General features: G+C 37.5%; 3 protein-coding genes across 4 annotated transcripts; 1 reads left to right on the forward strand and 2 right to left on the reverse strand.

Annotated features, from left to right (window-relative positions):
- The first annotated feature begins 14246 nt into the window (after positions 1–14246).
- AMPD3 (adenosine monophosphate deaminase 3) lies at positions 14247–62618 on the forward strand. Of its 2 annotated transcripts, XM_070934037.1 has the most exons (16): positions 14247–14348; positions 14950–15044; positions 19221–19443; positions 20610–20805; positions 24062–24227; positions 27342–27561; positions 28714–28843; positions 41897–42091; positions 42373–42504; positions 47253–47416; positions 49413–49539; positions 53199–53362; positions 54895–55015; positions 56940–57113; positions 58207–58317; positions 59285–62618. In XM_070934037.1, exons 2-16 carry the CDS (start codon positions 15020–15022, stop codon positions 59459–59461), a joined length of 2325 nt encoding a protein of 774 aa, XP_070790138.1. In that variant the 5' UTR covers positions 14247–14348; positions 14950–15019; the 3' UTR covers positions 59462–62618. The 2 variants fall into 2 exon arrangements, with proteins under 2 accessions (XP_070790138.1, XP_070790143.1); XM_070934042.1 differs by lacking the exon at positions 59285–62618 and having other exon boundaries at positions 57002–57113; positions 58207–58291.
- Positions 62619–63019: 401 nt separating this feature from the next.
- On the reverse strand, positions 63020–81418 carry RNF141 (ring finger protein 141). Its single transcript, XM_070934069.1, has 6 exons — positions 81284–81418; positions 75084–75286; positions 72629–72737; positions 72084–72265; positions 71163–71270; positions 63020–65979 (listed from the first exon to the last, which is right to left on the reverse strand). Exons 1-6 carry the CDS (start codon positions 81416–81418, stop codon positions 65829–65831), a joined length of 888 nt encoding a protein of 295 aa, XP_070790170.1. The 3' UTR covers positions 63020–65828.
- Positions 81419–84437: 3019 nt separating this feature from the next.
- Positions 84438–97601, reverse strand: LYVE1 (lymphatic vessel endothelial hyaluronan receptor 1). Its single transcript, XM_070957480.1, has 6 exons — positions 97404–97601; positions 95890–96058; positions 94276–94415; positions 88391–88657; positions 85712–85790; positions 84438–84922 (listed from the first exon to the last, which is right to left on the reverse strand). The coding sequence occupies exons 1-6, from the start codon at positions 97486–97488 to the stop codon at positions 84745–84747; spliced, it is 918 nt and encodes a 305-aa protein (XP_070813581.1). The 5' UTR covers positions 97489–97601; the 3' UTR covers positions 84438–84744.
- Positions 97602–101087: the final 3486 nt, after the last annotated feature.

A 101087-nucleotide genomic window follows, 5' to 3' on the forward strand; every position in this document is an offset into this window, starting at 1 on the left:
GCTAAGTGCAACTTCAACAGCACTCTAGTCTGCTGCACCACCAAGGCTCCTAATTCCTGCTAAAGGCTTCTATTAACATTGGCAGACCTGAGTGCTTCATTTGAACTGAAAAGTCATGTTATAAATGTCTTAGCAATAGATTAAACAGTAATAGAAAAATGCTGAGTGTGCTTGGGTTGATTATTGGTCAATGTATATTGATTGTTGGAAATCTAGATTCTGTTTTCTATCCATTCTGTTATTCTTGCTACCAAACACACACAAAAGTCTTAATTTAATATTACACTGATCAAGATGTACATGTTCCTTTAAAACCATTCTCTCCAAAAAAGTAAAGATGGTTATTTTTAGCAGTACCATTTCTCTGCCTCTGTTTCAAAATCATTCCCTTTTTGTTACACTTAGCATAACTGAAGTTGTAGGGGAAAATGTTTGATTTGGATTAATAAGACAAATAGATCTTTAATTTTGAAAATGTTCAGCCACCAGGGAGCGTGAAGGAAGAAACTGATGAATGTAGATTAAAGATGGACAATGTAAGCCAATAGGATTTGGTTTCATACAAGAACCATACCATTAAAAGTACACACACATAAAGAATTGCCTTCCTGGATTTATTTTCTATGCACAAAATGACCATGTTAACTTTGGTAATTTTTAATTTGATCACTAGGTGGCTCTATATTCATGTTATTTAATGCACTCAAGTCCCCGCCCCCCCTCCCAAATGCAAGTGAAGTAATCACAAATCTGTAAACATCCATTACATGCAGGTATCAATCTCTGTAACAAATTGCTACGTTTCTGCATAATCTAAATCCTGTTGCTTTAAAACCTGCCCAAGGTTACCCAGCTGACTTTCATGCCTAAGGCAGTAGACCAAACTGTCTAAATAAAACATACAAACCTAAAAAAAAAAAAAAAGAAATTGTATTTATGTGACCCTGAAATAAGTAAAAGATAGGTGTAAATCAACAGCTAATCTCAATAGTCTGACACTAGCAAATAAACCACATGCAAAGGGATCAAAGACACACTACACAACATCAAAATAACAATGGTGGAGGCTGCCAGAAGTGCCAGAACCAAAACTTTGTAACTCCCTTGATATCCAAAGTAGTAAAAGAGGAGGAGGAGAAGCAGGAGGAGTGATTACAATTCAGACAAAAGGATGCACAACATACAATAGCTTTCTTTATTTGATCTTAGTAGAGCACATTAAGAGCTCCCAGCAGGAAGTTGGAAATAGCCTTTTTCTGTTATTTTCATGGGAATTTCAACTTACTTCTTGTCTCTTAACATTTACTTAGGTTCCTTAATCGGCACATTGCTTGCGGTTTCTGATACTGACACAGGGAATTTCAAATATGCTAGTCCTTTTTCTGTCTGAATCTGGTGCCTATAAATTGTTAACTACTATAAAAAAAAAACTACAACAAAGTCGAAAAATACACATACAAAATTAATTAATTAATGAAACAAATAAAACCATGTGCACTGGCTGCTCAGATCACATAGACCTATTTTAAGAGTATTAATTACTCTTATAACTCAGAATATTACCAAAGGATATAGTTTATGGTTAGAAATAACTATGTAACAGAGTTCTTTCAACTCATGCAATCATGGGCAGACTTTTGTAGCCCAGATTTTGGAGCACAAGTTACAACTCTGTTGCAAGAGTGAGGAAATTGATAGTTGTTGACCTTCTGGATAGTGAGTCAATGTTTCTCTCTTCCAATTTTTTGAGTGCCATTTTGTGAATTTTCATGGTTTATATACTTACTGCATATATCACATAATACGTTTTCATGTTTTGTTTCTATCTATGGTACCTACTACTTAAACAAACAATAGCTAGAATCCAGTGGTGAAATGTAAAATTTGTTACTACCGGTTCTGTGGGCATGGCTTGGTGGTGGTGGGGGTAATGTGACTGTTGGCGTGGCCAACTTTAAAAAAAAAACTTTTAAAAACATTTTTTCTACAAAAAATGCTTTTAAAAGGCTCTGATGATCCCAGCTGAGCCGCGCGATCATCAGAGGCTTTTTTTTTTACTTTTAAAAGCATTTTTTTCTGCCGAAGAAAAAATCCTTTTAAAAGTTAAAAAAAAAGCCTCTGATGATCGCACTGCTCAGCTGGGCATGGGGGGGCAGGGTTTTTTGCTACTGGTTCTCCGAACCACCCGCCACCATCACTACCGGATCGGGCGATCCGGTCTGAACCGGGAGCATTTCACCCCTGCTAGAATCCACATTTTGGTAAATATTCATTACTGGCATTTTTGAAACTTGGCATTTCCATAACAGTCTTTGCTCCCCATCACAGCTAAAATTTCTCCTAATATCAAATGAATTCTCCTGGAGCTTTGTCTCTGCTCATGGCATCAAATAACACAGCGGTTTATTAATTGTATTTTTTCTCCTTAGTGACATTAGATATTTGAACACTGCTGATTTATTTTTCCCAGCATATAATCATCATTGAAGAATCTTTGGTGGGAACAGGACTAAAGCTGTGATGGAGGACATATGGCACATGTGCCAGAGGTGGCATGCAGCACCCTCTCTGTGGGCACGTGAGCCGTTGCCTCAGCTCCGCTGCGCATGTGCATATGCTTCCCGCTGGCCAGCTGGTCTTCAAGTCTGTTCCACACATGTGCGTGGGGGAGGGGCGCATGCAGGGGTACGTGCGCATGTGCGGGGCACATGTGGGGGCCACGCGTCCATGGGCAGGGAGCATGCAGGGGCCCGCACTCAAATGCCCGGGGCATGAGATGTGGGGACCATACAGGGGGCTGCGTGTACATGAGTGGGGGCAGGGCGCATGCATGGGTGCTGTGCATGATTGCATTTTGGGGTTTGGGTGCAAGCGCATGCATTCATGCATGCACGCACATGCTCTGGGTGTTCGGTCCGGAAAAGGTTAGCCATCACTGGACTAGAGTCTCAACTCAAACATAGAGCCAATTTGGTATCCAGGTAGTCCTCGACTTACAACAGCTGATTTAGTGACCATTCGAAGTTACAACAGCACTGAAAAAAGTGTCTTATAACCGTTTTTCACACTTTTACAACATTGCAGTGTCCCCACGGTCACATGATCAAAATTCGGATGCATGGCAACTGACTCACAAGAGAAATTTTGGGCTCAATTGTCATTGTAAATTGAGGATTATCTGTAGTGGTTAAGGTGCTGGCCTAGAAGCCAGGACACAGTGATTTTTTAGTCCTGAACACTATGTCTCACTCAATCCATCTCTCATAGTCATAGGGAAAATAGGAGGTGGAGGGGCCATTCAATATGTTCACTGCCTTGATTTATTATAAAAATAATAAATGGGAGATATAAATAAATATAACAAATATTTGGATCACCATTTAACTCCGAGTTAAGCTAACCTTAAGGATAGCAACTTTGTGTTTGGTTGTGACCTTTTAATGTAGATAGCAGATCTTTTTAGCTTATACTATCTGCCTCTGTTAGATAATGCCTGTGTCAGATAATAATAATACAGAATAAATTTTGCATGAGCCGTTTCAAAGGATCATGAATCATTAAATCAATTTCGAAGTAGCATTTAACGCAATTTTTTCTCCATTTTTATTGCAGCTTATAATCATGCCCCCGGAGATACAAAGGATAGCGGATCTCCGGGTCTTTCGCCGTGCCCTGAAAATTTTTCTTTTCCATCAAGCAGGGCTGGCGTGAACCCCCTCCCCCTTTTTTAGTCTTTTTTAGTTTTTTAGTTTTTAAATTGTCATTGGGTTTTAATTGAATTGTTTTAAATTGGGCCAGTTATGTAATTCTTTTAATAATTTTAAATTTTATATTGGTATGTGTTTTAGTTCTGGCTGTGCACCGCCCTGAGTCCACTAGGAGAAGGGCGGTATACAAATTGAATAAAAATAAATAAAAGAACCAGCCTACTAATTTAGAATATATAAATGGTTATCTGCTTTTCCTCTTGCAATATTCCTGAGAGATAGCTCAGGAATAACACTAGGAAGAAAAAAAATGTGCTTGCCCTCTTCTCTTGTATCTGATGACATGAACTATACCTCACCAAAGCTTATATCTTTGTAAAAAAATTGTTAGCCTGGAAAAAAGGCTACCAGATTCCTTCTCATTTATCTCCCCTCTTTAATTCTTTTTTTGGCATTGGACTGACAATAGCCGAGGGGTGGGTTTCACTCACCTTTGCTATTGGTTTGCTTGCATGCACGCCACTTCTGCGCATGTGCAGAAGCTTTTGCGCATGTACACAGCGTATTTGATGATGTGGGGGGAACCTACTGCTGCTGCTGCTACCGGTTTTCCTGAACTGGGGTGAACCTGTAGCAACCCACCACTGCAATAGCTGATTTTGTTACTCGTTTCATATTAAAGAAGCCATACCATTCTTATAGAATATAAGCATTAAATATAAATATCCAGGACTGGTTTGTTCTGTCCTTAAGCAGAAAAAGAGATTTCCCCTAGACAGCAGACCTAGGGAAGCTTCCAGGATACAATTGTTGACAATAATGACTTATACTCTTAGGGGCAGTCTGTTCTATGTCCCTAAAAGTAGCTTGCTACTTCCAGGAAGAGCAGGAAAATCTCTTGCACTGCTTGGATTCCAGTTCTTTTGCACATGGTGTTGAGAAAGGAGCTCTCTCGTCCTTCACTACAAGCAGCAAAATATTTTAGGACGGTAGACCTCTCAGCTAACAGTCTGGTGACAACCCTTTTGACTGTTGTTGACTAGAGCCTCTTGTGCAGAAGGAGTAACTGTGAAGAAGGCTCTTGTAACAAAAGGAAAGGAGAACTAGGAATATACTGGTTTATTTCCTGAGGCTATTTCTGAGCTTTCAGCCAAGAACAATCCTCCAAAGTAATTTACAAATAAAAACATTATGTTATATGAAGTTTGAAATATAAAAATCACAAAATTTAAGAGTATGAGGAAACCCAACTGCACGTGAAAAATAAGTGAAAGAATATGACACATTGGAAAGTTAATGGAGAAGTTAGAAAGTTTTAAATAAGTCTCTTTTAGTAAAATAAGTTTCCAGCATTGATCCATAACACATCCATAATATAACAATAGAATAACATCTCTTAAAGCACAGAGACCTTCTTTGGAACTATATGCTGATATTTTGCATTTTTGATTCTTTCTTGCCTTTTATATGAACAGAATAACTAATATCCTCCCTCTGCCTCCAACTCTCTGAAATAAAGAGCAAATACACACACACACACACACACACACACACACACAGAGTTCTCATCATCTCCCTTGAAGTCCCTTAACAAGCAATTACTGAAATTTTATTAAATGCATGTGAAAGATACAATTTTGCTTTCTGACTGATGTTCATGTGATGAATTGAGATGCATATGTGTATGTGGGGGAGAAGTCCTATACTTTTGTGCTGAAACTTGTCCCCAAAAGTTTCTAACCACCTGACCATATTGGCAGGAAGGTTTTATTGGCTGTTTGTACTTCCAGCCTCACAAAGAGTTTGAAGTTGGCCAGCAGTTGTCTTCTTGAAAGACTGAGAATGATGAGCCAATCCAGAGAATTCCAAGAGATTCTATGAAAGAGATGCTGAAGCTCTGTGGGGAAGAAAAAAGCCAGGGGCGCAGGATGAAACAAGTTGCTGCCAATGAAAGAACAGACCACCCAAAAGCTTGGCAAAACTGCTGGGGGAAAAAATGAGTTTTGCTCCCATTGCAAATAACCTGGCACAGAGCCAGACGTAAGTTGACTTCGCTTCCCAAATCAGATAACACCAAGTAGTCAGGCAAATCTAGAACAATTTCTGAAGTGCTGCAAAGATAGGAAGCTGTGCCCTATGTATTATCATTCAGGATCAGAATGTGCAAAATTTATACAAAAAAACGTGCTAAATTTATACAAAAACCCCATATATTATGAACCTGCTTATCTTCCAGATATGCTGGGACTGCAGTTATTATTATTATGATTACATATACAACAACATGAAATTATAGCTATCAGGTATTATCTTCGCCCCCCCCCCAAATATTTGTTCTACTTTCATTCTCAGATCTTCATATTTTGTTATTTTCTCTGGTTCTTTCTCTTCTATTCTGCTGTCTCCAAGTACTGCCACATCGACTATCCAAACTTTTTTTTGTCTATAGACAATTGTTAAATCTGGGTCTGTTATGTGGCAGGTGCTTGTATGTTTCAATTCAAAGAGCACTTTAGCTTCTCTCTTTTCTATTGCTTACTAGTTTATGGTTCCACCAGTTTTTGCTTGTAGGTAAATGGTATTTCTTGTGAATATTCCAAAGAACCATTGTTGCTGTTTTGTCATGTTTGTTCTTTATAATCAGGCTGTGCAATCTTCTTGCAGCCACTAACTATTATGCGTTCATTTAATCCCAACTTTTTTTGGGATGTTTTTTAATATGTAACTCGAAGCAATGAACCTACCTAATGTTCCTGCCACTTTATTTATCCCATAACAACAACTGTGTGTATAGGTTGGGCTGAAAAAGAGTGACTGTCCCAAAGTCACCCAATTAACTTTCATGCCTAAGGCAGGCCTAGAGTTTTCTGGTTTGTAGGCCAGCACTTTAACCACAGTTCCTCAAACATTATCATATTTTAATTCTGTTTCCTCTTTGAATATTTGTTTATTGTAATCAAATTTCTAGTACATAATGCATCTCTTGCTATTCCTGATTGTAGGGCATTTCCAAGCCTTGTGAGTCTTTCCTATCTTTCTTCCAAATCAAGGAAGATAAAATGTTTCTAGGTTTCACCATGAATTTGTATATTAGGAAAGTATTGCATTCCATCTTAAACTTCTCTTTGACCAATAATATTTATCCATAGGCATTCTAGGCATTAGTTTTGCATGCTTATTTCTTCCTTTGACATGCCTAGAACTTCCTCATTATGCTGACTTCTCTAACAACCTCTTCTCTACTTTTATCACTCTCCTGCTATCATCCACATGAATTGGGGAAGCTTATAAAACTAACCACTAAGAATCCACGTTGACTTGATGGCACACAATTAAGATAATCACACAAACAAATTATTCTATACATTGATATTTCACTGTACCTCTTGCTAAAATATCTGTTGCATGTTAACTTTGGTCTTCAATTTTGTGCTGTTCCTCCCTTATTATGATTAATACTATTAAAACATAATGGCATTTCAGAAACCTATGGAGAACTTTTTTTCCTAGCAGTAGACCCTGGCTACTGACTATATATTTCCACAAAGAGAAGCTACAATGGATAAAAGGTGATGGTCCTTTAACCAAACTCTGTTTTAGTTGTGGTGGTGCAGTGGCTAGAATGAAGTGCTGCATGCTAATTCTGCTGACTACCAGTTGCCAGCAGTTTCGAATCTCACCAGCTCAAAGTTGACTCAGCCTTCCATCCTTCCGATGTCGATAAAATGAAGATCCAGATTGTTGGGCATAATATGCTGACGCTGTAAACCGCCTAGAGAGGGCTGTAAAGCACTGTGAAGTGGTATATAAGTCTAAGTATTACTGCTATTGCTAGTCCTAGCTTTGTCATTCACCAAGCTCTTGGGTCAGAAATAAATCCAGCAAGAACTGGAGAGAGATGTGAGCAAGGGATTGGGCAAAGGACAGGCTACACAACTAGATATTCTGCCTTATCACTGCTTTAGTGATAAGCAGAAAACCAATTTAAGTTATAGTTTGATCCATAGGACTGAATTGAATGCATTGTTAACTGTAGAGTTTAATTTAAAAGCCGACTTTGCAAAGAAAGCAGGAAAGCAGGAATTTTGTTAGATATTTGTAGAAATGGTTCAGCATGAAAGAGAGGTATTTATAGCAACCTAAGTCTTCAAAGTTGAGTAGAATGCACTTAAAAGGCCGATGTCCAGATAGGGAAAAATAAAAAGTTGCCAACATACAAGGGGTTGTACATTATTTACAGTACTGTCCCAGACAATATATTAGCATTCTGAAGAAAATATATGGAGAAATCCTGAGTTTGTCTGATTGTTTTTTTTTTTTAATTTGATTTATATGCCGCCCTTCTCCGAAGACTCAGGGCGGCTTACAATGTGCTCAGCAATAGCCTTCATCCTTTTGTATATTTATACAAAGTCAGCTTATTGCCCCCACAACTGGGTCCTCAATTTACCTACCTTAGAAAGGATGGAAGGCTGAGTCAACCTTGAGCCTTGGCGAGATTCGAACCCTGCAGTAATTGCAGGCAGCTGGTCTTAATAACCAGCTAAATAACAGGGTGCCTTAAACCCCTGTACTACCAAGATTGTTAATGTACGCTAATCTAAAGGCCATTTACATTGCAGCCAACTTGACAGCTGAAGGAACTGGGTGATCTATTTCCCACTTTTTGTTTATCAAACTGCTGAAGGTGCTTCCTTTAAGAATAGTAATGGTAGCTTGTGGCAAAAATCTTAAGGCATTGCAGGAGAGGAACATGGCAATCCCACTGAGACCTCAGAACATTTGTGTAATTACTGGCACTTCAATTCCCCAATCCATCAAATGCATTGATTTGTAATTTAGTCTTCAAACCTCTGCTAATCTGAAAACTGAGCAAAAGAAATAAAAACCATACCTCTGCCCCAGCCACCTTTACTCCCTATAAAAAGTATATTTAACAACTGGTTCCACAGACATTTCAGCCCACATATGTAGCTAATGTTCAGTGCACTTGCCTGGCTGAAGGCAAAACAAACTAATAAAGTCCCAGTAGTTCTTATGAGGGGGAACTAAAACAGCTTCAAGCCATCTTGCCTCTGGAAAGATCTGAAGACCAGGAAATGATAAGAGCAATACAGTGAGGGTTCCTGCAATTAGTAGAATGGATCAAGCTCAGTAGTGGGATTCAAATCCCGTCGCTACCAGTTCGCTCGTGGGCAGTCTCTCTCTCTCTTTTGCATGCGCGTAATGCTTCTGTTTATGCACAGAGATGTTGGGTGGGTGGGCAGAGCTTCCCGCCACCACCGGTTCGCCCGATCAGGGGCAAACCAGTACCAACCCACCACTGATCAAGCCACATCTATACTGCAGCATGTTTTGTTATTTATAAGTTTACTGCAGCTTCAAAGACATCGCAGCTGAGGCAGACAGTCTTGAACACAGATAGTCTCATGGGATTAGAGAGGTTTCAGGTGGATGTTGAATTGGTACAGCAAATATTCTCATAGGCAATAATAGAACCCTCTCTCCAGAGTGGTGAGGCTGACTTCAGTTTTTATTTCCTCTGGCATTAGGACTTAAGAAAGCAGTTTGCAGGTAAAACGGAGTAGGTAGGGAAAGCATCTTGCAAACTACTTTAGCAGACAAGTAGAGATCCAAAGCACTGTGTTTAAGAACTTACCTTATTTGATGTGCTGATTTTGGTGGGTTGCCTATTTGCAATTGTAAAAAAGAAGAAGTTTGCAACATCTTTAGCAAAACTAAGAAAATCCTGCATTTGTAATTTTCTTTACTGAACAGGGACAGTGGAGAACAGCTTTTCATACAAGGGCTATTTGGTGTAAAAATGGAGCTTTTTTTTTCTTTCTTCCTTTCTTCAAATTCTGGAATCTAGTAAATAAAAGGAAATCTCTGAGATTTAAATCTAATAATCTAAAATCTATGTGGCTGAATATATTTCATCCCTTGCATAGGTTCTGTTTACATATTATTAGCAAGGTCAATGACAAATACAATGACAGCAAAATAAATGTTTTGGTTAAAATGCACGCAGGGCCATACATGTTTTGAAGAAATGTGACATGAGAAATGTAGCCTGTTGACTAGTTTACACCACTTGTGACTTGTGTCTAGAATTGTTATGTAAATTATGACCTGTTTATATAAAGTTTATGACCTATCAGAAGTAGAGAGCATGGTGCATATTGAGTAATATTTGTCAGGTGCATGAGTTTTCCAGATATACTGTCAATAAGGATATAGTGCAACTAGATAAGGTTTAGCTCAGCTACAGTAAAATGATAAGAGGGATGGGGATGGAGCAGCCTTCCTTGAGGAAAGATTGAGACACTTGAGGTTTTTTATTCTGGAGAAAAGGTGTAATGGGTTGTGAAAATAACCTTGGGAGACAGGAACCTTGACAAGGACAGACAAAAGATATCTCTGCCCACAAGAGAGAAGAGGGGCAATGGAAAGGATCCTCTATAGCAGTGGTTCTCAACCTGTGGGTCGGGACCCCTTTGGGGGTCGAACGACCCTTTCACAGGGGTCGCCTAAGACCATCGGAAAACACATATTTTCAATGGTTTTAGGAATAATTTTATGGTTGGGGGTCACCACAACATGAGGAACTGTATTAAAGGGTCATGGTATTAGGAAGGTTGAGAACCACTGCTCTATAGTTTTCTGTAAAGTAAAAGTAGAAATACTTTCATACTTGCAAGATTTTGTTACTGAAGCTTTACAATAAGGGTAGACTTAATACTTAAGGTTTCTGGGTTTTTTTCTAGACTACTTTCAAGGGCTGACAGGATGCAACTGAGAAGGGATATGCTTGAGGTGCACAAAATTATGCATGGTGTGAATAAAGTGGACAAGTTATCTTCCTCTTCCTATCACCCAGTGAAACTGATCCTGAATCAGGACAGAGAAAAGATTAAAAAAAAAAAAACACCATGTAATTAAAGTTTGGAATTTGCTCCCCTTGAGATGGGATGGTAGCTACCAGCTTGGCTGGCTTAAAGATAGGGGTCAATTTGTGGAAGTCATGGGAATCAATGCTGTTAAACTTGATGGTAGTGAAGGATATTTGCAGGAAGATCTATTAGATTTCCTTATGCAGTTGGTTGGCCATTTTGGGAACAGATTCCTTGACTAAATGGGCCAGAGGACTGATCAGATTACTGCTTATGTGCTTATTCCATGTTATGATGGAAATTATTGAGAATCTTTTGTTGTTGTTATTGAAACCCTACCCATTTTCAATTTTTTTGAAAAAACAGACCAGAATCCAAGTCATTTTCACCAATCAAGAAAGATTTTGATGCAAGATTCCTGGCAAACTTCTTTTAATGCGATGTTCCAAAATAGTTTGCAATATGACACCGGGGCCAGCTTTTCAAATGGGGGAAAAGTTCCTGAATGAACTTCAAGTAGCTGTTTGGGTCCTGGCCATACTCTACAGTGGGAAGATTTAAGATTAGTTGGTGATGAAAAGGAGCTATGTTTAGCATGTTATAGCAAGTAAATCTTCAATATATTTCCCATTTATATATAAAACTTATTTAGTGATTTAAAATAAAATGATTTATTCTATTTTCATCAGAAGAAAATCAATCTAAGCAGTACAATATTGAACCTTGTTCCAGATTGATACAGAAATATTTGCAGTTTTATGTAGTTTGATTAACATCAACCTGGAAACACAAGGATGAATTTTTAAAATTCAAATTTTTATTCACAGAGTGTCACTCTTTTTAGGAAATATAGTTTTGTGGGAGTTAGTAGGAGAGAGTAGATTGGGCAGCAGCTTGTTAACAAGTTCTTCAATCTTATATAAAATTACTTCATGTTATTAGTTTATCTTTGCTTTTTTATATTTTAGTCAAGGTTATCTTAGTTAACTATATTTATATATATTTAAAAACTATGGTCTTTGCAAGAATCCAACCTAGTTTTTACATTGTACTAAGCAGTGACTCATTTAATATTGGCTACTGAATAAATAACAATGATTGTATTCATATATCACATTAAATCAAAGCAAAACAAATTACATTATCTGTTAAAGTGATCTGTGACTCCAGTAAGTCTCACATTTGCTGTTTCTGTTCTAATGTGTGGCAATGCTGTCACTCTGTTCCTATGAGATTTATTTTACATATTCAGTGAGCATTTATGTTGACTCATTAATTTATTTTTTAAACTTGACAATACTGATGCTAGCATGGAGAGGTCCCTTTGGCATAAAGAGGTAGTGAAATAAAAACATAAAATATATTTCTTTGGGACTGATGAGCAGAGGGATAAATTAGCTTGGATGAAACACAGCCTGAGCAAAAACAATAATTTAGAATGAATACATTAATCTTACTGAAGCAGATATATGCCCATTTTGCCCAAATATCTTCACATTAAGTTTTCTCTTAATAATGTGGTTATTCAGGATCTCACATCCTTTTAAAGAACTTTTAGTCCATTGGGATGCAATTCACATCAGAATACAATGAATATATTCTTTCTTTCTCTCTCATCTTACATCACTATATCTTGACTGTGGCTTTCTTCCATAGAGTTGGAAGTTGTACTTTATTTCTAAATAGGAGATGCTTGGACTAAGCCTATTTACAGTGAAGCAGCTGAATTTTTACCAATCAAAAGGCGCTATGGAGTTAATCCACCTTTATCTTCTTAAATGTTTTCAATAAAATAAAAAAAGACAGAAGCCCCTGTAGAAAAATATGGGGCAACTTTGAATAGAAAACAATTCTTAAATGCGGCAAGGCAATTGTATAAAAAGTCCAATTAACTGTCTTGCCATTTATAGAACTACAGAACTCTAACTAAGATCTTGGGCTTCAATATGTTTATTGATTGATTGAATTTATAGGTCTCCAATTTCACTATCCAAAATGACCCTGGGCAGCTTACAATACATGTTATTAAACTTTGGGCATTACTATTTTGGGTTTGGATTAGACTACCCAGATAGAACACTAGAACAATCTTTCTCTCTCTGTAGTACAGAATTAGTTTTCTATGTCTTCAGATCCTGGTTATTGGTATCACATTATCTCCATATACAGGTAATCCTCGACTTACAACAGTTCATTTAATGACTGTTCAAAGTTACAATGGCACTAAAAAAATAAAACTTACAACTGTTTTTCACAGTTACGACCTTGGCAGCATCCCCATGATCATGTGATCAAAATCCAGAGGCTTGGCAACTGCTCCATATTTATGACCATTGCTGTATCCCAGAGTCATGTGATCACCTTTTGTGACCTAGTCAATGGGGAAGCCAGATTCACTTAACAACTGGATTACTAATTTATCAACTGCAGTTGATGCACTTAACAACTGTGGTTGTAAAATGGGACAAAACTCACGTAACAAGTATCTCACCTAACAGCAGAAATGTTGGGCTCAATTTGGTCGTAAGTTGAGGACTGCCTGCAATCATATCACAAATTAATCTTCTTGACCTCTACCACCCTCCTCACAGCAACAACTCTGGGGTACAACATCTATATCAACCATCCCAACGGGAGAGGTGTAAATTCCAATGTTTTCGAGGAAGGGAAGACCCAAAGGTGCTTTTCAAGAGGCAACTGGACTTTTTCTGATTTTTCTTTGAAGACGTTTCACTTCTCATCCAAGAAGCTTTTTCATCTCTGAACTGAAGAAACTTGAGAATCTCCATAGACATTTACAGTGATGGAGCTTATGGACCATCCCAGTATACTGGCACGTTAAGTGCCACTGATTTCATTTGGAGAGATGAAACGGCTGCATAGCTCTTCCCTTCCTCAATGTCTGTAGAGATTCTCAGTCATGCAGGTCATGGTTGTCCCAAAGGTGCTTTTTTTCCAAGAGGCAACCAGACTTTCTGGTTTTTCTTTGAATAAGTTTTGTTTGGCTTCTCATTCAAGAAGCTTCTTTCGTTTTCACCATCCAGTCAGAGCTGAAGCAGCTTCTTGGATGAGAAACAAAAGGTCTTCAGAAAGAAAAACCAGAAAGTCCAGTCCCCTCTTGAAAAAAGCACCTTTGGACAACCATCACTGTTAAGTTTCCTTTTTTCCCTAACGTTTCTTAAAGCAACTTGTGAATGGGCTTGTGCTACAGCAGTCACCAGTTTATTGTGGAAAGAAGACGCCTCACACTCCGAATGCGGTCCCAAGACTTCCTTCCGAGAGCCGCTTTTAGGCCAGGAACAATCCCTTCCTCCACACACACACAGAGACCCCAGTCTTTCCCCTTCCCCACATCTCGCGTGAGAGGGAAGCTTTCCCGCGGCTGGCCGGCTTCGTCCTTCAAGGACCGCCGCGAGGCGCGCACCAGCCTGGCCTCCGAGCGATCACCTGCAGCCGGGCTGCGCTTTAACTTCAGCCAGGAGGCGCCCTCCGCCTTGGCCAAGACTCTTTCCTGCAAGGCGTCGCCGTCGCCGCGCCCCGGCAGCTCTCTTTTGCCTTTCCACCAGGGGGACCGAGTCGGCTTCGCGGAGGCGACCCCCTCCTTCTTCGAAGTTTTTCCTCTTCAACACGCCCGATTCAAGGAGAAGAACTCCCGGTTGGCGTCGCAGGGGAAAAAAGGCGACCTAGCCATCTCTTCCTCCCTACGCGGTTGCCTGAGAGAGAACCGCCGAGGGCGCCGCCGGCTGAGGTACGCTCGTCCTGCCGCCTGTACCCACGCACTGTGACCCTTGAGAGCGAGAGAGAGCAGGGCTTGGTGGACTGTCAATGCCGGCAGAGGCGGTCCAGCCGGACAGAGCAAGAAGGGTAACGAGAATGGGGGGTGGGGGGTGGGAGACAAGGTAGCGTGGACGGAGGAGGAGGAGAAGGGAAGCCGAGGCTCGGGCTTAACCCTCGCAGCGTTTGAGGTGGTGCTGGTGGTGGGGTGGGGAATGCATCGTGTAGGGCTCGCACGCACGTTCTCCAGAGGAGCGCGCGCGCATGTTTGGTGTCCGCCGGCATATACGGCGGTGCTTGGGACGAGCCTCTCCGCATCCGGAAAGACTCAACATATTTGCATAGGAGACCTCTCCGGCCTGGCCTGTTGCCAAGCCCTTGGAAGGAGAAGGGGGGGGGCTGCAACGGGACAGAGGTGTGTGGGGGGGGGAGCGTCTTGCCGGACCAGGGGTTGCTCCCGCTTCGGCCAACAGCTACGCTTTTTAGCCGGCCGTGGCAGCTGCGGCACCCTGGCGAGATGTATGCGGCAGCTTCTGACCGCGGCGGCTCCTCCCCCTTCTGCCTCCTTCCCACAGCAGGCCGACCGGCTCTCGTGAAACCTCCTTGCCCAGCAGCCAAAAGCAGCCCGGCTCCCCGAGCTCCACCATGACTGCCCCTGCTGGGACGCTAGGTAAGTAGTATCAGCGTCGCTGCTTTAAAATAGGCGGCCGGGCATGAAGCGCAGAGCTTGATTGGGGAAGGGCGGGAACGGGCTGTGGCCACGGGACGGAGGAAACCATGCTCGAGCACCTGCAGAACTGCTCAGCCTGACAGGGTAGGTGGGAGGGTGAGATGGGAATCCCCTTCCCTGGCTGAGGCTCCCATCCTTCTCCCAGTTGCGCTCCCTCTGTACATCATCCTCCCAACCTCTTTAATAGCTTGTAATATAAAATATTCAAGCCCCAGTGTATGTCACTCGATAAATGGTCTCTAATTCGACGTCTGGAAAGGGGAAAGGAGCGAGACGACTCCGAAGCGATTAAACGGAGGACCAGCTCATCACCTTAACTTTGGGGGGGGGAGGGAGGGAAAAAAAACCAAACCAACTAACCACAACCCCAGCATATGCAGGCATTGTTTCTTAAAGGATAAGAGAAAAAGTATCTTTCAAAAACGGCAAGCAATTCATTTCATGCTATAATTTCAGGGCTCTCCCAGCATCTTGGCTTTCATTCGTTTTCTCCTGCTATTATTAAGCAACTCCTTGTTTTGAAGATTATACTTTGCAGATCATGAATTTGGTAAGCATATATAGGAGGAAGCAGTTGCAGTGACATCATCGGATTTAGCCAGCTTCAGTGGTTCATGAGTACTGCACATCACAGCATCCCCTAGAATTTCTCGGTGTACACCAAATTTAATCTTGGAAAGTTTACTTGTGTGTGTTTGTGTGTAACAAAGTGCAGCCTGGAAATACCAGCTTCTTTCTTATTTTTTTAGCTAGCAAATAAGCCTGGTTATAGTGTTGGGAGTATATATGTATGTGTCTACATACACATACGCATCTGTGATATTACTGCAGCAATAAAATCTCTGTACCTGTGTAATAAAGTTTCTGTTCATGTATAATTCTATATAGAACAAAGGATTGTACTTAAAGCTTGCATTGTTTGTTGCTTATCACAAGATATTACTTTGAATGAGTGCTATTGGAAACTTTTTACAGAGATAAGAAATAAGAAATAAAATACATTAGGCTCATTATAAAGAAATATGAAAGTTAAAATGCTTTACTTCTTTATTAAGTATCAGAATAGATCAATATTTAATGTTAGGAACTGTTATTAGGATGAAATTAACTAAATTTCATGAAATTAATAAAATGCCCATTGGCATTGTTAGACTGGAATTATTAAATTATTTCTTAGATCAGCAACTTTATGTATCAACAGTTGACTAGCGGTATTATGTTTGTAGGAATATTCTTTAATACATCTGAGGAAAAAATATCAGATCAAAACTATATCTGATTTTGGTTTTGTTTCAATTTTAAAAATCTATTTTAAAAGTTCTATTGTTATTAGTCAGGGAAATTAAAGATCTCATTTAACTCTTTCATTGAAATGAACGAGTCTTTCAACTCCAATTTTACAGTCATTTAAGCTGAAATAATCACCTTAGCTGAATATAATTTGAATATAATTCATTCATTACAGTTAAATTGGATTTAAATCAAATCGAGTTCTTTGTGTTGGTTTCACTTGTTTCTTGCAACTCTTGAAGTATGGTGCTTGGCATATCAGTTCAAATCCAAATGTTGTATTTGACTCAAATAAGTTTGCATAATCTTACTTTAGGAACAAGGTGCTTCCATTCAAAACAAAAGGAAGCCAGTCCCTGTGATAGTTATTTGACATAATGAATACAATGAAAAAGAGTAGAGAAAAAGTTGGGCCTGGTTTACTAAATTTATGCTGTATCTTTCCTCCAGAGTTTGAGGTGTTATTCTTACAACAGAATAGCTCTCTAAATTATGCTGGGTTAAGAACAGTGGCTAAGCAAAAAGTCAGCATATGTTAGTTCTATTGTGTATTCCATTATATGGGTAAAGGAATCTGGGGAGCAAGAGGGAATTAGGATTAGTGATTACAATGCATGTCACAATGCAAACTTCATTCCTTAGGATATTGTTTGTGAAATTGTGATGTTGGAGGTTGCATAATGATGTCATGATAGGTTTCATCATTTCGTCATTGTGATAAGGAATGGATGCCCATGCATATTAGGTTGTTTAACCCAAATCTTAAAGGGAGAGATAGTTTGATACAGTGTTTGAAGCACTGAAACCAGGAGACTGGGATTCCTAAATCTGCCTTAGATGCAAAGCCAACTGGTAACTCCTTTTCAAACTTGGAAGAAGATAATGACAAGCCAGTTCTGAAAAAAATATTGTCAACAATTGTGACTTTTCCAGGCCATCACCCCAAATCAAGACTGACTTAAAAGTATAACTTCCCCAACTCTATTCTTGTCTATAGCCAAGTGGCTGCTGATGGGGTTTACAGACAATAGAATTTCAAATCTGTAACAAATTAGTTTCAAATGTTAATGTTTCTAAGTGCAAAATTGCAGTTGTTCTGGGCTTACTAACCAAAGTGGTAACCTAAGATTTAGTTCAAGAACTGTACATGACAGCAGGTTAAGATAATAGCATGCAAATGTTTGTTAATTGCAATTTTTGGCTTGTATGTCTTGGAGACATACACTTTGAATAACCCAAAATGCCCACCCAGTTTTCAGCTGAGTTTAGCCTTGGTTCTCTGGTCCTAGGTAAATATTCTTGACTACGTTACCTTTAAAGTACTTGAATGGATTTTGTGCTGTGTCCTGATTCTTACTACATATGGGTGCAAAACAAGGAAAACTAAATATACTTTATGCTGTTAAATATTTCATTACATAAATATTTTATTAACTGTAGAAACAATGAAGCATTGAAATACTGAAATATCCGTTGCAAATGTATGTAGAGCAGTAGGGTGTACTGGTTAAGATGAACTGGGATTTTACAATGTTGCGGTGGGGAAAATTGGAAGACAGCATGTTGAATACATTGTCTGGAACCCCTGAAGGAAAGAGACAATATTATCAAACAAATAATTCATGTTGGATAGTCACCATGATGTCTTATTACTGCTGGTTTCAGTTGTTTCTGAATCAAATTCTTAAGAAAAGTTGGTTTACCAGAATAGTATGGCAGCACATAAAGTCAGCACTGAATTGTGGTTCAATTCAATGTAAATTTACATTCTTCTCAGTTGTTGCATTTGGTATGGAAAAGGTCCATTGTTTTCTTAAATTTAATCACAGAGATTGTTTCTACAACATGTCCTCTCTAGTCAATTGCCCCCCTCTCTCTCCCTCTCCCTGTCCCTCTCCTTCCCTCTCCCTCCCTCCCTCCCTCCCTCCCCTCCCTCTCTCTCTCTCTCTCTCTCTCTCTCTCTCTCTCACACACACACACACACACACACACACACACACACTGTGTGCAAACAGTACAGGATTGGGGACAATTGAAACAGTTTTAAATTGCTTACTTTTTAAGCACTCCTGCCTGCTGCAATTTACTGTTGCATTTTATCAGTTCACAGTAGTGCAATCAAACACCCAAACACTGAAGCACCACCCTTCAGTGTTTGGGCATGGGGTGGGGTTATCCACGCCCACTTGTCTCAGACCTTTTCCCATCCTCTTTGTGGTTTCAGGGGAAGAATAAAGATTATAACAGAGTAAATCAGAGTTCACAGAAGGGACACATTTTCCCAGGGACCTTTTAAGGCTTTGAATTTGTCTAAGTATCAAGAAGGAACAGTTAAGCTTCTGGTAAGCAGCTTGCATGATAGAGTTGATGGAGACAGAGGGTTACCTTAGTCCCAAATGGAGGCCTGTTTTGGACCTAGGATAGTCACATGACATGCTAACACCTCCCAGACCTAGATAAGCAGATCATGCAAATAGGCATTCATCTTTTACATAACTGCAGAGGCTTTTTGAATTGCATCTAATACATTTAGGACTAAGAAATAATGAATATGGAAGCTGGAAAGAAACATTTCATTAGAAAATCTTTCACACATATCACAAAGGAATATTCGAAGTTTACTTAATTTTAGTAATTCCTGCTGAGCTATTCAAGTCTTTAAAATTGGTTTATCCCTATAAGAAAAGCTTGCTAGGATGATTAGAAAATGGAAGAATTTAAGGTAAAATGTGCTTTTTGTAAATTATTAGAGTGGTGTGAATTTATTACATTTTATATTAATAAAAGAAATGGCAGAATTAACACATTTTGTGTTTTTCATAGCAGAGATGCCCAGGCAATTCCCAAAGTTAAATATGTCTGAAGTTGATGAGTCAGTGCGAATCTTAGCTGAAAAGGTTTTTGCCAAGGTTCTTCGAGAAGAAGATAGCAAAGATGCCTTGTCACTTTTCACCGTGCCTGAAGATTGTCCTATTGGGCAACAAGAGGCCAAAGAAAGAGAACTTCAGAAGGAATTGGCAGAACAACAGTCTTTGGAAACTACCAAAAGGTAGCTTTGACAGGTGGAAGAATGTTTGGTAATGAGATTTGAGGTCTGCTAAGAACAGTTGTTTGACACCATCAGATATAATATGAAGTGTTGTCACTCTCTAATCCTGCCATTGGCTTTTTATATGATTTTAGTCTTTTTGATGATGTATTCTTGATTGACTCATAATGTGCCATCCAGTTGCAAATCCTATAAATATATTTTCTCCATGATGATCTGTCCTGAACTTTCAGGTCATTTCAACAGTACATCCATTGCCACGGTAACTGAGTTTATCCAGCTTGATCCTGGTTGTCTTCTTCTGTTTTCTGTGCATTCTTCTTATTTATATGAATTTAGTGCCACCCACCTCTGGTTTCTTCAGTTAAACTGAAGATAGGGAATGCCATTTAGAAATGAAATCAACTTATACAGATAGAAAGGGAGCGAATCAGGAGTCCAATTGATCCTACTACTTATACAGCTTATGTGCAAGTATGAGCCTACATAAAACTCAAGTTCATTCCCTGCAGATAACCATTTGGTAAAGGCATATTAAGTTTTTTTTAATTGCTCACTCTTTGACTATTGTTGAAGTTCATCCTTGTTGTCCCTATGATACTCTATCTTACTTGTCGTTGACAAGTAATCAACGAACAGCTGTAAATAGATGGCTGAGACATAAATACGAAAGATGTTTATGGGCATCACATAAATGGTCCCTTCTAGTTACCTTCCCGTCTGTCAAAATATTTAGCAACTTAATTAAACAAAAGTATTGCTTTTTAATGTGGAGAAAATGACTTCCAAATTCATTCAGTCAAAAGGTTTACATTGTAATACTGTGAATCTTGAAATAGGTTTACAAATATTGCTCATTTGATAAACATTGTAAAATGAATTTGTACTGAAGTCTCAACAGACCATTTGTCTAACACATTTGCAGAGCCTGTCTAGTACCATATTTTCCAATCCTTAATATTTTTCATAAATACCCGTTTTGAATATTTCCAATGAGATTTCTACATGAGACAGAAGTAACACAGTGGATTCATGAAGTAGAAAAAAAGCCTTTTGACTAAAGAAATGTGTATATTATTCTTTAGAAGATTTCCAGAGCAAAGAGACTATTCGTTGCCTTAAATTGATGTATTGTTGACTTTATATTGTGTGTTATGAATACCTAGGAAGAAAAGTTTCAAGATGATTCGATCCCAGTCCTTGTCATTACAAATTCCATTGCAAGACTGGAAGCCGCCATCAGCTACTCCAGCTGTGTCTCCTCCTACTCCAGTTCTTCCAGGTGCCTTTCAACCTATCCAAGGGACATATGATGTTCCAGAATTTCAAAGAGTTACAATTAGTGGGGACTACTGTGCTGGGGTAAGCAAATAGACAGATGATAGCAATGATTTTTTTCTTATAAATTAAATATTGTATATATAACATGAAATTAATTTTTTGTTTTATGATGCTTATGCTTGTGTAGAATTGTTTAAGTAGCCATGGGAAAATTGTCCTGGTCAATAGCTTTGTTGCAATGAATAAAGATATAATATACTACTATAGAAATACAGTATTCCAAATGATAGATTTGGAGTACACAATTTGTCCTGTGGGATTCCTGTAGTAGCGAAAGACAACCTTTATTTTTACTCTTTTCTTCATGTTAATCGTCAACTGGAGGCATGTACTGCTAAACAACATGACTAGACATTACCTAAAATAGGAAGTCCAAGCATACTTTCCATAGTGACATATATTGGCCTCATTCCATTTGCAGGATATTATTACTAGGAATATGAATAGGTATGAAGTTGGAGTCAAATAACTAGATAACTTTGTGGGAAATGTCCAGAGGCCCCCACCTTCAGGTAACGAATAGGATATTACATCTTCACTTGTATGATGTGTTGATATGAAGTAACAATGTTCATTAAGCTGAAAGGATCCTTTCTAAGAAGTCCTCAGAAATCAGATACTAAGCCTAGACCTGGATATAATTTCTTGAACCATTATTTATAGCCAAAGCTCTGGAAATGTGTTTTGCATTTACTGAATTAGCTGAGGTCTTAATCACATTGTTTTACAAAGTTATATTTTAAATCTGATTTAAAATTTAAATATCTGATCTTTATCTCTGATTCTCACTGAAGTGATAAATCTTAGCCAGACTGCAGATAGAAGGTGGATAATTAAATACCCATCTGTACAACATTTTCACACAAGATACTTAATAAGGCATTAGTGAGAAGCATTCTGTCACAATTTTCTAGCTTTTTATATGCAGGGAATTCCTTTGAATGAAGGAGCATTCTGTGAATTGACTCCCACTTGCATTCTTGAATAATGCATGCACACATCTGCTTTCCCACCCCAGAGCTGACAGGAAAACATGCCCACTCTAAATATTTATATCCTCACAGTTGCATCCTTATGTGTCCCCAATATGTCTGCGCTGCACTGTGTTCATTCAACTTTGGCATGCAACATTCTTTTTTTTTACAAACATTTTATTGTATTTCATAAACAAACATTAAAATACAAACTAACATAAAGAGAAAATAGGGAGGAGAATAATGGGACAAGTTAAAAGTTGACAAAAAACACATCAAATATTTTTAAAAAGTGACTTCTGACACATTTCAGTACAAAGATAACAACTATTCTCTAATTGAAATGAATATTCAATATTTAAACTGTCTTAGAATGCTAATTATCACTAATCCAAAAAACTTCTTCTCATAATTTTAATCTAACATTTAATAAATGATCAAATATGTATAACCACATATTTAAGAAACTCATTAATGGCTGTGATGGTTGGCTATCTCAACTGAAATTCCAGCCTTGCCCAATATCATCTAGTATGTGAATTTATTTATTTGTTGTTCCATTTATATGCCTGCCCACTTATTGGTTGGCAGGTACAAATTGGTTACTTTGTACACTGCAGGTTTTTTTTCTTTTCTATTTTACTGTTGACCAATTTAACTTTAAAGCATGTTTTGAAACTGTGAGTTGACTGGTTAGCTGTTTGGCTATGAACCACTAATTGCAGTGGTGGGATTCAATTTTTTTTTACTACTGGTTCTGTGGCCGTGGCTTTGTGGGTGTGGCATGGCTTGGTAGGCGTGGCAGGGGAAGGATACTGTAAAATCTCCATTCTCACCCCACTCCAGGGGAAGGATACTGTAAAATTTCCATTTCCTCTCCAATCCAGGGGAAGGTTACTACAAAATCCCCATTTCCTCCCAATCAGCTGGGACTTGGGAGGCAGAGAATAGATGGGGGTGGGGCCAGTCAGAGGTAGTATTTACCGGTTCTCTGAACTACTCAAAATTTCTGCTACTGGTTCTCCAGAACTGGTCAGAACCTGCTGAATACCACCTCTGACTAATTGGCAGAGAGAGTCTGACTTTTTGTATCTCTTAGTTTCCATCTATCCAATGGACAAGTGCTGCTAAACAGATGGAATTTGAGAATTGGTTAACTGTAAGGATGAGCACAGGAATTACAAAGTATTCTTAGTATGTAAGAAGATGAAGCAACAAATCAGGAATAACTTGAGACTGCACAGAAAGGCAAGTCCCAACCCCACAGGCTACAGAAGTTCAAGAGCTGAGCTTTTATACTGTCCACTAATGCTGTAAGCCAGGATTTTACACTCAGTTAATTGGTTGATCAACATTTTTTTAAAAAAAAAGTTGGCTGCAAAAGTTCTGGTCTCTCTTACTGCCAAAAGAGAAGTGGAACATGGGGAAGGAGTTCAAGGATAAAGTGGGAGGAAATTATTCCATAGGAAACACCAGAACTAGTTGGTGTCGGGTCTATGACAATTCACCACGGTCAACTCACCATTGCCAACTTGCCATGGCCAACTCACTGCAGGACAACTCACTGCAAGACAAGACGTACGCCAATATTAAAGAAATAGTAGAATAGAATCATTAAAGAAAAGAGGGAGAGAATGAAATGTGAATGGAATTTTTTTTAAAAAAATAAAATTTATTTTAAATAATTAAATAGAATTGTTAAATTGTTCTGCAGAGAGTTGTCCCACAATGAGTTGGCTGTGGTGAACTGTCCTGCAGCGAGTTGACAATGGCGAGTTGGCTGTGGCAAGTTGTGCCATTCTGGTTGGAGTCACAATATTGCCAACCCAGAGCATGTAATTTCAGGCTACTTTTATGAAGTCCGTCAACACTCTTTACATTGTGTAGACCAGGGGTCTCCAACCTTGGCAACTTTAAGACTTGTGGACTAATAATCAGCTTTACTGGCTGAGGAATTCTGGGAGTTGAAGTCCACAAGTCTTAAAGTTGCCAAGGTTGGAGACCCCTGGTGTAGACAGTGTGTCTTGAAGATGGATGTTAGGAAAAACACCACTTCCAGAACTTTTAGTTTAAGCCATCCTTGGCCACTATCCCCTGTGGGAAGATGGTGAGATAGACTCTATGGCATGTTTTTGGAAAATAGTTAGTGGGCTGTCCTTGCACCAGGCAAGGAGGCTATTGGGATTTTCCTGTAGTCTGGCAGAGGTGTATTGCTTCAAAGAGAAGCATAATTTACTTCCAAGTACATTCATTTTGGATTAGGATTATACTTTTAATTATTAACTGTATAACTCTCCCTTTAGGTTACAGTTGATGATTATGAACAAGCTGCCAGAAATTTAGCAAAAGCTTTACTTATTCGAGAGAAGTATTGCCGCTTTGCTTACCATCGTTTTCCAAGGACGACAGCACAATATTTATGCAGTATGAAAAATGAAAAATGGAAAACTGAAGATGAAGTGCTCCCAGGTAAATTAGCTCTAATTAAAAAAAATAATGTTCATTTGCTTTTAGTTTTTTTCCCTAGACATTAAGAAGAGATTGACATGCCAAAATAAAACAGTTAATGGTACTTAAGGTAAGCAAGAAAAAACATAACCTGCTATATTAATATGGAGATGCAATTGAAAAGTATTAAAATAGAATATGAAGAAAAGATAGTTATCATTAAGTGAGAGCATAACTCCCCTTTTTAAATCTTTAGAATAGTGAATATTTTTTCTATATTCTAACCAGATTTGGATGTTGGCCCTTTCTTGGACTGAAAGGTGAAAAAGAATCTTAAATATTAGAAGTGTCTGCAGGATGGGTCAAGGGGAACAAATAATGAAAACAGTACAAGCTCTGCCTTTCCAATGTATCTGCCATGATGTCACACGCATGTGGGAAAGGGTGGGGTTTATGTTACTAACATGTTGCTATCATTTTGGTACAAGTGCTAATGCTTCTTTAATTACTTTAAAAATTGCTTCTAAAATTTATTTGGGTTTAAAAAATATAGAGAGAATGGCTGTTTCAGAGCTAACCCTCTTGGAGATGTGTGTTTTTTGTCTTCCTTCCAATATACCGTGTTTCCCTGAAAATAAGACCCTGTCTTATATTTTTTTGAACCCTGAAATAAGCGTTTGGCCTTATTTTTGGGTAGGTCTTATTATTTCGGGGCATGTGGAGCAAGATGGGGCTCCTCTTGCTGTCTTACCTGATTTCCAGTTCTGCGTTTAAATATTTTCGGGGAGAGCTTATTTTTGGGGAGAGGCTTATTTTAATAGAGTGGCGTTAAAAACAGCGCTGACGAACTTGGGCATGCAGCGCTGGGGCCGCCTGCTCTGCTCATCTGCGCACTCGTCCATGGTGCTGCCGCACAGCCCGATCAGCAACAGCAAGAGCAGCCCAAGGTTCAAGCGGATGTTCATCCCCGCGGCTTCCCTTCCCTTTCCGAAGCCTAGAAGTGCCACTTCTCGCAAAAGCGGCTCGCCTGCCCGCCTACCTGCCCCTTGCTCTCCGCTGTCTCCCGAGGAAAAGAGGGCCCTGGCTCGCTGCAGCACCATTCTTACATCCACCGAGTGTGCATAGAAAGTTTAGCGCGCGCACACACACACACGCACGCAGCCTCTCTCCTCTCTCTCTGCTAAAGGGTGGGGGCACCGCGTTGCATGCTGGGATACGCAGCCCTCCAGCAGAGGTGGAGGGTGAGGGTTAGGGAGTGGTGTCTCGGTTCCTAAGACCATCGAAAATATGTATTTTCCGATGGTCTTAGGCAACCCCTGTGAAAGGGTCGTTCGACCCCCAAAGAGGTCACGACCCACAGGTTGAGAACCACTGTTTTAGAGAATCATTGAAGTACTTGGAGGTTTATCTGTGTCCTCAGGGTCACCTGAGTAGTGCTCCTGTTTCCTGTAGTCTGCAATTTTTTCTCTGGAAATCCATTCCTACTCCTACACCATTCAAAGGGTGTTCATTCCAAATTGTATAGCTAAAAGTCTGTAGAGATTCTCAGTCATCCAGCTCATGGTTGTGACTTCGATGGCTATGTTGAAGCACTTGGAGGTTTATCTGTGACTACAACCCTGTAAAAGGATGCAAATGACCAGCTGTCTGCAAGGAATATAAATCCTTCCATTCTCCACTATCCTGTTAGAGCAGAAAAACCTTCTTGGATTAGAAGGACATGACTTACAACTGGGATGGCACGCCTTCCTATGGTATGAGAAGAAAAAAAGCCGTAGATACTTTCACAATCACAATATAAGAAATTCACTAATATCTGTGTGGGGAAAAAAATAAAACCTAAAATATATTTGAAAATCCCAGAATGGGATGGAAGCTTTTACATACCCAAACTTGGTGAACTTTGAAAAAATTGTTACTTATAAAGACATTTTGGACAATGTAGGGAAATTAAAATTGAAACAAGAGCTTGAAGAACAGGACATTATTATCATGGTGGCCGAAATTGCAAATACAATCTAGATATAATTCAGACATGAAAGAGTACAGTTTCTATAAAAGACAAACACCTTTTGATCAGGCGCTGTTGAACTCTGATGAAAAACTAATTAAGAAGGTATATAACTTCTTATTGAATTTGAAAATGGAAAATCAACAAATAAAAGATACAATGCTACAATGGGAAATTTTTTTGGGCCATAATATAGAACTAGAGAAATGGCAAAACTTATGGGAAAGGAATTATAAATTAACAATGGCAACCTTTTATAAAGAAAATCTATATAAAATGTTATATAGATGGCATTTACCACTTGCTAGATTAGCTTTAAAAATATGCTAGGAAATGTTGGAAATGTAATAAAAAAAAAACCGGGCACATTTTATCATTTGTGGTGGACTTGCGACAAAGCAAAAAAATTATGGGCAAAGTTACACAGGTGGTTAGAAAAGATGATAGGGAAACATGTAGATTTCAAACCTAAACTGTTTTTATTAGATATAATATCAGAAAAACTTGATAAGAAAAGTATGTATTTAATATTACATGTCTAAACAGCAGTAAGGATTATTTTTGCACAATATTGGAAAAATGAAGATATACCACGAGATGAAGAAATAGTTAAGAAGATGTTAGATTGTGCGGAAATGGATGGATTGACATTGAAAATTAAACAGAAAGAGGATGTAGAATACTATCAAACATGGAATTTATTTTACCAATGGCTGGAAAAAAGGGGTGAAGATTAAGAATGTAATTTGTATTGTTAAATAAATTAAATACCCAGACAACACAACGTTTATTAAGCACTAAGAAATGTATTTAATAGAAAATCAATAAAATAATATTTTTTAAAAAAAGCTTCTTGGATGAGAAGCAAAATGTCTTCAAAGAAAAAATAAGAAAGTCCAGTTGCCTCCTGAAAAATCACCTTAGGGACAACCATGACCTGGATGACTGAGAATCTCTACAGCCTTTAAGCAGAGTTACTATTTCACAATAAGACCAGTATGATACAGCATACAGGTTCTTTTTTAAAGAAAAACTATTGATTACTAACAATTTAATTTCCAGCTACGATAGAATGAGTCTGTATTTTAAATGATGCTAGAATGTCTGACCTTGATACTTTACAGATTTCCATCCACCGCCGAAAGAACTGCAAGATCCTTATAATCTTGATGATTCTCCAGGGAACTTGGACTATGTTGTAAAGATGAAGGATGGCATCTTCTTAGTTTTTGAAAACAAAGACATGATGGAACTTAATGAACCACGAAGTTTGCCTTACCCTGATCGGCAGACCTACACCCTTGACCTCAGCCATGTGTTAGCTCTTATTGCCGATGGCCCAACGTATGGTTCTTTTTAACTTTAAGAATTCCATAAGGCTTGGACATTAAATGCTTTATTAATCATAATGCTGCAGTTGTTGTTCAGCCACTTCTGTTTGATGAAGTTCTAGAACTCTAATCCTATGCAAGTTTATTTAGAAATAGCTTTAGTCTGAAAATATATTATTAGGTGCATGTAAAGACAGTGGAAGAATAGTATGTGAATTAGGCTTAGGTTAACTCCCAGCACTTTCTGAAAAGTAATATAAATAAGTGCTCCTTAATCAGAAGAATGGAAATGACCCATTGAGTGAGAAACAGTTATTTTAGTGTGAAATAGTACATTTTAAACCTGAAATGGAATGCTTCACATTTAAAATAGTTCTAATTCAAAGTTATTTGTACCAGTGCTCCTTGGGGCATGTCAAAAAGCTAAAATGGTTCACATAACTGTGAGATCAGTCCTGCCCAGTGGTGAAATTCAAATTTTTTTTACTACCAGTTCTGTGGACATGGCTTGGTGGGCATGGCAGGGGAAGGATACTACAAAATCCCCATTCCCTCCTCACTTCTGGGGGAAGGATATTGCAAAATCTCCATTCCCACCCCACTCTAGGACCAGCCAGAGGTGGTATTTGTTGGTTCTCCGAACTACTCAAAATTTCAGCTACCGGTTCTCTGAACTACTCAAAATTTCTGCTACTGGTTCTCCAGAACCTGTCAGAACCTGCTGGATTTCACTCCTGGTCCTGCCCTTTTTTTACAAATGACACACATATTAAAAAGGAGTTGTTTCACTTGTGTGCTCACAACTATCTTATTTACATTTTGACCTCTACTGCAGAGGTCCCTGGCCAGTATTAATCCCCAGCCATATACTGCTCAAAAAAATAAAGGGAACACAAGCAGAAGACATCCGAAATCTGAATGAATGAAATAGCCTTATTAAATACTTGTTTGTTACATACAGTAGTTTTGTGTTCCCTTTAGTTGTTTGAGCAGTGTATAAACTACTGTATGTATTTAATAAGGCTATTTCATTCATTCAGATCTCGGATGTCTTCTGCTTGTGTTCCCTTTATTTTTTTGAGCAGTATATGTTATTTAATGTAAAACAATTCTTTTCTATATAATATAAAAGTATAATTAACCAATGAGGGTTCCTCTTTCACAGGAAAACATATTGCCACAAGCGGCTTAACTTTCTAGGATCTAAGTTTGGTTTACATGAAATGCTAAATGAGATGTCTGAACTAAAAGAACTGAAGAGTAACCCTCATCGAGATTTTTATAATGTAAGAAAGGTAAGTGAAAGGTTATACAATTATTCTTCATTTTTTAATATCTAGTCTCCCCAATCATTGAAAATGTCTTATTGTATATTGAAAATTTGAAATGTCAAATTTTTCAGCTTTCAATTTCCAAACATTAGGGGTGCTCAAAAGTTGTGACATGCCTTAGGGATTGTAAAGATATTTTGGTTACTTTAATATAATTTAGATGTGCTTTGTAAGTAACTACATAAATATAACTTTTTAACATTGTGTTTGTTTCAGTGATATGTCTTCTAATCAATCTCACTTCTTAAAGCCATTTGAGTATGGATAGCCATATCTAAAGTTTGAATCTGGTGGCAGGAACACAGGTTGTGAACACTGAAGAAATACAACACTAAGGACTTATAGCTTCAATTTTTTTCAGCTACTTTAAGAGTGTAACTGAGGTGGAAGTATGGAATATGTAGTAGCACAACATTGAAAGCAAATGTGCTTATCTGAAGTTCTGTAGAAAGAGGCTGTAATTCAGACCTTTGCAAATGAGAGATCTTGAGTGAGCGGTTGATACTTTAATTTTTACTCCAGTATTACTTTTGTGTAATACAAAAGTCATAACTACTAGTATCTTTGAGATGAGGTGGAAGTTGTCAATGTTCTTATTCAGTACAGTGTAATATACAGTATATTTAGACATCTTAAGCATCTTTTTTCAATTTATTTTGTCATCTTATTTACTTAGACACCTTTCTTTCAATTTATTCAAAATTTTATAACTCAAAAGATTGACACTTTTTGAAGAGAATGAATTTATTATATAAATAAAATCGGCCTAGTGCATATTAAGATGTGAAATTGAATAATAAATAAACCAGTAAATAGAATATTAGAATTGGAAAAACCAGATTCAAATTCTTGTTTGACCAGTAACTTTTGGCCAAATTGCATATTACATACTGTGTTTCTCCAAAAATAAGACCCTGTCTTATATTTTTTTGAACCCTGAAATAAGCGCTTGACCTTATTGCCATGTGCTCAAAAGCCCAATTGGGCTTATTATCAGGGTATGTCTTATTTGGGGGAAACAGGGTAGACAACATGGACTCAAAAGGAAACACAATCCAATAAAATCCAGAAAAGTCTGAGGATTTATAAATACACTCCCAATTCATTCTCTTCCTAGTTTTTAGCTGATCATTGGTTGCAGCTGGGCTTTTTCTCATCCTCTGGATACTCTTGGAATTGTCTTCTAGTAATAATTGTCTTCTAGTAATCTAACAGATTCCTCACTGGGTCTAATACTCAAGGAAGAGAATGGTAGATCATAGAAAGGCTCCTGTTTTGATTGAAAGGGTTGTGGGGAGAGGGGGCATGAAAAGAGTTAGTTTCTCTTTTACCTTTGCAAATGAGAGATCTAGAGTGAGCAGTGGATACTTTAATTTTTACTCCAATATTACTTTTGTGTATCAGTTCCTCCAGACCTTCTGTGAAAGAGGCAGAATCTCTCCTCATGAGCTTTTTCAGGTTCCCTCTTTTATAAGATCTAAACAGAGAATTAGAGAACTAGCAACAGGTTTGCCTAATTTTTCTTCCTCCAGTCATTTCCCCATTTGATAGACTCCAGTAACTTAGGCCAAATGTAGAAATCTAAAAAATAGTCACAAGAGAAATGTCAGTGGAGAAAGGGTGGAGGTGTAAAGATAAATAAAATAAAGCATTCTATGTAACATTTTATTTTTTTATACTTAATGTATTTTTATATTTTATTTATATCAGGAGAACAGAGTTGCTGATTGTAGTGAGGAGAACTAAAGACTAAGAATAAGGGAAATAATCAAAAGCATTTTTCCCCTTCCAACAAGACAGAATGGGAATAGTGAATTCTGTAGGCACTAAAGGAGATTCTTATATCTTAAAATATCCCCGTTAAGCCTCTTTCAGGGCTGGCCCAGATGGTGCGCAGTTTCATATTTATTGACTATCACAAGAGGCTAATAATGTTTAGCACAGGCATTGCATGTGAGCAGAAGGGACAGAGTGACCTCACTTGGGAAGGAACGATATAAACATTGCCCTCTTAAGATTACTCTGAATTCTTACTGTGACTGATGTACATGCAAGTTATAAGAAAAGCCCGGAATAAACTATCCATAAAACATCCAATAATAAACTACTCAACAAGTATTTCAGATTGCTGTATTGAACTAAACTGTGTAGGTGTAACAATTTCTCCCCCCAAAGAGTTGAAAACAAAATAATTACATCTAAAAATGTTGCGTTATGGATTGTAATGCTATTGTAGAGATCTTTCAGATTTCAAAAAAAATTATTATAATATGCAACAAATACAAAATACATGTGGTCCTCAATTTACAACCAGTTGTTTAGTGAGTGTTTAGTGACGGCACTGAAAAAATGTGACTTATGACCGATTTTCACATTTATGACCACTATAGCATCCCCTTGGTCACGTGATCAGTTTTTGGGTAGTTGTTAACTGGCATGTGCTTATGGCAGTTGCACCAGTGTTGAGTTGCCCCCGGTTCAGACCGGTTTTATAGAACCGGTAGTAAAATGGGCGGGAGGCTCCGCCCACTGACCCTGACATCATCAGAAGTGATCTGCACATGATCCCGTTGCGAACCGGTAGTAAAGGTAAGTAGAACCCACGCCTGAGTTGCCCTGTCTTGTGATCATGTGATCACCATTTGTAATCTTCCCAGCTGGCTTCTGACAAGGAATCTGGGGGAAGCCAGATTCGCTTAACAACCACATAGTTCACTTAACAACTGCAGTGATTCACTTAGCAACTGTGACAAAAAGGTCATACAATGGGGGAATATTCACTTAACATCTGCCTTGCTTAGCAACGGAAATTTTGGGCTCAGTTGTGGTCATAAATTGAGGATTACTATAAAATAGCCATCAATGATTAAACATCTCTGATCCTGGAAAAGAGTGATTGTGTATTTGTAACATCTCATTGTCTCAGAATTACTACCACTTATTACTATAGTTGTTGGCTGCTTTGTTTGCTTCTGTTGCTAACCTAGCAATATATGTCAAATGAATGGACATCTTCAGTCTTCAGAATCCTGCTATGAAGGATTAGAGAACCTTTTAATAAGAAGAATAAAAATGTGATAGCTTTGTTACATGGACCAATGTAAATCTTTCATCGTAGATTGTTTGCTTCCTCCCTTCCTCAATTTTTATGCTGCCCACTTCACTGATAGTAACTCTGGGCAATATACAATATAATGAAAAATAAAAGAAGTCATACAAGGAAATTAAAAGTAGGGGAGTAAAATAAGAAAGCTAAAAACTAAGACAGAAGGCAGCCTGGGAATAGGGATCTTCCCTACCCTGTCATTCACCCCTAATACAACATGCCTCTGTTGGGATCCCAAGCCTGGCAGCAGAGCCAAATTTTCAGGTTCTTTGGAAGGCCAGGAGTGTGGGGGCGGACTCACCTCCAATGGGAGAATATTGCAGAGGGCAGGAGCCACAGCAGAAAGACTCTTCTCTTAGACCTCCCCCCACAACCGTCTTCCACCCAAAATTCCTTGGTTGATGGGATCTGAAGTAGATCTATTTCACTGACATGAGTGGGGACCCATGCAATGAAGGGCTTTAAAGGTAATGACCAAAAACCTTGAGTTCGACACAGAAGGAAATTGGTAACCAGCACAATTTGTGTAACAACGTTGCCACATGTGCCACATGAGGGACCTCCAGAACCTTCTGGAGGTCCCTCGTGTGGCACATGTGACAACGTTGTTACACAAATTGTGCTGGTTACCAATTTCCTTCTGTGTTGAACCTTCTGCAACACTCCATTCTGTACCAGTTGTAGCTTCCAAATAATCTTCAAGGGTAGCCCCATGTAGAGCACATTGCAGTAAGCCAACTGAGAGATAGCCAGGGCATGAGTGACTGCGCAGGACCTCACAATCCAGGAAAGGGAAAAATTGGTGCACAACGCAAAGTTGTGCAAAGGCTTTCCTAGCCACATATGCCACCTGCTCTTTGAACAGGATTCGTGAGCCTAGGAGAATTCCCAGATCTGGGGTAATGTAACCTTATCCAGAACTAAAGATGATAAACCAACAGATTCCTTAGGCCACATAAACTCACAGCCACCCTGTCTTACAGGAATCAGCTAAAGCCTGCTGTTCTCCATCCAGAACCTCATAGCTTCCAGACACTGCGAGAGGGTAGCTATAGAATCACTTGGATCACCAGGAATGGAGATAAAAAGTTGGGATAAGGTATTGATGATACTTTATCCCATGGTGTTGGATGATCTCACCCAGAGGCTTCATGTAGATGTTAAAAAGGAACAGAGAGAACACCAATTCTTGTGGCATACCAGAAAGAAACAATCATGGACCTCTCATTCCCTATCAACATTGATTGGGATTGTCCTTGAAGAAAGGAGCTTCATGAACCAGTGCAACACTGCACCACCCAGCCCAAACCCCATAGCTTGCTAAATGGTTACCATACTTTTTCCATCATCATCTTCCTCCCTTTACTCCCTTCCTCCCAGCAGTGCCCTGCTGGCACTGAATAACCTTTTAGAAGTGATTGACTGTGTTATGACCTCAAACGTTTAAGTGGTGTTGCCAATAACCATAATGCTAGGATTTGTTGTGCAAAATGAGGAAGACTAGAGGAACTGGGTTTGTTTAGTCCTGAGAATACAATAGCACCCACAAATATCCAAATAGATATATTATTCAGAAGAAAAAACACTCATCTCCGGGCACAGGAAGACACATTTTAATTGAATCTTAAAAAGAAAAATGGGAGCAAATCAGCAAGAAACGAATGATTGACAAGATGGTGAGCTCCTCTTTGCTGAATATTCTCAATTCAATTTGGATTCCTGCTGTGACAGGTAGTTGGACTTGATAACTTAAATCCAGCTCTGTGATTCAGTGACATTTGGAGAGCACTTGATTGCTTCCACCTATCCTGAAGTGTAGTCGATAAAATGAAATTACATGATTTTCATTTGCTCAGGGGACATTAGCTTAGTTGGAGGGAATATTAGTTTGAGCGTGCAGTCAGTTAAATATGAGTTTCTATGCTGGGGTTTTTTTTTGTGTAGCAACTACTGTTATCCAACCTAGGAATTTGAATGTTCAATGTTGTTATTTATTTATGAATTATATTGAGCCACCCATTTCACAATTGTGCCTCTGAGAGTGAAAAGAAGATTTCCAACCAACAACAAAAAACAAACACAAGTAATAATAAATTCAGTAATATTAAATAAATTATGGGCAATATGTTCAAATCAAAGCTATTTTTGTTAGTGTCTCTTTGCCATGTTTCTTCAGCCTTCTATGAAAACTAGTAGTATTTACAGAATTGATGTTATATATTGGGACGCCTAGGATAACCTTGACTGAAGCACCAAAGTCATCTATCACCACACTATGTAAACTGGTGGAGACAATGATAGAATTACTGACTCTTCTAAATATAGAATAGTTATCTATCTTGGTGACAGATTTAATACATGTGTGTACATAAAACTCTCAAGTGCCACCTCCCTCATCAGAATGTTGGAAGGTGTCAAAATTGTTTAATATGCTGTAAACTTAGTAGTGCCTTCAATGACCCTGTTGATGGGGCCAAAAAGAAGAATAGATGGGTGCCAAGGAGAAGAAAGTAAGAGGAAAAAAGAGAGAAATAATAGTGTATCAGATATATTTGAGATTAACATGATAAAACAAAATATAGTTTGGGTGAACCCCTGCCCTACTTTTTTTATCCATACATATTAAAGTTATTGTTCAGATCTATACCTGTTTTTGCCTAAAAATTAAACTATAACTCAGTTATGATCCTATGCTAAAGTAATAGCAGACATATGTCTTCAGTGTTTGTGCCACTTTGATTTTCATAGCAAATAAAAGAAAAAGTAAGACAAATGATTAGAGAAATGTTGCTTTCTATCATCTTCAAGTTTTCAAATGAAATTGTGCATAAAAGATGTATGCTAATTAATTATCTATCTGGCGTGCAAATCAGTTTTATGGGTTTTATTATTGCCTTCTTAAAATTCTAAGAGCTTTCAAAAATACTTACTGATTTAAATTATTACTCTGGATTAACATTTTACAGCACCAGAATCAAGATAGTTGTGATACAGTCTTGAGAATTCTTTGGAAATTAAAAAAGGAACATTTCTAAGAAAACTGTATGCTGTTCAATCCTATTCATTTTAAAAATGATGAAAAGCATGCTTGAGTTGACCTTAACTCTGGGTGATATATCCAGGCAACAAATGCAATTTCTTATTTGCTTGGAACTATCAGAATAAACTCAAGACATCAGTGTGTATATTACGAACGTGTACCTCCACAAATTAAAATTTAAAGATACCCTGATTTAGTAGCCCTTGATTTAAAACATCATATGTGATGGACCAGATTTGCACAGCAATCTACATTGCTGTGAAAATTATGTAAAAAATAAATAATAAATTATGTAAATAATAAAAATGGATGAAAATTTTGTAATTTCTTATTTAGCAGATATTCATGAATAACAGACACCCCTCCCCCAGTTAGTTTATTAAAATGTGGTTTCACTGTATCCTTAACAATAAATCAGTCTAGTACTGAAATCTGTAGATTTTTTGATTACCACAAACTGCCTATTATTAATTCCCCAAAACTGTCCTAATACAATAAATGGAAAAGGAAAATGTACACTCCAAACAAATAATTTTGGCTTTTTATATTCTGTTTTTTTTCCCCAGATATCTTTCCTTTTTAGCGTCTCTATATGTTAGTGTTTTATATTGTTTTTAGTCTATATGCTGCCAGAATGATAATGGAGTCAGGCAGCCTATAAGTAAAATAAATACATAAATAAATTGTGCATTTTAAGTGAAGAACACGAAACATTTTAACTGTGTGCTAAAGTCATGGGAATTCATAGGAAGCATGTAAAGATTTTGCTGTTTATTGAGAAAAGAAAACCTAACTGTGAGGAGAATATAACAGGGATTTTTCTCAGACATTTAAAAACCTTTAATAAATTAAAGTAGTCTTTCTACCACAAGTAGGAAAGGGTTATAACCATAAAAAAATAAAGAGTAAAGATGGGTAAAGAGTAAATAAATACAGAAGACTTCAGCATCACCCATCTAAGAGCATTTTGTTTTTTGAAGCCTTCAGGCTTCAAAGGCTGATGGAAGTCTGATACCATGAATCCTTCTGGCCTGTCTGATTCCCTGTGATCTCCTAATTTTGTGATAATAGATCGGGTTACCTCCAGATCAATGGGAAAATATTATATGGTGAGGGAAAAATATATCATAATTTAATTCCATTTCCAAAGAATATTATGCACAGAGAAGAATAGTAGTGGATAGTATCTTCATAGATAGATATGCTCAGTAAGTCATTGCTGGATGACTCAATAGAATATACATTCATATATACGTAGCCTTTATTTGTATGTAATTGACTGTAATGTTCATACTGTAAATCAGTGTAATCTACAACTACAATTATGGAGTGGTTCACATACTTTTATATTTTCATTATAGAACCTTCGTTGGTTGCTAATTGTCCTGAAACCTCTCTTTTGCTTCATCTGAATGGTTCATTTACCCATGCAGTCATAAGAGCCTTGGTAGTACAGTGGTCTAAGGCACCCTGTTATTAAGCTGGTTATTAAGACCAGCTGCCTGCAATTACTGCAGGTTCGAATCTCGCCAAGGCTCAAGGTTGACTCAGCCTTCCATCTTTTCTAAGGTAGGTAAATTGAGGACCCAGTTGTGGGGGCAATAAGCTGACTTTGTATAAATATACAAAAGGATGAAGGCTATTGCTGAGCACATTGTAAGCCGCCCTGAGTCTCCGGAGAAGGGCGGCATATAAGTCAAATTTAAAAAAAAAAAATTGGATGACCATGTGAATGGCATCAGCACTATAAGAGCCTTGGTGATGCAGTGGACTAAAGTGCTGTTAAGTAGCACTTAGCTGCCAGCTGCCTGCAATTACTGCAATTTCAAATCTCACCAGGCTCAAGGTGAACTCAGCCTTCCATCCTTCCAAGCTAGGTAAAATGAAGAGCCAGATTGTGGGGGCAATAAGCTGACTTTGTATAAAAAAGAACACCGCTTTGGGGGCCCCGAAAGCCCTACTAAGCAGGTATATACAAAAGTATGAAGGCTAATGCTTAACGCATTGTAAGCCGCCCTGAGTCTCCAGGGAAAGGCGGCATATAAATCAAATAAATAAATAAATAAATAAATAAATAAATAAATAAATAAATAAATAAATAACTGTGGCTCTTTTTCATCCAGTCCAATAAATGCTTCTGAATAACATTTTTTAAAAAATGAACTTCTGTGCCTTATTACTGTGCTGTGCTGATTTCAAACATGATTTCAATGAACTGTGTTGTATCTTATTCAAGAATAGCATCTCTCTGCTATTCATTAAAACAGTTACATCTTTTTTCCAGCTTCATCTGCCCAAAAGAGGGGGGGAAAAGCTACTTTAATGAATCCTTAAAGCAACATGATCATTTTTCAGGTTTTCAGTAGTCTGAAAAAGGACTTGGCTGACTTAATCTGTAGCAGAGAAGTGCTGACTTCACATGAGATCTGAAGCATCTTTCTGAATAATGATTGAAAGATGTCCAGCCTTAACAGACTAATGGGCAATCTGAGACCACAGGGACCATGTACAACCTCCTCAAACCTTCCCACAGCTTTTATGAAAATTGTTACCAACCCATAATTTTTAATGTAATCAAAGGAAAAATTAAATGCACAGAGGGCAATGATATTGTGTTTAATTAATTGAATTAAGTTATTTTAAATTTAGGTGTTTCCCCCCCTAATTTTAACCCTTTGTTATATCGTAAGATGCCTTGACATACCCTTGGCCAAAACAGATTGCATCCTGAGCAGCTCAAGGTTGACTCAGCTTTCTATCCTTTCAAAATCAGTAAAATGAGGACCTAGATTGTTAGGTGCAACATGCTCGCTCTGTAAAGCACTATGAAGCGGTATATAAGTGCTATTGATACTGATATTGCTACTTTTAAGAGAGAATTCATTGCTGCTGTTTTCTATCATAGGACCTGATTTATACATGCAAAATAAGTATCTTTTTCAATAGCAGTATTTTGAAGAGGCAATGAAGGGTATAATAAACACAAAAATCTACTTGTGTTTCCAAAACATTTTTTTGGATCAGGATGTGACTTACTAAATGTACTTTTCTCATTTTGACTTTGACTGAGTTGATTAGTCAGTGGAATAATCAAGACACTCAGTTTTGCTACAGTATTTGTAATACAATCGGCATTTGACTAGACTAACAAGATATGTGTTTGCATGGTGTAAATGTAATATTATCTGTGGAAATTCCCATACTGAATGTTTGTTGAGTAAACCAGAATCTTCTGCTTGCCTCTTACAAATTTCTAAATAGTTGGTTAGGCATATATGGTCAACTGTAATTCATTTAGTACTCTCTTGCCATGTTCATTAAATAATGTTTCCCAAGGTATAAAAGAGCTGAAGATACTGAAGATTTTCATTTTGCTGAATTGAAGCATTGTTTTGTTTCATAATGATTATAGAAAATAAAATAGACAGCCCCTTAAATAAATACCTCTTGCTTAAGCTTCAGTAGTTATGATTAAAGACACAGAGAAAGCATGGAGGATTGAATGAAGTTGAAGGATTTTTTTTTATCATTGTAGAGGCTAAATTATTTTTGCAACTGAAATGAAATTAATAAGGATTGGTCAACTTCATCTATTCGGTAAAGAGCTTATCCACCCTGATCTCCCTTGATAGGAACAGTATATCATATTACCTTCAATTCTTAATAATAATGTTTGTGAGCTGAAGTAAAATGTGGCCTATTGCTTGAGCTAAAAAAAGACATTTTCCCTCGCTTCTGCAAATAGTCAGAAGTGCAATTGCTTTGGAGAACAATCTGATAACAATTTGGACTCTGCAGACGTAAGAACTCTTTTCTATTTCAGTCCTCTCTGTTTTCTAGCTTGCACTCAATTCTCAAATCCTGCAGAAAGATTACAGATTTAACTGTATGTTTCTCTGTGACAGTAACATAAGTGTGTTGGTTCATATAGATTAGGGGTGTCAAGCTTGCATCATCACAGTGTTGTCACGTGATGTAATGGGCCTTTCCCCCCTTTGTTAAACCAAGCAGGGGAGGGGCCAGCACATGACACATCTGGCCCATGGGCCGCGAGTTTGACAACCCTGATATAGATCTTAAAGGTAGAGAATTGTTCTGTCCCCGTCCCACACACACACACAAACAGACAGCTGGGGGTTAAATAAACTGGCAGACAACCAATTCTTCCGATAAGATGCTTGGCAGCAACCCAGTAGCTGCTTGCCAAGAACTTTTACTCAATAAACAAAATACAGTCAAGAATTGTCCAGTTCGTAAAATAAATCCAAGGCCTATAATGTTGTTTCCAAAGATGCAATGTGACTCGATAGTAGTTAGTTTTGTCTGTCACAGAGTCTGAATGGCCACCTCACCCCCTTTTACATCCTGTGGGGTGTGGTCCAGAGACTCAGCCTAATCTCTGGCATGCCTTTTCTTCTGTTGCACATGCTTATCTCTGCCACGCTGCCGAGGATCCAGCCAAGACTCATTACCCTCATCACTGTCCACCTGTGGCTGTGTGGACGTGCTTGGCCCCGGCCCTATCTCTTGCCCTTCAGCAAACACTGAAGGCATTGCCAGAGAGGAGGGTCCTGGAGAGGGAGGCCTTGCCAACTCCTCTCCTTCACTCTCGGAGTCCTCTCCTGCCGATGACACAGGCTCAGGTAACGGAGCCACAACTAGAATGCTACCAGTTCACACCAGTTTGGGGGAACCGGTAGTGATTAAAGCTACCGGTTCATCTGAACTGGTATTTCCGACGATCAGCTGTGCCGTGCGATTTATATTTGCTAGAAAGCAGGAAATCCTGCTTTCTAGCAAATCTAAATTGCACAGCACAGCTGTTCCCCCCCTGCTGTTCTACTTACCTTGTTAAACCTTCTTTTTCCGCACAAAGCGTGAGTTTGGTGTGCACTGTGCATGCGCACATGCACTGTGCGCTTTGCATGCATTGTGCATGCACGCACAGCGTGCTTTTGGTGTGCACTGTACATGCATGCATGCACAGCATGCTTTTGGCATGCACTGCACATGTGCATGCACAGCACGTGTTTGGCATGCACCGTGCATGCGCAGGCAGAGAACCGGTGGCAATCCACAGAGGATTTCACTACTGCATTAATCCCTGAGAAAATAAGACACATGAGATATGTTTTAAAATGCTAAATATTTTTGAGTAAAACTCATTAAACAGCCTAATAGGTTAATAAGATGGACTGTTCTTTCGTGACTTGGCTAACACTGTTGGCTCTGGTTCAGATATGCTGAAAATAAGGGAGTAAATTAAAATTGGCAGGAAAAGGGAAAACATGTATGTCATGAGAAAAAGTACTGAACAAAATGTATAGGTAGCCAGATCTGTCTGTCTGTCTGTCTGTCTATCGTCTCTCTCTCTATCTATCTATACACAGACACACACATACCGTGTTTCCCCCAAAATAAGACATCTCCTGATAATAAGCCCAATCGGGCTTTTGAGCACATGGCAATAAGGGTTCAAAAAATAAAATAAAATAAGACAGGGTTTTTATTTTCAGGGAAACATGGTATGTGACTATAAACTATTCATGGAATGTTGTTACCTTCCACTGAAGTGGTACCTATTTATCTACTTACTTTTACATGCTTTTGAACTGCTATGTGGGCAGAAGCTGGGGCAAGTAATGGGAACTTACTCTGTCGTGCAATCTTGAACCTGGGCTATCAGTTTTTCAGCTGACAAGCTCAAATGTCTAACTCCTGAGCCACCGCACCCTCTAATCATAATCTAATCTCTAGTTTTCAGTAGAGAAATTACTGAAATTACCTTTCTAATTACCTTTTGCGGCTTTGGGCAACAACTCAAAAGTCCTTCAAGGCTACAAAGGTATAGGTGAGATGGAAAGGGCCCAGTCTCTTCTGTTGATGGACCAAATATTAGGATAAAAGACAGGCTTCTGCCAACAGTAAATATGTCATTCACAAGGCTGTTAATTCACAACGGTATTGTCTATACAGTTTGGAAATGCTTTCCAATCTTCTTCCATTTTAATTTAGGAACTTTTTTATTCTAAGGGCTAAACAAAAGAAATCGGTGATCCTTCACCAACCCTCAAAGTGGACTTGTTTGTGACATAGTTCAGTTTTATTAGAGGTGTGGATTTGGGTGAATTCAAGATTATCTTTCTTGCCTTACTTGCTGTCTGATATCTGTGAAAATGTGTTTTGTAATTTTACATTAACGGTAGCACATTAATGGATAAATTACAAGTAATCCTCAACTTACAACCATTCGTTTAGTGACTGTTTGAAGTTACAACCGCCCTGAGTCCTATTTGGAGAAGGGCGGTATAGAAATTTAAACAATAAATAACAATAAATAACAACAAAACTGAAAAAAAAATGACTTATGACCGTTTTTCAGTCTTACAACTGTTGCAGGATCCTCATGGTCACATGATTAAAATTCAAACACTGACTCATATTTATGGGATAGATTATGGCAGTGTTTCCCAAACTTGACCTTTTGAAGATGTATGGACTTCAACTCCCAGAATTCCTCAACCAGGCATACTGGTTGGGGAATTCTGGGAATTGAAGTCCATGCATCTTAAAATAGCCAAGTTTGGGAAACACTGGATTATGGGATCATGTGATCACTTTTTGTGACCCTCAGACAAGCCCAAGGCAATGGGAAATCCAGATTCACTTAATAACCATGTTACTAATTTAACAACTGCAGTGATTCACTTGACACCTGTGGCAAAAAAGGTTGTAAAATGGGACAAAACTCACTTAACAACTACCTTGCTTAGCAACAGAAATTTGAGGCTCAATCATTACCTGTAATGTATTTAACTTAAATTTGTGTCACAGCGATAGTAATAAAATAGCTACTTTTTTATTATTTCAGGTTGATACCCACATCCACGCTGCTGCTTGCATGAATCAGAAACATCTGCTGAGGTTCATTAAGCACACTTATCAAACTGAACCCAACAGGATAGTTGGGGAAAGAAAAGACAAGAAGCTGACTTTGAAGCAGGTGTTTGAAAGCCTACACATGGATCCCTATGACCTCACTGTAGACTCACTAGATGTTCATGCAGTAAGTTCATTTTATATAAAGATCACATCAGAATAATTATCAAGGTTTCGTAAATTGCCCAGCCATGGAAAGAGAAAGAAACTTTGGGTTGACAAACTCTTATGCCTTTTGTGTATTTACTGTGCTAGTTGTTATAGTCTGAATTCAAGTTACCTTTTCGTTGGCTCATATTTTATGTTTTAAAAAAACATATTATGAATATGTGTTACTAAAACTAATATCCAGTGATAAATAATATAAGAATATAACAAATCTACTTTTTTAACCCCTGCTTTTCTTAGGATCGCCAGACATTTCACCGGTTTGATAAATTTAACTCCAAATATAATCCAGTTGGTGCAAGTGAGTTGAGGGACTTATACTTGAAAACAGAAAACTATCTCGGTGGTGAATATTTTGCTCGGATGGTGAAGGTAAGCAGCTTTTCACCTAATCATGTCTTAGCTTCTGTGTCTTCCAAGTTAATGTTGATTCCTGGTGACTGCCTAGAGACATCCCTGAAGGCTCCTTGGCAAGTTTTTCGGAAGTGACTTTCCATTGCCTTCTTTCTAGGGCTGAAAGAGCGTGACCATTATATATTTATTTGTTCTGGCCCAAAGCCATCTAGTAAATCTAGTTAGAATGTGAGTTCTTTTGTATGCCAAATAAAATCAGGAAAAGTTACACCTGCTCTGAAAGATTTTAGGCCATTCAGTTACAATGGACAGAAAACTCTGTAGGAGCATGTCATCATGTAACCATTTTAAATAGGTTACTATTAACCAAAGATACAGTGGGGCAAAAAAGTATTTAGTCAGCCACCAATTGTGGAAGTTCTCCCACTTAAAAAGATGAGAGAGGCCTGTAATTGACATCATAGGTAGATGTCAACTATGAGAGACAAAATGAGAAAACAAATCCAGACAATCACATTGTCTGATTTGGAAAGAATTTATTTGAAAATTATGGTGGAAAATAAGTATTTGGTCAATATCAAAAGTTCATCTCAATACTTTGTTGTATCCTTTGTTGGCAATGACAGAGGTCAAACGTTTTCTGTAAGTCTTCACAAGGTTGGCACACACTGTTGCTGGTATGTTGGCCCATTCCTCCATGCAGATCTCCTCTAGAGCAGTGATGTTTTGGGGCTGTCGCTGGGCAACACGGACTTTCAACTCCCTCCAAAGGTTTTCTATGGGGTTGAGATCTGGAGACTGGCTAGGCCACTCCAGGACCTTGAAATGCTTCTTACGAAGCCACTCCTTCGTTGCCCGGGCGGTGTGTTTGGGATCATTGTCATGCTGAAAGACCCAGCCACATTTCATCTTCAATGCCCTTGCTGATGGAAGGAGGTTTGCACTCAAAATCTCACGATACATGGCCCCATTCATTCTTTCCTGTACACGGATCAGTCGTCCTGGTTCCTTTGCAGATAAACAGCCCCAAAGCATGATGTGCCACCCCCATGCTTCACAGTAGGTATGGTGTTCTTTGGATGCAACTCAGCTTTCTCTCTCCTCCAAACAAGACGAGTTGCGTTTCTACCAAACAGTTCTACTTTGGTTTCATCTGACCATATGACATTCTCCCAATTCTCTTCTGGATCATCCAAATGCTCTCTAGCAAACTTCAGATGGGCCCGGACATGTACTGGCTTAAGCAGAGGGACACGTCTGGCACTGCAGGATCTGAGTCCCTGGCAGCGTGTTACTGATGGTAGCCTTTGTGGTGAAATCTACTTACCTTCCTTACCGGTTCAGAAGTGCTCGTGCACGTCACATGCATGCGCAGACTCTCTGCACATACGCAAAACCTGTGTATGCGCACAGGGTAAAAAACACATTACTTCCTGATTAAAACCAGAAAGTAATAATACGCAGGTGGGTGGGCGGAGCCTCGTGCCGCCATCGCTACCGGTTCTCCGAACTACCTGCCACAATCGCTACCGGATCGCCCAATCCGGTTTGAACCAGGAGTATTTCACCCCTGACCTGCAGGGACCCCATTGTTAAACTTTTTCTGTGATGGCTGTCCTACTCTGGAACAGCTTAGCCCTGGATATTTAAACTATTCCTTGTTGATAATATTTTCAAAGAGCTGTAAAAAATGTACCTCTTTTGAAACACTTTGGACTCAAATGAATGAGGATATGAGGATATCAGAGATGTGGCGTATCAGTTACTGTACATTTGTTTTAACCAATGTTTTTACTCTGCTACGCATTTGTTATTGCTCAGAGCCTTTATGAAGGAAGCAGTATATAAACCAGAATAATAATTCATCCTAGATACAGTTCCATTGAAGCCTTATCTAATTCTTCCATTAGCATTTTCTAAAGTCCTGAACTTTTCTGTTCCAAAAGTTAAATCCTGTAACTATGCCATGGGCTGATGTCTTGCATAGCCCATTTACCTGCATATCTTAATGTGAACTATTCTAACTGATGAATTTCTCATCAGTTTTTTTTCCATTGTTGTAGATAATAATGAATTGTTTTACTCATGAAAATAAGATTTCTAATCCAATTGTATCAATGTCTAGATACTACTGAGGATTTATTAATCTTAAATGTTTTTATTTGAAAGAGAAATACAATTTAGCATTAATATAAATCAAATTTTGCATGAAAAATATATTATAAATCTACAAATACTTTCTGTTTGCATAAATTAGGGCATGGGATTGGAATCGAAGGACATCTTTGACCTTCTGTAAATATTTGAATAAAGAGAAATGATGTACATATACATGCAATATATATGAATCATACATAAAATGTTTATAAAACTTAAATAGTACACCATTTTACATTATTCTGGTATAAAAGAGTTATCAAAACACAAGAAATGATTTGGAATATCTGATTAATCTGTTCAGTTCTTCAAAATTATTTTGATGTTAGTCTTTAGAGGTTAAGCCCATTTAAATCTCATTTTCAACAGTGAAAATGTGTTTGCCTTTTTTCTGTGAATTATGGATTGCTGAAATGCTTCATTGCATAAATTTGTGGACATTTGTGAGTGCAATTAGAAGACAAAATTGGACATCCTGCCTCCATTAGGAAAACCAGACTGAATGTAATAGTAATTACATGAATCCTATTTCATTCATATATTAGCAGCATATCTGTTTAATATTAATTAACAGAGATGCTGTTAATTATGAAGATGACATTTATGAAATAATGGAAGAGTATGTGTAGAGTAAAACAAAGATGGAATGACTTCAATTTCATATGTTTTATTACTCTTAATTAGAATCCATATAGTTTGTGGCTAATGTTTTGAATTTTACAGCTCATTGTTGGTATGAACTGCTCAGGGAGGGGTCTTCCTATAGTGTCTTATTTGTTCAGGTCATGGAGGAACCACATCAACTGTGCCTGAAGAATAGGAGTATCATGTCCAAATTGATCCAGGAAAAAAGATTAGATCTAATCAATTACCCAAAGAGATAGGGATTCCCTTTCACTGGATACTGCTTCTACAGTCAAGTGGGGAGCCCTGCATTTCTTCAGGGTTGAAAGGATTGAATAGCCACATCACCGTTGCCCAGGGAATGCCAAGTTTGGGGCTCCTTTCATATCCCCGTTAAATTGCCCAATGAAGTGGTACCCATTTATTTACGGTCACTTGATTTTGAACTGCTGGGTTGGCAGGAGCTATAGTGTGTGATGGGAGCTCACCCCGTCTCACACAGCAGCAGCTGGGTCTTGAACATGAGCCTACGGATCATCAGCCCAGTGTCTAACCTAATGAGCCACTGCACTCTTCACTGGATGTGTTGGATAGCCATTATTTTGGGACAGATGCATCTGCAAGGACAGTCAAAGAGGGGAAAGTAGTGTCACGCTTCACGACACAATTCTGCCCTTTTTCTACACATATCATGATATTGCAGGCACCTGTGAAAGAAATGGAATTGTGTTGCAATGGTGCAAGACTGCTTTGGTCATTTGGATGAAAGCACTGGGTTTTGTGGATGCCTCTGATACACAATGCTTTAAGAAGAATTAGGGGTGACATGATAGCAGTATCCAGTATTTGAGGGGCTGCCACAAATTATTCTCCAAAGCACCGGAGGGCAGGACAAGAAACAATGGTTGGAAACTAATCAAAGAGAGAAGCAACCTGGAATTAAGGAGAAACTTCCTAACAGTGAGGACAATTAACCAGTGGAAGAGCTTGCCTTCAGAAGTTGTGGATGCTTCATCACTGGAGGTTTTTAAGAAGAGACTGGATAGTCATTTGTCTGAAATGATATAGCTTCTCCTGCTTGAACCGGGGTGGGGGTGGGGGCTGGACTAGAAGCCCTTCCAGCTCATTCTATTCTAATTCTAATTCTAAATTAAAATTAGGGGGTGGACTTGATGGCATCTTCCTATACTTAAGTGCTTTTATTGATAAAGGAGTGTTTTTATTGATAAACAGATCCTGGAAGATATAATGGAAACTACTCAGTATAGTTTCGTGTACTGGTGCTTAATTTTATTGTTAACATTGATCACTGAATTTGCAAGTCTCAAAGAGCTCAGTCTGTGGTTTCACAGTTACAGATGCAATCAATTATTAACTTTGTTAGGTAGAGTATAGAACAATACATCACAGTTTCTGGATCTCCTTGTTACCATCTAGTGGTCATCTAGCAGTACAGGTGGAATAATTCTTCATTCAGATATTCATGATTGGGGTGAATGTTAAGCAGGATGCAACATCTGTAGCTAATAATATGGTCTATGTTCCTCCTGTCCCCCCATCAGATTTCAGCAAAACCCTGATATCCATGTCTAAGAGAGATGAGTTCCTCACCTCTTCCAATTAGGTTTCTATGGTGGAGGGAATATTTCTGTCTTAACAAAGTTTAGAAATACTTTAGGGCTTTCCCGTATTGCTCACATTTCTAAATTTCATGGTACTGCATCAGAAGAATGCTGAAATATATAAAGTTTCAAACACTGTGGCAAATATTATGTGGCAGGAAATTCTATAATTTGCAAATTTAAAAACAATCCTAAATGGCATCATTAGGTCTGTAAACACTTGGGGAATTTGAAATGTGGAATCAAAATGCATTGTGATTAATGATCAGTAGGTGTATTTCTAAGTTAGGCTCTGCATGTAAGACTTTTTGATGAAATATGTTTGCTCTAAACAGAAAAGTAATAATGGCTTATTTTGAATAGGAAGTTGCCCGTGAACTAGAAGAAAGTAAATACCAGTACACAGAACCTCGGCTGTCTATTTATGGGCGTTCTGCAGATGAGTGGCAGAATTTGGCTAAATGGTTCATAAGGCACAAAGTTTATTCACCTCACATGCGCTGGATGATTCAGGTCCCAAGAATCTAGTAAGTAAAAGAATAATTAATTGCACTAGTGGAAACTGTTTCATTTCTTTTTTTTCCAGTTCTTTAACAGAGAGTGAGATTTGAAATATGCTTAAGTATAAAAAGAACTTCCCTTACAGGAATGAGGAAATTTGACTTTTTTTTTTCTTCCCACAATTGTGGTTAAGTAAATAACCTTGCACCATGACTGTTGCCACACTATATTGTGTGAGGTCATCTGGAGGGTTTGACAGCTTCAATTAATTTGCCTGTAAGAAACATGTTGCTTTAAAAAGTGTTGAGGACAATATTTTGGAAACCATAATGATTTGGAAGATAAAAGGACTAAAGAAAGCTAGGCAGTAACACGGCATTGCTAAAGTGGGTGGTACCAGGAAGTTTCTATTTTAGAAGAGTTGGTATGGCTTACTTCCTCCTTCCCTTCCTTTCTAGTATGTTAAACCTGGGAGATTAGCACAAAGGTAGCAGCATTTTAGCAGGTTGCTTCCATAATTTGATGAGCTGATTTCTAATGAACAAGAGAGACTTGAGAGCCATGTGCAGGTCCATCCTGCCATTTTCCAATAAAAATTGGCTTATCATGTAAAGTTAAATGTGTAAATGCAATCCATATAAACTGCTGCAGTGCAATTTTACTTTAAATTTATAATTATTCGAGTTTATACATGGGAAGCAAAGATACATCCCCCAAATAGCTTCCTATATTTAAATTGCCCTTGTTATTCAGTTGCTTCCACAAATATTGCAAAAATGACTCATGTGGGAGATCTGGAGAACAAGCAGGTTGATACAGTTTGGGGTTGCCAATATGGCTCTTGCTCAAAGGACAAGTGGCAGCTATCGCTCAGGTGGTCTTTGCACAAATCTACCTTGTGCAACCCTACTGCCTTACTCATGATCCATCCCTGCCCTACTCATGGTCACTCAAGCCTTAATGACCTATTGTTTGGATGTCTGCAATGCATTCCCCATGAGCCTGTCCTTAAAGACCACTCAGAAGCTTTAGCTGGTCCAGAATGCAATACCGTAGTATGTATAGTTATAGGAGTATTTGGGTTTTCCTATGCAATATCACTATTTCACAAATTGTGCTGGTTGCCAGTAGGCTTTAGGGTGCAACCCAAGGTGTTAGTTATTACATACAAAGCCCTTTGTTACACAGGAATTGGTTATATATGAGGCTCCCTATCTATGATTACTTCTATGTATCTGATACATCTGTCAGGTTGGGCATGCTTCAGTCCCATCACTTAAGCAGTGTCATCTTGAGGAGCCCAAGAGATGTGTTTTCTCTGTTGCCACATTTTCCCCATGAAAAGCTTTTCCCCTGAGATTTGGCTGGCCTTATCCTGTGTACTGTTCAAAGGACTCTGAAGAATGGCTTTCCCCCCAGGCACAGAGATAGGAGGTTTTGTACCATTCTTGATTATTTTTCTTGGTTTTGGTTGTTTTGAAATGGTCTCTGGCACAATATGTTTTACATGATGTTTTTATTACTATTCAATGTTTTTCATTTGTACGATGCTCTGAGCTGTACTTTGATTGGACAGCTATATAAATTGATCTAATAAATAGGATATATAAATAATCATATGCAATATCTTAGGGTTCTGCTGAAGGGCTCTGTTTGAATAGGAATGGGATTGATATGAGAAGTAAACTTTTATCATTTTTTCCCCATTATTTTAGATTAAAGATTACAGATGGGTAGCAGTAACATAATAATATGTTATTAAATAATAATACCATTTGGCAGGTAAAACTAGAATATTCAGGTCATTTTCATGTTACATAATTCAAGTATTTTTATTTTTTTGTTATGTACTTTAAAGTGATTGTACTAAAGTTGCTTAAGGGTCTTTTTTGCAGTCAAAATTCAACTGAGATCTTGGGGTGGGGAGCAGGGAGGGTTGGACAAGAATACCTATTCCTAAAGTAGGTAATATCCCAAGTAAGCACAATAAAAATGTTCAAATATTTGGTTTTTTCCCCCCAGTGATATATTTAGGGCAAAAAACATTCTGCCTAACTTTGGGAAGATGCTGGAAAACATATTCTTACCTCTGTTTGAAGCAACAATCAAACCCTTGGATCATAAAGAATTACATCTTTTTCTTAAATTTGTAAGTATTTGACTGTCCTAGACTGCACATATCTAGTGATTGTATCACTCTGCATTCTTCTTTTATGTGTTTTCAGTAGCAAGTTCAAACTACAGAAATAGGCTTTAAATGTTTGGGCAGTAACTAGTGACATGAAATCTTAAAAGCCAGATAGAGGAAAGTGGACTAAGATTTTTAGTGAAAATGCACCAGTCCCTTGCATAGAGCTTTGAAATATGTTGTTAATATATAATTGTCTCATTCTAATTTACTGAGGTATATCATGGGACTATGCAGTTAATTTAATTATTTCCATATATTTCAGTTTGGATTGATAGATTAGATAAACTGGCTCTCCTGTTGATGTAAAGAATTTGGTTGAACAGGAATTAATTCCAAAAGAATTTCAAAATCTGGTATAAAAGAAGACATTTTCTAAGCTCAAACTAAATCTGCTAGCATCTTACTAGCATTTTAATGATATATAAGCAGTTCAGTATCAACAAATGCAAAATTGCTTTTCTAAACTGAGAAATAAAAATATGAATCTATAGTATGGTATGATATTAAACTAGTCATTACAGACTAGAGTTAAAATTGGTGACAGGTGAAAGAAACTCTGTCTGGTTTCAGTATTTACAAATAACAAACTCTCTGCATGATAAATTGGAATTCTCATATTAATTGAGAAAATTAACTACTTAATTTCAAACAGAATGTGAAATCTAAAAGTGCTGAAGAGAGATAATTATAATCTTTTCAGTAATTTTTATGATAAAAGAAAATTACAAGGTATTAGAAAAATATTTAGACAGAGTAAAATATGAACAAATTTGTTCTATAAATATCTGTTAATCCTACAAAATACAATATGAATTGTTTTTTTAATTAGGGCATTTATTCTGGATAAAAGATTTAAATTTGGAAATGTAGAGCTAAAGGCTCCAAATATTTCATTCTGCATATGTGAGGTTATGATAATTTTTTATATCTCATTTTAGACATCTTACACCCACACGGTGTTTTAATATTCTTTGTAATGTAAGTAGTTTAATTGTTAGCAGGAAGCTTTGGCAGAAAATTTCCCATCTTATTACTCCCAATTCTAAAGGAGGAAATCTGAGGCAGCAGTTGTTTGGTATCTCAGTGATCCTGAAACAGGTTGCTAGTGTCTTGCTGAGATATCACAGCAAGTTGCAAGTTGGACCAGTTAACCCAGATGATGAACCAGCTAGCCCAGTATAAGGGAGAATATTTGCCACAAGCAGTGCTCCACTACTCCTTCCAGCTTAAAGTCCCTTCAGGTGTTGCTAATGAGCAGAAGTGCTAGGATGCCAAACACCTGCCTTTTTATTTGACAAGCATGCTCAGACTCCTGGCAGATTTAATACCATCTTCTCTCAGTAGTGAATTCTACATCTTCCTAAGACCTGGGGAAAAATTACCATTGACTGATCCCAATCAGGATTTATAATTAATCTTTTACTACTGGATCTGTAAAAAGGGCAATACCCCGTTCTGTTATAGAATTGCTTGGACTTGGAAAATTATAATAACCCACTGCAATGTGAACAAGTGATATATAATCAAATCCATCACCCACAATGGAATATGTGCTCTCTAACCACATATATTTCATTTTCAGTTGTGGCCTGAAATGAAAGGGATGTAACAGACCAATAAAAGGGACTATCAGGTGAAATATTACATACACGTATTCTGCAGGCAACCCAGAGACATTCAATGTATTAATCTAATTCAGCTTGAATATCAGTCAAGTGTTTGAAAAAATATGAGAGATAAGGGAAGGAAAACTAGATGCCACTCTTCTTTCTTATTCTTGTCTCTGTACAAATATTTGTATATAGACTGGGCAAATGGAATCTGTGCAGCTGGGAACCAGCAGAACTCCATTAAATATTGCCAGGACATAGAAGGCCTCTATTTATATTGTGGTGGATCTAGTTAATTTGAATATAACTATCTCTCTTGAAGCAACAACTAAATGTATTTGAAAAGGGGGATATTTTATAAGGAAATCTAATATTTTGGAAAACAAATCGGTTACAGCCTCAGGGAGATTGGGATATCCAGGAATGAAGTATTGCCCGGACATGTGACAAGATTCATCATAATAATTTCCTGAGAAAGGCAACAGCCAGCTCTAGTAATCTGGAATGCCTCAGCAACATAGCAACACATGTATGTTTTTCTCACCCAGCTATTGATTCCCTGCTTCAGTTGAAAGAATTAATGCCCAGCTCTTATTCTTAGGACTCATATCTGTATGTACTGCATTAGAGAATTTTTGAGAAAGAAAATCAGACAACTTACAGAGATAAGTGAAAGCTGGAATATGTTAAATCTGTTTCACACAAGATTCTATATGGAGTTTGATTTTTGATATTGCATTACTGATTTTGACAATACTTTTATTTATTTTCTCTGTAATTTTTTCAGTAGTCTTGACTGCTTTTAGACTCAAATATGTACATTCATTGGGACCATGATAACATAATTTTGATTGCCCCAGCATGCAAGTCTCATAGCCACATAGTCCCCTCCATTTGAATCCCACAGCAGGAGTTGTGAGTTCTTGTTGTTAGAGCTCAGATTCCCACAAAACACCTTTTACCACTTTAGATTATCTGCCTGTTATTCTTCACCATAAATGGTCCTATTTTGTTTGTTTATTTAGAAGAATGGATCATTGTAGTTCATGATTGTTGGTTCTGAATTTTATAACATTTAAGGATAGCTACCTTCTTCCTATCTTTCCTGTGTTAGAATATTTGCAGAGAGCCCACAATTTTTACCACATTAGATCTCATGAGAGCTTCAGATTTAATTTACATAAAAGAAAAGAACAAATATTTAAGTGCTTTGATTCTTGTTATAGAAACTTTGAATACATAACAGTGCATTTTGGCCTCTAGATGGTGCCAAAAATTCTACTCTGCATTCTAAAATATGATTATTCCAGTGCACTCTTTCTTTTTGCTTATTGTATTCTTATTCATTTGGATACATGTATGAACATTCACTTAATTTTCAAGAAATAATCAAAAGTTATTTTGTGTAGTAGTTTTAAGGCAGCATTAGGTCTTGTAGTACCAAGAACATGGTAAAGGACAATATAATAAAATTAGGATGCCTTCATACATAACTATGGAGATGCAAATTAATCACCTTACCCTATAATGGCTTGCATTATTATCACCATCATTTATATGGCATCTAACTCCCAGAAACATTTCAAAACATTCCAAGGAGCCTTGGTGGCGCAGCGAACTAAAGTGCTGTTAAAGTAGCACTTAGCTACCAGCTGCCTGCAATTACTGCGAGTTCAAATCTTACCAGGCTCAAGGTTGACTCAGCCTTCCATCCTTCCGAGGTAGGTAAAATGAGGACCCGGATTGTGGGGGCAATAAACTGACTTAACACATCGTAAGCCTCCCTGAGTCTCCGGAGAAGGGCGACATATAAATCCAATCAATCAATCAATCAATCATTCAATCAATCAATCAATCAATCAATCAATCAATCAATCAATAATAAATAGGGTTTGGACTTTATGATATTCAGCAGTTTAAATTTTAATTTGTAGCAATTAAGTGAGATAATTCAGAAAATTAGACATACATTATTCATACAAAAATCTGTTTTTATTGAATTCTTAGGTGACAGGGTTTGATAGTGTGGATGATGAATCAAAACATAGTGATCACATGTTCTCTGAAAGGAGCCCCCATCCTGATTCTTGGATTAGTGAAAAAAATCCTCCATATAGCTATTATTTGTATTATATGTATGCAAACATCATGGTTCTCAACAACCTTAGAAAGTAAGTAGTAATATTTCTATTTTCATGTTTCTATAAGTTTGGTAGAAAGGTATGACAAGGAATTTATATCATGGTTTCGTAAAATAAACAAAAATGCATATACTTTATCTCCCCTCTCTCTTTTTAAATTTATTTTGCCTCCTTTCTAATTATACAATGAAGACATGCTGGAGTTCTACACATTTCCAAGTTGACAATTCTGCTCTGGGCATTAGGAATAGGCATAAATTGTCCTAATGATAAATTCCATTACAGATGCTATCATCTTTTGGAGGTAGACGAAGAAATAAAAAGTTGGATATCTTATAACTCTTTCTTAACCTAGGACCCTTAGATGTTTTTGGGTTACGAGTTGTGTCATCTGTGAGTTTGATGGGAAAGCTGGGGTTAGGTGGAAATTGAGAGATTTTGATTTCAGTGTGAGAAACATCAATGCAGAACATATTTTTTTTTGCACAAAGTTCCTTTTGTTAGTTAAGGAGGGGATAACTTTCCAGACTGAAGATCATCAGTACTTGAAGTATGCATTCTAATTTTCATTTTAATATCTTTTGTGATCTCTGTATGAAATCACTTTTATGAGCTTTAGCAATCAAGCGGTATCAGCAGAAGCTCAAATTTCTGCATTACTTGTGACAACAGATATGTAGAGTCACTTTCAGCATTATTTCTGCAGCAGGAGTGCTTAAAGTTGTAATTACTAATCTGTAGAATCGTGTCCGTGACTTCACAAGTGACATTTCTCTGCCTTGCCTGGAGCCCTTTGTAGTTAAGTTATCATAGTGAACCTGTAATCTGCACAAATAGTACAGATTATTCATTCTCTCACAGACGTTTGTTTGTTTACAAATCTGTTCGCATACTAATCTTCATATTAAGCACAAAATCGGATTGCAAACACAGCCTTCTGATTTAGACTGACTTTATTTGTTTGGAACTGGAGAGAAAGGGTGAAATTAGGAAATTTAAAATGAGAAAACAAAGCAGTCAAGACTTTCAAAGTCTGTTACGCATAGCATATTTAGAGAGTAGCATTTAAGCCTTGGTAAAATATAATATAAAATAAAACTAAGTTTCAAGAATTGAGACAGAGCTGGGGTCACAATATGATATTTAATCTCTGCTGGTGCCACTAGAGTTAGCCCACTGGCAGAATTATCCTGCAGTGAGTCATTTGAGCTGCAGTCACAAATACCTGTCTAATAAAATTGAGGACTTACCTTTGAACGATTGGATAAGGTCATCCTAAACCATTTTTAACCTGAAACTCAGCAGTCACTGAGCCCCTTCTATCCCCTTAGTTAACATGAGAGTGTGTGTGAGTATCTTTAAGTCAGGCTAGAGGCTGTCCCAGGCTGTGATGGAGGAGGACTTACCTTGGAATCATTTAATAAGTATTGCTGCCCATCAGTGGGTCACAGATGCATATTTTTTGCACTTCCCACAGCCGTTGTGAGATGTATCATTATGATTGGTCTTGGGATTTCAGAAGGGCCAGGTATGATGATAATTGTATTTTAAATTGTTTATAGGGAGAGAGGTATGAGCACCTTCTTGTTTCGACCTCATTGTGGAGAAGCTGGATCAATAACTCACCTGGTATCCTCCTTTTTAACTGCAGACAATATTTCCCATGGATTGCTCCTGAAGAAGGTATAGTAATGGTTCTACTGCAGCCTCCACCAATCTGTTGCCCTCCTGATAAATGACTTCTGTTATCCTAGAAAGGTCTGGGACTTCTGAAACTGAACTCAAAGCTTTGGGAGTCATCAGAGCACTGAAAAACTCTTAATAGAGTTTAATTTATGGCACTGTAGGCTAGGTATACTTATACAGGTAGTCCTATACTTATGAACATAGTTGGAACCAGAACTTCCATTCCTAAATAATGCAGTCATTAAGTGAGTCACAACCAGTTAAGCAAATGATGTACTCAATCGCTTCCCTGATTGACCTTTCTGGTCTGAAACCCCCTGGGAAGGTTGCAAATGGCAATCACTTAACCTCAGTCAGTGCAACTGTTATAAAATACATGCTAATTGCCAAGCTCCCAAATTCTGGTCACTTGCCTTTGGGAACATTACCATGGTTGTAAATGCGAGGACCAGTTGTAAGTCACTTTCTTCATTGTGTTCATAATTTGAAGGATTGTTAAATGAATGGATGTAACTTGAGGACTACCTGTATACATCATGGGAGCAGTGGTGGTATTCCACCGGTTATATCCGGTTCAGGTGAACCGGTAGCGGCAGCTGCGGGAGGCTCCGCCCAACTACCCGGATGTCATCACGTCCTGTTTTTGATGCTCTGTGCATGCGCAGAGGTGTTGTGCACGAGCTTTGCTTGCGCACATGCTCACATTTGCGAACCGGTAGCAAAGATAAGTCAATACCACCCCTGCATGGGAGTATATCAGAGGTGGGTTTCAGCAGGTTCTGACCAGTTCTGGAGAACCGGTAGCGGAAATTTTGAGTACTTCGGAGAACCGGTAGTAAAAATTCTGACTGGCCCCGCCTCCATTTATTCTCTGCCTCCCGAGTCCCAGCTGATCGGGAGGAAATGGGGATTTTGCAGTAACCTTCCCCTGGAGTGGGGGGGGGAATGGAGATTTTACACTATCCTTCCCTTGCCACGCCCACCAAGCCATGCCACACCCACCAAGCCACACCTACAGAACCCGTAGTAAAAAATTTTGAAACCCACCACTGGAGTATATGGGATCTATAGATCTCCATCTTCAGGTTTGCTATACACAAAGAAAGGTGTTTATTATCTGTATATCATACTGTTCTGCATTTTTGGATAGATGCAGTTCTTAGGGAAAGCATGCCAGGTCCCTGGGCCTGTATAACTCTCATAGGACTACCTGACTAAACTCATGTGGGCTTATTGCTGAGTGAATGTATGTGTTTAATTACTACAAATGGGAAGCTTAAAGGACATATTTACTTTTATGTGGTTGAAATCAATGGGATTTCAATGGGAAAAAGCTTACTTTCAGTTGGATTTGGGTTTGGGTTTGTAAAGCAGTTCTTCACTGGGTGGCAGATTTCAATATAATTCTGATATAAGCTGTTCTAATTGAGAAATATTCTATTTTTTTGGACAGCAAACATGAGCTTCCTTAAGGACTTTTTCCTGACAGTTGTATTTCATATAATAAACATGTAACTGCAACAGTGTTCTGGTTTCTCACTGATAAATAGACTGAATAGGAAGATCAAAAGCTGGTTTTTGAAGAGGTAGCTTGTACTAAAGGTACAACTCAATCACCACAGACAGGAAAAGACTTTTTATTTCCCACTTCAGCTAATGCAACAATATGTGTTTTAACATCTCAAATCTGTTTAATTTTTCACCATAAAAGTACATTTTTAAAAACTATACATCAATGCAATGCAAAATAAGGGTGTATAGCTATATATATAACAACTCAACTTGTATAATGCCAGAGGGCCGGGGTCAGTTAAAGTTTCCCAAACTGTAGAAATGGTTTTCCATTTCCTCTAGCTGAATGTTTCCTTTCCTGTTATCTCTGTGTGAATGAATAATGATTTTGGGTGTTGTTTTTGTACAGAGTCCAGTTCTCCAGTATCTTTATTATCTTGCACAAATCCCCATTGCCATGTCTCCTCTTAGCAACAACAGCTTATTCCTGGAGTATTCAAAAAACCCACTGCGAGAATTCTTGCACAAGGGACTGCGTGTTTCTCTGTCCACAGATGACCCCATGCAATTCCACTATACGAAGGTAATTTGCATGAAAGCAATTTAAAAGTTTTATTTCCGTCTGAAACAATATTAACTTAAATGTTTTCTTATTAACTTCAGCAGCAGCTCTCCAATCTTGCATTTATTTATTTGAAAGCAATAGTTTTCAGTTATCATTTCACTTCATTTAGGAGGGCATAGAATTCTATTCACAATTTAATCATTTACTGTGTTTGAATCCTAAATGTTGAATCCTGTAATGCTCACAATCCTTTTGTTTCTCAAGCCATTCTCCCTTATCTCATCTGCTGGGTACTGAACCATGGAGTATGGACTCTAATCTCCTAAATCCTTTCTTTTATGTCATTTTGCCATTAAAAACTAGAATGTCTGAGTCTTTCTACTCTCAACAGTTTTTTTTTTGCCATTTGTTTTCCGCTTCTCTTAAATGTTTCAAGGTTGATCTGGCATGTCATTAACATCAGTCCTGCAGCTGGACTATGGAGTGTATGTGTGAGCGTGTGGTCTGGTTTGGGTATAACCGATCCATGAAAATCTAAGAAGGAAAATGACCAATTTTCATAAAGCACAGTGCTTACAGAAATAAATTTCACTGTGTAGTGGCTGGAGTTTCTACCACTCTCAACAGGCTACCCAGCTCTGAAACTATAGAAGTTGGATCTTGCCAACTATGATGAGAGACATCTGCTGATAAAAGGGTGAGAAGATGAAATTTCACCAAATTTTCTGTTTCTCTGAAAACTTAGTCCTGCTTCCACTATTCTGGTGGAATCACCAATCCTCTAGAGCACGGGTGTCAAACTCATGGTGTCACATTGCCGTCATGTGACGTATCATGTTTTCCCCTCACAGAGCTGGGATGGGCGTGGCCTGTATGTGACGCATCTGGCCCATGGGCCGCCAGTTTGACACTCATGCCCTAGAGAAAGTTGTCAGGGAACATAGAAGACAGCAAGGGAAGAAGAAAATTAAGGAAAATAGAAGAGCTCTGCAAAATTAGAAGTTTCCTTTTACTAGAAATGGTCCCTTTGATTTCAGACTATTGTTGGTGCAAAATAAATAAATAAATGTATTTGATAGCAAATCATTTATTTTTGTATGTATAATTGAAGGAAGCACTGATGGAAGAATATGCCATAGCAGCCCAAGTATGGAAACTGAGTACTTGTGACCTATGTGAAATTGCAAGAAACAGTGTACTACAAAGCGGCTTGTCACACAAGGTAAATTTACTTGGTTTCTGTAAGCGCCAGACATTTGAAGATGTAAGGGACAAACTAGGTGGTGCATTAAATATATTTTATTTTTATTTATAAAGCCACCAGAGGGCCTGATCATCACATATAATAGGAACATTTTAGCTAATGACATTTTTCTTTTATGGTGTTTTTCCTCAAAGGACAAATAACCAGGCTGAAGAGGTAATGGTTTTGATAAATATGTGGGATAGAAGTGATTAAATTCTGATCCCTTGAGCTTTGTTTACAGCATTGCTTCATTTTTGCCACTTTTGCCAAAAGTTGACATGATATTTACAGATGCGGCATTGCGGGAGGGAAGGAAGTCAAAAAGTCCCATACAAAGATCAGTCATGATTGCCATCTTGACTTTTTTCACACTTCCTGCAGTTGCCGTTGTTTACATATAGGCTTAACTTGTCCTTGATTTCTATCAGACTTGTCCAATTTACTGCATTTCAGATCTGTTAGCCCACTCAGAATTCCCATCCGGCTTCATCAAAGGCTATCTGGAAATTATGGGAGTTTCGGTCCAATATATTTGAAGGCATAGTTTGGGGAAGTTTCACTGGTCTCTAGTTAATTATCTATTATCTGTTACAGAATAAAATCATGCCTGTTAGAGAGCAAAGGATTTCTTAAGAAAGCTGCTACATGAAGTTGCAAGCCATCTTTGTATGTTGATCAATTTGGTAGCAGTTAAAAAGAGATTATGTGGTCATAGAAATCTCTCTCTCACGCACACACACACACACACACACTTTCAATAATCCATATCCTCTTTTTCAAAAATACCATTTTGTGGAGATCATCTTTCACATCCTTCAGTTGAGGAAGCATACACTAAAGAGACACCTTTTAAAATTGTTCAGTCTGCTGTATTTCACTTACCTTTTTTTAAAAAAATCAAAGCAACTTTTCAACTAGCATCTTCTTTTCTCTGTTTCTCTAGGAAAAACAGAAATGCATAGGTCTAAATTACTGTGCTGATGGGCCAGAAGGAAATGATATTAGAAAGACAAATGTTGCACAGATTCGAATGGCTTACAGATATGAGACTTTATGCAATGAACTGAGTTTTCTGTCTGATGCGATGAAGACAGAAGAGATCACAGCACTGTCAAAATAGCCACAACCACCAAGTCTGAACAAAAGAGAGAATGTGAGCTTTTGCAGGACAGAAAGTCATTTGATTATCAGAATTCTTAGGTTACACCAGAATTGCTGCAAAACCAGTTTCTGCAAGTGCTTACCTTAAATAGGACTGCTGTAGATGCCAAGATGCAGGCTTCTAGCTATGTTGTTTATGCATTTAAAAGTACATTCTAACTCTAGTCGTTATAGGTTTGCATCTCAAGATACATAAAATTCTGCTTTGAAAAAAGGGACATAGGACAGTAGCTTTTGGTAGCACACACAGACCAGTTTTCTCACAACGTTTCTCATATTGGATTGATGGCACTTTAAACATTGACTTCTATTTAGATTTCAGGTGTCTGATTGTACACAGTACTGTAGTGTCCGTTAGTTAACAAAGACCATCCTGGATTTAGAAACTAAAATCTAATATAACCAAAGATCAGCACATCACTCGTAGATGTTCAGTGGACATACAAATACTTGGCTTTTCCAGATGGGCCCTTTAATTGAAGAGTAATTTGATATGGTAACTTCCTAAGTCATCCAGGTATAAGCCAGATACCTGAAAAATGCAAATCAGATGTTGATATATCCACCAGGATTTGCTACATGATACAGTGGAGCCTTTTCAACAGATCCATATCAACATTCCATTTATTCACCATTATGAGACTTGTTCCACACCTTTTTTTCGATATAGAAGATTAAGAACTTTCTTATCTATGTATTAGGAGGCATATTTACTTGCTAATATGCATTCATGCACATTAGAATACCAACATTGCTAAATTCACATTTTTATTAAACTGAGGTTTGTTTTAAAAATTGTTGAATATGCCACAGTGGCTTTGACAGAGTGCTAAGTTTTAAAGCATGGTTTATACTTACATCAGCAAGATTAATTAATCTTGTTAACCAAAACCAGACCAATCATAATTTGGTATATGTGAGGTGTGAATGAAGCTGATATAACGGAAAGCTGACATATGCATAGACTTAACTTGCATTTTGTAGTTTGTATAAAATGCACTAAAAATGAGATGTTTGATAGCTTAATATGCCAAGTAATGTAAGGAGTACCGTGTTTTCCCGAAAATAAGACCCTGTCTTATATTTTTTTGGATCGTGAAATAAGCGCTTGGCTTTATTGCCATGCACTCAAAACCCAATTGGGCTTATTATCAGGGGATGTCTTATTTTGGGGAAAACAGGGTAGATTTCATTGCTACTTCATTACTATGATGTAAAAGTGTGGGAACTGGAATTTAATGATTTATCAACTGCTGTAGGTAATGTTAAAATTTTTATATGGAGTTTATTTTGAATATGCAAACTTGAACATGAATTATTAGAGGCAATTTCTGAGTTCTGGAAAGCAGTTATATTTAATTACTGTTGATGGTGGTAGTTACCTGTTAGCCTTTTGAAATACAGTAAAGTAATAACTCTAAAAAGGGAAGATAGAAAATTTGTCACGAATTCTGAATTTCTTAGGAAAAAAAGGAGGTGTAACAAATTTCTCTCCCTGCACTTATGCTTTTTCTAATTTAACTATTATTGTAGTGTGGAAAAAAGTTGTATGTGTTTTAATGCAAATTGGTTGGGAAGATATTTCAATTTCATAAGTTATTTTCATTTTTTTTCTATCTAGAAGGATGACTATCCTATCCAGGTTTACTTCACATCTGTCCAAATTTAGCTCTCCCAATCCAATAAATGCAATTTGTTCACAGAAGCAGGGGTTCAAGAACCTTTCCACAAAATAATTATAAAGGCAGCTCCTGTATTTGGAACTTAGCATTCTATTCTGGGATACTGTAGCAGATGAATAGATACTATCAGCTTTGACCAAAGATGACCATAACAATTATATCTTTATCTTTGTTGGCTAATAACAATTTCAGAACTTGATCTTATAGCCTAGTTTATCAATGCTTGACAGATAATCTAAATTTCATTTCACTTGAAAAGTGATCTATTTTGGTACTAGAAAATCTCCATTATGTAATTAAAGAACACATCTGAAAGTTTTAGTTTCCTTCAGTACTTCTGAGTTTTCCTTTTATACTATTATTCACATTAAATTGAACATTGTTTTTAAATGTATTACTTGCAATCACCGGTTACTTTTTTTCCTTCTCACAAATTAGCTGGAGTTGGTGGAGCAGAGAGAGCAAGCTTTTCAAAAGAAACCTTGGATTCCATATTGCTTTTGTTTTACAAAATTAAAAAAAAAACACTGCTCTAATAAAAAGCAGTTTAAAGCACACTCACTATGGCAAAGTATTATGCAACTGTAATGCTTGTACAACAGGAAAGGCTAGTCCTAATTTATACAGCAATCCTGTGTTTTCAGTATGCCAAGCCCTACAGCTGGCAAATTCTCCAGTATCTGCTCTGGACACGGACAGTTGCTTTGGAAGCTGTTCAAGCTGTCTTCATTTTTTTTACCTGCACAGCTAATTCAAATAAAACACAGGTTCTGTGTATGCACATTTATGTAAAGACAGATAAGAGCAATTATGAATAACACGTGGAAAAGACATAGCTGCTTTAATAAATAGAGGTGTTATACTCAGTAGGAGCTCCTGCATATTTAGAAATGGCCTATTTGCAAATTCTAGTGAGCACTAAATGATTTTAACAATATCAAAACCAGATATGGTTTCTGCCATTCTTAGAGATGTATGAGATTAATGAGCCTTAAAGTAAATTCTACTGAATTTACAAGGGTTTAAAATTGCACTATTATTGCAAGTTCTTGAAATATTTTGGTAAGCTTTATTTCATAATTATGGTACCACCTTCCTTGAATTATCACTGAAGGCCAGATATTTTCTTGAAGGGAATTGCCTATTATACTTTTTTGATGGCTTAGACTTTATGGGTGAAAGTTTAGCTGTCAATTTTGATTACTTGCATTAATTATTTTATATAAATAAAATAATTGTATTGTTTCTACATGGAACTTTTGGATGCTAGAATGCTAACATGACCTGATTAGCATTCAAAGAAATCCTTGCTGGTTTAAGAGGGATTATGGGAATTATGTCCAGTTTAAACAAGAAAAATGGTTTGAGTTACACATGTACAGTATGTATTTTGTTGTCTAAAATATTCAGAGATATGTATAGCATGAAGCTTAATAAATGGAAATATTAAACATTTATAAATATATTCATTGATGTTTGTCCTATTCTATAACCCAATAGCAACAGGAAGACTAGTCTCTGCTGCTAGAAAAACTAGGTGGTAAAATGTTGGGGGAACATGGGAATTGTCATAAGCCCCAAAACAACCGCAGAAACAGCACAGACTTCATTCTAAGTCAGAATAAAACTCCCCCCACCCAAATATAGAAACTAGTGTCTCAAAGCACATTTTGTTTCAAGCTCAAAATAAATTAAATACAAGGTCAAAATGATCTGCATATCTCTCTGGCTAGGAATATATAAAATCATAATTTACTTTCTTGAAATTATTTTATGTGTATATACTGTGACTCTGAACACCTAAGAGAAGGTATTTCAAACATTACACAAAGATAAATAATCCAAATGTTTATTGCTCAAAACTCATAATACATTAAATTGCTTATAGTTATTAACAGTCTTATATAAAACCACTAAGAAAAGTTCACATCCACACACAAAAGAACTAAGGAATGCATCTTCTCTTAACAGTAATTCATCCCTTGAACATTTCTTTTAAAAACCTTTTTTAAATTTGTCAATGTTCATCAGATTCAATGCTAGAAGAATAACTCAACTGGGCTGCAGTTTTACATGATTAATGTAACACACTTATTTCTTATGATAGGTTTCTAGTTTGCCATATGCTTATTGTGGTAGGGTATGTGTCAAAAGGCATGGGTAAGCAACTTGTAAATCTCCTCTTCCATGTCTTTGAGTGTTACAGCTTCTTCTATAATCTTCGATCTAGACTAAAAGTCCTTTAGTAAGAGGCATAGCTTCACAACACAATGGAAACAGAGAAAAGGAAGACAGCAAATGATCCATAGTTAATCTGTAAAACACCATGTGTGTGTGTGTGCTTGTGTGTATATGTGTGTGTATGTGTGTGTGTGTATTACATATATATTTACTATGGATCAATATTACACATTGTTAACGCTTTTACTAATGAGTATATTTAAAAAGATAGAAACACTATATAATTCACATTTTCACTTTACACATATTTACAACTGTGAAATTACCGAACCTATAATTTCATGTCCCCTCTGTGGACTGCATATTTTAAAGCTTCCATCTTTACAAGATTTGGTGTACAGTTCTTATACTCATGACAGGAAAAAAAGAAAAGTAATGTCAGGAGTTAATGATCTACTGCTTACATTTCAAATATTTGTGCTGTCAATCAGACCTTATATGAAGAAAAAAAAAGAATGGGTTATTGTTTCTACCATGTCAATATAAAGTATTGGGCACTTTAATCACAGCACTGCAAATCCAAATATATCTAGGGTGTGGGGGAAATCAAATCCATGATCAGTTTTATAACCAGTGAAAAACACATCAAAACAAAAACAAGTAAATGTTTTGTTTACTCTGAATTTTAAAGCCCACTTAAAATCAATTGTCAGAAATATTTGCAATATCTGAATTTCTCTATATCAAATTTTAAGTAATAAGAGTTACTCTTCGAACCTTGACTTTAGCACATATTAAAAAAAGAGGAAAAGCACTCATTTCTACTCGATTTTACTAATTTAAGCAGAATTTGATAATCTCTCAAAAACATGTTTGCCATATTCTGAAGTGGTAAGGTTCAATACTTGGATGTGATTTATAGAAATCTTTTAGCTAATAGTGTAGGTTTGCAATTTAATTAGTTTAACCTATATTTATATGCAACATTTCAGCAACAGTAGAAAACAATTTTATTATACTATATTAATCTATATTAATCATATATTAAATGCCTGGTATATTATTACCAGGCAATTCCAAATAAGGCCATAAACTCTTCACGATATTTAACTATTAACCCATCTTTCCTTGTGTGGTGCCAAATCCATTCTATGAATAATAATTATAATAATAATAGCAGTTATGAAAAATATAAAATTCAACATCAGTAACACATCAATTTGGGGATTTGTGTTGGCCCAATCTGCCTAGGGACTTAATTTGGGGGGGGGGGTTTAAGACCATTTTAAGCTGCCATTTGAAATAAATTTGTAAAAATCACTCAGCACCAATTGGAAAATGGTGGATTTCTGGCAACTATTAATGTAACCTGGTAGGGTAACAACTCAGGACACATTTGTCACACCAATACTCGATTACAACATGCATACTACGTTAAAGCAAAGTGATCACAAAAAAAATGAAAGATTACTTTTTCTGTTTCATATTGTACCTACAGGAAAAGAAATCTCTGTGCTTTACCATCTCATTTCATAGCAATAGCACTTTTTACGAACTGGTAAATAGAAGGCTAAGCTAAACAAAACTAAATAAATAATAAACATGTTTCAGCCAGATTTTGTAATTAACATGTAATTAAGATGAAGCATTTGCAAAAGAAACAACAGAATACAGAAGATTTTTACTATCCGCACTATGCTTCAGAGATTCACTGTTTTGGAGAATTTCTCCTGAAATTTCTCCTGAAGCTGAGGGGACAGCTGTTCAAGGCATGTAGGAAATGAAGAGGTGGGAGAAAGAGAATAAAGATTTCTGTCTGCTACATTAGAAGCCTTCTACTGATAGAGAAGTTACTGGAAGAAACTTTGCTGGATCCATCCATACTGCATAGACAAACTTTAAGAAATAAATACTGATTTAGAAAATTATCTCTGAGTAGAAATGAAAAAATCAATCATTTATAAAAGAAAATCTGCTTTCATAAAAGATTCCATAAAAGGAATGTAACATACCGATTACTGATTTAATCAAACGCATGTCAACAATAAGAGTTGCAACATTTCATAGGAGGGAGAACAGAAACTAGTAAGTTCAAGGACTAGCCATTTTAATTCCCATTTAAGCATTAGAACATTGTTTTTAGACAGTGTTGGAAAACAGGACTTGCGAACCAACCACATTTTTCAACTGAGACAATGAAGTCAACTTTTAACAAACACTTAACAGCTTTACTAGAACTAAAATACTGCAGTACCTCATAAAATAGCAGAAAATCCATAGTGTATTGACCGTAAATATTATCAGAGTAATTGAGGAAAGTAATAATTACAAGTAGGCCTTCCCAGAACTAGTCGTTATTAAAAAATAATGATTTAGCTTCTAGAAATGTAATGAATAAAGAAAGGAAAAATAATGAGAATGGTATCTTGGGAGATGTTAAGACTATGAATGTTAAGACGAACATCAGGGTATATGGGGCTGGCCTGCCTCATCCACCAAGTTGAGTATGTAAGTGGCAATATCTTCCTCCGTAGGTGCCTCAGATACAACCCAAGAATCATTTGCAGCGGTCACTTGTAGGCGGCATACAGGGCAATTCCTGTGACGACCACTCCTGAAAAGGAAGTCAGAAGAACCCATCACTGCTTTTCAGATTTTGTACTGACAATGCGCATGACTTTTTGCTCTAATGGTAAGAAATAATAGGATCTTGGACAAAAGGCTAAAAGACGAGTGTTTTATCTATGAGACCAAGCTAAAAATAACAGTGAAAGTATCCCCAACATAGACTGTGCAGACCTGTTTTTGAAAGCCACCAGGCAATGAGATCTTAAACCTCCAAAGAAAAACAACCTGTTGTTTTTTAAATTGGAAATTTTACATTATTCTAAATGTCTATAATTTAAAGTAATTGGTTGCCCTATCAACAAATACTGACTGCCTTCACCTATCACTTGGCTAAGGATACAGCAAACCCTATCAGTATCGCAGAACAGCATGATGGCTGAAATTTTCAGATTTGTTTTGGCTTTTTTATAAGGTTGGGGACTGTATTAAGAGGCAAAATATTTAGAATACTCATTTAGATCCTCAACTATCTTCCAAACAATTTTCCAATCTGGGAGGCTCTGATGTATGCAAGTTATTCTACCTCTATGCAAAATAGTAGTTTACTTCAGTAATTTTAATTTAATGTGACATGTGGATGGATTGTTGATTTTTGGTTTATGTATTTTATAGTTTACTTTGTAAGTTGTTCAACATCAGTTTGTCATGAAAGGTTTTGCACAATGTACAAACATACAGAAATATTTTTAATTAATTTCCTTGCCCAACACATATAGCTTGAGAAATAAATGGAGCAGAGAAACTGAAATATAACTAGGCTGAATTCTTCTGCTGACAATGTCTTTGCCCCACTGTTCAAACTTTTGGTTTTACACTTGACTATCTTAAATGCAGCGGAAAACAATGTATTAGTAGTTCTTTCTTAATAACTGCTTGAAGTTACATTTTGTTCCAACAAAGCAGATTTGCTTTTAAGTGGAATTGTCTTTGAAATCAAGACATACCGCCAGAATGCTTTATTATTTTAAAAGGGCACGATTTTACTCCCTGAAATATAAAGCAAAGCCAAATTATATAACATATTACACGGTGGCTATTTGTTAACATTTAGCTTTGAATAGTGTCAAACTGAATTAGCTTTGTGCCACACAGGCATAGAAGATTTGTTCAAATTAGCATAGCTAGACAAGAAGCACTATTTCTTATTTAAAAGAAGTATATAATTTCTCAAATAAAGCATCATTAGCTAAAATATTGGTACTGGTTTTATTCAAAAAGAAAGACAAGTTCTTTCTCTTAAATTGTTATCTTTGAAGTAGAGGTGGTGCTGGAAAAGGGGACCTACTTCCAGCTCACTGAGAGCTAGAACTCTGAAAAATGCACAAGGAGCCCAGGATTGGAAGGCCTCTTCTATTCACGAATCCAGCTCCTCCTCTCCCTCCAATTTCACTGTGGACAACTGTATGAGGAAAATATATGAGGAAAATAATTACAGTGGTACCTTGATATTCAACTGCTTTAAAACTCATCGAATTTGGTACTCAAAGCATTTTGATATGAAAATTTTGTCTTGGTACTCATTATTTAATACTCAATGCAAAAGCTAGAGCTTGTTGGTGTTGGCTGCCTTGTGATTCATTACATTATTCCTTATGGGAAAAGTCTGTTTGGTACTCAATGTTTTTGGTACTCACTGGACCCAACTGGCAATGAGTACCGAGTTAACCACTGTCCTTATTTTCTCCTTCCATATTCAGATGCCTTTTTCTTCATCTCATATCTCTACCCAAATCTGCCCCTCTCCCACCTCTGGCTTCACTATCCATTACTCTATCCCACCATCAAGCCTCCATTCAGTTTTATTTGATTTTCTTTTTGCTGGTTTTGCTGGAAAGAAGAGGTATATGTGTGAATGTAAATGAGCTTCTGTGTTTCTGAGAAAAAAGTTTGTGTATGTGTGGGTGCGCATACATACAAAAGCAAGACTGATCAATTTACAAATGGACTGTCTTATTTTTTGGGGGTTTAAATTAAAAGATATTAACTAATATTAATTTATTTACTTTGTGCTGGCATGCCTCTCTTTTTTTTATTGAAAAGTTTTATAAGAAATACAAACATTTTCACCCCCCCACCCCTCCTTCCCCCCCACCCCCCTCCCTAGACTTCCCAGAACAAGCATAGGCTATAGCATTCACAAACCAAAAACTAGAATATGCTAACAAATTATTACATTTCATATTCTCCCTCGGTCCTTAACTCCTTATAACTCAAAAAAAAAAAAAACCCAGATATAAACTACTTAAAATTATTTCATTCATAAGCTATATGAATCTTCTTATTCAGATATTTCTTCTGTATATAATCAATCCATCTTCTCCATTCCGATATATATCTCTCATTTGAATGGTCTTTAAGATATGATGAAATTTTTGCCATTTCTGCCAAATGCACAACTTTTAATGTCCATTCCTCAATGGTGGGTGGATCTTCCTTCTTCCAGTACTGTGCCACCAGTAACCTGGCAGCCGTTATTAAGTTCAAAACCAGCTTAGTCTCTATTACAGTACAATCCGTAACTATTCCCAACAGAAAGAACTGTGGTGTGAATTTAATTTTTTTCTTCTAAATGTTTTGAATAATCCACCATATTTTTATCCAAAAAGCCTTAATTTTTTTACATGTCCACCATATATGAAAATATGTAGCATCTTCACACTCATATCGCCAACACTTGGGTTGTAAGTTTGGATACATACAAGCTAGTTTTTTTGGATCTAAATGCCATCTATAAAACATCTTGTAAAAATTCTCCCTTCGATTTTGTGCTTGTGTAAATCTTACATTTCTAACCCATATCTTTTCCCATGTTTCCATCGTTATTGGTTCACCTATATTTTGTGCCCATTTTATCATACAGTCCTTAACTAAATCTGTTTCTGAATCTATTTCCACTAATGCATTATACAACCTTTTTACATGCATTTGACCTTTATCTCTTATTTGCTTTATCAAATTCTCATCCTGTTGCAAAATACCAGTTTTTTGGTCTTCTCTCCATCTGGCCAGCAACTGTCCATACTGAAACCAAGTCTTAATAATTCCTTCTTCTCTTAATTGCTCCATAGATTTTAATTGTAATCTGACTCCTTCCTTATAGAGGAGTTCCTTATATGTAATCTTATCTTGCTTTTGCTCTAAATTTGTTCTCTATCGCGTGTCTGGGTGCTGTCCATATTGGTAACCTATCATTTAATTTATATTTATACTTTTTCCAGACACGCAATAGAGCATTTCTTAATATATGACTTTTAAAAGTCTTATCTACTTTCTTGTCATACACTAAGTAAGCATGCCAGCCATATACCAAACCATATCCTTCAATATTCAATATCTCTTCCTCCGTTAGGTTTATCCAGTCTGTGATTGTTGAGAGGGCAGCGGCTTCATAGTACAGTCTTAAATTGGGCATTTTAAGGCCACCTCTTTCACGAGTATCTTGCAATATCTTTTGTTTAACTCGTGGTTTCTTCCCTGCCCACACAAATTTATTTATGCCCTTCTGCCATTCCTTCAAGTTTTCATCTTTTTTAAGTATAGGTATCATTTGAAAAAGAAATAAAAATTTTGGTAAAATATTCATTTTTACAGCGGCTATCCTTCCCAGCAAAGACAGTTGTAGTTTTTTCCAGTTGTCCATCTCTTTCTGTATTTTGTGCCATAATGGTTCATAGTTGTACTGATATAATTTCATATTTGCAGTCATAATATAAACCCCCAGATAGTTAACCTTCTTAACTACTCCAAATCCTGTTAACCTTTCTATCTCTTCTTTTTGGCTCCTAACCATATTTTTAGCTATTATTTTTGTTTTAGCTGCATTTATTTTAAAGCCAGATACTTGTCCATATAAGCAAGTTATATCCCTCAAGGCTGTAATCGATTGTACCGGTTGGGTTAAGGTAACAACCAGGTCATCCGCAAATGCTCGTAACTTGTACTCATACTGTCTAATATTAATTTCCTTTATTGTATTCATCTCACGTATCTTGTTTAATAAAATTTCCAGCGTCAAAACAAACAATAACGGAGACAAGGGACAACCTTGCCTTGTTCCTTTTTCTATGTTAAAAGCATCTGTTAAACCACCATTAACTATTATTTGCGCTGCTTGTTTTTGATATATTGCCTTAATAGATTGTACAAATTGTTCTCCAAATTGCTTTCTATTAATTTTAATAAAAATTGCCAATTCAATCTATCAAAGGCTTTCTCAGCATCCAAAAACACTAGCACTGCGGGGACCTGGTTGTTCCTTCCCAAATACTCTAATAAATTAACAATTTGCCTTACATTACTCTTCATTTGTCTACCATTTATAAAACCAGTTTGATCATGGTGAATCATTTGCTGCATGACTATCATTAATCTATTTGCCAAAATTTTAGCAAATATCTTATAGTCTGTATTTAATAATGAAATCGGCCTATAATTTTTAGGATTTGTATCATCATGCCCTTCTTTTGGGATCAACGAGATAAATGCTGTCTTCCAAGTTGGAGGTACCTCTCCTCCCTGTTGTATATTGTTAAATAATTCTTTCAATGGTTCTACCATTTCCTCCTGTAGAGTTTTATAATAAATAGCTGTCAAACCGTCCGTCCCAGGAGCTTTACCCACTTTCAACTGCTTAATTGCTAACACAATTTCCTCGGAATTTATCAATTGATTTAAACTATCCCTCTGCTCATTTGAAATTGTATAAATATTCTCTTTCTGCAAATATCTGTCTATATCTATATCTTTAATTTTGTCACCAGTATACAGCCTCGAATAAAACTCTAAAAAAGATTTTTTAATCAGTTGTTGCTCATAAACCTCTTTACCCTTATATTTTATTTTCTCTATTGTCTTTGATTTTTGCTTTTTCCTTAACAAATATGCTAACCACCTGCCTGGTTTATTGGCATTATAAAAAATATTATGTTTTGCATATAGGGTGGCATGCCTCTTGAAGTAAGGTTTCTGAGCAGCATGTATATAAGCAGGTACATATAACTACTCAAATATACAAGTATATAAAATACACATATTTGTTTGCGTGTGAAATCCCCAGGACTAGTTTGAGCTGAACTTGCAAATCTGAGGTGACCTTGAAAAGAAGGGTTCATTTCCTTTCTTCATTAAACATGGTATAATTTGTTCATGAGATTTAACTAAGTGACTTACCATTTATCAATGCATTTCTGACAAAAACTGTGGGCACATGGCAAGATTAGATCAGCACGTCCATCCATACAAATGCAACATTCTTCCTCATCAGTAAGCTGTTTCACCCTACAGTGCAAATATATTATTTATTCACAATCGAAGATTTCCAGAACTTTAATTGTATATGTAGTATACCTTGAATTGTTTCTTGTTAAATATTTTATCATGAATAGTTATAATCTTCTAACCCCTAGTTCACTAAATCAATTTCACATTCAACTTGCAAGAAACTATCTGGGTTTTGTCCTAAGAAAAGAGGACGGAGACCATTTTTATATTAAAAAATGGTATTCTATAAACGAAACTTATAATACACATTAAAAATGTTAAAAAGTGTTTAAAAAGAATAATCATAGACTGATGTACAAATAAGAAAAGTTATTTGCTTCTTCAACATGTACACAATTACTAATGTTTGCATACTATGAGTGGTGCATGAACAGACATTTTTACACACACCAAACAACCAGAGAGATTGTTGTATACAATGGCAAATAGCTATTCCCGTTATCTAAGTGCCTATTTCCAATAGTTTTCTAGCACAGAAGTAATTTAATGTTCTTTCAGCTCTCTGAATAATCTCAAATTTTCCAGAATGGGGAAAATTAATACGAATGATAGATTATTTCGTTTTCAAAATGAATCTTCATCACTAAAGGATGAAGAGGATGCCTCTCTGCAAGAGGATGTGCCTCTTTTTCAGAAAAGTTTACATATATTTTCAGTAAGAAAAAAGGTAAACTAAATAACTGAGCGTTCATTCATTGCACATTTTTATAATAAATGACAACCTTCACTTAAACTGAATCAAGTTTACAAAACTCCTTGCTGGAGCAAGAAACTGGACAGATTCAAACATTTTTAGAGTATTTCAAATACCTTCCCATCCAAAGGCTAGCCTGACAAGATTCAACAGATGACAGATCTTCTGCTATTCCTTCTGAGGGAGCGTTCTGTGAAAGAACCTGTGATGCCTGACTTGTAATATCTTTATAAAGTTGAATGAACTGATACAAGTTCATGATTCTTGAAACTTCCACATTCCCACTTGTCTTGTTTATCTGTAACACAGAGAGCAGCATTATCATTTTTCTTGAATATCTCACCATTTATTCTAATTTTATTTTTAGTGAAATGTAAATCAAGAGTTCCTAACTCAGAAATTTGACATTATGAGATGCTATAAATGTCTTTATAATGTTCATAATGGTAAATGGCACATTAATACAATCATAATTGTCATAATTGTACATTAGTACAATTATGACAAGCAAAACATTATAAACACAGCAAAATACATATTTTTAATAAGTTATGAAAATGTGGCATTTTTTCTAATTAACCATGAACATCCACAAAATTTATCCTTAATAGGCATTATATGTTGCTATAAATTAGAGAATTTAAGATTCTAATAAACTTACTTTAGTGCAAACTATCCGAACGGCCACCTTCCATAAAGCTGTAGCATCAGACCCTGGCTGCACTTCAAATAACAGGTGCTTATTCTGGCCAGAAGCTAATTGTGCAGTTCTGGAAATATTTAACATTTATTCAACATTCTATAAATGTAGCACAAAAGGATACACACTTTAAACATTACAGTGAACATGATGTACAAATTGCAAGGAAATATATTTTCAAACATAGAACTGGATCCAAATTAGGTGATCTGTGTAATGGATTTGGTGGAAATTGGTTTTTCCACTCAGGCCCTTCCTAAGCTGCTTTCATGAAAAGACTTGTTGATATCATCTTTATCTAGTTTGGAAGTATCTTGCTAAGAGCCAACACCATTCATCTAAAAGCCTTTGATCCTGGAAGACTGTTTCCAGAAGATTGGCAGGAGAACAAATCAAGGAAGTCATTTCCAGCCCAGTGCTTGTACATAAACATTCATCTTTCTTTGAATTGCTTCTTGGGAATATAATTATTCTTTCTCTGGTTCATCTTCATTTGTGGTTCTCCAGGATGACAACTTTAAAATAATTATGTGTTATAATTCCAACCAAAATGCTGGAAAACTTTATACAAATATGGGTTTATATAAAGTGTGTGTTTTCATGCAATGATTTTAAGAACTGTACGTAAGTGATTGGTATATGGTTTACAGACAAAAGATCTCAGGCTTAATTCCTTCATAACCATATCTGACATAAAGTAAATGTCAGATACCTTGGAGAGACATTACTAGTCACCATAAATAATTGCTGAGTTGGGTATACCAATTATCTGACTCAGTATAAAGCAACATTATTATGTTTGCAACTACAGTGTTAGGATATGGTATAAGTCTAACAAGTTGTCCAGGCAATATATGTGTGCTATCACTTTAAATGTATTCTGTAACTTTAAATGTAATGCTGAGTAATTGTACTGCTGAGTCATTGTAATGACTGATTGCTGACTGAATGCTGACTGCAATTATCATAATTGTACTGTTGAGTCATTGCACTGCTGACTTCACTTATCTTAAGTGCATAATTACTAGTGTAAACTGCATATAAGAAGGAAGCCGAACTATAGTCATTGTTGGACCTGCTCTCAGCATTGCTTGACTTGCTGCTTGACTGGAACTGTTGGTTGGAAATGTTACTGTCGTCATGTGAAGAAGTGGATGGATCTGTTACCATCGTGATTTGTTACCAGCGTTGAATTGCTGTTTATTACCAACTGCTGTTTGTCTGGTAAGAAGATATCTGTAACTTTGGACTGATTTGAATGGCTAAAGACTTGGATTGATAAAAAGACTACGCAATTGTTTTTCACTACAAAGTAAAAGCTTTGTTAAACTAGTTTGTATGTATTATATTCATCGCTCTCAGTAGCGTTTCTCTGTGCACTTACTCTGCTGGTTGGTAACACAACAATATCCTTAACATACAGTATTTTTAAGAGCTTTATTTTCCTACTAAAGCAAGAATTGAAAAATGCATTCATGTCCAATAGAGATTCAATTTTAGGACACATTTTAATAAAGTGATAATTGCAAAGAAGTAAAGTATTTTCCAAGTAGTTCAATATTAATATGGGTAAGCCATGGTTTAGGAGGTTTGCATTGATTGGTTTAACTGTCGTTAAATTTCAATGAATGAGTACTAGATTTATTTTTATTGCTCTTATGTAATTTATTATGGTGCCTGTAATAAGGGAAATAAGCTTCTCTCATATCTACTCGTTTCAATTTGAAAAACATTACAATATACATCTGATAAAGTCCTGATCGCAAAGCATTTGTTGCGGTTTAAGATATGACCAAACACATCCCGAGAAACTAAATATTATGTCCCACCATGTAATGCAACTGTCCCATTTTTATTAGAAATTAAGCAGTCATATACAGTATATATTGCTAATAATTCATTCTCAAACAGGGTGGATAAAAATCAATGATTTTTAAAAAAAAAATCAAAAAAATCAGATTTTTTATTTAAATCAGATTTTTTTTATTTAAATCGGATTTTTTTTATTTAAATCAGATTTTTTTGATTTTTATCGAATTTATTTTAATAAAAAACTTTTGGGGTAAAAATCTATCGTAAGATAGTTTTCTATTTAAGATACATAAATAATTTAGTTTATTCAGCATGAAATGGAGCTTAATTATGTAGCATGAGGCTCTATATTCTGCAACACTGGGACTATCGGTGAGTCAACAGTGGGTCAAAGGAGTAGCAGAGATGACAGTTGCTCTTTAAAAATTATGATTTAAATCGAGTTGATTTAAATCAAGCCTTTTTACTAGTGATTTAAATCATGGTTTAAATTGTGATTTAAAATCAACTCGATTTAAATCAAATCCACCCTGTTCTCAAATACCTTAAGCAGGTTCCTGTTAAATATTTAAACTATTACATGTGTAAAGGGAAAAAATCTCACGTGTCATTCAGCTCAGCCACTCTTCCCAAAAATTCTTCATATGTCAAGAAACCGCTTTCTCGAACAAGAGAGACATGCTTGACAACTTTTTCTGGCAGCTTATTTATAACTGTCTGTGTTTGGCTTGAGAGTTGCTGGCCCATGATAGACTGCTTTAGCTCAGGTCCCAGGATGAAATACTGCTTTCCACATTTAGAGAATTTCTAATAAATATATTTTAAAACACTGTTTTAGAAGAAATAGTCATCATTGCATTCAATTCACAATGCCTAAATTGCAAGCTAACTACATGCTATATAGTTTAGCTGGAGTAGCTTTATAAAGCTGGTTTGCTTTATATAGAGCTAACCAGATATGAAGTCAGATTATGTTGTGGCCCACCAGCTGCCAGCAGAGCTGGCAGCACAGTCGGACAATGAGGAGGTTGGGGGAAGAACTTGGGCCACCTCTGGAGTCTGAGGAAGGCTCTGGATGCTTTGCGTCGGATGCGATAGAGATAGAGCCAGGGCCGTCTGACATTTCCCAGCCACTGGAGAGGCAGCTGCATTTGGAGGCGGAGATAAGTGGGGAGGAAGAACAGCTGGGGTCTGTTCCAGATGCACATATGCACAGAGCTGTTAGGAGAAGAGAACAACTGAGGACAAGGAGTTGACTCGGGAAGCAAGGCACACATGGACGCTGAATAGCCCCTCCCTGGCTGGGGAATAAATAAAAGGAAAGGGGAGTGGTGGTCGTAGGAAACAACAGTTCGTAGTTCTGAAGATTTTGAAGATTTTGGCTCATTGCCTTTCGTGTCACAAAGACTGCTTGCTAGAACTTAATTTGCAGCCTTTCGTCTGGGAGCTCACGGCTTTAAAATTATCACAAGGAACTGATAACGTCTGTTAACTCCTTGAAGGACTAATGCCTGGAGGGTGAATGCAATTTCTTTCTTTCTTTCTTTCTTTCTTTCTTTCTTTCTTTCTTTCTTTCTTTCTTTCTTTCTTTCTTTCTTTCTTTTTTTCTTTCTTATTTATTTATTCATTCATTCATTCATTCATTCATTCATTCATTCATTCATTCATTCATTCAATTTATATACCGCCCTTCTCCTATTGGACTCAGGGCGGTGCACAGCCAAGGATAAAAACATACCAATACCAAATTTAAAATCAATTTTAAATTTAAAAGAATTTAAAAGAATTATACAGCTTTGGCCCACAATTTAAAATAATCCAATTAAAACCCAATTTACACTTAAAAAGCTAAAAAACTAAAAAGAGCTAAAAAAAGGGTGGGGGGGGGGTTTTCACACCAGCCCTGCTTGATGGAAAAGAAAGGTTTTTAGGGCACAGTGAAAGGCCCGGAGATCTGGTATCCTTCGTATCTCCGGGGGCAAATCGTTCCAGAGGGCAGGTGCTGCCACAGAGAAGGCCCTCCCCCTGGGGGTCGCCAGCCGACATTGCCTGGCTGACGGCACCCTGAGGAGTCCCTCTCTGTGGGAGCGTATTGGTCGGTGGGAGGCAATCGGCGGCAGAAAGCGGTCTCGCAAATACCCAGGTCCGATGCCATGGAGCGCTTTAAAGGTGGTGACCAACACCTTGAAGCACACCTGGAAGACCACTGGAAGCCAATGCAGCTCGCGCAGGAGAGGCATCACATGGGAGCGCCCTCTTACTCCCATAATCCCCCGCACGGCTGCATTCTGCACCAGTTGGAGCCTCCGGGTGCTCCTCAAGGAGAGCCCCATGTAGAGAGCATTGCAGTAGTCCAAGCGGGAAGTGACGAGCGCCTGAGTGACTGTGCGTAAGGAGTCCCAATCCAGAAAGGGCCGCAACTGGCGAATCAGGCGGACCTGATGAAAAGCCCCCCTGGCCACGGCCGTCATATGCTCTTCCAAAGACAGCCGTGTATCCAGGAGGACGCCCAAGTTGCACCAGCTGGCTACATCGGGACGCCGGAAGCCACAGCCACTCGGTCTTGGAAGGGTTGAGTCAAAGCCTGTTATTCCCCATCCAGATCCGCACGGCCTCCAGGCACCGGGACATCACTTCAAGGGCATCGTTGAGATGGCCTGGAGTGGAGATGTACAGCTGTGTATCATCAGCGTACTGATGGAACTCCACCCCAAAGCCACGGATGATCTCGCCCAGCGGCTTCACATAAATGTTGAACAGAAGGGGCAAGAGGACCGACCCTTGCGGCACCCCACAAACGAGGCGCCTCGGGGTCGACCTCTGCCCCCTTGCCAACACCGACTGCGACCGGAGAGATAGGAGGAGAACCACCGCAAAACGGGAGTGCCCCCCACTCCCAACCCCTCCAACCGGTGCAGCAAGATACCATGGTCGATGGTATCAAAAGCTGCTGAGAGATCTAACAGGACCAGAATAGAGGAGCAACCCCTATCCCGAGCCCTCCAGAAATCATCTACCAACGCGACCAATGCCGTTTCCGTGCTGTACCCAGGCCGGAAGCCGGACTGGAGCGGATCCAATTAATTCACAAGAGGAAAATAAAGAGGGTTTTTTGTGACAAGGAGTCTGTTTCTTGTTTCTGCTAAGGCTGGGTCAGAACAGATTAAATCCAATACTACTGACACCTAACTCAAGCATATTCTCAATATGGAAATTAACACCCTGTGAATGCACATTTTTATTAAAAATGCAGTAACTCTTATTTTAGTAACTCCTAAAATACAAAATATAATGACTAACAATTGCAAGTTTATGTTTAAAACTCTGTAGACTGAAGTACTTTTTAAATGGAGGGAGAATAACATTCATTCACGTGAAACCATGCAGAAAATAACAATGCACAGCAAAATTTAGTTGACCATTAAGGAGAACATATTAGACATGCAAAAAAACTCACAAATTATACTTATGGTGCATAATTTAAAGACTATAATTTATTTTATGCTCTAATTTGTCATTCTACTTTTTACTAAATATATTTTAATCTATCCAATAGCTGGAGTTTTCTGAGTATATTTCAAAGTAATTATCTTAAATCTTAAAAAAACCAAACAAAAATTGTAAAACTGTAATGTCTATTAATAGACATTAATTTAAAAACAATATACAAGATACATTATCACAGTATTATGAAAGATTTGAAAAGTAATAATATTAAAGTCAGGGAAATGTAATGCCTGTTATAAAATAACTCTGTTGCTCATAGGGTTGAGTGGAACTGCCCAAGAGTAAATAAATCAAGGCTTGAAAATTGAAAGCATTAATTTCTAAAATGAACATTTGAACATAAACATTAAAAAAGTCCTAAATTTTACAGTTTGAAATGTAATTTAAATTGTAAATGTATTGTTTAGTAGAAGCATTTTTCAGAATTCCAGCAACCTGTTTTAATAGGGTATCATTTTGCAGAGTTGTCCCCCAAAATTGAGATACAGGTAGTCCTCAACTTACAACAGTTCATTTAGTGATCACTCAGTTGCAACACCACTGGAAAAAGTGACATATGACCGTTTTTCACACTTATGACTGTTAATTTTTTAATTTTAATTTTTTTAATTTTTAATTTGATTTATATGCCGTCCTTCTCCGGAGACTCAGGGCGGCTTACAGTGCGTTAAGCAATAGCCTTCATACTTTTGTATATTTTATACAAAGTCAGCTTATTGCCCCCACAACTGGGTCCTCATTTCACCTACCTTAGAAAGGATGGAAGGCTGAGTCAACCTTGAGTCTTGGAGAGATTCGAACCAGCAGAAATTGCAGGCAGCTGTGTTAATAACAGGGTGCGTAAACCACTGTACTATCAAGGCTCCTATGTTACAGTATTCCCATGGTCGTCACATGATCAAAATTTAGCTGGTTGGCAACTGATTCATATTTATGACAGCTGTAGTGTCCTGGAGTCATGTGAACACCTTTTGTGACCTTCTTACAAGAAAAGTCAATGAAGAAAATAGATTCACTTATCCTTATTACTCACTTAACAACCATGGCAAGAAAGATCGTAAAATGGGGCAAAACAATGTTGTTAAGTCAAAATTTGTTAAATCAATTTGTCGCATTTTATGACTTTTCTTGCCACATTTGCTAAGTTAATCACTGCAGTTCTTAAATTAGTAACATGGTTAAGTGAACCTGGGTTCTCCATTGACTTTGCTTGTCAGAAGGTCACAAAATGACTCCTGAACACTGCAACCCCTCATAAATGTGAGTCAGTTGTCAAACATCTGAATGTAAACCGCGTCACCACGGGGATGCTGCCATGGTCATAAGTGTGAAAATGGTCATAAGTCACTGTTTTTAGCGCCACTGCAACTTCAAACGGTCACTAAATGAATTGTTGTAAGTCGAGGACTACTTGTATCTATGTTTTAGAAGCATCCAGAGTGTTTCATCTCTCTAAACCAGGGGTGTCAAACTCAAGGCCCGCAGACCGCCCTGGAAACAGCCAAGGGTTAGGGTGCCCCTGTCAGCAAAAACAGCCTCTTGCAGCCCTCTGCCAGTGAAAATAGAGCCCAGGGGGCTGCGTGCCCCCCCCAAAGCTCCATTTTTGCTGGCAGAGGGCTGCAGGAGGCCGTTGCGGCTAAAAATGGGGGCCGGGGGGGGCAACACATCCCCCTGAACTCTGTTTTTACTGGCAGAGGCCTAGCAGAACAAACTAAAAGCAAAACAAAAACGAAAGGAGAAATGTTTCCCCTTTTGCAGGTGCCCCCGACACTTTGAGCTGGCCACGCCCCCCCAGCCACGCCCTCCCTCCTGAGCTCAAACACAACTCTGATGCGGCCCTCAATGAAATCGAGTTTGACACCGCTCCTCTAAACCAACCCCGGATGTTGCTATACGGGCAATATAGTCGCCTTCAAGTCCTGCTCAGCTGCTGATGTGACTGCACTAAAACATAAGTTTCCCACTGCTTATTTCTGAGACAGGTTTCCCAACTTTCTGGTTAAACAAACCTACAGGCCCCAATCTTAACCCAACCCAGCCTAGCCGTAGCTGAGCTTTTGTTGTTTAGACATGGTGGGCCAGGTGCAACCACCTGCTGAGCCATCAAGAAATGTTAGTTAGGGTATCTGTCAAACTCCCTTGGGGCGTCACAAACATTGGATTAAAAACGTAAACAAACTTGATTCCTTGCAGAGGCTGCTGAACGGAGGAGCCCTCGATGCTCCCTTGCAGACATTCCATGACCAAAAACTAGGTAACATCGTCAGCGCTAATCCTGGATAGTCCTGGACTACCCAGAAAAAGTGCTTCTCTATTCACAAAACTCAAGGAACTCCACTTATACCTGACTTAGGTTTTTTAGCTCACTCAGAAGAGGCAATAGGCAAGGTAATACACAGGCAGGCAGGGCTGGTCCTCTTGAGCAGGGGTCTCCAATCTTGGCAACTTTTAAGACTTATGGACTTCAACTCCCACAATTCCTCAGCCAGCAAAGCTGGAGTTGAAGTCCATAAATCTTAAAGCAAAGCTGGCTGAGGAATTGTGGGAGTTGAAGTCCACAAGTCTTAAAAGTTGCCAAGATTGGAGACCCCTGGCCTAATAGTAGCAGAAAACCAACAAGCCCCAAACCTCCATGTGGGGAACCTGCTCTGTTGCCCCTAAAACTCAGGCAGCTTGGGCTGAGTTGGAAAGAAACAAAGTCCCTGAATTTTGGGAGAGAAACACACCCAGCGCCTTGCAAAGTGGATCTCAGCCAACGTCAAAAAAAAAAAAAAAAAAAGGGCTTTATTAAGGGTGGGTGGGTGGGGTGGGGGCGATTCAGGGTTATTTTACAGGGTATACACGTTTATACAGGGTTGCCTTTGCATCCGACGGGCGTGAGAAAAGACCTTTAAACTACCATTGCCATCTCCCAGGCTTTAGAACGCAGCCCAGTATTTGATTCCCAGTCCCCGAAAAAGGGCCAGTGTTTGCATATCGAAGGAAATGGGAGAAGAGAGCGGGGGGGGGGGCATGCTAAACGTTCATACAACCTTCATGAAAATGTCAATAATAAAATCTTAACATTTTAATGCAACCACTTCGTTATGGGTCACGCCACGACCGCACCCCCCACCCCCCCCCCACGCTCCAGTCCCGTTTTCCCTTTTGTTGTTGTCTTAACTCGAGCTCTGGTTGCAAGGGAAGAGACACCCCCCCCCCGCCCCCTTCCTCCTTCTCCTTCTCCTTCTCCTCCTCCTCCTCCTCCTCCCGGGTTCAAGGCCCATAACAAGCCAAACTCTCCGCGGCAGCCCTCACCGCTGACGCTCCAACATCCTGCTCCGAATTCGCAGCAACAGACTCCGACCGCCAGCAATGGCTCCGCCCACCCCCCTCCGCCCCACTTCGGGCGCCGAGTCTATCGACTCGCTCCGCCTGCCCAGTGGAGTGCATGACGTCAAGACGCGACTTTAACGGGCCAGGGTGAATCCCGTCGCGCTCAGCTGACGACTTGAAGCTTCGCTTCCCCGCTTTTCCTTGCCAGGACGTCGAAAATAGCCGAACTGCCGCGAGGGTTTCGAGGGTAACTTCCCGAGAATGGTTCTTCGCCGTCTGTTGTTTTTTTTTTTTGTTTTTTTTACAGTCTGCAAAACGTTTTCTAAATATAAGAGGGGGAAAAAAGTTAAGAGTCGGACTATTGGTCCGTCGTGATTTTCCGGGAGGATTCTCTGAAAGGATTGTCATTGCCTAGATGTCATCCAGGTCGTGGTTTTCCCAAAGGTGCTTTTTCAAGGGGAGACTGTGTGTGTGTGTGTGTGTGTGTGTGTCTGTGTCTGTGTCTGTGTCTGTGTCTGTGTGAGACAAAGGTGCTTTTTCAAGAGGAGACTGGACTTTGTGTGTGTGTGTGTGTGTGTCTATGTCTCTCTATGTCTCTCTCTGTGTGTGTCTGTGTTTGTGTGTGTGTTTGAAGACGTTTCGTTTCTCATCCAGAGTTGAAAAAGCTTCTGGGATGAGAAGCGAAATTTCTTCAAAGAAAAACAAGAAACTCCAGTTGCCTCTTGAAAAAGCACCTTTGGGTCATTCCCAGTGCAATCCTACAAGACACGTTTATTGGAGACAATGTGGTGGGAAAACCAGGCAAAAGATTAATTTCGGATTCTTGAAATCCTCATCATTTTATAGGATCTAAGTCCGCCGCTGTAAAATAATTTCCAGTCTGCGTACATGCATCGAACCCTAACATTGTTCTGAGGTTTTTTACACCAATTAGCCAATGCCACAAAAGTGTTTCTAAAACTCAGTCAGATTGCCTTGCTTTTCCATGATTTTTTAAAAGAAGTCCTTATAAACCAACATTAAATTGCATGTCGCTTCTGTATTAGCAATGAGCTCTCATGGATCCAAAAGTTTTGATGTTTGATCTGATGCTTAGGTTTTATACAGGATTCACCTAAAATCACAATTTTTTCATCAGTCTGGCAGATCTGACAGCTTTTGGTACATCTGTGGTGCAAGAAACACAGGTTTGATTTCCTATGATTTTGTACAGAAATTATATCCTATCCATCACAATCATGGATCCGACTCAAGACATAGGTTCTATTGACAGAACTGAAACAGCATGAAGAATAACAAAAATTATTTTCTGGCCTTTTCTCATAGAAAGCTTTTAATTCATTTCCACTTGGCCCACAAATGTGTGTGGAACTGTTCCTTTCCTGGCACAAAAAGTTGAATCTTATCATTGATTATTTAAGCTAATTATTTTAACATGGCATGAAGAATTATGTACCTGAACCAATACAGGTAGTCCTCCACATATGACCACAATTGAGTCCAAAATTTCTGTTCTTAAGACATTTGTTAAGTGAGTTTTGCCCTATTTTACATTCTTTCTTGTTACAGTTATTAAGTAAATCACCACAGTTGTTAAATTAGTAACAAAGTTGTTAAATGAATCTGGCTTCTCCATTGACTTTACTTGTCAGAAGGTCAAAAAAGGTGATCACATGACCACAGGATATTGCAACTGTCATAAATATGAACCAGTTGCCAAGGATATGAATTTTGATCATGTGACCATGGGGCTGCTGCAATGGTCATAATAGAATTTTTATCGGCCAAGTGTGATTGGACACACAAGGAATTTGTCTTGGTGCATAAGTGTCAAAAACAGTCATAAGTTACTTTTTTCAGTGCTGTTGTAACTTTGAATGGTCATTAAATGAACTATTATAAGTCAAGGACCATCTGTAATATTTCTTTAATTGCTCCAGATATTTTCTTCCTATGATTATTTCTGAGCAAATATATTAAAGCAGATTGATTTCATTAAGCGTTTTTTCTTTCAGACAAATCTGATTACTCTGGCTACCCACTTTAGATTTTACATTAATAAATAATGTAAAAGAAATAAACAACTTTTTGGTAGGGCTACATAAAAAGGAATGTTAGCAGCACAGTCCCTGTAATATATCCCTTACAGGCCATGTACCTATGGATTTCTTGGGTAAGCATAGCCAAAAAATTCATCTTATGTTTTTTACAAATATCCAAATCCAATTCAATAAAAATGGTGTACCTAAAGCAGTAACATTTAGGCTTTTTAAACCTAAAATCTTAAAACACTAATTTAGAGAGTAAGTCCTATTGAACTCCACTGTACTTACTGTATTTGAAATAAATATACTTGTAATATAAGTAGAAAATGAAATGATTTGTCAAGGCACGTAGTTAAAAGCATGAATGTGGTTTTCATGTATTTCTAGAAGTTCTCCATATAATATCAAATTTATTTCTATAGTTTTTCAGATGAATCTGTCCATCATTAGAAAGTAATTATGAACAAATTCAGCTGTTGAAAAAGATGAGTATATATGTAATTTTTTGTATCAATTTACAGTATTAAATAATTATGCAATTTTTGTTTATTTCAATGAAATCCTGATAAATGTATTCGCATGTATATTATGGTAACAGCCACAACAATCAATTTACAGAGATATTTTATATAGCAGTTTTGAACATACTAGATGGTAAGTTTAGGAAACAGAATGGAACATATTTCTAAGTAAACATGCATATGATTGGGCTGTATATTTTTGAAATAAACATGACTATGGCATGCATGGAAAAAAGAAATATAATTAATAGATTTTGTTGCTATCATTTTTTTATCTTTTTCCCATATTTAAAATTGATAGTTTGTGATTTGTTAGATTTCTGGAAAGAAGGTAGGAAGAGACACAGAGACTGGAATAAGAAACATAAAATTTTTATGGCTATGTAACAATTCGTTCTGGATTCATCTGCATGTGAATCAGACATTTCCCTTTGTTCTTTTCCATCACTTTATGTTTTTGAACTTCTGTGATAACCTCTCAGTAAAGACATATTTTAAAGTTACCATCATTTGAAAAATACAGTAACAGTTTCTCTGTTATATCTAGTTCACATATTCAAGTTTCTCCATGAAATCCTTTGTATAACAAAATATATATATATCCATTTTTATTTGTTTGTTTGAGTTGCATGTCTGAATTCATGTTTTGGAAAAATATCATCGCTTCCTCCCTAAAAAGGCTTGTAACAAAACTGAAAATATTAGCTGTATAGGTGTTATTCCTATATTGACAATGTATAAGCTAAGATATATGAGGTAAGAAATGTTTGCATGACATGCCTGATACTGACTTCGGCAATATATACAATTATCGATGTATAAACTGTTAGTTTCTGCCATTTGTTCTTGCAGCATCTGTTCATTGAGATGCTCTGTCTTAAACTTCTGCTTCCAAACATTTTACTGGTGGTTCAGACTTGACTTCCACTTCTTCCTTTTTTCCATTCTTTAGGCCCTGCTCTGGAGTTTGGTTTTTTGCATTTAGTTCTTTGATGTTCTTGGTTTCTATTTCATCTTTCTTCTCCTTGCTTGAAAATAGAGATGTTTTCTTGTATCTTTCGTCAAATTGAAAAACAAAGTTGATTAACAATTAATCTCCCTACAGAAATTCTAGAAATGAAAGCCATTATTGTATCTTGAGCTGCACTTGCTTGAAATGCTGTGTCAGTAATTTATTTATTTATTTAGCATATGGCATCTACAAAGCTCATGCAATCACTGTAACACAAATTTAGTTTAAATAAAACATCAGCGTATATCTACCTATATATCTATATCAATTATAGTTGGGTGGACTCTTGATTTTACATATAACACACACACACACGTGTGTGAACATGTGTATATATATATATGTATATATGTATGTGTGTGTGTGTGTATGTGTGTGTGTGTGTGTGTGTATGTATATAAATATATATATATATATGTATGTATATATATAAAAAAATTATGTGGATAATACAGAAAGCCTTGTCATCTGCCATGATAGAAATAAGGTTTTATCATAAACCACTTTGATTTTTTTTTATTAAGAGATGGTAGAAAAAATATTTACTCACTGCCACTACACTGTTGCCAAATTGCATATTTTTCTATCTGAACATACATTATACATTCATATATGAGTATGCCTTACTTACAGTATATTTATGCTGCATAAGAAGGCATGAACAAATATATTTAATGATTAAAATTATTGGTCTAATTGGTGACTTAAAAATATTCTCTATACAGTGAGAAGAATGCCCAAGTCCTATTACATATGAAAAGATAGCATTAGCATCTACATATATGTTGCTGGTAGAAATGCATGTATGTGCAAAGCAGCACGTTTTACTTACTTTTTGATATAGCAGACAGCTAAAACCAATGCAGCTGCACAGAAGAAGAGGGCAAACACCAGAAGCACGATTGGTATAGCTGGAAAGAAGAAAGATGTAACTTTGAAATCTTGGAGTCTCAACAATTATTTTTTTTTAATTTGATTTATATGCCGCCCTTCTCCGGAGACTCAGGGCAGCTTACAATGCACTAAGCAATAGCCTTCATTCTTTTGTATATTTATACAAAGTCAGCTTATTGCCCCCACAACTGGGTCCTCAATTTACCTACCTTAGAAAGGATGGAAGGCTGAGTCAACCTTGAGCCTTGGTGAGATTCGAACCTGCAGTAATTGCAGGCATCTGGTCTTAATAACCAACTTAATAACAGGGTGCCTTAGACCACTGTACTACCAAGGCTATCAATTTCTGGTTGCAGCATTAATATTTTCTGGAAGAAAATTCAAAATGCCTTTTTCCCCCCTCCATTGTTCATAGATGTGACTCCAATGGCAGAAGAATTTACACCATTTCTCCAGAATTGGTTGGATGCTGCAATAGGATTCCTTTGCAGAATTTTAAGCCTTGAGTAGCTGGGTTTTTCTTTCAATATATTTCTGCTTCACTCTACGTACAAGCCCACAAACAAGAAGAAACTAGCAAGTAAACATGGAGGGAAGTATACAGTGGAGTACCCAAAGACTCAAGAATCAATATCACATGAAGTGTTAATACCACTCTATAATGCCTTGGTAAGACCATACTTGGAATACTTCATCCAGGTCCCTTCCAATTCTGTTATCTTATTAAGCATAATTTATTACTGGAGCTGAACTGGGATTAAATCTAACTGTTCTGGTTTCAAGATTAGTTTTGTAGCCTTGTTTATTTATCAACAATTAAACACAGACCAAATTTGGTTTTAATGTTGCATTGGACAACATTGCCACAATTTAGTTGTGAATGTGCTCGCCAACCCCTCCTCCCTCATGGCATGGATGCACATCTCCGTTCAGTAATTTGTTCTTAGCTAACTATTGTCTTGACTGCACAATACAGTTACTAGTTGGAACATTCCTGCTGTTTGTGCTTATTTTCACCAAGTGAAATTGAAGAATTTTTAATTTTAGATTTTTTTAATACTAGAAATTAAAGAGGCAGCTACTAATAATGTTGCTATTACTTTGAAAAAAAACCAAAAACCTTTGAAACCAATAATTTTGTCCAAAGTCTTGGGTGAAAAAAAGACAAATATTTTTATGGCTTAGAAGGTTCCCCCTGCTTTAGCTAGAATTGCTTACTGTGAAAAAAAAAAAAACTAATAACAAAACATCCCTTTCCTGAAGACAAAGTGGTGAGGCTAATATCAGTGTAACCTGCTGAAAAACCTAAGGTAGTGGAATAGATTGTTTGAGTTTCAGTGTCCAAAGGTATTCTTTTCAACATGCGTGACACAAAAAACCAACCTACAGCTAACAAATCCATACCCATATCAAAAATGATCAGTGTCGTTTGTTAGAGAGCCAATTTTGGTTTTAATTTGGTTTTAATGGGGTTTTAAATGAGAGTTTTAAATTCGGCCTATGATTTAATTATTTTAATCTGCTTTTAAATTCTATTTTGTACACTGTTTTATTATGGCTGTTCACCGCCCTGAGTCCTTCGGGAGAAGGGCGATATATAAATTAAATAAAATAATAAATAATAAAATAATAATTTGGTATAGTGGTGCAGGCACCAGGCTAGAAGCCAGAGGTCTGTGAGTTCTAGTCCCACCTGAGGCTTGAAAACCAACTGAGTGACCTTAGGCCAGTCACTCTCTCTCAGCCGTAGGAAACAGGCTATGGCAAACTACTTCTGAATTCTTGCTAAGAAAACTGTAGGGATTTGTCCAGATAGTTGCCAGGAGTCAACATGCTGGCTGAAAGGCATCCTCCCCATGCCCTTTATTATGCCAGAGCACTTTCCAAGATACTTTTGAGGTTTTTCAGGTGTACAGACTCACTGTTTGTTAGTCACTCATTTCCATTTTCTGAATGTATTCAGAGCATTCTTAGAAATGAAACCGGTACAGGAGGCTGACTAAGGATTCATTTAACATATAACAGCTGCCAGTTTAATATTAATAGTAAGTAGTAGGAGGGATAGAAGTGGCAATAATAACATGGCCCAAATCTTGGGGAAAACAAAAAAAAATATTCTTAGATTTCAGACCTTTTGTTATGTAGACCCTAATTGAATTATATAGAGTTTTCTAGTTGAGAGGAAAAAAATCCAACTAATAATACTTCCTTGTACTACTTTGGTATATTTAAAGCTCTTCATGTACATTATCTACTTATGATTCTTGTCAAATATCTATCTTGTAAGTCAGATAGCTGGAAGAGAAATGTCGAAGCCTGAGGGAAAGTAGCAACTTAGTGCATCCAGATTTAAGATTTGGAGTAGCAACTCTCCAGCCACTCACTATGTTAGAGCAGCTCTCCATTGCCTTATTTGGATTGTAGAATTGGTGGGTTGAAACATGTCAAAAGGAAAAGACTACATTTCTGGTTATTGTGGTTTGATTCATCTTACCACCTTAAGAGCACACTTTTTAAATTCCCTTCTAAGCCAGCAAAAGTTTTAAACCTGAGATGTTCCTTTGTCCTCTCTCTAACCTAAAACCATGAGACTCAAAACACCTCGTATGGCTATTACCTCCAAATGGAACACCCTCATTTTTAAAGGCAGTTCGTTTATCAGTGAAAAGCCGATTTTCCTTTTCAGGAATAGGTTCAGGTTGCAACGTTTCTGTTACACATATGATGCGATACTTCGGGGGCTTTTGGGTTTGTTGTAACTGAGTTGTGTCAACCCCTGCAGAGGTATCTGGAAACGAGACTGTTAAAGTGGAATTCATCTCAGTGGAACTGTCTGGTAATGAAACTGTGCTTTCTTCTGGGATGCATGAATTAATCCATGTATCTGAAAAGAGGACAAGAAAACAGTGCAGTGAGATTTGTTGATGCTATTTGATGCACATTTCTAAAAAATAACAAAATGCAGGGGACATCTTACTAAGTGTTATTCTACATAGCTAAAAGGTACTTTGTTGTTAGTTGCAAAGTCATGTCCGACCCATCATGACCCCCTGCACAACGTTCCTCCAGGCCTTCCTGTCCTCTACCATCCTCTGGAGTCCATTTAAGCTCACACCTACTGCTTCAGTGACTCCATCCAGCCACTTCATTCTCTGTCCCTTTCTTCTTTTTCCCTCAATCTTTCCCAGCATTAGGCTCTTCTCCAGTGAGTCCTTCCTTCTCATTAGGTGGCCAAAGTATTTGAGTTTCATCTTCAGGATCTGGCCTTCTAAAGAGCAGTCAGGGTTGGGTATTACTGTAGAGTAATAGAGCAATCCTATTAGATTTGCTCAGAGAGATCTGATGTTGAAGTATCTGTCAGACTTAACTCTTTGTTAGGCTTATCCCAATAAGATTAAGTTCTGGAAGAAGCTGCTGTCATAATTCTTCCTCCCTGTTCCACTGATTGTTTCTAAATAGGACAGGATTCATTTAGATCAGTATAAAGTAATTTCATTTAATTTCTGCATCTGGATATGGTAGATATCCAGATGTTGGTTGAATTCAGCCCAGTGACATTTTCTAAACAAACCTTATGCTCAACCTTTCTCACATTTAGGCCCAGAAGTCATCATTTTTTTTCTTTCAATGATTTAGATGAGGGGATAGAAAGGGAACTCATCAAATTTGCAGATGACACCAAACTGGCAAGAATAGCCAACACTCCAGAAGGTAGGCTCAAACTACAGAAGGACCTTGATAGACTTGAATACTAGGCCCTTTCTAGCAAAATGACACTCAATGGTGAGAAAAGTTAAGGTTCTACATTTAGGCAAGAAAAAAGGAATGCAGGGGTATAGAATAGGCTCAATAGTAGTAACTGCGAGGGTATTCTTGGAGCCCTAGTAGAATATGAGCTAGCAGTATGCTGGAGCTGCCAAAAAAGCCAATGCAGTCCTAGGCTGCATTAACAGAGGGATAGAATCAAGATCATGTGAAGTATTAATATCACTTTATAATGCCCTGGTAAGAACACGCTTGAAATATTGCATTCAGTTTTGGCTGCCACGATATATAAAAAAAATGAGAGCAGAGTGTAGAGATGATTAGGGGACTGGAGGCTAAAACATGTTGCAGGAATTGGGTATATCTAATTTAATGAAAAGAAGGGGTGACATAGTAGCAGTGTTCCAATATCTAAGCAGTGTTCTAAAGAAGAGGGGGTCAACCATATTCTCCAAAGCACCTAAAGTCAGGACAAAAAGCAATGGATGGAAACTAATCAGTGAGAGAAGCAACCTAGAACTAAGGAGAAATTTCCTGACAGTTAGAACAATTAATCAGTGGAAAGACTTGCCTCCAGAAATTGTGGGTGTTCCAACACTGGAGATTTTTAAAAAGAGACTGGACAACCATTTGTCTGAAATGATATAGAGTTTCCTGCTTGAGCAGGGGGTTGGACTATAAGACCTCCAAGGTCCCTTCCAACTATGATATTTTATTATTCATTTACATTTGCAATTTTTATTGTTGAGCAATTTTGATATTGGAAAGACAATCACACATCACGCTGTAATTGAAAGGGAGGAATGCTATGAGGGAGGAATGCTACTGTGCCATGGATGACATCCTGGCCACTATAAGATTGTGTTTTAAATCTATATATATAAAATCTCAAAATCTCAAAATCTCTCTCACACACACACACAGACAACAGGGGCGGGTTTCAAAACCTGTCACTAATGGTTCACTCGTGGGCGCGTGCGTGCTGCGCATGTGCAGAAGCATCTGGGTGGGTGGGCGGAGCCTCCCGTTGCCGCCGCTACTGGTTCGCCCGATCCGGGGTGAACCGGTAGCAACCCACTGCTGACACACAAACACAGACACACACACACACATACACACACACACACATGCACACACCAGTGTTTCACTTTGTTGCTTTTCCAATACAAAAGTGGTAAGTGTTGACAAGATTAGAAAATTGAGGGGGCTATCAGAAAAAATAGAAGCATCAGCAACAAATCCAAAAAAATAAAATAAAGATAATGGCCACAATTATATGTTCAAAGCCCCCACCTCACCAGTGCACAATAAAAGAAAGAGGGGTTTTAATCACGTGGTGCAGCCACTATATTGATTATTTTTTTATTCTCTCTGTGGTTGTCAAAATAACACAATAAACTATTGACTCTGTCTCCTTCCCCAAAAAGGTAAATAAAAACTAAGCATGCTTTCTCAAGACCATAGAAAGCTAAATGGCTTTGTCTGGTTATGTTTCCTTTCTTAAAATATGCGATTAATCAGACTAGTAGGAAAATTCAGTTGTGAGGTTGGAGACCAGAGTGATTTTCTATGGAAATAAGAGAAGGTCTCTCATACTTCCCAGGTTCTACCTTCTGTTCTTGATGACAAATGTATGTACAGGAGAACAGAATCATGCACATTAATGGCATCGGCACAATTAACAGTGCATTTAGTTTGATCCTCTGGCCAGAAAAAATAGGGATTCCAAAAGTTACAGATAGCATTGGTAGAAAAATCTCGATTTAAATGATCTTGCTGTAAGGTATATATCACAATATACTATGTATAAAGGACTACTGAGATTAAATAATTAGAGACTGGTGATTATTGATTGACTAGTGACACCCCAAAACGAATTAGACAGATTAAACAATCCCTATTTTAAAGATCAAACTTTAATCTTTTATATTGCTTGAAAACTATTACAATACCAGAATGACTATGCTATCTTAATATTTGCAGTGAGGGAGGGAAATGGCCCTTGCAATGTTCTTGATGTCAGTCCCTGACAGGAAATGTGATGACACGTTTTAATGAACTGAATAGGATGTAAATGACAGCTGTATTGTGATATTGCTATGAGTCTCTGTGAAAAAGCCAAAAGGATCATTGGGTTCTGCATTTTATTATAAACATGCTTGTTACCATGAACAGCCATGACAAAAACCATAGCTGTTTGTTTGTTATTAAATCAGACTCCTTAAAATAGAATAGAATAACAGAGTTGGAAGAGACCTTACAGGTCATCTATCCAATCCCTGCTTAAGCAGGAGACCCTGGCCTATACTATTTCTGATAGATGGCTGTCCAGTCTCTTCTTGAAAGCTTCCAGTGATGAAGCACCCACAACTTCTGAAGGCAAGCTGTTCCATTGGTTGATTGTTCTCACTGTCAAAAAATTTCTCCTTATTTCTAGGTTGAATCTCTCCTTGATCAGTTTCCATCCATTATTCCTTGTCTGGCTTTCAGGTACTTTGGAAAATAGGTTGACCCCTTCCTCTCTGTGACAACCCCTCAAATATTGGAACACTGCTATCATGTTTCCCCTGGTCCTTCTCTTCACTAGACTAGGCATGCACAGTTCCTGCAACAATTCTTCATATGTTTTAGCCTCCAGTCCCCTCATCATCCTTGTTGCTCTTTGCACTCTTTCTAGAGTCTCAACATCTTTTTTTATAGTATGGTGACCAAAACTGGATATTATGTCTCTTTAAAAGACAGCTTATAGTTTAAAAATTAGTATTAGGATCATGTCTAGGTTGCCCTTTTAAAATAGACAGACCAAAACATTCAGTACTCCAATGTCAAATCATTTTCTATACGTTTTTACCTAAAAGAGTTCTTAGGAGAACTGTGTTCAGCAAGGCTAGGCATATGTCCTATGAATGAAATTATGGCCTACCTTCCCATTTTCTAGTGGCATATCTTTCATGTTTCAAGCAAGTGCCATCCAGGAAAACTCTTTATGGTTTTTCTCTTTATTTGGAGTTAAACAGAAATAGCTTTGAGGTTTGTTTTTTTTTATGCTTCCTGAGGTCTCAGAAAGTACATTACCACCTAGTGACCAAATTTTATCTCCAGAGAGGTACTGAAGGCCCCCATAATTTGGAGATGTACTTCTCAATCAATTGATGCCATTGAGATAAGTTATGGAGAGAATTTCAGATGACAATATAGGAACTCCAGGTTCCTTGCAAGTATAAATGAGATTAAGGTAAAGGTAAAAGTTCCCCTCGCACATATGTGCTAGTTGTTCCCGACTCTAGGGGGCGGTGCTCATCTCCGTTTCAAAGCCGAAGAGCCAGCGCTGTCCGAAGACGTCTCGGTGGTCATGTGGCTGGCATGACTAAACGCCAAAGGCGCATGGAACGCTGTTACCTTCCCACCAAAGGTGGTCCCTATTTTTCTCCTTGCATTTTTTGCGTGCTTTCGAACTGCTAGGTTGGCAGAAGCTGGGACAAATAACAGGAGCTCACCCCGTTACGCGGCACTAGGGATTCGAACCGCTGAACTGCCAATCTTTTGATCAACAAGCTCAGTGTCTTAGTCACTGAGCCACCACGTTGAGATTATGGTATTCTTTATTCTGGTCCATTTTGATTATTTTAAAGGGCAAATCGTTTTTGCAGTTTTCTTTTTTTTTAATGCTCTTTCACGGAATTTCATTATTTCCCTGATTTAAAAGCCACCCTTCTACTCAAAGCAATGAATATTTTTTTAAAAAAAATAAATTAAAACTACTGCTGTAGTAAAATTAATGATTAACAAGCCCTGTGATAGAGATGCTATGTATCTTTACAGATTTTGTATCTCTGAGTGGTGTGGCCAAATGCAGATCCCCCAGAAAGTGCAACCCGTCAGTTGGGAACAAAGTAGGTGAAGGAACACTCCCATAAACAGGTCATCTTCCCAGCAGAAGTCAACTTCAGAAGAATTTCTTGCAAATATTAATGGTGACCCATCCCTAACCTTAATACAATACAGGTAGTCCTCAAGTTACAACAGTTCACTTAGTGACCGTTATAACAGCACTGAAAAAAGTGACTTGTGACCATTTTTCACACTTATGACTGTTGCGGCATCCTCATGGTCACATGATCAAAATTTGGATGCTTGGCAACTGACTCATACTTATGACGGTTGCCGTGTCCTGGGGTCATGTGATCACTTTTTGTGACCTTCTGGCAAGCAAAGTCAATGGGGAAGCCAAATTCACTTAACAACTATATTACTAATTTAACAACTGCAGTGATTCACTTAACAACTGTGGCAAGAAAAGTTGTAAAATAGGACAAAACTCATTTAACAAATTTCTCACTTAGCAACATAAATTTTGGGCTCAATTGTGGTTGTAAGTTGAGGAGTACCTGTATAACTTTTTAAATTGGAAAACAGTATACAGTATTTTGATCACATGTAAAGCAATTTAAATTTCATAATGCTCTTCCATGCTACAAACTTTGACTAAGGGGAAAAAAAACAGCTAAACTTGTCCTCAGTGGCCTAGCTGATTTGCTAATAGTTTATCTGGCAGTTTCTGAGTTCCTCAGGCTTCCCAGGAAGTTATTGTACACTGAAGTTGTGTACATTGGAATGCCATAAATTGGCCACAATCCTCTAGCAATATGGAAAGCTTTACAATTATTATTATCTTAACTCTTTTAGGAGGGATTCTGATACTAAATATTATTATAATCCATATCTCATCCCACTTACCTGAAGAATTGTAACAATAAACACGAACTTTCCTGTCCATGGGCATTCTCCAGATGGGAATCCCAGTTTTATTCTGCCCACATTTTTCATTTGGAGTTATCCGAGAAATTACAGCATAGCCTTCTGCTACCCAGCCATAACTAGAGTGAAAAGCATTTTTTTCCTGTTAGATATATGACATTAGCAACAATGAAGTGTCATATTTCAAAGTTTATATATACAGTATTGTATAAAACAGTGTTTCTCAGCCTTGGAAGCTTAAAGATTTGTGGACTTCAATTCCCAGAATTCCCTAGCTAGTATTCTTCCCCAATATTATTCTTTGGTTTTATGATTCCACCTTCCTTGTTCAGTCTTGAAGCTAACAATATCATATTTGAGGTTACTTTCTCAGCCTACTCTTATTTACTCAGAAGGAAATTATTCTTTTCAGGGTTAAAATTTGGAGTCCACAGTCAGAGGTTTCCTCCCATAAACCTTTGGCTGTGGTCTTCATAGTCTCTCCAAAAGTTATAGGTTTTCATTTTTCAAAAGGGGAAAGCTATGAAATATATGGTAAATAATAATGAGTGCTATTAATTTTATTTTAATTAAAATTAAAATCAGTAGAAGTTTGTTTTTGTCTTGACAATTCATTTTCAATTGAAGGACTTTGCATTGGTCACTTTATTCAAATGCCAAGTGTAATCCACAGCTTGAATCATTTGTGGAAAAAGTAAATTTTTTAAAAAATGTTCAGGTTAGGTGTGGTGAAAAGCAACCTTCAGTGATACAGGATTATTCATCCTTTGGAAAACTGAGGAAAATTTCAAGAAGTTTGTGATAGACATAGACCAGGGGTGTCAAACTCATGTCATCACAGCGGTGTCACGTGATGTATCAGGACTTTTTTCCCCTTCGCTAAACCGGGCGTGGCCAGTGCGTGCCGCATCTGGCCGTCGGGCCAGGAGTTTGACAGCCCTGGCATAGACAGTTTCTGTTTCAAGTTCCAAGGAGGCAAAAGTTGCACATTATTAGGTATACATTTAAGTGAACTTCAAGTGCTTATCTGAAGTCACATTCATATTTATACACAAATAATATACATAATGGTTTTAAATCTATGTATATGAACCTGTGGAGAAAAAAAGGAAATAAATTTAATTTGGGAATAAATAATCAACTTTTTCTGCTTTAAGAATAAGGGGGGCTATTTAATTTTTAGTTGTCTGCATGCTTCTAATCTTGATTTATTTCTGAGTAGTGCAACAGACTAAAGCACCCTGTTATTAAGACCAGCTGCCTGCAATTATTGCAAGTTCAAATCTCACCAGGCTCAAGGTTGACTCAGCCTTCCATCCTTTCTAAGGTAGGTAAATTGAGGACCCAGATTGTGGGGGCAATAAACTGACTTTGTATAAAATATACAAAAGTATGAAGGCTATTGTTTAACACATTGTAAGCCGCCCTGAGTCTTCGGAGAAGGGTGGCATATAAATCAAATTTTTAAAAATAATAATAATAAAAAAAGTAATAATAATGATATTTTATTTTAAAAATGGCATTAAAAAGGGTAATCTGTACGTACGTTAGCATAAAACGTTTAAAAGTAAATGTTGGAAAGATTTTCTGTACCTGCAAGTTTCAAAGCCATGCTTCCAAGCAGCTTCAATCTTGGATTTGTGTGCTAGCGTTAATCCCAGCTGCCTGCAAACTGGTTCTGCTTCAGCAAAATTAAAATCAATTTTATTCTTATTCGCAACAAGTGTTACACCCGCAATTCTGCAGTTTGACATGTGAATATCTGCAAATAAGCAGAAATATATCAAAACGATCACTAATGGATATTTAATATTTGTATATTTATTTGCATTACAAAATATGTACCTTTACTCAGTCCTGATTCATTAATATTCAAGTGAGTGACAGAGATCCTCAAGTATTACAGATGGTGGTCCTGCATGGATACTTTAGATGTAAGTCTCTACTTATAGGATCCAATCGGTATAATGCTTAGAACAGCATTATGCATTCAATTGGTGGAGGGATTGTGGCCCAATGCATCCAGTTGACAACCAGTTGGAGAAGGTGGGTTTTGAACGTCAGGTAAGGACAGGGAAGAGCTGTTTTCAAACATCAGATTAATTTCCTAGAGAACTTGGTGTGGTACCTATCTCTCTACCAAAACTACCATACTCTATGAGATCTGAGTAGTGGGATTGAGCAAAAACAGCTTGGTGTGGGCCAAACTATGTATTCAACCTTGAGAAATCCCTGACAATGCCCCTTTATGGGATTTACAAAATAATCTGGTAAAAGCTTTGAAGACGCCCTTCAGACTACCAAAGATTGATGAAAGATATATTTCTCATCTCACTATATGATGGAACTATGCTATATCACTTTGGAGCACACACATTCTAAATATCCAAGGTACTTGTTTTTGTAATATGAAATGTTATTATTTTTCATTCGGGAAGTGCTCAGAACAGAAAGTTGTTTCATAATGTTTTCGCTTGACACCCCCTATTCATGCCTCTTCTCTCCTCCACGCCTCCTAATTTACCACAGTCCTTCAACCACATGACAAAATTAGCTCTAGTCCATGAAAATTCCATCCTTATCTTAAACTGACATATTTTTGTTAGAAAGGAGACACTGTACCAACTGTACCAACCAGCAAAGGGCATTTGAATGAGCAAAAATAAATGAATTAAATAAAATTCATCCTGCACATTGCAACTACACTTTGCTAGTTTGCACAGCATCTTCTTCCTAACTACGATTTTCCAATTTGAGAAACAAAAATGGCTAGTGATCTTCATCATCTTAACAGATTCAGGATCATTTGCTACAACTTTGCTAGAACTTTGGTCATTAAACTTTCCTTAGACTTTAAGGTGCCGTAAGGTTCTTTAATGTTTCTTGCAATCAATCAATCAATCAATCAATCAATCAATCAATCAATCAATCAACAAACAAACAAACAAACAAACAAACAAACAAACAAACAAACAAACAACCCTGTTGCTCTTGGAAAGAACTGTGTTCCTTTCCCTACCTTATAATATTGCAATTTTGTGTAAAAGATACCTTTCCTTGGTGCAAGACAGAATATGTTGAAAAACTAGCAGTTTATGGTAACATACCTTTCAGAAGAATTGTGCCTTGTGCCATGAAGTTTGCCACCCAGATTGAGAAGAAAAAAGAGACAGTTCTACCATGGAATGCCATTGCTGGTAACACCAAAGAGCTGAGAGCTTCAGGCAGATTGCTGCTCTTCCTCCAATGTTGGAAATGCAGTGTGATGCTATTTCGCCCTTTGAATACTTCCAATATGTTCTTTTCTCATGAGTTGCTTAAACAGCTTCTTCTCCTTCTTTATTTCCTTTTTTACCACTTTGAGTGTCAAGGATGCTAAATAGCCACTGACTATTTTACAAGCGCAGCTGAACTTGTTGTTCTGCTCAAAAGCCGTTCACTGACTAAGGTCACTATCTGGAAACACATGACAGTTCCCCCCACCCCTTTCCCAACCTGTCATGAGCAGTTTGGAAAATACAATGAGTGCTGACTCAGAAAATATACATCTGAGGAAGAGAGATAACATAGTGTAATAGTCTTGTTCTTATAAACAGTGGGAAGATTTCCCAGTGTACCTCAGGTGGTCATCCTGTAATAGTTCCTGTTTAGCCACTTGCTATTTGCTCATCCTTCATCCAACTCATGCAGCTATTTACAAGAAAAAAGATGTAACATGGGTTGGCTATTTGTGATGGAAGAATTTATCTATTCACTGAATCTGGAGGTCTAAACCATTTTCAAAATGAATATAGGGTTGAAACAGTGGTGGGATTCAGCCAGTTCGCACCACTTCGGGAGAATCGGTTGTTAACTTTCCGAGCAGTTTGGTGAACTGGTTGTTGGAAGAAATCATTAGGGCAGAGAACCAGTTGTTAAATTATTTGAATCCCACCACTGGGTTGAAAGATGAAATTTAAGGATTTCAAGGAATATCTATTCTCATGTTCTGGGACTATAAGATGCCACAGCAAAATGAGGCAAGAGAATTCCTGCTCCAGAAAAGGTCTTTCCAAGTGTGGAATGCTATCTGCAGAAAGGTTTGCCTGATACCCACATTTTGAGTGTGAGATTAACATCTACATTTTTGCTTAAATGCTGCGTTTTGTTTTTGCTGTTACTTTTATTCTGGATGTGTTACATGCTGATATTTTTATCTCTTTTTGTAGCCACTTTACAAAACTGTCTAAGAGATCTCCTTCTTCATAGAAAAGTGCAGCTATTGATGCCTTTGAGTCAAACACAATTCCTAGGACAGTGGTTCTTAAACTGTTTGACCAAAATGCTCTCTCTTTTTTTAGTGTTGAATGTCATTAAATTCACCACCAGCAGTATCACCAAACCAGGCTGTTGTTTCACACAAGCATTTCAGTAGCAGCAGTCCAAAACTCAATCTTTGATTTACAAATAAGCAAATAAAAGGGTTCTCTTTACCTCCAGTATATGCCCAAATTAACCCCTTAGATCAGGGGTGTCAAATTTAAGGCCCGGGGGCTGGATCCGGCCTGCAGGGTGCTTAGATCTGGCCTACAGGGCTGTCCTGGAAACAGCAAAAAACTGGCCTGAGGTGCCTCTGCCAGAGAAAATGGAGCACCCCTCCTGAGCTCTGTTTTCACTGGCAGAGGTTTGCAGGACGCCATCACAGCTGAAAACGGAGCTCAGGAACCCGTTTTCACTGACAGAGTGCTCGGACCACCACAGGCTCCCCTGACTTGAGTGATGTCAGCTTGGCCACACTACCCTGGCCCCCCAAAGTCAAACACAACCCTGATGTGGCCCTGAATGAGATCGAGTTTGACACGCCTGCTTTAGAGGTAACTACCATTAGTTTTAAAAACTACTGGCCTGGGGTCTGCATGAAGCCTATATGTTCTCTTGACAAGAATATGGAAGTGGTTTTCCATTTCCTGATGCTGGAAGTTTTTTTGACTTTCTAGCTTAACATACAGCTAGTCTTCCAACCTACTATTAACCAGGAAGAACCCTACTTACCTTTTCCTGAATCATCCAAGGTCAACTAGGTGCACTATCTACTGAGACAGAAAACGTAAATAAGAAACTTTAAAACAGGTGGGAAAATTATAGTTGTGTACTGTAGATGATACTTGCTACAATTTCCAGCAGCCAAGACCCTCCAAAGCCAATAAGGAAGATTACTGGCAGCAGTATGGGTAGAGAAATGTCAGGATATTCTAAACCAACATCCCCAGACCAAATAAGCACCAGATATGCATGCTACATTTCTTACTGTTCCCCATCATAGAAGCTGGTCTTCAGATTTAACAAAAAAAAACAGAAATTGTGCAAATGCAGAAAAAGGGGAAAATATATACTTAGGAAACTGCAATGAGGATATTCATTCATTCATTCATTCATTCATTCATTCATTCATTCATTCATTCATTCATTCATTCATTCATGCAACCAGCCAGCCAACCAACCAACCCACCCACCCACCCACCTACCAACCAACCAATTTCTATAGCCACCCATCCCTGACAATGGCTCTGAGTGGCTTACAATTTAAAAAAATATCTGACAATTAAAAATCTAAAACATTTTAAAACCATAAAAACACTAAAAATATCCAAATTAAATATACATATTTGGCCAGTTTTGGCACAAGACAGATCTTCCTTGGTTGTTGCTCCCAGAATTAAGAATGTCAGACAACAAAATGTTCTCGGCCAGCCTTGTCCAGAAATATACCAAAGAAGAGGTCCTCCATTTCTTGTGAAGCCCAAAATCTTTACTTAGGGTGAGCTTTTAATTTCCCATGTCCCATCCATTTTAATATCCTATGTTACCAATAGAATTTTATATTTTAGCTATATTTTAGTTAATTAATGTTCTTGTTATTTTTCAGTAAACAGGTGCGTTAAAAAATCCATTTTATGTATCTCTGACCAGACAGTCTGTTCTCCACACTATGCTACTTGACCACATTCTAAAATTGACTATTACTATTTGACACCATTATGTAGCTTAAGACTGGGGAAACAATGCTTCCAGGGGTTAGTTAACCACAAATCCCAACTTCTCTCACCATTTTAGTTGAGGCTACTGGGAGTTCTAATTGAGCAACATTTAATCATATCATTTCCCAAATATATTAAGTGAAAGTAGTGTTTGCTCGGTTTTCTGACCTCTGTTCCAAAGTTGCCTTAGGTACCGTGCATCCTGTGGGTGGAGGTACCACTTGCTTTGCCTCAGACAACAAAATGTTCTCAGCCAGCCCTGTCCAGAAATGATACAAAACGCCTTTAAAACACAAAGGAAATCTGAAAATGAATAATCATCATTTTTTGTTTCCTTGTCGGTTTATGGGAAAGGCTCCTATCTATGAAGACAGAACAATTGTGAACTTCAATGTTTATTCTATGCCAATAAAGCAAAATCTGGCAGAATAAAAATCTTAGTATGTTCATACTAAAATTCCTCTGTGTCATATATGTGTGTGTATGTGGATATAAGCATAATGGTTATCAAATGGTTTGAGAGCTGAATGCAATGCAATGAAATTTCATTTTAATGTATGCTGATTAATCTATTCTATTCTATTCTATTCTATTCTATTCTATTCTATTCTATTCTATTCTATTCTATTCTATTCTATTCTAAATGTGTTTTCTACAGGAATTGCTATTATATGCACAAACACCAAATGTATAAATCACATACGAGTAACTCAAAAGATTCTGAAACAATGTTTTTATTTCCAAAACTCAAGTATGTGATGCTATACAGTACAA

The sequence above is a fragment of the Pituophis catenifer genome, unplaced genomic scaffold (assembly GCF_029215685.1).
Source record: "Pituophis catenifer annectens isolate HBS135680 unplaced genomic scaffold, rPitCat1.0.hap2 SCAF_1, whole genome shotgun sequence".
NCBI lineage: Eukaryota > Metazoa > Chordata > Lepidosauria > Squamata > Colubridae > Pituophis > Pituophis catenifer.

Coding starts and splice junctions, on each gene's coding strand:
- LYVE1 (XM_070957480.1), bottom strand. CDS start 97,488: ATGGCATTCCATGGTAGAACTGTCTCTTTTTTCTTCTCAATCTGGGTG. Junction 88,658..94,275: donor TTATTGTTACAATTCTTCAG/GTAAGTGGGATG, acceptor TCCTCTTTTCAG/ATACATGGATTAATTCATGC. Junction 85,791..88,390: donor TGAGGGTGTTCCATTTGGAG/GTAATAGCCATA, acceptor TCTTCTTTCCAG/CTATACCAATCGTGCTTCTG.
- AMPD3 (XM_070934037.1), top strand. CDS start 15,020: ATGACTGCCCCTGCTGGGACGCTAG. Junction 15,045..19,220: donor TGCCCCTGCTGGGACGCTAG/GTAAGTAGTATC, acceptor TTTTCATAGCAG/AGATGCCCAGGCAATTCCCA. Junction 28,844..41,896: donor ATTTTTATAATGTAAGAAAG/GTAAGTGAAAGG, acceptor TTATTATTTCAG/GTTGATACCCACATCCACGC.
- RNF141 (XM_070934069.1), bottom strand. CDS start 81,418: ATGCACTCCACTGGGCAGGCGGAGCGAGTCGATAGACTCGGCGCCCGA. Junction 72,266..72,628: donor TTCGGATAGTTTGCACTAAA/GTAAGTTTATTA, acceptor TCTGTGTTACAG/ATAAACAAGACAAGTGGGAA. Junction 71,271..72,083: donor GCTAGCCTTTGGATGGGAAG/GTATTTGAAATA, acceptor TTTGCACTGTAG/GGTGAAACAGCTTACTGATG.